Source organism: Cervus canadensis, chromosome 4 (assembly GCF_019320065.1).
Source record: "Cervus canadensis isolate Bull #8, Minnesota chromosome 4, ASM1932006v1, whole genome shotgun sequence".
NCBI classification, from domain to species: domain Eukaryota; kingdom Metazoa; phylum Chordata; class Mammalia; order Artiodactyla; family Cervidae; genus Cervus; species Cervus canadensis.
Window position 1 is genome coordinate 35,029,952 of NC_057389.1, and position 144,179 is coordinate 35,174,130.

The window sequence follows — 144,179 nt, forward strand, 5'->3', positions numbered from 1 at the left end:
GTGCACAATGTAGTAATTCAATAAATACTTATTGTATGACATTGAAATTGTTTATTCAATAAGTACATTTTATTGCTTGTTGATTCAATGTATGTAAAATGTTCAGATAAGAAAGACCAAAGAAATAGAAAATAGATTAGTGGTTTTTAGGGCCACCTGCAGGGAGGAGACAGAGGGAATAACTGCTGATGTGTATGGGGTTTCTTTTGAGGATGATGGTAATATTCTGAAATTAGATCATGGTAATGGTTGTACAACTTTGTGAAATATACTAAAACCCCCCAAATTGTGAACTTTAAAAGCGTGAAATTTATGATATGTGAAGTATATTTCAGTAAATGTGTCATTTATTAATAACAGGTCATACTATATGTATATAAGCATCTTTCATTAAAAATATGTGGGATGAACCATTATATGTTAGTTACTAAAAAAAAAAAAAGCAAAAATACCCATAATTAGAATTGATCCAGTTATAGTAAGACTTATGCAATTTTGGAAAAGATATAACCAAAGGAAATGTAGTTCACATGGCCGGAAAGACCACCACAGTTAAGAAATATCAACATCACTTTTGATAGTGAACATCAGAAAGAGCCCAGGTATTGGACCCTGAAGACTTGATTGTGTTACATTGAGTGCTGAAATGCTAAGTGGCCTTAGAGACCAGGAAGCATGGTATTGATATGGGAGAAAATTTAGGACTGTAAACATATTTTGAATAAAAAGCAATATAAAATGGATTAAAAATAGCATTTGTAATAGCCACAATTTTCTTCAAATATGTTAATACACATAAAATGAAAATGTTAGGATTGGTATCCTTTAAAATGTTAATATGCTGATATTCTTTCTTTTTGGCGTAGTGAGATTATGCATAATATAAAAAATATATGGTCCTTAAATATTTTCCAAGTGATAACATAAATAGCTTTTATGCTTAGAGAGATAAAAGTAAATGTTTTCAGGGAAAATGGGATTCTGATAGTGTGATATGGATAATACTAAAATGAAATATTAACTGAAATGCTTCATTTATCAACATGCATAGAAAGTGATCTCGTCATTTCTCTTAACAGATATTTACTATTGTTGGCCTTACTGCAAAATGCTAATAGCATAGTCACTAATTATTATGACAGTCCTATTTGAAAATAGCTAGTTTAGGTAGCCATATGTATTCATGGATATTTTTATTCTCATTTTCCTTCTACTATCACAGACTTTCTTCTTGGATCATTTCCTTCTTTTTAAAGAATACTAATAGAAATTTATGCAGTGAACTTCTGTAAAACTGATCACATTTTTGTTTATCCAAAAAAAATTTTTATTTTACCCTTGTACTTGAAAGCTAATTTTGCGGGAAATAAAGTTTTAAGATTACTTCCCCACTCCTTACCCTCCTCAGCTGTTTGGACATATGCCATTGTATTCTTGTTTTCATTTTTGCTCCTTAAAATTCTGCTGTTACTCTACTTTTGCTCCTGCTCAGTTAATCTTTTTTTTTTTCTGCTTAAGTTTAATATAACATGTTTTTTTTTTTGTGTGTGTGTGTGCTCTTTAGTATCATTAGGACTAATTCTGGGTCTCATTTAATTTATATTGCTCAGTATATAATTTATTTTTATGTCTTTCTTCAGTTCTAAAAAGTTCCTAGCCATTATTTTTCAACACGTCTTCCCCTCCACTCTCTATTCTTTCTTGATGGATTGTATATGTTTGACCTTATTCTGTTCTATATATTCTCTTAACAAATCTTTCATATTTCCTACCTTGTCTCCCAATGCTTTACTTTGATCAGTTTATTTTGATATATATTTTGTGCAATATTTTCTCTAGTTGGGTTCTAGTCTACTCTTTGTCACAAGAAGCACAAGCTGGAATTAAGATTGCTGGGAGAAATATCAATAACCTCAGATATGCAGATGACACCACCCTTATGGCAGAAAGTGAAGAGGAACTAAAAAGCCTCTTGATGAAAGTGAAAGAGGAGAGTGAAAAGGTTGGCTTAAAGCTCAACATTCAGAAAACTAAAATCATCACCTCATGGGAAATAGATGGGGAGGCAGTGGAAACAGTGTCAGACTTTATTTTTTTGGGCTCCAAAATTACTGCAGATGGTGACTGCAGCCATGAAATTAAAAGATACTTACTCTTTAGAAGGAAAGTTATGACCAACCTAGATAGCATATTAAAAAGCAGAGACATTATTTTGCCAACAAAGGTCTGTCTGGTCAAGGTTATGGTTTTTCCAGTGGTCATGTATGGATGTGAGAGCTGGACTGTGAAGAAAGCTGAGCGCTGAAAAATTGATGCTTTTGAACTATGGTGTTGGAGAAGACTCTTGAGAGTCCCTTGGACTGCAAGGAGATCCAACCAGTCCATCCTAAAGGAGATCAGTCCTGGGTGTTCATTGGAAGGACTGATGCTGAAGCTGAAACTCCAGTACTTTGGCCACCTCATGTGAAGATTTGCCTCATTGGAAAAGACCGTGATGCTGGGAGGGATTGGAGGCAGGAGGAGAAGGGGATGACAGAGGATGAGATGGCTGGATGGCATCACTGACTCGATGGGCATGAGTTTGAGTAAACTCCGGGAGTTGGTGATGGACAGGGAGGCCTGGCGTGCTGCTATTCATGGGGTCGCAAAGAGTCGGACACAACTGAGCGACTGAACTGAACTGAACTGAACTCTTTGTCTGCTAATTGTTTTTGTTGTTTATTTGTTTCAATAATTATTTAAGTGATAGAAATTTCTTTTGAATTTTTTTTAGATATGACTGACCATTCTTAATAATCTCTTATTGCTTGTTATTCAATTTTCTAAAATTTGTTTCCATATTATTGATTATATATTTAATTTAACAATTCTAAAATCTTAAATACTTGGGAGCATGTGGCTTTTTTATTTTTATTTTTTTGGTTTTGATGTCAATCTCATGCAAAGACTTTTGTTCTCTTATACATTATTTTTTAATGTTAACTTACATGTTGAGTTTAATATGTGAGAATTCCAAGTGTCTAAATGAGGGACAATTTTTATTTTCAGAGATTATTTGTTCTTCTGGTTGTCAGTAACTTGTAATACCCTTGGCCCACTGTAATTTTCTTAAAGGGAGACTCTGGTTCTATACCTTTGTCTTGTTGAACTTAATGCTTGGTTTTCTTATATTTGTCCTGGAATTGGCATTCTCTCCCACTGGATCTTGTATTATTTGTGGCTCTCAAATACAACATTCTCTTCCTCTCTTTTCCTCTTGATGTGGAAATGCTTTTAATTTTTTCAAGGGTTTAGTTATATGTTAGATTCAAACCAATTCATGAAATCTACTCCCTCAACAAATTGAGATCAGAAAGCCCCTCAAACCTTTATGATGGGAGAATCTTTTATTTACCTTCCATGTTACTAATTAAAAATTTTGTATCTTAAATTTTCCTCTTTTTGCTTGAAATCTAGATTCTAAATCTATTGTGGTATATAGTTAGCTTTTCCAATTAGTCCTTTTCTCATCTATTCCCTTTTTACATATTTGGATTCAAAAAAGTTTTTTTAGATAAATATACTGCTGATTAAAAGGATTTCTGTCATTTTCCATAAGTCAAATTTTGCAGATATGATTATGAGTGGGTCATAACTCCCTTTTTCTAAGCACACTCAATTAATTTGTTATACATGTTTTTATTCTGCTGTGATTTAAAAAAAAAAAAAACTGCCTTATTTTTCCCAGTTGATTTGTGAAGAAAATCAGTATTAAGGAAATGCAGTTCTAATACCTGAAACATGTACAATAAATATGGGAAAGTAGAGATTAGTTGGAGTGCAATGATTCTTTACTTAGATTTATTTAGGTGAGTATGGTACTATTTATTTAAATTGGTGTCCTTAAGTATTATTTATGAGAGAAAGCAAGTGCTGGAAATGTTAAAATTAAATGATTGAGTTGATTATAATATCTCCAGCATATGGATAGTTCTCCTTTAGCTTGTGATGAAATTGCTCTGAAATGTTTAAAGCAAGATATCTGCTCAAATTAATTTGCTTCCATTGCATCTTTGTCCTAGCTGTGAAAATACATATTAATCTCTGAGCATTTTGCTTTTTATCTGAAGCTTTTATATGTAAAACAAAACAAAACAGCCTGCCTAGATTTCATCCTTGCCTTCAGCTATGACTTCTGAAGAGTATATATCAATGCCATAGGAAGCCTCAATTCTTTTTGGAATGAAGGTAAAAATAGGTTTTCATATAAGAAAGAAAAAAGGTGGATAGGGTTTAGAAAAGAGACGCAAAAATCGTAACTGTTGAACTTGACTATCCAGTCCTAGAAACATCCTATGAAGTGTGAAGGAGATAGATTTAAGGGAAACAAATGGAAATTTTGTTTCATGAAGGAAATAGCTGACTTTCTGATTTTATTTGTACCCATTTCATCTCCTCTATTAGACTGGGAGATCTTATGGGCAGGGGTCTGTTCCTACATATTTTATCATTCACATCTGTCAAAGTACAACCGGTGTTAATAGAGCTGAGATGAATTGGGGTTGGTTTTTCCAGAAGGTTAACTAGGGGAAATGAAGAATTGAGAGTCCCCCCCCCAACTCCAAGTTATTTGTGGTATCTTTCTAGTAGGGGGCTGATGTAAGCCAGGGACTAGTTTTGGGGAGTCCTCTGCTAGTCAAACTTTGGGTAGTTATCGCTCATCTATTAAAGTAATCATCCTAATTGTTCTGTTTCCTTCCAGTTGTAATCTGACACAATTCATTTGACACAGAGCAGCCAGAGCTATAATATTGTAACCTGTGAAAGTGAAAGTCACTTAGTCGTGTACGGCTCTTTGTGAACCAGTGGACCGTAGCCTACCAGGCTCCTCTGTCCATGGAATTCTCCAGGCAAGAATACTGGAGTGGGTTGCCATTCCCTTCTCCAGGGAATCTTCCCTACCTAGAGATTGAACCTGGGTCTCCTGCGTTGCAGGTATGTTCTTAACCGTCTGAGCCACCAGGGAAGCCCAACATACGTCAGATCATCCTGTTTCAAAATACTCCAGTGCTTTCTCTGACCACAGTCTGCAGGGCCCTGCACGGTCCTCCCCCTGCAGTTACAGCTGAGGCCGCTCTGGCTCCCTCTCTGAAACTATATGCCCCAGCCACACAGGCGCCTCTCTGTTCTTTGCTTTTGTTGTTGTCTTAATTAATTGGTTTTTATTGGAGTATAATTGCTTTAGAGTGTTGTGTTAGTCTCTGAATCAGTTCTATGCATACATATACCCCTTCCTCTTGAGCCTCCCATTCACTTTCCATCCCACCCCTCTAGGTCATCACAGAGCACTGAGGTGAGTTCCTTGTACTATACAGCAGCTTGCCACCAGCTCTCTATTTTACACATGATGGTGTATGTACGTCAAGTCCAGTCTCCCAATCCATCCCACCCTCCCCTCTCGCTTTGTGTCCACAGGTCCGTTTTCTACGTTTGTGTCTCTATTTTTGCCTTGGTTCATCTGTGCCATTTTTCTAGATTCCACATATATGCATTAATAAATGATACTTGTTTTTCTTTTTCTGACTAATTTCACTCTTAAGTTCCATTCATCCTCTCTGTTTTTTGAACAGATTTTTTTTTTGGATCTACTTTTCCTTCTTTCTGTCAAGTGCTCTCCTAGACTTTTTTCACATGTTGATATGAGAATATATGTTCATCTTTTAACTCCTTCAACTTCAGATCCAAATGTAATCTGAGAGAGACTTTTCCTATTCTAAAGTAGGCCTAACCCAGATTCTTTACCCAGATTCTTTTTATCTATTATTTCTATCATAAATCAGCATATCACCCTGATTTATGTGCTTTGTAACATTTGTTACAATTTTAATATTCTTAGCCTTATTACATTTTACTTGTATTGACTTTTCTGTCTCTTGTCACTAGCCTCATGTCCATGATAACAGAGGTTTTACTCTTTGGTTCTTTTGTGTATCACCAGTACTTACTAAAGTTACCAGAATTTATAGACACTCATTAAAAGTTTGTGAAGGACTCAATAGATGAATAGTATATGTAACTCTTAACTTCTTAAGTTTAATGGCATAGGGAATTTCCCCCTTGGTTACAATTATGTATGGTGGCTTTTACCATCCTACTGGAGCTGCTAGTTAGAAGAGATATGGATCCTCTTTATACAGTGGGCACTTTCCTGGTGGCTTAGACAGTAAAGCGTCTGTCTACAATGCGGGAGACTCAGGTTCAATCCCTGGGTTGGGAAGATCCCCTGGAGAAGGAAGTGGCAACCCACTCCAGGACTCTTGCCTGGAAAATCCCATGGATGGAGGAGTGTGGTAGGCTACAGTCCATGGGGTTGCAAAGAGTTGGACATGACTGAGTGACTTCACTTCTATACAGTCTTGAAGTCAGGGGCAGATTGTGAAACTCACGCATGACTAAATGGATGCAGTGAAATGATAATGCTAAGTAATGTGGAATTTAGGGCCTAAAGGACCTTTTTGCTATGGAATGTCATTGCTTCTAGGCGTTTTCAGAAAATAGAGATAGGAAATATATGTGTGAATACCAACCTGCATGTGTGTGTGTGTGTATATATATAATTTTTATATAGTTTATATAAAATTACATAACTGCATTCACAGGTTGATATATATATATATATATATATATATATATATATGTGTGTATGTATTTATATATATGTGTGTGTGTATATATATACATACATATATATATAATTATGTACAGTGCACTGTCCATCTGTATCAATGTTAAGCTAAACATGAATTTGTGCTAATGTTTCTGACATTTATCCAGTACCACATGGATTACTCTAGTCTTCCTCCCTTACTTATCTGTAATCTTTCACTCCAACAGTGAGAAACCTGGCTTCTACCATCTGGTATCCATTTACTTATTTGTTCAACCCCAGTGCACATATCCTGTGATTTTAGAATTATTAATCCATATCCATATGGGAAACCACTTTAGCAACTACTGTGATGGAGTGCTGGCCTCCAGTTCCTTTGGTCTTTAGTCTGATAGCCCAGCGTTGCTTCCCGTGTTACTCAGGGCAGCACTTTTCCTTCTACCCACTTCAGAGGTTGTGTGTCAGACAATTTTGCACAGTTAGATACTTTTGCCAGTGTCTGCATTGCATCTTGGGCTCCTCAATCCCCTAGTTGATTGTTCTATTTGTATATATTAAGGTTCATTTTTTTGTGTTGTAAGAATGTATGAATATTGATGAATGTATAGCATCGTGTATCTAACATTACATTGCTATACAGAATAATTTCACAGACCTAAAAAAATCTCCTTGCTTCATCTATTGAAATACCTGTCAAATACTGACCTTTTTCATCATCTCTATAGTTTTGCTTTTTCCAGAATGCCATACAAATGGAAATGTACAGAATGTAGCCTTTTCAGAAGGACTTGTTTCATTTAGCGATATGTATGCAAGATTCACCGTTGTCTTTGCATGGTTGATGAGCTCATTGCTTATTATTGCTGAATAGCATTTCATTGTATGGACACATCAAGTTTGTCTATCCTTTCATCTTTTGAAGGACTTCTAGCTTGCTTTCTGTTTTTGATGATAATGAATAAAACTGCTTAAACATTCATGTGAAGGTTTTGTGTGGACCTAAATTTCGACTCATTTGGTTAAGTCCTAAAACCTTGATTGCTAGGTTATATGGCAATGATTTACTTAGGTTTGTAAGAAACTGTTAAGCTTCCAAAGTGACTATACCATTTTCCTTCCCACCAGCAATGAGTAATAGTTCCTATTATGCCATGCTAATTGGTATAGTTAGTGTTTTGGATTTTAGTCATTATAATAGGTGTGTAGTGATATCAAATTGTTGTTTTACTTTGCATTTTCCTAATGAAAAAGGATGCTGGATGCTTTTTTCTTATGCTTGTTTACTGTCTCTGCATCTTCTCTGGGGAGATGTCTGTTTAGAAATTTTGGTTATTTTTAAATTGTCTTGGCTATTTTAAAATTTGTTTTATTGTTGAGTTTTAAGATTTCAATGCATGTTTTAGATAAAAGCCCTTTATCAGATATTTGATTTTCAAATATTTTCTCTCAGTTTGTGGCTTGTCTTTATAGTCTCTCAACAGTGTCTTTAACAGAACAGTGTTTAATTTTAATGAAGTCCAACTTATCAAATACTTTTCAGGAATTATGCCTTGGTGCTCTGCCCAAGAACTCATCACTAAACCTGAGGGCACACACATTTTCTCCTGATGGTTATTTTTCAGAGTACAAATAATTTTTTTTACTGCAGGAAGCATCTGTGATAACTACAAGAAATGATTTTTTAAAAATTTTCAGCCAAATGTCTATATTTTATTAATAAGAAAGATGATGGCTTTTAATTTTGTACCAGAGATGGTTATGAAATACTGCTTACATAACATGCAGAAATAAAGTCAAAGTCATTTAAAAGCATTTGTAAAATATTTCCAATTGCAGTGCAAGGCAGTTGAGGATTAATTTTCTTTCATTATTATTATACATGTACAGATAATAGGTCCATTCGCCCCCCTTCGCATGTAGATAATTCCCTTTATTGTTAAATGGAGTTTTCTGTGTGAGAAGAAAGGGAAACATTTAAACTTTAAAGGGAGAAGCCAAGACCAACTGCTCAGGAGGCCATGTCCTCTCAACCAGTAGATGTCATTCTTCCACTATTTTAATGTGACTTTCTAATCGCTACCTTTAGTTACCTGTCTGGATGACAGATTATGAAAACCAGTTTCATTTCAGTCTGTATTTCTCTTGATCATTGTTCCAAGTTGGTGTCTTTCCCCTTCCACAATAGGAATTGTGCCAGAGTGTGAAATCAGGGTGGTTGGACAGAAATGACAGTTGATAAGATTCTGTCTTTCAGTCATTTAGCCCTTGGTGTGGAATGTTTATCTGCTTATTGATTCAGTTCACAGTAAAACAGTGATTAACTTGAAATTGAGAGACATTCTGTTCTCATCTGCCTTTCAGAGTAGGGCATTCCATGATCTTTTGGGGGATAAACAGGAAAATGTTACTTATAGTTTGTGTAAGGTTCAAACAGAGCAGTCAGGATACAAAGGGGCCATGTACCCTTTGCCCTAGATGCAGACAAGGAGCTGTCATCTCTTTCTTGAGAGGCAGTCCCTTACCAAGTCCCACTTAATTGCCCCTCCTTCATGCTCTCATTATTGGAGGAGGAAATGGCAACCCACTCCAGTGTTCTTGCCTGGAGAATCCCAGGGACGGCAGAGCCTAGTAGGCTGCCGTCTATGGGGTCGCACAGAGTCGGACACGACTAAAGTGACTTAGCAGCAGCAAGCTCTCATTACAGTTTTTAACTACTATGGTAGTACATTAATTATCCTGCACTAGTATCTATAAGTAGGCACACCACCCCTGTATTAACATTAATTTAATTAGTAAATATTTATGGTATCTGATTGTTTCAAGCATATTTTAGGCAATGGAAACACCATGGTATATTTCACAGTGTTTGCTTGTAGGACACTGAGGGACAGGGAGAATCTGGATAAGAAAATAGCCAGTGACTGTCCAAGATAAAAATGTTACCAAAGAACTAAAGAGAGAGCATTATGGAAGCGTAGGGAAAGAACATCTTTCAGTCTTGGGGAATGAAGATAGTTTTCCAGAAAATATGATACCTAAGCAGAATTCTTAAGTGTTAATAAGAAATATGCAGGAGGATGCAGCTAGGCTGTGATAGCAAAAGACAAGACATAATTTTAGGAAAAGTGCATTTACTTTTTTTCAGTTTTATTCCTGGTACTTAGAACCATAAATAGTGGTGGTTGTTGTTCAGTTGCTCATTCGTATCCAACTCTTTGTGACCTCATGGACTGCAGCACACCAGGCTTCCCTGTCCTTCACCATCTCCTGGAGCTTGCTCAAATTCTTGTCTAGCGAGTTCTTCACTGTTTTATTCCTGGTGCTTAGAACAATAAATGTTAGCTACATTATAATTGCACAAATGGGTAGGTAAATTTTAAGAACCCAAGGTTGAAGAGACTAAACTTTCCTAGGGAGATTGATTCAAAATGTTGGTGTAGAAGGATGTGTGCTCATCTTCTCCTGTGAAAACACCAAAATCTCAACTAGCTGTTGAATAACCATTGACAGGAGGACAGCGGAACCCACCAAATAAAGATACCCTATACTCAAGGACAAAGGAGAAGCTGCAACTGTATGATAGAAGGGACACAATCATGATTAAAATAAAATCTGATAGCTGCCAGGTGGGCAACCCACAAATTAGAAAACAATAATTCCACAGTAGTTCTTACACTGTTGTGAAAGTCATGAGTCCCACATCAGACTTCCCAGCCTGGGGATTGGCAAAGGGATTCGGAATCCCCAGGGAATCTGACTTTGAAGCCTGGCGGGATTGGACTGTGGGACTTCTACAGAATGGGGGAAATAGAGACTCCACTCTTAGAGGCCACAAAGAAAACCATGTTCACACCAGGACCCAGGGGGAAGGAGCAGTAAGCCAGAGTAAGCCAGGAAACGGAGCCAGACATCCCTGTGAGCATTGGAGGGTCTCCTATGGAGGTGTGGGTTCGCAGTTGGCTTGCTGCATGGACCACGGCCCTGGCAGCAGCAGTCCCGGGAGGTACCCTTTGGAGTGATCCTTCTGGAGGTCATCATTAGCTCTACTCCAGGGCTGGGTTGCCTTAGGCCAAACAACTAACAGGGAGGGGAAACACAGCCCCACCCATCAGCAGACAATTGGGTTAAAGTTTTACTGGGCACAGCCCTGCCACCAGAGCAAGATCAGTTTTTCCCCACTGCCAGTCCCTCCCATCAAGAAGCTTGCACAAGCCCTTACTCTCATTCACCAGAGGGCAGGCAGAAGAAGCAAGAAGAATTAAACAATCCCATTGCCTCCAGAAGGAGAATCACAATCACAGAAAGCTAATCAAGATGAGAAGGCATAGGATTATGTCCCAGATGAAGGAACAAGATAAATCCCCAGAAAAAACAAGTAAATGAAATGGAGATAGGCAATCTTCCAGCAAAAGAGTTCAGAATAATGATAGTGAAGATGATTCAGGATCTCTGGAAAAAAAATGGAGAAGATGCAATAAATGTTTTCCAAAGACCTAGAAGAACGAAAGAACAAATAGCGATGAACAATATACTTGAATGAATCAGTAGCAGAGTAACGGAGGCAGAAGAACAGGTAAGTGACCTGGAAGACAGAATGGTGGAAATCACTGCCACAAAACAGAATATGGAAAAGACTAAAATCTCCTAAACATGGAACAATTAATATACCTACTATTTTAAATAGCCTTATAGTCATATTAGCAAGAGAAGAGAAGGGGGAAAAAAAAACCTCTTTTTTGCAACTAGTCGATTCTCTAAAAGACATAATTGTTTCAGTGTTATTCTCAGTGATTGGCCATAATGGTATATGTAGTTCTCATGTAATTTTGAATTCTGGAAAATATGGAAGCTAAATACATGAACTTTGAAATAAGATTATGCTTTTTAAATCTAAGTCATGCCATTTTAAAGCTTTTAAGCCCCTAATAATTATTCACCTGATTTTCTCTATATGGGGGCTTATGAAAACAGGAAAAATGGTTATTTCACTTAAGTAGATATTTTGATAATTCTAGTGTTTATAAATGTCTTGACTTATCTATCAGTTTGGCTAGGTACTCAGCACAGTTCACCCCATTTTGTGGTGTGTCTCCAATCAGCTATCAAAACATCTCAAGTGCTAGTAAAACGTATTTCAATACTTAAGTTTACAGTCCTCAGATTTTTCTTAAGTTTAAAAGATTTGCATAGCTGTTGAAAAGTTGGGAAGAAAAGAGGAATTATTTCCTCAAGAAATGAAGTAAAGGGTTTGATATAGATATGTTTTGAGGTGTTTATGTAGTAGAAAGTTTGTAAAGTATTGAACTTTATTCTTTAAAAATAGTAAGATAAAACATCACAGTATATTTAGAATATTTGGAATAATTGGTGACTTTAAAATATTTTTTTACAGCTCTTTCGTAAGTGGCCCAATTAGAGAGACAGTTTTCACCACCAATTCTCATGCATTTTACCCATTGATATGGGTCTCCCTAAATCTTCTCCAGTATGTACATGTGTATACATATTTGAGATTATTTTATAGATATTGGAGTATATTCAGTATTCAATTCCAACTGACCAAAAAATTTGAGCACAGTATCAGTAAAAATAATAAAAACAACAATAAAAACTATCATGGCTATTAGGGCTCATTGAAATAATTTTAGTGTATTAAAGTTAATATGTTCATAATGATTATTAAAAGGAAAATATAGTATATTTTCTTATATACTTAAAAGGAAGTATAAGAAGTTACATAGTGTTAAAAGAGCTCAATAGCATAATTTCTTATGGATGTACCAGTGGTTCTTTATAGCTGGCATTTAGTCTTTGGCAGCTGGCATCTTTTTTGATACATTGACATTTGAACACTGCCAGTTGTTAATTTTTGTTTCAAATTTATCTTCATGATTTGGATAAGTATATACACATACTTATACATATTTTTGTAAAAAATATTATTTGTCTCCATATTGCATCTAACAAAATTATTTTTCTAACTGTATAAGCAGTGAAGAATGAATACAAGGGAGTTGTAAATTAAGACAAGTAGTCCTAGAAATCTGAGAGCTCTATTGTATGGCAAGGAATGATAAGTTCCTAACAATTATCAAGTAGAAAAATTTACACAGCCTGTCTCTGGATATTAAATTAGGCAAATTTCTCAAAAAAGACAGGTAACTACTAGACTCAATCTCTTACTTCCTCAGAAATGAAATCTCTACATGGCCCTGCTAATTGCAGTATTATATTGATAAGGGATGCATCAATTATTAAATAATTCTAGTGGATCAGGTCAATATGGTAAACTGACAGAACAATGGATCGAATCATGCGAGGTTTAAAAGGGGACTCTGAGTCCATCTTACCCTTACCATTGGGTTTCACGATCATTTTCCTGATGGACATACCAAAGTAAGCCTATCTATTATTCTAGGATAACAAAAACCTAGTTTAAAAATAGTTCACAAATTTCTTAAACCTTTGGTGTTATTTTTAGAAAAAATTGTATAAGTGTCCCCTGGAGGAGGAAATAGCAAATCCCTGCAGTATTCTTGCCTGGAAAATTCCTTAGACAGGTGAGCCTGGCAAGCTACAGTCCTTGGGGTTGCACAGAGTTGCACACAGCTGAGCATAAGCATGCAACACCTAAGTGCAGGGTTAACCTGTATGGTACTTGTATTTATATTTGTCTGCTTAACAAGGTTTGAAGCATCCAAAAAATGCAGGCAGGATAATGCCCATAAACTGTCACTCCTCATCCTCAAAACCATGAATGTGTTAACTTACATGGAAAAAGAGAGCTTTGTAGATGTGATTACAGGCCTTGACATTATTGAATATCCTGGATTATCTGGATGAGTTCAAACTAATCATGAGTCCTTAAGCTTAGAGATCATTTTTCTGCTGTGGTAAAAGGGAGAGATGATTATGTAACAAGAGCCAGAAAGATTTAGTATTACTGGTTCTGAAGATACCCATGGGACAAGTAGTATGGGCGGCCTCTAAAAGCTGGAAATGGTAAGGAAACAGATTGTCTCTGGTAGATTCCAGAAAGGAACCTAGTACTGCTGACACCGTGATTTTTACTCACTGAAATGTGTGTCAGAGTTCTTACTGTCAAAACTGTAAGCGGGAGAGAGAGAGCAAGAAGGTGGAGGAGTAGGTGGAGGTGGAGTACATCTCTCTCCATGGATACATCAGTAATACACCTTCAGATACAGAAGTGCATGCAGAATACCAGCTAAGAGTGGACAGGACTACCTGACCAATGGAAAAGAATATATAGAGCAATCCAAACCTCAGTAGGATGAAGGAACTAGGGGGAAAAACAGGAGTGTTAGTAAGACTGGACCTGTCCTCAGTGGGTGGGGGGACTGAAGCGGGGGTCCCATTCCCACATTGGGACAATTGTCTGAGTCAGAGGAGAAACATTTAAGGCTGGGACTGAAACAGCTGATCTGTGGCAGCCTAAACGGACAGTCCTTGCCGCAGCCATACATACGCCGGACAGGAACGCTGGTTCCCTGGAAGGCGCAGCAGCTGGGAGCTGGAGTTAATGGGTTGTGGAGAAATCCCAGGACGAGGGCTGCTGTTGACTTCAGAGAAACAGATCGAGGGGATGTGAGGGAGGAGATTGTGGTGGGAAATGCCTGTGGAGGAAAGCCAGGCAGCCTTGGAAGCAAGGTGATACTGCTGAGTCATGGGTAGGGAGTGGAGCCATCACCTTAACTTCTGTCTCCCCACAGTCCAGCAACTGGCAGCTGAACAATAGAGAGGCCGGCCCATCAAACGCCTGATGCACTGAACTGCAGAGTAGGACCCCACCCAGGGCACCCATTTAAGTGCCGGCCGCACCAATCTACAGAGTAGGACCCCAACCAGGGGGCCTCTGTGTGTGCCTGATGCTCCAAATAACAGAGCCGGGCCCCAGGCAAAGGAGCCCTTTAAGTGTCTGAACAGGAGGGAGCTACGGAGAAAGACTAGCCAAAGGGGACTTCTGATCGCCAGCTACAAGAGGCTCAAAAAAAGACTCTGATCGGGCCAGAACTCCTGTGGCGGAAGCAGTCCATGTCCCTGCACACTTGGCGCCGCCAGGGTCCCCTCAAGCTAAGCACCTGTGCCACCATTATGCTCAACTTTCACTGGGGCAGAGCTGCCGCAGGCAATGAAAGTCTTGCATCTATCCGCACAGGGTCACTTCTGTTGTGTCCTACTCTTTGCGACCCTGTAGACTGTGGCCTGCCAGACTTCTCTGTCAGGGAGGGGGTTCTCCAGGCAAGAATTCTGGAGCATATTGACCAGTACTGGTTGCCGTACCCTTCTAGAGCACTATATCTCCTGCTGCCCTAGCTGCCAACTCCCCTGAGTACCTGGTGCTGCCAGAACCCCTGCGACCCAAGCAGCTGCACCACCTCCATACCTGGCCCTCACAGGGGCAGACCCAAGTCCTCCAGGGCAGCATCAGGAGCAAATCCCACTGGATGACCCACATGCAGAGGAGGAAATAAAACCACAATTGAAACCCAGCAGCAGTGTGGCTAAGGAAGAAGACCCTAAACCTTCCCACCAGCTGTGCAAGCTGAAGATTAAATCCACATGATCAACTAGGCAGACTCTGTGTCTATGGAATATATAAAAGGTCATTGAGAGCTCCCACAAAAGAAAACGCACTAGTTCTGATAGCTGTGGACATTGGGGGCAAGAACACACAGGAGCAGAACCAGATTAGAACTGAGCTGCCCCCACAGCAGGTCCAGAGACCAGCATATTGTTGGAGGGCGTCCTAGGGAGGTAAGGTGGACTATGACTCCCAGTGAGGGAAAGATCTCTGGCAGTAGTGACTCAAGAAAAATATTTATTATTCTTGTTTTTTGACTTCTTCGGTAGAATCTTTTGGATTTTTTTCTCCCACCCCCCCTTTTTTTTTCTTTTGTAGTTGTCAGTTTTATTGGAATTATGAGATCTAATTAAGCTTTTGAGTTTTTATTTATTTTTTTCCTCAGTCACATTTTTTATTGTTATAAACCTCTGCCTCTATGTTGGGCTTTTGCAGTTCTGTTAAGTTTTCCTTTTATTTTTCTTTTCTCTTTAAGAAATTTTTTAAACCTATTATTTTTTTTTTTCTACATTTATTCCTTTGTTTGCTTTTCCTACTGTTCTTTTCCCCTTGCAGTTAATCTTTAATATATATACATTTTCTTCATTTACCTCTATTTAACTTTGCATGTCTATCTTTCATTCCTCTCAACATATTTTTTAGTTTTGTTTTCATTGCTTAATTCCCCACTTGGCACCTTGCTTTAGTTTTGTTTTCCAGTTTGTGCTTTAGTTAGTTTTGTTCTTAACTGGTAAATATAATTTTTGATTTCATTTGTTCACTGGGTCAATTTACTGTACTTATTTTTGTTTTGACTTTGCTCATTGGTATATATGTATATATTCCATTATTTTAATTGTTATTTGCCTGATTTTGGAACTGTCATTTGGGGTTCATCTTTGGTTTCTCGTTTTTGGATATTTGTTTTCATCTCACTTAATGCCATAACAAACCACTTGTAGAATCTTTGTTCCTGAATAGGAATCAAGCCCTGAGCCTTTGGAGTGGGAACACTGACTCCAAGACCCTAGACTACCAGAGAACTAACCCTAGGGAGTATCAAATGGCGAGAACTCACACGAATGAAACCCCTTGAATACAAGACCTGGCATCACCCAACCACCAGTAGCACCCTGTGCAGGAAGCCTTATCTAAACAACAAACAAAACAAAAATACAAATCCAATCATCAGCAGACAGGATTGCCACCTCACTCAGCCTTGCCCATCAGAAGAAAAACAACCAAACACAAACTCATCACAAATCTCACCCTGTATGAAGCTTTAAAAACTACTGGACCAACCTTAGAAGGGCAGAAACCAAAAAGAATAAAGATTTCAACCTTCTTCAAGGAAAGAATTCAACTTTCCTTGAAGCCTGGGTAAAGGAGACCTCAAAAACAATACATTAAAAAAATAATGAAAAGGCAGAGAAATACTACAGAAATGAAGCATCTAACTGGAAACCTAGACGTCCAAATAAATGAAGAGGAAATAGGCAAAATACCTGAAAGAGAATTCAGAATAATGATAGAAAAGATGATCAAAAACCTTGAAAACAAAATGGAAAAAATCCAAGAATCAATCACCAAAGACCTAGAAGAATTAAAGAATAAACATTCAGAGACAAACAACACAATTACTGAAATTAAAAATGCTCTAGAAGGAATCAATAGCAGAATATATTAAGCAGGAGAACAAATCGGTGAGCTTGAAGATAAATTGGTGGAAATAACTTGTGAAGAGCAGAATAAAGAGAATGAAAAGAACTGAGGATAGTCGCAGAGACCTCTGGGACAATATCAAATGCACCAACATTCAAATTATAGAGGTCCCAGAAGAAGAAGAGAAAAAGAAAGTGTATGAGAAAATTTTTGAAGAGATCATAGTTGAAAATTTCCCTAACATGGAAAAGGAAATAGTCAATCAAGTCCATGAGGCACAAAGTCCCATATAGGATAAACCCAAGGAGAAACATGCCAAGACACATACTAATCAAACTGATGAAGACTAAACACAAAGAAAGAATATTAAAAGCAGCAAGGGAGAAGCAGCAAGTAACATACAAGGGAAACCCCATGTGCTTGACAGCTGATCTTTCAGCAGAAACTCTTCAGGCCAGAAGGGAATGGCAGGATATATTTAAAGTACTGAAAGGGAAAAATCTACAACCAAGATTACTATACCTGGCAAGCATCTCATTCAAAATTGATGGAGAAATAAAAGGGAAAAGGAAATATACAATTTGCCAGATTCTCTCCTTCCCAGCTCTGTGATCATGAGAGTCTGTGTCAAGATGGTGCTCTCATCAGTTTGAGTTCTGGAAACTCTCCATCAATCAGAGGCCCCTTGGCAATATAGAGTGTGATCTATCCTAGCTTGATGGATAGTCAGTTTCACTAACAGTTTGAAAAAACTTCTAGAAGTCAGCTTTATGTTTGTAACTGTTATAAGGCATAATTACATCCTTGAACAAATCACTCCTGTGAAAAGAATAATATGCTGTGTAATTTGAGTAATTCATGCACAGGCCACAGGACTTCCTGGAAGATGACATATTGATCAGATCACCAAGTTTGGGGTGAAAGAATGGAGTTGGTTTCACAAGTATAGCATTTAATGAATATTCTATTTAGAATAGAAGTGGTTGAATAGAGGAGGGGTGGTTAGATTAATATCTATCTGATCTACTATCATCCTTTTCATTTATATCTAGTTCCTTCATAGCTCTATTTTCTTTGGATTTTATGAGATATACCAGTAGTCTTCAAACATGTTTTTTGCCTTGCATGAGAAAAATTGAATTGACTTTCAATTATGGTCAATGTGACAAAGTAACCCAAGTCAAAACTCTGAATTCTCAAATTAAAACTCATCAGTTTAGATGATTATGCTGTAATGATAAATACTGATGGTTCCCACTGTTTCATAAACTCTGCAGTGTAGAAAAATCTCAGGAAATGACAGTGCCACATGAGCACAGAATACCTTCAAAATACAGAATTTATATTGGGCTGCTTAGGCAATTTCTAAACATTTCAAAAACATTCCAAAAACAAGTTCCTCACCACCTCCTAGTTTACACTACCTCTGAAAACTCCTGCTAGTTTGCATATTTTAACTGTGCAAAATACTGTCCTTGAAATTAATTTTCTTGTTTACTGTAGTCGTGATTATGGATTGCATGCTCAAACTTCACACTTCTTGGGGAAAAGTCATATTTAAAAACCCAAGATTAATGGATTAATGGATAAATGTACTTTTTTTTTTTTTTTTTTTTTACCTATTCCAGTCTAACTCTGAAATGATCTGTATTTGGAATTTACCTTTGAGGTTTTGTAATAACAGCTTCAGCGTGACTTTGAAAGAAACAAAAGCCATCTAAACAAGTCGATGTTCTTGCATTGGTTTTCACAGTGAGCCATAGCATTTGTTTCCCTGCCAAGAATATTTTGTTTGGTTAGGCTTGCCAAAGGGAGGACCCAGTAAAACTCTTTTTTGAGTAGAGACATGTTTAAAGAGTGGAGAGGCTTCTTTAACAGCTAACCTTAAATATAGCTTTCATCTATTGCCTACACAGCCAACTGTTTGATTACCTTGCTTTTCTAATACCAAAGAGGCCAGTTTTGCACCAATGGCTTGGCTAATAGAGAATGTAGGCTAAATGTTCCTGAATTACAGCTACTATCCAAAGTAGATTATAAAATGCATCTGGTAGGTTCAAATTTGACACTAGACTTCTTACTAACAATTTGATCTTCACTTCTCCCTTGCTTAGCTAACTCACTGTATTGCAGCTAAAACCAGAATGGTATTGTCATACTTCAGCTTAAAACATTTTGATGGTCGCTCACTGCACATAGATTAAAGTTTTAGATCTTTCAGTCTTCTTTGTCATGGTCTGTGTCTACTTCTCAGCCGCTTGCTGCTGATATAATAATACTATATTATTGTGAATCATTTGCATACCCTGTGTAGGATATTTGCTTATATTTATTCCTAGCTGAAATGCCATCTCACCCTCTTTAATAGAATTCTATTCCCCAGTAACTCCTTCTGCTTGTAGTCCACTTCAGTCCACAGGCATGTACTCATTTCCAAGCATACAGCCTGGATATGAAAAGTGCTCCATGAGAATTCCCTGACAGTCCAACCGTTAGGACTCAGTTCTTTCACTTCCAAAGGAGGGCATGGCTTTGATCCTTGGTTGAGGAACTGAGATCCTGCAAGCCCAGCACGAACTTAAAAAAAAAAAAAAAAAAGCTCAGTAAATATTTATTGAATTGAATGAAATATATTTATCTTAAAACATTCTAGAAGAGTAAGTAAAATTCTGGACTTCAAGGAGTGATTTAGTCAGTTCAAAAAGAAATGCAAGACCATCAAAACAGAAAATTAATAAGGAAACATAAGTCTTAAATGATACATTAGATGAGATGGATCATATTGATATCTTCAGGACATTCCATTCAAATGCAGAAGAAAATACCTTCTTTTTAAGTGCATATGGAACATTTTCCAGGATAGACCACATCTTGGGTCACAAATCAAACCTCAGTAAATTTAAGAAGATTGAAATCTCATCAAGTATCTTCTCTGACCACAACACTATGAGACTAGATATCAGTTACAAGGAAAAAACTGTAAGAAACACAAGCACTCAGAGATTAAACAACACATTTATGAATAATCAACAAGTTACTGAAGAAATCAAAAGGGAAATCAAAAAATTCTAGAAACAAATGACAATGAAAACACGACAACTCAAAACATATCAGTTCAGTTCAGTTCAGTTGTTCAGTCGTATCCAACTCTTTGCAACCCCATGAATCGCAGCACGCCAGGCCTTCCTGTCCACCAACCAACTTCTGGAGCTTACTCAAATTCATGTCTATCGAGTTGGTGATGCCATCCAGCTATTTCATCCTCTGTCATCCCTTTCTCCTCCTGCCCCCAAAACATATGGGAAGCAGCAAAAGCAGTTCTGAGGGAAGAAACAAGAAAAACATAGAATAGGCAATCTAAATTTATACCTAAAATAACTGGAAAAAGAAGAACAAAAAACCCAAAATTAGCAGAAGGAAAGAAATCGTAAAGATCTAAGCAGAAATAAATAAAAAAGAAATGAAAGAAACAATAGTAAACATTAATACAATTAAAAGCTGGTTCTTTGAGAAGATAAACAAAATTGACAAACCCTTAGCCAGACTCATCAAGAAAAAAGAGAAGAATCAAATCAACAAAATTAGAAATGAAAAAGGAGAGGTTATAACAGACAATGCAGAAATACGAAGGGCTATAGGAGACTCTTATGAACAACTATATGGCTATAAAATGAATAACCTGGAAGAAATGGACAGATTCCTAGAAAAGTTCAATCTTCCAAGGCTGAACCAGGAAGAAATAGAAATTATGAACAACCCAATTACAAGCACTGAAATTGAAGCTGTGATCAAAAATCTTCCAAAAAATAAAAGCCCAGAACCAGATGGCTTCACAGCAGAATTCTATCAAACATTTGAGAAGAGCTAATGACTATCCTTCTAAAACTCATTCAAAAAATTGCAGAGGAAGGAATGCTTCCAAACTCATTCTACGAGGCCACCACCACCCTGATACCAAAACCAGACAAAGACAACACAAAAAGGGAAAACTACAGGCCAATATCACTGATGAACATAGATGCCAAAATCCTGAACAAAATTTTAGCAAACAGAATTCAGAAACACATCAAAAAGCTCATACACCATGATCAAAGTGGATTCATTCCAGGGATGCAAGATTGTTCAATATACACAAATCAATCAATGTGATACAACATATGAACAAATTGAAATATAAAAATGATATGATATTCTCAATATATGCATAAAAAGCCTTTGACAAAATTCAGCACCTACTTATGATTAAAACTCTTCAAAATATGGGCATAGAAGGAGCCTATCCCAACATAGTAAAAGCCATATATGATAAGCCTACAGCAAACATTATTCTCAATGGTGAAAAACTGAAAGCATTCCCCCTAAGATCAGAAACAAGCCAAGGGTGTCCACTTTCACCATTATTATTCTGCATAGTTCTGGAAGTCCTAGCTACAGCAATCAGAGAAGAAAAAGAAATAAAAGGAGTCCAGATCGGAAAAGAAGAAGTAAAGCTCTCACTGTTTGCAGATAACATGAAACATAGAAAACCCTAAAGATAGTATCAGAAAATTACAAAGCTAATCAGTGAATTTAGCAAAGTTGAAGGATACAAAATCAATACACAGAAATCACTTGCATTTTTATATACTAACAATGAAAAATCAGAAAGAGAAATTAAGGAATCAATCCCATTCACCATGTGACAAAAAGAATTAAATAACTTACCTAAGGAGAGGAAAGAACTGTACACAGAAAATTATAAGACACTTAATGAAATAAATCAAAGATGACATAAACATGTTCCTGGGTAGGAAGAATCAATATTGTGAAAATGACTATACTACCAAATGCAATCTTCAGATTCAGTGTGATCCCTATCATATTACCAAAGGCATTTTTCACAAAACTAGAGCAAAAAATTTCCCAATTCATTTGGAAACACTAAAGACCCTGAATAGCCAAAGCAGTCTTGAGAGAGATGAATGAAGCTGGAGGAATCAACCTTCCTGACTTCAGATTATACTACAAAGCTACAGTTTTCAAGACAGTATGGCACTGGCACAAAAACAGACATATAGACTAATAGAACAAGATAGAAAGCCCAGAAATTAACCCATGCACCTATTGGTACCTTATTTTTGACAAAGGAGGCAAGAATATACAATAGGGCAAGACAGTCTCTTCAATAAATGGTGCAGGGAAAACCTGACAGCTGCATGTAAGAGAATGAAATTAGAACACTTCCTAACACCATACACAAAGATAAACTCAAAATGGATTAAAGATCTAAATGTAAGACCAGAAACTACAAAACTCTTAGAGGAAAACATAGGCAGAACACTGGATGACATAAATAAAAGCAAGATCCTCTATGACCCACCTCCTAGGTTATCAGAAATAAAAGCAAAAATAAACAAGTGGGACCTGATTAAACTTAAAAGCTTTTGCACAGCAAAGGAAACTATAAGCAAAGTGAGAAAACAACACACAGAATGGTAGAAAATAATAGCAAATGAAACAACTGACAAAGGATTAGTTTCTAAAACATACAAGCAGCTCATACGGCTCAGTGCCAGAAAAACTAACAAACCCAAACAAAAAGTGTGGAAAAGACATAAACAGACATTTCTCCAAAGAAGACATACAGATGGCTAACAGACACATGAAAAGATGGTCAACATCGCTCATTATTAGAGGAATGAAAATCAGAACTACAATGAGATATCACCTCACACTGGTCAGAATGGCCCTCATAAGAAAGTCTACAAACAATAAATGCTGGAGAGGGTGTGGAGAAAAGGGAACGCTCTTGTATTCTTGGTGGGAATGTAAATTAATACAGCCATTGTGGAAGATGGTATAGTGATTCCTTAAAAAACTAGGAATAAAACCACCATATGACCCAGCAATCCCACACCTAGGCATATACCCTGAGGAAACCATAATTGAAAATGACATGTGTATCCCATTGTTCATTGCAGCACAATTTACAGTAGCTAGAACATGGAAGCAACCTAGATGTCCATCGACAGTTGAATGGATAAAGAAGTGGTGGTACATATACACAACGGAATATTACTCAGCCATAGAAAGGAATGCATTTTTGAGTCAGTTCTCATGAGGTGGATGAACCTAAAACCTATTATACAGAGTGAAGTGAGTCAGAAGGAGAAATATAAATATTGTATTCTAACACTTATATATGGAATCTAGAAAAATGGTACTGAAGAATTTATTTACAGGACAGGAATGGAGAAATAGACATAGAGAACAGACTTATGGACATGGGGAGAGGGGAGGATTAGATGTATGGAAAGAATAATATGGAAACTTTCATTACCATATGTGAAACAGATAGCCAGTGGGAATTTGCCCTATGGCTCAGGAAACTCAAACAGGGCTCTGTGTCAATTTAGAGGGGTGGAATGGGGAGGGAGATGGGAGGGAGGTTCAAAAGAGAGGGGATATATGTATACCTATGGCTGATTCATGTTTTGACAGAAAACAGAAAAATTCTGTAAAGCAATTATCCTTCAATAAAAAACTACATTAAAAAGAAAAAAAAAAAAAAAGAAATGCAAGAACAGCACTAATGAAGTTAGCCTCATGGATCTGACACTTATCCATATCCATTTTCTAACTATATCTGACTGGCTCTGTGTGTCTTTGAAAAAAACATTGTTGGTCAGGAATATTCTATTTTCTCTAATGGCCAAGTTTGTATTCTTATTTTATTTTATTTTATTTATTTATTTATTTTTTTATTAGTTGGAGGCTAATTACTTCACAACATTTCAGTGAGTTTTGCCATACATTGATATGAATCAGCCATAGATTTACACGTATTCCCCATCCCGATCCCCCCTCCCACCTCCCTCTCCACCCGATTCCTCTGGGTCTTCCCAGTGCACCAGGTCGGAGCACTTGTCTCATGCATCCCACCTGGGCTGGGGATCTGTTTCACCATAGATAATATACATGCTGTTCTTTTGAAACATCCCACCCTCACCTTCTCCCACAGAGTTCAAAAGTCTGTTCTGTATTTCTGTGTCTCTTTTTCTATTTTGCATATAGGGTTATCGTTACCATCTTTCTAAATTCCATATATATGTGTTAGTATGCTGTAATGTTCTTTATCTTTCTGGCTTACTTCACTCTGTATAAGGGGCTCCAGTTTCATCCATCTCATTAGGACTGGTTCAAATGAATTCTTTTTAATGGCTGAGTAATATTCCATGGTGTATATGTACCACAGCTTCCTTATCCATTCATCTGCTGATGGGCATCTAGGTTGCTTCCATGTCCTGGCTATTATAAACAGTGCTGCGATGAACATTGGGGTGCACGTGTCTCTTTCAGATCTGGTTTCCTTAGTGTGTATGCCCAGAAGTGGGATTGCTGGGTCATATGGCAGTTCTATTTCCAGTTTTTTAAGAAATCTCCACACTGTTCTCCATAGCGGCTGTACTAGTTTGCATTCCCACCAACAGTGTAAGAGGGTTCCCTTTTCTCCACACCCTCTCCAGCATTTATTGCTTGTAGACTTTTGGATAGCAGCCATCCTGACTGGCGTGTAATGGTACCTCATTGTGGTTTTGATTTGCATTTTTCTAATAATGAGTGATGTTGAGCATCTTTTCATGTGTTTGTGTATTCTTATTTTAATCCTTGGTTTAAGTGTTATCCCTTTGGGAGATCTCACATTCTCTTGTTATCTTTTCACAATTTTTTCTTATCCTTGTACCTCACTGCATTAATAAGTCTAGTACTTATTTTATTATATTATATTGTAATTGCTTATTCATCTGTTGGTCTGTACTTTAATTCACTGCTTCTTGAGGGAAGCGTTTTTCTTCTTTCATTATCCCCACACCCTCTTCTGCCCATTGATGAATACAATGCTAAAAATTGGATGTCAGATAGCCATTTAGTTTTGTTGTGATGGTCTCAGTCATTGTCTCAGCACAGTGCTTTATGGGTGATAAGGAAGACTGAGATTTAGAGTTGACGATTTCCAACTAGAGGGAAACAAGTCTCTTAGCATATGATGTCTGCAAGGACAGCAAGCATTGGATTCTCATACCAACTTCTGCACATGTGTTGTAGGGCCCACAGATCTATTTTTAAACCTCGACTTCACCACTCAAGTGACCTTGAGTAACTGATTTGATATCTCATTTATTTCTCATCTGTAAGATGGGTTTTATTCATAAAGTTTAGTCTGCTGAAAGCCAAAAATCCAAATCCAACTCCATTGTCCAGAAAAGGAAAGTGATTGGTCATGTCAGTGAAATCCAAAGATAGTTCCGGTTTTGGAGTCATTTGGTGCAGTGGTTCAAAAGATGTTGCTCTTTTTCTCTTGTGTTTATCTTTTCACCTCTTGGCTTGGGTGTTCTCTGCTCAGCTTCATCTCACAGTTTCCCTGGACCAGGCAAGGAGACCTCTGCCAATCTCTACCTATATCCCCACAGTAGGAATTATTGCTTAGCAGAGGCCTAGGCAGTGATGTCATTGCATCTGCTACCTGTGGTCAGCAAATGACAGTATTCCCCATGGCCAGTCTAGGGTTTGTACTCCATCCCTTTGGTAGAAGAAGGTAGAACAGCATGACTGAACATACCCAGAAGACACAGGATAGGAGAAGGATGCCCGAGAGCTATAGGAAAGGAGGGACCATGCTAGACTGACACTGTTAAATTTTTTATTCTGACAGCTGTCTAAAGCTCATCTCTCAAAGAATTGTAGTAATTAAACTTATGCAAAGTGTTTAGCCCACAGTTTATCACATAGCACTCAAATAAAGATAACTGTCATCACCATTAGTTAATTTAACCAAGGACATTTTGTTACTTAATCCCATACCTGTTATTCATTTTGCATTGAAAGGTTTCTCAAGGGAAAACTGATTGGAAGATTGACTTCTAGGCTTATCTAGGTAAAGTATTTCTTTCAAAATACCTTTGTGCCATTCAGATCTGAGGGCATTAATCAACTTTATTTCTTTGAGAACATTAAAATAATAACAACAGTAGTAACAACAACAAAAATGTTAAATGTATTTTCTTTGCACCTGGAAGCTTCCAGGTAGTATTTTTTACCCCTATAGCAGTAAAAGAAAGAAGCCTCAGAATTTTTTTTTTTTTTGCATAAAACTAATCCTCATTATGAAACCCAACCATCTTTGAAGCATTCTCTCCTTGTAGTATCAACATATGAATGTAATTCAATATGGAAAGATATCCTTGTAGTATCTTCACATGAATGTAATTCTGTATGGAAAGGTCATGTGGCTGCAAGTCAAGATGGCAGTCAGTTGTGTCCAAGCATTATGAGAACATGCTTCACCACAGAGTCTTTTGCATTTGTCCCCTTGCTGGCTTTAATCAGTGCCCTAGAGATTAAGAATCTGAAAGACCTGCTGGCTTCAAATAAAATGTAAGTTCTAGGAGGAAGATGGAAATCTTAGAGCTGGTTTGGAAAGCTCAGGCCCTCTGCCCAGCAAAGAAACAATGTATCAGTCAGAAAGAGTGTATTTTTAAAATGGATTCCTGCTTCCTGCTTCCTGCTTCCTGTGACTTTGAGCTTGATATTTAACATGTCTGATCCTTAGTTTCCACATTTCTAAAAGGGGACAACTTAACTGCTAGGGTTAGAAAAATAGGTAATACTTTTAAGTATGCACTTTGATCCTTCCTTGGAGGCCTTCAGAAAACTTTGGCTACTCCTCTTAAGTAACTCTTGAATTAAACAAATAAAAAAATTGCAATAATGTGGCATTTTTTGCTTGATAAAGTTGGACAAGGCAATTCAGAAATCCTATTACAGAGTTATTAATACAAAATTATGAGGAACGTCTTGCTAGGACATTAAGACCTTTATCAGTTTTAATCAGTGTTTAATCCTTTGAATTGTGTTACAAGTCACACAGCAGCTATTTGAATTCTGTTCTTCTTTCAACTTTCTTTTCCCCATGTGCTACAATGCCTGCTCCATCCTTATAAGAGAAAGAGAGGATGAGAGTAATAGTTAGAAATTAGACTATATTATAAATGAATCAAAAAGACTGAGAGCCCCTTAGAAGACCATGAAGATACTGGATGCTTTCCTACTATGCATGAAATGGATAAACCTTATCTATATATTGAAAATGGACCTTCAGAGGCCAGAGGACTTTGAGACATCTGGATTACACTACAAAGATTTATTTATTTATTTTATAACTGAGGTATCTATATAAATATATTTCATTCCCACTCACTTGGATGCCTTCCTTAATGATTTCCAGGCAGCTATTATTTGCATCAATAAAGGATGTGGTGCTGTTGCTATAATTTCCTGCAACCTGGGCTTCCTCTGTAGATTTGAGCCCTGTGATTCAGCGCTTGCAGGGGGTTGTGTTACAGGCCGTCTGACAGAATATGATTATTTCGAAGTCCTAACCATATAAACGTGATTCAGTGATTGTTGTTGTTGTTCAGACACCTAGTTGTGTCCAACTCTTTGCGACCCGATGGACTGCAGCACGCCAGGGTTCTCTGTCCCTCACCATCTCCTGAAGTTTGCCCAAGTTCATGTCCGTTGCATTGGTGATGCCATCCAGCCATCTCATTCTCTCATGCCCTCTTCTCCTTCTGCCCTCCATCTTTCCCAGCATCTGGGACTTTTCCAGTGAGCCAGCTGTTTGCATCAGATGACCAAAATACTGGAGTTTCAGCATCAGTCCTTCCAATGAGTATTGAGGGTTGATTCCCCTTTAGGTTGACTGATTTGATCTCCTTGCTGTCCAAGGGACTCTCAGGAGTCTTCTCCAGCACCAGTTTGAAGGCATCAATTTTTCAGCACTGTGCCTTCTTTATGGTCCAGCTCTCACAACCGTGTGTAACCACTGGGAAGACCATAGCTTTGACTGTTGGGACCATTGTTGGCAGAATAATGTCTCTGTTTTTCAGCACACTGTCTAAGTTTGTCATAGCTTTCCTGCCAGGGAGCAAATGTCTTCTGGTTTCATGACTGCAGTCACTAACTTCAGTGATTTTAGGGCCCAAGAATAGGAAATCTGTTACTACTTCCACCTCTCCCTTCTCTATATGCCATGAAGTAATGGGGCAGAATGCCATGAACTTAGTTTTTTAATATTTTAAGCTGGCTCTCTCACTCTCCTCCACCCTCATCAAGAGACTCTTTAGTTCCTCTTCTTGCCCCTTATTTTAGCCTTACAAAGAATCACAGCTGAAGGGAGGAAAATCAACCCAAGCAACCGTCTTTTGCCTCTTCTCAGACATTTTTCTCACAGTGCCTTTTTTCCAGCTCTGGTTTCTGCTGTTCGGTTTGATATTCTGATAAATACAGACTCAAGAAGGAGCAGACTGCAGGGCTGCCTTCTTTGATGAATATTAAAGTCACTTCTGTGAAAAAGAGCTAAAAGTGCTGAGATACCAGAAAATCGGAATTCATAATACTTACTAAGTCAGCCAACACTCTATCTTTATGGTAAGCTATTGATCACTTGGTTTTAGAGGAACCATGCTGAAATCTGTGACTCGGTTTGTGGCATTGACTAAACACATGCTCTGCAAGACACTGAACAGTGGTTGTTCCAACTGCCATTTCCCCCTGTATTTTAAACTGCAAAAACATGACCAGACCTAGTTTGCATTTTTGCCTTGAAACTGCTGTTTTTGATTCGAGTGACTCAACACAAGTCATTGAAGCTGAATGTGTCATGTCATGCAGTAAAAATGAAAATATGCCTTATTGTTTTATGGGAACATGCAGTTCCAAAAAAAAAAAAAAAAACCTGTGGTTAAAAAGATCAATTTATGATTTCAACAATGAGATGCTTATTTAGTGAATAGAACATGTTAGTTCAGGGATCAGTAAAAAGATAAGCAGGTGGTGCTATTAGGTCTTTAGCATATTTTGATGGTCTCAGTGCACAAGAAATTGAAGAGGTTTTTATTAATATTGTCCTACTTTTAGTATAATAGCAATACCATCACAGTGATGATACCTATAAAGCCCACTTGAATTGGAAACCTGGTCAAGGGAATTTGATGCCCTTGGTGACAAATCCTTACCCACTTCCACAACTTCAGTCTCCAGCTTCAAACTAGGGATACTAAAGAGTCATTTTATTTTCTTACTGTAAACACATAGATTTAAATTTCATTTTTTCTCCCTTCCTGTTTTCCTGAAGGTGTTTTCCATGGGCCACGCAGTCTGGGCTGATGTTGTAGTAATCTATAAGAAGACATAGATGTGAATTAGGGAGATTGAGTAGAAACATGATGGATATTTATTTAGCTGGAATTTGGATAAAAAGATAAGAGGAAATCAAAGCTGGCTACAAAATTTTGAGCCAAGGTCCAGTGTTTTTTCCAATAATAGAAGTATCTGTCAGGCAAAGGACTTAAAATGAGTTACAGGGGAAGATAATGAACTTCGTTTTGGATATGTTACAGTAACCTCTAAAATTAAAACACACAACTAATAATAATAATAGTAGTAGCTTATTTAGCCACTTTATTTGGCCACCTGATAAAAATAGTGAACTCATTGGGAAAAACCCCGATGCTGGGAAAGATTGAAGGCAATAGGAGAAGGGGGTGGCAGAGGATGAGATGGTTAGATAGCATCACTGACTCACTGGACATGAATTTGAGCAAACTCTGGGAGATAATGGAGGACAGAGGAGGCTGGTGGGCTACATTCCATGGGGTCACAAAGAGTTGGACTTGACTTAGCAACTGAACAATAACAATACCTTATTTAACATTTATTTGTACCATAAACTCTACTAAGTTATATTTATATATTAATGATTAAAATTTTTATGAGTAGATTGTGTTAACTCCTTTTAGAGAATAGGAAACTGAGAATAAGAGATGTTAATTGACTCTTCTGAGATCATACAGCTAGAAATATTTGAAACCTTAGTTTAAATCAGGTCTAATTACCCTGTTATATACTGTTTCAGTGAAATAGAACAACATAAAATAGCATAACTATTGACCATTGATCCAAGATTGAATTTTCAGTTCTCCTGTATAATGTTATTCCAACATTTTGACTCTATTTTTAAATGTGTTCTTTTCCTGATGTATTTACATGAACTTTGAATTCGTGGTCCTTGGAATCTGAACTCGTAATATTCTGCCTTTGAAATTCTGTTGTCAGTCAAGCTGAACTTGCTTGTACTCTTGTTGAGTTGAGATGAAGATTAGTAGGTGATTATCAAAACCCTTTGTCCTTCTCTGAATCAGTAGAAACATCATATGCAGACTACCCAGACAGAGACTATGCTTCCCTGCCCCTTTAGCATCTATACAGGACAACGTGCCTAGTTTCCTTTAATGAAACGTGAGTAAAATTGCTGTGTGCCTCTTCTGCATTATGGACTTTAAAAAACAGGTGTAGGTCTTTATCCCTTTCATCTACTGGGTTCCTGGCACCAGCCAGTTTCTGGAGATGTCAGAATGGAAGACCTATGCACTCCAGGTCACTGTGCAGAGAAGAGTCACCTGCTTTGCTCTAAGAAAGAAATAAACAGCTACTGTGTCTGAGATATCAGAGTTTTGGACAGGTTTTTTTTTTTTTTGGAGTATTCTAGTCTAACAGTGATAACATTTCTATTATCAATAAAATTGGTTTTATTTTATAATAGTAATAGTGAAATATAGTTTTATGTTATCTTCTGTAAGACACCTGGATGCTCTTGCAGGCTTCCTGACATCTTACATTATTTTGTGGTGTGGATTTAGGTTTGGGTTGTGAACTGTGGCTTGCATCCTCAAGTCAGACTTCTTTCTGCTTCAAAATGCAGAAGAAATTTGATTGTGCTTGTTTATCATATATTATATATTTATCAATATTATGTCCACAGCATAATGCATGGGTGTTTATTGAAGTCTTGACATATGTTTAATCACTGAGCCTGAGATAGGCTTTTTAGTGGATCCAGCTGAAGGGAAAAAGGAAAAGACACTTTTTTTTTTTTTTAACAAATGTCACCTAGTATTATGTAAGCTATTTTTTCACAACCAGATAATTTTGTTCCTTTTGAATTCCTATTGGTCTTTGAAATTTAATTCTTCATATTCATAAAAGTTATCTTACTGCTACAGATGCCTCTGAGAGAGAAGCTTATGGTCAGGAAAATCAAGAAAAGAATTCTACATGAAGACCTGTGTTAAGGAGTCTGTCACATAAAGAAGTCTGTGAATAATATTCGTTTTTTTCAGTAATACTTTGTGTACATCAGAAGAGCATTCTCTCATTCAGCCATTTTGAATACATGTCTTTTTTTTTTTTACCTTTTTTAAAAAAAATAGAGGATAATTACTATACACTATTGTGATTTTTGGGCCATACATCAACATGTATTGGCCAAAGATATATGTATGTCCCTTCCCTCTTGAACCTCCCCCCAACCCACCTCCCTCCCCATCCTACCCCTCTAGGTAAAATACATGTTTAAGAGACGTTATTTTCAGGCAAATCCTCCAGAGAAAACTTTCAGTTCAGCTTTGAATTTCATCATCTCTTCCTTTTCACTGTTCAGCTAGTTACACTCCCCAGTACTGGCTGTGTGCTTAGGGTCTTCAGTGATTGCCGTCCTCATGTAGCACCAGAGAGTAGCTTTTGAAGAAAGAGTTGTGAAAGCTTAAAAAATTAATCTACTGAAAGACTGGACCAAAAGCCTTTTGCTAGAGAACAACTTTCACTTTAAAAACCAATTACTAAGCTCTCAGAGCAGAACAGAAGCAAAAAGCAGAGCAGGAGAAAAGGACGGTTGTATAAAGAAACCCAGTTCCTTTCCTTGAGCCTCTGAAGGTTTTCTCATATACTTCTCTGTCACTTCTTGGAAAGGCAGGTTCTCCATTGGACCAGAACCTGGAAAGATTCTACCTTTGTTTTGCATCAGTATGCTTTATGATTTTATTCTTTGTATAAGAGTGTTGTTTTTATGCTCACTATTATTAGATTAGGTTGGGTTCAAATTCCAGCCTCAAGGTTTTCTAGCTCAGTGGTCTTGAGTCTCAGTTGACTCACCTGTAAATTATAGGTAGTGATATTTACTAGTTATTATGATAAATGAGTTATTGCACATAAAGTGCTCCACTCATTTTTTTTTTTAACCTTTGTAATCGTTCAGTAAATATCAGGTCTCCCTGTGTTCTTGCTGGTGGTTGTTGATGGTAAAAGTATACCTTTGTGAATTCCCTCTTCCCTTCTGATTAATGCCCTCTTCTCCTTTAGAAGTTGTAATGCATTTAATCTACTTTTGTATCATGGATAGCATTTTATGTCATTAGCATGGTTCTGTCATGTTCTTCCCTGATATATTCTCTTTCTCACTTAGCTGGGGGATCCTACTTCCTTTCATGTCCAAACTGACTGGAAGGGGGCATTGCTATAATACACACTTGATTGAGAACACTAAATGTTTCTTAAATGGTAGCAATTGCGTACTTTTTTTCTTCCCGTTTTACAGCCATTATCACTGTAAAATGAGCAAGGAAAGTTCAGTTAAATAAAAATCCTGATGAATATTTTGTGAGGTAGTTATAGCTTACACATTATAGAGTAAATATGGTGTTATTGTCCAGGACCTGGTGTGAGCCCAAAACCATATTGTCTGGATTTGAATCCTGCCTCTGACCCTTCATAGTTGTGTGACCTCCTCAGATCACTTCTGTTTGTGAGTTCATATTTTCATCTATGACATGGGCATGGTAATAATATCTACCTCTTTGGAATGTCGTTAGGATGAAATTATTTAATGTATATAAAATGCTTAGGATAGTACATGGCTCATAACAAAGGTTTTGTGTTTTGGTTGTTGTTTTGTTACTGTTGCTGTTATTACTATTGTGTTTGTAGATTTCACGCTATATAGCTTGATGAGGAATTAGCCACAGGGCTTTATAGAGTCATTTGCTTGTAGTATAAACTTTGAATAATGTGTGTTTCACATGGCATTATTGTTGTTGTTTAGTCACTAAGCTGTGTCTCTTTTGTGACCCCATGAACTGTAGCCCACCAGGCTCCTCTGTCCGTGGTATTTTCCCAGGCAAGAATACTGGAATGGGTTGCCATTTCCTTCTTCAGGGGATCCTCTCAACTCAGGGATCAAAGTCACATCTCCTGCATTGGCAGGTGGGTTCTTTCCACAGAGCTACCTGAGAAACTCTCAGGGAGCCACTTAAAATTTTTAAAGGCATAGAGAATAGTGAAATCAATGATCTCTGCCTAAAATATATAACTCTTGGGGGGTTCCCCGGTGATCCATTGGTTAAGACTTTGTCTTCCTATCCAGGGAGTGTGGATTTGATCCCTGGTTGAGGCGCTAGGATCCCACGTGCTACATGGCCAAAAAGCCAAAACATAAAACAAAAGCAATATTGTAACAAATTCATTAAAGACTTAAAAGGACATATATCACTCTCCTTGGAGCAAGCTAGAGAGGACTCGGTCAGACTTACTGGGAAACTGTTGTCATAACACGAGAAAAAAGTAGTATGTACTAGGTTAGAATTGATGAATATGACAAGAGTGGATAGAATAAGAGATTTTTTAAGTGGAAAATTTACATAGTTGTGTGATTAAATGGAGATGGAGGTCAGAAGAAATGGAGATTTCAAGAATAACTTCTAGTTTTCTCAGTAGCATAACAAGATGTGTCAAGGGTCTGTGACTGTATAGAGAGATAGACCAGGATAGATTTAGAGATGACATGGTCATAAGTTTTATTTGGGCATGTAGAATGTGAGGTGCTCTAGGATCTGGAAAAGGGAATGTCAAATTATCAGTTGGACACAGTGGTTTTGTCTGTGAGGAGAGGCCTGAGAGGAGGGAAAATTCTGAGCTCTCACCATATGCATGGCTGTTAAAGCCATAGGGTCTCTGAGGCATAGAATATTGAGCAAAAAGAAAAAATTAATTAGAAATCTGCCTTGAGAAACACCACCATTTTATGGCCAGATAGTGGAGAAGACAGGGAGGAAGGGAGGAGAGAAGTGGGGAGAGAGAAGAAGAGGGGGAGAGATTTCCCAGAAAGGAAGGGAAATTGGGAGATTGTTATGCACAAGCCAAGGAAACAGATGGAAACCAGTTTGAGGTGGAGGAAGGAATAAAAGGAAAGTGAATAGAAGACCTAAGAACAGGTGTCTCTCCCATAAATTTGGCTTATGAAGGGGGGAAGAGAGACTGCACAGGCTTGAGACAAACATAAGGGCCAGGTGAAGTTTTTAATTAATTAGTATTCTTAAAGAGGGGTCGCTTCTGGATTTGAAGCCAATGGAAATAATCTATTTAAAAGAGAGAGTTTAAAGACTCTGGAAAGATGATTATACAGATGATTTTGTAAGATTTTCAAAAAATGTCAGGGATGAGAACAAGAAAGAGGTCCAGAGAGGAATAACTCTAGAGCAGTTATTATTGACCGAGAGTGATTTTGTGTGTAACCTCCCCTTCCACCACCCCGGGACATTTGGGAAATTCTGGATATATCTTTTATTGTCTCACCTGGGAAAGCAGTGCTATTGACATCTAGTAGGTCGAGGGCAGGGAGGGTGTTCAACACTCTACAAGGTACAAGACAGGCCCCACAAAAAAGAATTATTCAGTTCAAAATGTCAGTATGTTGATGATGAATAACCATGTTTAGAAGAAGAGAGATTCAGTGCAAGACAAGAGTAGAGGGATGGAATGGAGTAAGAAGTGGGTATGTTTTTCTATCTAATATTAATCACATAGTGACTACTCAATAGATGTTAGCCATGATTAACTAAACTCAATCTCTATTAATGTCTACTCTCTAGTAACATCTGAATAATGGGCATTTTAAAAAAAGGAATTAGAATTCATTAGAGAAATAACTCTCTAATGAACATTAGAGTTAAATGTATTATGGTTGCTCTTGACCCCCACATTGAATTCTACTTCCTTTAGATTTTATAAAATTTTATAGACAATATCTGTGACTAAGACAATTCAATTAAGAAAAAAATTAGATTAATTTTTCTTAAATATTGCTCTTGAAAACTGAGGTCCAAGAAGCCTTAACTATCAGTCCTAAGCATTTACCAGCTACATGATTCTAAGTACAGGATGTTAGACTTAACCACTGTAGACTTTCTCTTTGACATGTGAATAAGAACATTCTTGTCACGAGTGGTTGTAAGCATCAGTGACTATTGTTGGCAGAGCACCCATTATAGGACTGAAATAGCAAATTTTAGTGATTGCTGCTGCTGATATTACTATTGTTTTTTTATATTACTACTATTGATAAGGATTTCATTTAGTCCAACTAATTTTGCAACCCCGTGGACTGTAGCCCACCAGGCTCCTCTGTCCATGGAATTTCCCAGGCAAGAATATTGGAGCAGGTTGCCATTTCCTTCTCCAGGGGATCTTCCCAACCCAGATGTGGGATTGAACCCACATCTCCTGCATTGGCAGGTGGCTTCTTTAACACTGAGCCATCTGGCAACTCCAGTGGAGTTTATTTTATTCACCTTACTCCCATTTGATAATAACCCTCTTTCCTTTTGAAGAATCAGCTTTCCCCTATGCAGTTTTGTTGGGATTACCAAGTAAAGAATCATGCCTTCTCTGGACATAATGTCCCAAATAAGACCAATTGATACTTTCCTCTGAGAAGTCAAGTAATTTCCCTGATTCCTGTCTTTCTTTGAATCTGGCTCACTAGTATCAACTTTAAATTTGTGTGCTACGTAACGGCTGTTTAGCTAAATTCTTAATATCTGTAGTTATTAAATGTTGATTTCTATTGATTACAACCAACAAAATCCTAATTTACACAGGCAGCATTAATACTGGAAGCTGGATTAATACTGGAAGTCTTGGGACTGGGGCATAAATGAATAACTATCGTTGTTTAGCAACTATGGGTTGGTGAGAAGAACTATATATCATTGTTACATTCTAGGTGATATGTTTATATTGTCTATTATATTCTATGTATTGATATGTCTTTAACAAATTCCAGTGTGTTGTTTTATTTCCATTACTCCATGAATATTTTATTCACTTCCTCACAAATCTTTTCCATTTTTCTGAGACTCTTTTGCTTGGACCAGAATGTTATTCAATCAAACAAGATACATTTTTGTTGAATGAACACATTTATTCCTAATGCTTTGATTATGCAGTTGCCAAAAAGGAAATCAGTCCAAACCATTCATACAAACAGATTGGGCTGTATTCTCTCATCTTTCGTCATTGTGTTCAAGGTAGAGCTATACTTCTATTTTAAGAATGAAAAACAAATTTCCAGAAGAGATAACTTGTTACTAAAGAATTCCTATGTAATTGGAAGCCTTCGAGGCAAATAATAATTGTAATTTGAACGGAAGGGGTTGGAGCCACTTCTATAATGATACTCATTAGATTTTTTGTTTCTCTTCTCTGGACTATATAGGAGCAACAGTTGCTTATGTCCTCATGGACATAACCAATGTAAACATGGTGATTATTCCTGGCATGATGTCATCCTTGCTGATGATCAGATTGAAGATTCCTATTGCTTGCCTTGTCTCATCTAAGCAAAACCAAATCTTTCCTAAAGTGCAATGACAAATGGTTAGGCTGTGTGGGGAAAAAAAGGTGGGATAACAGTCTATTTGCAAATAGTCTAGAAAGCCAAAAATTTATTGTTCTTTGGTTGGTCCTAACAAACTTTCTTTTATTAATAGCAAACTATGAAGATCCATGCCAGGGTAACTGCAGAGGGGATTATAAAATGGTCTATCATTCTCTCCAAGGAAATATCTATGCAAATGTAGCAGAACTAGATATGAATAAAGAACATGGTAGGCTCAGGTTTTATTATTAGTTAAGCCCTCCTCTGAGAATAGAAAATTTTGGTTCTTTGTAACTTATAAAGGTTTATAAGGTTTTTTTTCACTGTATTTTACTTCATGTAATAGTCTTTTGTTAATAGGAAAAAGCAAAAAGAACAGAGACATCAATGCACAATTCAACACAATTTTTATACACATGAATAGATTTTAAAGGCCAGAATGATAGGATCTGGATATTGGAAATAGAATCAGTTATATAATGTAAAAGTCATGCAACCAAAAGACAGAACAATTAGCATCTAGATCTAGCTTTGCCACAACTTTCTATAACATCTTTAATTCACTTATTTAACACAACCAGCCACAGCAATTTTCTGTCTATGAAATAACATAGCTGATCATTAGGCCTGGAGTTTCACCTAGTTGGGTCTGAGTCAGATCCAGTTCAACGAAATGTTTGTTCCATCATCATGTAATTTTTATAAATTGAATCTGATGCAGCTTGTCAGAAGATGGTCTGTAATACTCCACAGGCTCTATTACTCTCTGATGCCTTACATTTCTATTACCTGCCTGGTCCTTGAAGACAGTTAATTTTGTGTTCCTTTTAGGAGATGTTCCCTGAGGATAGTTATGTTCTCATAATCTTATGATTCTATGTAGGTTTGAAATGAGCTAACTAACTCTATTCGAGCTTATTTAACAGTGAAAAATGAAAGTGTTACTCACTGATGTCAGATTCTTTTGAGACCCCATGAACTATAGCCCACAAGGCTCCTCTGTCTATGGGATTCTCCAGGCCAGAATACTGGAGTGGACAGCCGTTCGCTTCTCCAGGGGCTCTTCCCGATCCCAGGACTGAAGCTGGGCCTCCTGCATTGCAGGCAAATTCTTTACCATCTGAGCCACCAGCGAATACTCCCTTATTTAACATAAGTGAATGGTAAGAAGATTGGGGGGGGGGCGGATTATACATTTAATTTGATCATATAGTTAAATATGGGCTTCCCTGTTGGTTCAGAGGTAAAGAATCTGCCTGCAATTCAGGAGACCCCAGTTTGATTCCTAGGTCAGGAAGATTCCCTGGAGAAGGGTTAGGCTACCCATTCCAGTATTCTTGGGCTTCCCTGGTGGCTTAGATGGTAAAGAATCTGCCTGCAATGCAGGAGACCTGGGTTCGATCCCTGGGTTGGGAAGATTCCCCTGGAGGAGGGGATTCTCCAGTACTCTTGCCTGGAAAATCCCCATGGACAGAGGAGCCTGGCGGCCTACAGTCCGTGGGTCACAAAGAATTGGACATGACTGAGCAACTAAGCATAACACAGCATATATATATATATACACACACATACATACACACACGTACACACATACACAAGAGGTTTTCAGCCTAGCCCATGGAAAATTATGCGTTCTGAAAACTTATCTAGATTTATGTCATCAGGTTCAGTCTGAATGAGCTAGAGAGTTTTAAATAAAAAAAGACCCTCAAATTATTGGGCCATAACTTATTTCATGAAACAGATTTTCTTTTTATAACATATCTAAATATTGTTTTCCTAGTAGTAACTGTAAATAAAATCGATTTTTCTCCTTTAAGGTTGTTTCCGAGAAGAAATTTTTATAAAGTTTATTTTCAAAACAAGAGCAATTTATTCTTCTGTTAACAAAAATGATGAATAAGTTGCATATTCATGTTAAAAGTATGTTTTTAATCATGCACTTGACAGTAGCCTCTAAGTCCTAAGCATTCACAGTATAAATGGTGAATAAGAACTAATTGCTTTCCCCCCCTTCTTTTTGCAATTCAGAACCAGCATCTTCAGATTAATGGCACATTAGTGTATTACTCAATGATATTTCATTGGAAGAATGTATTTCCACAAGATGACAATATCTCTCCTTTGCATAATATTGTTAATTTCAAAGTTACCATTATAGTCACATTTTTTTATTATTATCAGCAAACAAACATTTATTAAGCATGTGCTGTTTGCAGATTACCGAATACACTGCTCCAAATAGATGAGGCATGTGATAGTGATAGTGTCCCATGGGTGTTAAAACTATATAGTTAAAAGCCAGTGCAAAAGTGAAAACAACACAAGGTAGAGAATTCACACAAAATGCTGTAGAAATTGTTGCTTCTCCAAATACTGCTTACATTTTCTCTCATGAACAAGGGAGCCAGTCTTCACTCTGCCATATGAACACATCCATGGATGTTCTGCTTTGACTAACCTTTCTGACTTAGCCATGGAAAAAGGAGATTTTTGCTTATTTTTTACATTATCTTCTGTTGGAATGTATCTCATTCTGCTCCCCCTGCCTATGACCAGGGAGATGTCATATGCCACTGGCATGTGATTACAAAGGAGAGAGACTCTATGGAAAGGGGTGTGTTGTGGGCAGTGGCAAGATCTGTATAAGTGTTGGGACTCTTCACTCCCAGAGTGAGAGGCTATTAACACTAGATCTAGCGAAACTGCCATAGCATAATAGAGCTTTCCAGGTGGTTCAGTGATAAAGAATCTGCCTGCCAGTGCAGGAGATGCAAGAGATATGGATTCGATCCCTGGATTCAGAAGATCTCCTGAAGGAGGAAATGGTTAACCATTCTAGTACTCTTGCCTGGAGAATCCTATGGACAGAGGAGCCTGGTAGGCTACTGTCCATGGGGTCACAAAAAGTTGGGCATGACTGAGCACGCAGGCACACACGTGGACTTTGGTAACCTGGCTCACCTCCCAAACTGTTGCTTGTGCCCTGTCTCTGAACTCCTGGCAAACCCCTCCAGCCCTTCTCCTGCCTCTTGTCCTTTCCCACTCGTCATAAGTATGGGAAAGTGCAAAGTCCTTTGGATCTTCTGCCTCAGAGCTTCCATCCATCTTCTTTTTCTTTGTATTTTTTTTTTTTTATTAAAGACTATCATTCAAAAGGGAAAAAGAGGGTCACCATCAGCCCCTTTCTGTCCGATTGCTGTATATGATGAGTGTGTTGGGCATGTATTTACCCTGCCCAGCCTTCTTCTTGTAATTGATCCCACTTTCCCTTCTTCTGCTAATTCCAGGAGGCTAGCTACTTACTGACTTTACCGACTGGTACAAAAAGGTGGACCCAAAGGCCCAGGACAGCTAATGAGAATCCTGCATCTCCCAGCTGTGGTGACTGGTTCAGGCATGGGATCAAGCCAGGCCAGCTGGAACCCTTGCACTTGACAGTTATGTGAGTAAATACATTTCCCTTTTTTTCTTAAGACAGTCTGTGCTTCTTCCACTTGCAGATGAAAAAAAAATTCAGACAAATACAATAATTAATAAGGAATCACAGCTCTGAGTTTTCTTTCTTCTCTCTACCAATTCTTTCCTTCTCTTCCTATTGTTCTTCCCCCAACACCCCCTCATCCAATTGCTTAAGGATAGTGGAATTCACCTTCTTAATAATTATACAGTATTTCCATCAGGACAACACTGTTGACATTTTAACTTTTAATGTGTCCAAATCACAGCCCCAGCCCTGCATACAAAGGTGTAGCACTTTCCATCTCTTCTCAATGTGCTGACATCCTGACAATAATTCTATTTTTCCTTTCTGGTTAGCTCTCAAATGCCGAACTCAAAACAATTTCATGTGGTAGGAAAGAGCACTGGATATGTTCACAATTTAAAAATAATTAGTTGGAAGAGACTTTGGAGCATATCTAGTACTGTCTTCTTTATAGCACACTGACAGTTGATTGATTACCTAGCCTATGCTTGAACCCATCTAGTGACAGAAAGTTCATTACATTACAGCTTTGTCTTTTCATTTATGGACAGCTCTAATTGCTAGGCATATTTCAACTCAGATTTCTTTTTCTAATGTAATGTTCTATTGACAACGCTTCTGAAACTTTACTTGTCCTGGATAATCATCCCTGATTGTTTCAAAGTTTGTTCTTATGACAGTGTTTCCAAATACTTTACTTAACCCTTCTTAGGAGGCTCTCGAAGTTCTGAGCAATGTCCATGTGACAATGTCCATGTGACAGTATGGAGTAGAGTACCCTGTCTGTCCCTTGAGTTAGACAACAGTTCTGTTTTTGTAGTCTTGGATTTCATTAGCTTTTAGCAACCAGTGAATTGAAATGTCCATTCATAGTTTATTGTAATCTTATTTTAACAATATAATTTTAAGTATATTTTTCCTATCCTATATTTGGGCAGCTGATTTATTTTGAACAATTGACATTTTGAACTTAGATGCCAGGCTGTACATTCACCTACCATCTCATTCTAACCTTACAATGATCTTGGAAGATAGGAAGGAACTATATTAGTTTCATTTTATTAATAAAAATATTGTCTCACAAAGAACCTTGCCTAAACTCAAATAGCAAGTTAGTGGTAAAGCTAAGTACCAGAACTTACACATTTTTGATGTGGTGAGAGAATGTCCAGCATTGACTAATGACTTAGAAATGTGTTTATGTGTTAACCTCTGTTGGTAACACATAGTTGAGAAAAGTAAAACTGCTGATATTTAATCCATTTTACTCTTTTTACTTCATTCCCATCAGAGATTTCTTCATTCTTCCTAATGATTTCTTCATTTCTTCCTAAATTAGTAGTAAGTCTGCTTTGTCCTGTTACACAAATCAGTTATGTAACAAAAAGAGAAAAGTAAAACTGCTGATATTTAATCCATTTTACTCTTTTTACTTCATTCCCATCAGAGATTTCTTCATTCTTCCTAATGATTTCTTCATTTCTTCCTAAATTATTATTAAGTCTGCTTTGTCCAGTTACACAAATCAGTTCTGTAACAAAAAGTTCTGCATCTTGCTTTATCCTATAGACTTATGGGCATTGCATTTTAGACCCACATGGTTCTTCCCAAATCTGCAGCTATGACGTGTGCTTGTCTTACTAAACTGAACATTTGCTCAGTTTGAATCTCCATTTCAACTGTTTGTATCCAGTGTTTAAATGAGAATTCTCTGGTGACCAAGCTGGGAATTACTGCATGCACGTTTTAGCTTTTACTTAAGAGGCACAATTAGAAGAGGAGAAAATAGAGTTTCTGTGACTTGAGAGTAGCCCCTCCTTTTTTTCCGATAAGATTCCCTATATGTTTTATTTGTCTCTTCTGCAGATATTTCTGTATTATATGGTACATTCCTTTGAGGTGAAATAGAGCATCTGTTTATTAGTCTCAGAGCAATAGTGCAGTCCCTCTTTTAAGGTAATGAAATAGCTGGGGAATGCTTACCTGAAAATATTTTTTTTTTGCTTTACACTATCATGTATAACCCTGATGTGATGGCTTATTACCCATTCCCATATAGAGATTGGTGTAGGCAGGTGTTACTGACAAATTTGTCAATTCCAGCCCAGAGCTACAAAATTCCTTGTCCAAGGACACAGAATCGACTAACTCAGTATTAAGGTTCAAAAAATGCCAAAGACAGTTCTGTTCTTTCAAGCATTCCATTTGGTCTAATTGAGCTTCGCTAACCTTTTCTCTTTGACAGAACAACTTTGAATGCATGTCAGGAGAGAGCTTTATAAATATTTATTGAATAAAACAGCTTGTTTGGATATGGAATGAGTTTAGAGACAGGAATAAGACCAATCAAACTCTAACTTTCTGGTATGGAAAATGTGGGCTGAGAGAATGCCCAACATCAAATATTAAATAATAACCAATTTTGGTTTTAGTGTTCAACTTAATGTAGTGTTATATTAAACTTGCATTTGCTCATTACCTGTAAAAATTTTTCTGGAGGGATAGATCTTATTTATTATTCATTTACTCATTCATTCTTTCTCTTCTTCATTTGTCAGATTATTCATCTATTCCTCAAATTTCTAAAAATGATTTAAGGTCATTTAAAAATATGTATATGATGAATTGTTATAAATTATACTCAAGATATCTAGGCAAAGCAAGAAAAATATGACAAATACAGAAATGGTATCTATAACAAAATTACACTCTATAAGGCCTGAACGTTTGCATTAAAACTAGGTCCTGAGTTTTCTAGTAATTAGCAGCACGAAGAGGGAATGCTGATGAATTCCATATTTAATTTTCATATAATAAATTTCTTTCTAAATAATAAGCACAAAATCATTTATTAGAAAAAATAGCATTTTTCTGGATATATGAACAGAGTGAAGATTTTTCCTCTGGATATTGTAAGATACAAGGACAAAATCTGTCCCCACATGGTAAATACAACTTGATGCCTTAAACTTTTATTATTTATGTGTGATGATCAAAAGTAGGGTATCTGTGTACTTTGCATTTTTTTCAAAAGAACGGTCTGATGTGGCATTGCTGGTGGCAATATGTGTCTTCAATGGTACCTCATCCCCTTGTCACTATGCATTTTATTTTATCCCATTTCTTCATATTATGACCCAATTTGCTCATTTATTTATAAATTGATTTTATTTTTTACTTTTTGGTTGTGCAGCATGTGGAATCTTGGTTAAATCAGGGATCGAATCCACGGTCCCTGCAGTGGAAGCTGAGTCTAAAACACTGAACCACCAGGGTGTTCTCTCACTGTACATTTTAATAAAATGCATATCCTTGTCCCTTGCAGCTGTTTCTCCCACTCCTTTTTGCACAGAGCTTTGTCCCCTTACTGGTCCTGTGCATCCCTGTTGATAAAATCCACATTGTCCATTCAATGAGTGGTAATTTACAGGAAAAATTCTTCCTTTTTCCAGAACCATCTTTCATCTGTTGTTCCTGAAAATGGCTGCGTTTTGGCCAGCCTCCTCCTGCTAATGCCCTATAACATGAATTAGATACTCCTTAAAAACCTTCTGTCAGACATTTTCTAATAAAAGCTCCTGCAAATGATGCTGTGTTTGGCTTTCTTCCTTACCTAGAGCAGGGATGACTGGCACTTATTAATAGTAAGTGGTCAAATAGCTTTGTAGAATGAAACAAAGAGCTTTAGAAAATCAAGTAAAAATGATTCTAAATCTAAAATGATGTAGGTAGTTTAAATCAGTCACCCATTTGAATATTGTTATGTCTAACTATTTTAAGTTTAAAATTCTTTGCCAGTGATTTCTTTTTTACATGTAGATTTGTGTTATGAAGTTGACTGGCTGAATCAAAATATTTCCTTTTGCACGTGTAGTTATTAAATAGTGAAAGAGCTGGCCAGTCAATTTACTTTTCATGTAAGAAATAATATCTCTCTTCCAGTAAATCATGTAGAAGCTAGCCTCTGAAATTGTGAAGATTTTACATATTTTGTTGTCCTGCTTGACATGGTTCAGAATGAATCATCATAAATTAGTCTTTTTATGCTATAACATTTCTGTAAGACATAGACTTCCCCAAACTATATAGAGGTTAAAATAGAGCTTGCTTATTATATTCATATGGATATTAATAGATGTAGAGTTGAGGGGAGGGAAATAATTTTCTGAGAGTTTAGACTTATGAATTTCTGTACTCACTCCCTTCCAAAAACTGTTCATTCATTTCTTAGACAGAAACTGATGGACTCTAAGGGAGGAAGATTTCAGAGTTGAATAGGATATGGTCTATTGCTTCAAGGATGCCACAGTGTCATGAGACCAAAAATATTGCTGCAAATTCTAAAATCGGGAAGTGTACAATTCTGCTGGCACATAAATCTATGAGGTAGAGAGCCACTGCCCTTATCGATCTGAGTGTTAAAGATGGACGAATTGTGGTTTACAAAACAGAGAGAGAGGAAAATAATTCCAGAAATAGGGAAAACACATTTCAAAGGCACAGAAACTTTGAAGTCAATATTATCCTGAAATCTGCTTGTGGGAGAAAGAAATGAGTATTTTAAAATTTTAAAACAACACAACAGAACTTACTTAACAGGGATAGTGGAATGTCATGGGCTGTGTGCTCCGTATTCCTCAAATGTTAATATCTGGTAAACCAGATAACTTTCTCCTTTCCTTAATATTATAGGTTTAAAAAATTAAGAAAAAATATATTTCTTGGAAGGTTAACTATTTTTTCTTCTAAAATTGTCATAACTTTACTTATTTAAATAATTATTTTGATCTCCATGTGTTCATCAAATATCACTAATGGAAAGTTTTAAATTGTTCCTTAGCTTGGAGGGTAGTAAGGGTTGATAAAACCTGAGAAAACCACTTTGGTAAGAATTCACTTGTGAGTAATGAGTGGTGTAAGTAGATGTAGTGAAAAGAGGCAATTTGCTAAAAAGAGAAGCAGAGGAATCATTTATGCTTAAAAATGAATACTTCAAGTATTCCATTAATTAGATGTTCATTTTTGTAAATAAAGCTCTTTTTAAAATACAAAGATAGCAATATTATTCTTTTTTTAAAGTAAACCAGTAAAAAATGATAATTCTTGAAGTGAAAATACCTGGATTATGTTCTGACTTCAGTGTTTACTAACTTCGCAGGAGAAGAGCACGATTCTCTCCAGAACATTTCTTTTCTTCTGTTTCTCTAAAGAGAGAAATCTGATTCCTCAGAATTTTGATCAGTGGTTGGACCACCGTCGTTAGTTAGGATCACAGTGCACCTCTTTTTCCTATTTTCTCCTCCTCGTCTCTAGGACCCACGTGAGACCAAGGCCCACACTAAAGGGGAGGGCCAGTTACCATCCTGTTATCTCTGTGCTTCTGCTTAGAGCATTCCCCAAACCTTTAGGGAATCATCCTGACTGGGTTCCATTCTTTGACATAGAGAAACCTGTTTATGGCGTGGGTGTGAGCTGTGTGTTTGATCTAGGTTACAGGAAAGTCTTATATTTGATTATCACTGTTAGCCTATCTAATATTAAAGTGCTGTTTTGGGTTCCCATTTATTAGTGAAATGTGTATTTTGCTTTCTCAGCAATTGTCTAAGAGAAGAGAATGTTTGGAGAAAGAAATTGTGGGGTTGTTAGTTTTTAATTCAGATGTCTGAATTTATCACATCTTTAAAATAGTATTAACCCTAGAACAAAGGGTTTAAAGACTGAAATTAGCTACTGTCTTTTTTGTTCATCACCTGTTGGCATAGAGTAAGAGCTTAATAATTTTTATTTATTAGACTCTAAGCAATTTGAGGGAAATAAATTGGCTCGTTCACCATGGTGTCTTCAGCATGTAGCATATTGACAGTTTATATGTGTATTTATACACTTAAATGTGTGTGTGTGCATATATAGTTCCTAAATGAATGAAGATGAGTGTTAAAACTTTTTTACAATGTAAAATAATAAGATAATCATCTATATTATATTATGGAATATGTCTTTTGCTTGATGTGGGAAGAGAAACAGAGGGACATTTTATGCAGTAAAATAAAGAGATGTTAGTATTGGAATAAAATATGACAGCTTCTGGGCAGAAAATATAATGGGTCTGAAGAATTTGAGAAGAATTAAAAGATATAATAGTATTTCCACTCACAACATAGTTTTAGAAATAATTTCAATTTAATGTTTTCAACAAACATTTGTGTCATTTACCTGTGCGTGTATATATATCATATAATATAAACACATATATCATACAACTGTGTATATCACTTGAATGCTATATAATTATCAATAATAAAATGATATATTAAAATATGTTCCCAAATTAGAATGCCCACAGGCTTGATTAGAATAGATTATATAACTGGAGTAATATTTAAAGCATAGTTCATAAAATATAATCATAATTTTACTTTAAATCAGTAGCTATATCTCTGGATTAATCATACTGATACACAGGATATTTACTGTCAGAATCTTTTAGTTTGATCTATGACTTTGCCAGGAAAGTGCCAGAGTAAACTATTGCACACATTCTTTATCATTTGCTTAAAAAGTTGGTTGTTTGAGCTACTTAATTTTTCTATAGCTAAATGGAAGACAGAGGGAATAAAAGAATTAAAGGAGGAAAATTATGTATGATTCTGTTTTTAAACTTCATTGTTTTTTGGTCACACTGTCATTAAGTATGCCCCCAATAAAGAGAGTTTTGCTTCAAACATGTAATTGTGAACAAGTAACTCCAAAGATTTTGGAATATTGCTTTATGTATAATTCAATTAAACTTTAAATTATTTCCTTGCTCTTTAATCAATAATATCACTCAGCTATCTATTTCCTTTCACAATGTGAATTTTAGGACTTTTTCATTACTCTTTTTATTATTGGTATTCTGAGGCCCCACTTGATAAAGAGTCATTTGAAAATTTATTCAGCATGTTTCTCTCTATTAGTCCATGGTCAAAAGTATTTGTAGTGGTCACCTTTCCATATTTCTGCTTAGTACGCTGACATCTGTATATATACCTCCTCCCTCTCCCCAACCAATATTCGTAAATGAATGGTCATAAATAATCCAAACCAGTTCCATCAGATTATTTCTCAAGATACTTTGTAATTACTGTGTAGTGAGGGAACTAACTTGATTTGGAAGCTGAGGGGCTGCTATGTGACCTTGGAAGCAGGGAAGCCAGTCTTTAGGGAGAAAAGAATAGAGCAAATGCATGGAGAAGGAAAAGGAGAAGAGACACTGTGTTAGAATGCAAAGGTGAAGAAGAATTAGAAAGAAAGGCAGACAGATATCAATGCATATTAATTAAGGAGTCTTCATTTCAAACAAACAATTAGAGTGAATTTATTCTTTCTTTTCCTCATTTGTTAAATATTTATTTTTGTTACTACATGGCAGACACTGTTAATATTTTGATGATAAAGTTGTAAACATGGGACTCTAATTCCCTCTCTCATGGAGATTTTATTCTAGAGAGATTTTACTGTATTGAGTAAACAATAATATAATTTAGGATAATGGTGAGTAATGAACTGACATAGAGAGTACTGAAGGGTTAACTTGCGGGGAGTGAGGAGAGCAAGTCTTCTGTGATGATGTGGCATTTTTAGAGCCTAGAAGATGCAATTAGCATCACTTACTTCTTTTCCCATTTCTTCTCCTAGAGTTTCTAGCTCAGTAATGATCTGATCATAGTTACTGCAGGTAATAGTGTGATTACATGTTTTGCTACTAATAAGAGGGTTTAATATCTTTTCAACTTACAATTTCATTCCCTGGATACTCTAACGCTCAACTCCTTAGCCGATGCCACATATTTTGCTTTTTGTCTTTGTTAGAGAAGCTCCTGCCCATTCATGGTATGAATCTTGTTAATTTTTAGAGTAACAGGTCTCCAAACTGTGTCTTAACCCAATAAAAATCATCGTCTGACACTGTTTGGGCAGCTCTCCACAACGAGTCTCCTCTAAATGGAGAAGACTTTCCATCTTTAAGCTTCTCTCTGGAACACATGGCCTTCAAAGGTCACTACAGCAAATGAAGAGAGAGTTGGAGGAAGCACACCAGCTCCTAATTAGCAAAGTGATGCTCATCATTGCTATCCAAACTTATTTGGCTTGAATTAATTCCATGGTTTCAACCTAACCACATGGGGACTGGAAACGTGAAGAGGAATGGGGATCTATGTTGGACATTAACAGTTACTTCTATAAGGGAAATCTTCTGAAAATAGAACTACAGGCTTTAGTGATGGATGGACTGGAAGGGTGGGAGAAAAAAGGACTTGACCTGTGTAATTAGGGGAATGGTAATTGTTGTTGTTATTGTTGTTGAGTCTCTAAGTCATGTCCAACTCTTTGTGACCCCATGGAGTATAACCTGTCAGGCTTCCCTTCACCGTCTCCAGGAGTTTGCTCAAACTCATATCCATTGACTTGATGGTGCCATCAAACCATCTTATTCTGTGTCACCCCCTTCTCCTCCTGCCCTCAATCTTTCCCAGCATCAGGGTCTTTTCTGATAAGTTGGCTCTTCCCATCAGGTGGCCAAAGTATTGGAGCTTCAGCTAGTAGAGAGGGGTAATTTACATAGTAGAAACCTGACTTTAACTCAAAAATGTGCTTTTGTTTATCTTAATGTTATTTGCACTTGATATAGAGGGCAAATTATTTTTACATCTGTTTTATAAAATTCTTTTTAGTTCATAAAGTCAAAGCATTTATTCTTCCTATAATTGGAATTTCAGCTCCTCAGGCAATATGTATATCCAGATTTGAGAAACTCTAGTATCATCTCTAGTCCATTGTAGCAGAAAATAAACAGCAACAGGAACAGAATTGGGTTTCTGTTTGAGAAATTATGGGATGGTTTTTGGGAAAGAAGTGACATGACTTGATGTTTAAACATAAAGGCTGCTTTAAATAAGAATAGACTGCATGATATTTAAGGCAACAAGACTAGTAATATCAACAAGAGTATGGGGAGATAAAAGAAGGGAAAAAAATCTGGAAAGGGAGTCCTGAGGCTAAGTTAGAGAAATGACAAAACAGAGGAAGAAATAATGGCCAGTCAAGTAGATCAAAGACCAGGCTATTATGTCTCATAATCTAAGTGAATAACATGTTTCAAGGAGTATGAGGAATAAAGTGTATGTCACAATAGGATGGGTTCTCTGGCAGCACACTCTGAGATGAGTTGCAACATATGCCATGTTTGTTAGGGAATGCTGGTGGAGGAAGACCTGTAGGAGGAGGAGGAAGGGATCAGTGTGGGGCAAATAGATGGAGCTGCAGTGAAGTGACGACAGCCTAGTTTGACCCCACAGAAGTAAAATGGCTCATCATAGTCTTCCCTTGTTAAGCTGAGTGGTTGAACTTTTAACGCCCTACCACAATTAATCATTAAGTATGTGTTTGTTTTTTGTTTTATTTCATTTCAGAGAGCAAATCCTCCCTGATTCCCGTTGGTTTTGGGGTCACAACTAATGCTCACTATCTTTCTCCTTTGCTATACATTCCAAACTTCCCCCAACAGTTAGCATCACTGGTGATTTCAAGGGTCACTATGTCTGGTGGCATGGCCCAGAACCTCATCTTTGGTCACCATGCTCTTCTCAAATTAGTGTTATCAATACTTCACTTGTTGATTTACCATAAAAACTTGGCAAGAGAATGTCACATTGCATCTAAGTGGATCACCAGAGGGCCAAAAATACTCCTTCTTGCCCCCCGCCCCCAACCCCCAACATTGTGTAACAGTAACTCTGTCAAGGTGGTGACTCTTTGCTCCCTGGTCTCTGGACATAAGGAGCCCAAATGCTCAGGCAGCAGCCTGTTTATGATTTGAAGGGACTCTTGCTTGGTCCCCTAGTGGAAGTATGCCTTATATGGTTACTAAAACCTCTCATTCTGGGGAACCTAGAGTTTTCGGGAAAGAAATGACAAATTCCTTAAGTGGCAATTAAATCCTAGATCTGGTCCTTCACTTTCTCTGACCTGCTGCAGGAGATAACAGCTTATTTGTATACCACCAAAGAGGCTCTCTGGCTCTCACACTTGGCTTTCAATTGCCTGTTAACTGCTCTTAGCTTTTTATTGTCTTTTTCTAACTCCATCAGTGGAGCTTAGTTATAGCCACTTACCTCCATTATCATTATAGTTACTACTTCCCATATTTTTCAAATACCTGGTGAAATGTGTTAGCTCTTGCCTCCCTTACACTAGCAGATTGTCACAATTCACTACCAGTGAAAGTTTTACCAATTGGAGCATCTTATTTTACCAAGATCTATTTGTGTTCCATCTATAGCCAATGATGGGACCCTAATTGCTAGGCAGTTAATCCATCTGCAAAATCCATTCTATTGCCTACCATTTTGGTACCACTCTTGGTACATACTATTGCACGTTGAACCTTCTGGGAATTAGACCATGAGATAGGTTTAGTGTCAAGGCTGTTTATTAGGGTGTGATCCTGGACAAGGTGGCTTTAGGCAGCTGAGGCAAACTGTGGAGAACTGACACTCATAGGACATTTGGCCCAGTCCAAATCACCTGTAAGACATTTAGTTCATAAGACTCTTGGTCCATTTGAAATCTGGTGGCTCAGGTGGTAAAGAAGCTGCCCACAATGTGGGAGACCTTGGTCTCATCCCTAGGTCAGGAAGATCCCCTGGAGAAGGAAATGGCAACCTACTCAGTATTCTTGCCTGGAGAATCCCATGGACAGAAGAGCCTGGTGGGCTACAGTCCATGGTGTTGCAGAGTAGGACACAACTGAGTGACTAACACACACACCTGTCCAAAATGTCTATGGGCATATTTGGATAATGCCACTTGGTTTTGGACTGGACTAAACATTAAGGACCTTTTGGCAGGGCCCAGATGTCTTATGGATGTTTCATACAGGACCAAATGTCTGCCAACTGAACTGACAGATGAAGGTGGTGGGCCAACAGTACTCCAAGCAGTTGAAGTAAGATCACTGAACAGTATATAAGTCATTATTGAATATGCTTTTCTGGTGACAATTTTTTCATTCTTTTCAACAATTCAAAAAACCACTTGACTTCTGTTGGAGTCATAGATTAGGAAGAGTACATACAGAAGGTACACTTTCATACATGAGTCCAGCTCAGCTATCCACCATCTGTCAAACTATAGGACAGAGCAAAACCTAGAGGATACATACTTACTCCTTTTAAAGACAATATTCAGACATTGCACACATAATTTCTTCTCATATTCCAAAGACCAGGACTCTAGCATATGGCCAAACCCAGAAGCAAAGTTTTCCAGGAAATTTAGTTTAGCTGGGTGGCCACATGCTCATATAAAACTTTATGAGGAGGGAAAAACTAAATATTCACAAACAACTGAAACTTACTCATACCTGTACGATGCAAAATAATCTCCACAAATAAAAACTGACATTCATCACTCCATGGGATTTTACCTAATTTTAACACTAACTCAAAATAAAAATTCTTTGTGATAGACCTCACCTTCATACTAAGCAGTCTAACCCAGAGTTTGCAGCAACCACTATGTTACTGCTATCCTATAGCAACATTCTGATGGCAGGGTTTGGTTTTCTAAGTTTTCTCCATCTTTCCTGAATTTATGTGTTCCCAGTTATTTTAGGTATCTGTGGTGTTTGTTTCTGAGTCATCCCTTTATTTCCTCTGATTCCATTATAAGACTTTGGACACAGTGAAAATTGAAGCAATGTTTAGAGTCAGGTATATAACTGAGAGTTTGTACTACAGGTCAGCAACCACTTTTGAATTTTTATCAAGTTTAAATTCAAATCCCAGAAAAGTCAAAGAAAAGAGACATCTACATGTGGTATTATTGCTCTCAGAGCAAAAGATGAGGATAAATAATGCCCAAAATAATGTCTGAAAGTTGTGTTTGAAAATTTGTTTTACAACTCTTGGGAGAATCTTTTTTTTATTTATCAGATTCTATCTTTTGAAGTCTGGGACTAAACTGGCATCAAAATTAATGAAAATAATCAGATTGGTCGTATGTTTTGAAAAAAATTATCCAGCAATTTTAAATGTTTATTCTTTGATTTAGTCATTTCTGTTTTAGGAACTTCAAGGTAAAGATTTGACACTAAACATGGGGAAATCCGTGTACAAAGATATTTATATCCATATAGTTTGTAATAATAAAACTGAAAAGAAACTGTCCAGTTATGAGAATTGTTGGATAAGCTTAAATTCATTTGATAGAAAATAGGCAACTATTTAAAATAAGATGAAAAATATTCATAATGTTGAATGAAAAAATTAGGATACTGTTTAGCTAGCACGTATTCAACATTTGCTATATTTCAGGTGCTTTTCTGAATACATTATACATGTTAACTTGGAATAACACTCCTGTGAAGAAGACCCTGGTACATTGTCTCTGTTATACAGATAAGGAAGTCTAGGCACAGAAAACTTATACTATCTTGATCAAGGTTGTAAAGAAAATAAATGCAAAAGATGATATTTGAACCCAGGCATTGACACTTCAAAACTTACATTCTTAACTGCCAGGTGATGTTGCCTTAAATGTAAAATATAGTGATTATGCCTGGTGAGGTAAAAATCTATTTTATCTGCCTGACGAAAGCACTGATTGTGTGACTTGAAGGTTGTCTTGGCATTAATGGGCTCATTTACGTAAGGTGCCAGGGATCTTTTCTGAAGAGAAAGAAGCAAAACTCAACTCCTTTCTCCTAAACCTACTGGACTGAGGCAGTCTTGAGTGAGGTTCTGGGATCAGGCAAGAGCAACATGACTTCAGAGGGAAACTATGAATAAAAACAGAAAAGTACGGAATGATTCAGTTGGCCCTTTATTGCTGTAAAGCTCTAGGTCAGAAGGGAGTGGGGTTCTACGACTGCTATAGCTATGAATGACCTAGGGATATGCCCCTGGGTATGCCCAAATTCATGTCCATTAAGTTGGTGATGCTATCTAATCATCTTATATTCTGCCACCCCCTTCTCCTTTTGCCTTCAATCTTTGCCGGCATCAAGGTCTTTTCCAAAGAGTCAACTCCTCGCATCAGGTGGCCAAAGTATTGGAACTTCAGCATCAGTCCTTCCAATGAATATTCAGGGTTGATTTCCTTTAGAATTGACTGGTTTGATCTCCCTACTGTCCAAGGGACTCTCAAGAGGCTTCTCCAACAGCACAGTTGGAAAGTATCAGTTCTTTGGCACTCAGCCTTCCTTATGATTCATACGGGATTATGATATATTTCAACATCTATGGTGACCCCTCTGCCTTTCTCCACTTTTCAATTCAACCCCACGCATCTGTTTTTGAAAACTGTTAGGACCAGATTAATCAGCAGTAGTAGTTATTCTGGACTCTTTCTGGACTCTTTCATCTTCAAAGTACATGCATATTCTGGCAAAAGTGAAGACATAAGGGCAAACAGGACTTGTCTCTTGGATGAGAGAGTTGCAGGTGAAGTGTGTGTGTGTGTGTGTGTGTGTGTGTGTGTGTGTAGCACATGGTCTAGTCCCTGGTTTCTACTGTAAAGATAAACAGTAGGGTTACAAGCAAAGATTGATGCTATTTTGTTTGTTTTTAAATTTTGACTGGGCTGGATTTGGGTCTTCATTGCTGTGTGCAGGCTTTTTCTAATTGCACTGAGCAGGGGCTACTCTTAGTTGTGGTGCATGGGCTTCTCATTGTGGTGGCTTCTCTTGTTGTGGAGCATAAGCTCTAGGTGCATGGCCTTCAGGAGTTGCAGCGTGTGGGCTCAGCAGTTGTGGCTTCCAGACTCTAGAGTAGAGATTCAATAGTTACGGCGCACTGGCTCAGTTGCTCTATGGCATGTGAAATCCTCCAGGACCAAGGATCCAACCCATGTCTCCTGCATTGGCAGGCAGGTTCCTTTCCACTGTACAGACCACCAGGGAAGTCTCTGATGCTTTGTAAAACAAAAATTATACATGAGGAAGAAAAATGGGAGGCAGTGAAGCAAAACATTGATTGTTTTATGATAGTGGTTTTTTTTTTTTTCCTTCATAACCTGTTTCTTTGGATATTTTTGAACATAAAAGTGAAAAGGATAGTGTAATAAACCTTGGGTTTCTGTCACTCACCTTCAATGATTTTCAACATTTTGCCATTATTTTTCACCTTTCTCCCAACCATTAGGGGGAGTGTGGTGGAGCATTTTAAAGTAAACCCCACATATTCAGCTAAGGATATTTCCTTTTTTGTCTATCTGTTCTTCATATTTCTGTTAGTTTATTTAGTTATTTATTCTTACTAAAACCCATTGTTCTGTTTAAGTCCAGTATAATATATTTACTATGGAGAGTTTGGGAAATAGAGGAAAGAATTAGGAAAACAAATCATCTGTAATCCAACTTTCAAGACATAACCACTGCTAACATATGACCATGCTGAATTTACAGTATTGTACCTATTTTTTTCATATCTTAAATCTTCAAGGATATTTCATGGATATATATGTATATGATGGTGCTTCTTAAGGTATTAAAAATATTCCCTATATTCAATGTTTTCTTTAAGGAATAAGCATTACTTTTCTAATGAAAAATAAAGGTAATATTCTTAACATTCTTTATCATTTTATCTATAAGTATTGTTTGTGAAAGGTTTCGTTAGGTTGTCTTCAAATTATTTTTTAAACATACTTATTTGTTTCAGTCTATCATTTAAAATTATTTATTCATCAATTCACAAAATCAACTTTTACAGAAGAAGTTTTACTTGCTAACTACATAGAGTGGACATGACTTCAGTATTTCTCTAGTATAATTCACTGCCTTCTAAATGGACAACACAAGGACCTTAGAGAAATGCCAACGATGTGCATTTATGATCTGTGTACACAGTAAAATCTCAAGGAAATCAGCCCTTTACACACTTCATCTCAAAATACCCAAGTCAACCATGCATTAAAATTGAGTGGTTCAGGGAAATGCTCACCAAAGTCATCTTCATAACCTCTTACAGGGAGCAAGGATAATTCTATAAAATTGTTCCCTGCATTTTAACACCTCTTTAGTCTGCACTTTTGGCATGTGAAAATTAAATTAAGGGAAACAAATTAAATTGCCAAATTCTATCCTATGTTAATCTTTTTCTACATTCAACTAAAGCTAAAATGATTTAGATTTTGTTTTGAAGGTTGCTTGGGGTTGCTTTACTGTAGAAAATCACTGAGACAAGTTTGTTCACCCAGACAGCCATCTGTGGCTCCTACCAGCGTACTGGTTCCTTTTCCAAGCAGTATCTTGCAGATGTCGGTAAATGCCTTGCTTTTCCTAATGCTGATTTCATGGTTCTGGGTAAGGATAACAGAAGGCAAGGTGCCTCGTAAATCTCAGTAAACAAATCAGGGTGTATGTTACTTTGCGTGCCAGCATGCTAAACTTCTTCAGTCATGTCCGACTCTTTGTGACCCCATGGACTGTAGCCCCCCAGGCTCCTCTGCCCATCGGTATTCTCCAGGCGGGAACACCAGAGAGGGTTGCCATGCCCCCCTCCGGGGGATCTCCCTGACTGAGGGATCAAACCCTTGTCTCCTTTGGCTCCTGCACCGAGAGGGATTCATTACCACTGAGCCACCAGGGAAGCCTGTATGTTACTTTGGGGAAGTTCAAATACTTAACAGTAGACGTTTATTGCTCTTTGGAGCAGTGGCCCAGTCAGGATCACGGCGTGCCCCTGTCCGTGTGGTGCAGTGTACAACTCCAAGAGGGGGCCGTTCACTGCACTGTCTTGTCAAGGGCGTGTTTTAAAGCTGTGTGACACCCCATAAAAGATTCTATCACAGTGATATAATGAAAAGAACATTGTTCTGTGAGCTAAAAGAATGCCATTCCTACCTCACTTTGCTAGTGTTGAACCATTATCTTGTTGAAAATTTTGAAGAATAAAAACATAATCTGCTCATCTGCCTGATCAATTTATATCAGTAATGGTTGTTATACTTTAATGCCTGTTTTTACATTTCATTGGATCATATTGGCAAGATAGACACCTAAAATGATAGACAGCAGCTGGCTTTTTAAAAATAATAACTTTGAAAATGGCGTTGCTGTGACCATTGTCACAAGACATGGACAACCTAAATGTCCATCGACAGAAGAATGGATAAAGAAGATGTGGTACAGATGTAAAATGGAATGTTACTTAACCATAAAATGCATGAAATAATGCCACCTGCAGCAACCTGGATGGACTTAGAGATTATCATACTAACCGAAAAATATAAATATGATATGATATCAGTTATAGGTGGAATCTAAAAAAATGATGCAAGTGAAGTTATTTACAAATAGAAAAAGACTCACAGTTATAAAAACCAAGTTTATGGATATCAAAGGGGTTTGAAGGGGGAGGGGATAAATTAGGAGTTTGAGATTAACATACAAAACACAACTATTGAGTTGGCCAAAAAGTTTAATCAGGTTTTCTTTAGCACCTTATAGAAAAACCCGAACAAACTTTTGGGCCAACCTAATGTATTAAAAAATAGGTAAAGAACAAGAACCTACTGTATATCACAGATATTATTAAATATCTTATAATAATCTATAATGAAAATAATCTAGAAAATATGTACATAGCAATCACTTTTCTATATATTTGAAATTAATGCAACATTGCAAATGAACTATATTTCAATTTAAAAAAAAGTACATCAAAGGAATCACAATAGGAAAAAAAGTAGCTTTAAGAAATACCTATTTAAACTGTAAATTTCAATAGTTTTAGCATATTCACAGAGTTCTACAACAATCAACATGACTTTAGAACATTTTTTTTTCATCACTTCCTAAAGAAACCTCATATCCATTAGCAGACAATCTCCATTTCTTTCTAACTTCCTGTACTCCCAGATTCCAGCCTCGGGAAACCACTAATGAACTTTTTGTCTGTATCAGTTCAGTTCAGTTCAGTCTCTCAGTCGTGTCTGACTCTTTGTGACCCCATGACTCACAGCGTGCCAGGCCTGCTGTCCATCACTAACACCCGGAGTTTACTCAAACTCATGTCCATCGAGTCGGTGATGCCATCCAACCATTTCATCCTCTGTCGTCCCCTTCTCCTCCTGCCCCCAATCCCTCCTAGCATCAGGTGGCCAAAGTATTGGAGTTTCAGCTTCAGCATCAGTCCTTCCAATGATCACCCAGGACTGATCTCCTTTAGGATGGACTGGTTGGATCTCCTTGCAGTCCAAGGGACTCTCAAGAGTCTTCTCCAACACCCCAGTTCAAAAGCATCAATTATTCGGCGCTCAGCTTTTCTTCACAGTCCAACTCTCACATCCATACATGACCACTGGAAAAACCATAGCCTTGACTAGACGGACCTTTGTTGGCAAAGGAATGTCTCTGCTTTTTAGTATGCTGTCTAGGTTGGGCATAGCTTTTCTTCCAAGGAGCAAGCGTCTTTTAATTTCATGCTGCGATCACCATCTGCAGTGATTTTGGATCCCAAAAAATAAAGTCTGACACTGTTTCCACTGTTTCCCCATCCATTTCCCGTGCAGTGATGGGACCAGATGCCATGATCTTAGTTTTCTGAATGTTGAGCTTTAAGCCAACTTTTTCACTCTCCTCTTTTTTCAAGAGGCTTTTTAGTTCCTCTTCACTTTCTGCCATAAGGGTGGTGTCGTCTGCATATCTGAGGTTATTGATATTTCTCCCAGCAATCTTGATTCCAGCTTGTGCTTCTTCCAGCCCAGCATTTCTCATGATGCACTCTGCATATAAGTTAAATAAGCAGGTGACAATATACAGTATTGACGTATTCCTTTTCCTATTTGGAACCAGTCTGTTGTTCCATGTCCAGTTCTAACTGTTGCTTCTTGACCTGCATACAGATTTTTCAGAAGGCAGGTCAGGTGGTCTGGTATTCCCACCTCTTTTAGAATTTTTCAGTTTATGTGATCCACACAGTCAAAGGCGTTGGCATAGTCAGTAAAGCAAAAGTAGATGTTTTTCTGGAACTCTTTTGCTTTTTCGATGATCTAACAGATGTTGGTAATTTAATCTCTGGTGCCTCTGCCTTTTCTAAATCCAGCTTGAACATCTGGAAGTTCATGGTTCACATACTGTTGAAGCCTGACTTGGAGAATTTTGAGCATTACTTTGCTAGTGTGTGAGATGAGTGCAATTGTGCGGTAGTTTGAGCATTCTTTGTCATGTTTTCCTTTGGGACTGGAATGAAAACCGACCTTTTCCAGTCCTGTGGCCACGGCTGAGAAGGGAATGACAAACCACTTCAGTATGATTGCTTTGAGAACCCCATGAACAGCATGAAAAGGCAAAAAGATAGGACACTGAAAGATGAACACCCTAGGTCTGTAGAAACTTGCTGGCTTTCTTCTCACAAATGGAAATATGGAAGTATTGATAGTGAGTAAGTGAAAATGACACTTGGACTTTCTTTATGCTTTGTCTCTTGGATCATACAATCTGGGAGAAGTTAACTGCTATGTCTTAATTAAGATCTATGAAGACTATTTTGGTGTAGCAAGACCAAAACTCAGTGCCAGCTATGCTACCTGCCAGTCATGTGTACTTGGGAAAATTATTCATCTCTTTGGGGCTAAATTTTTTAACTATAAAGTTAATATTTATATCTCAGAGAATTTATATGAGGTATTTTTGGTAATATATATGCGTGCATATGTCTTACTACAGTTCCTATGACAAAGTTGACTCTTAATGTTTCTTATTTTCCTCTTGCCCATTCTTTTCACTTTTTCCTTAATGAAGAAATAGCAACTTAAATAACAACTCATATTCTTCTCCCTCTCCCCCTTCACTTTCTCTATTTCTGTCTCTTCTATTTTGCTATGAAAATAAAGCAACTTAAAACTAATATAAATGAGAATCAAGTACATGTAGAATCCACATTAGCTGAGATTTTTGCCATATGTTTTCTTTATTTTTCATGGTTCATTATTTCTGTGTATGTTTTATTGTACTTTATTATATAATGTGGGGTTTTTTTTTATAAAATGACTAAAGTTTATTTTGGAAGTAAGCAAGCTGTATAATTATAAAGTAAACAAAAAAGCTGGTTTTCTAGGTTGGGAAGGCAGTTATATTAACCAGAAAGAAATTATAAAAACTTTTAGCATTTAAGATCCTTTCTGCTGAGACATATTTGCTCAAATATACTCCCTGGCAGTGAATGGAACTATGAGTAACTTACAAGGGCCTCTCAAGTCCCTAATAGTAATACATTTCTATGAAACCTTTTCTTTTTCCTACTGTTAAGGGCTGTGCAAAACTTTCTGTTGATTCTTTGGTTGATGATCACATTGACTTATATCTGTTTAGAGGACAGCTCAATGGAGTACATAAAGACTGAACATAAATGGATGGGGAAAATATTATAGAAATAAAAATACATAGAAACAGAGGTGATGATATTTACATAAGAAAAAATTGAGTTCAAGGCAAAGACATTAGAAAGATCAAACAGCAATATTTGACATAGTTTAACTACAAGCACTGAAAAGTTATAAAGAGTAGCGTGATGGGGTAGGGATATTTTGTATCAGGTGATTAGAGAAGACCTCCCCAAAGATTTGATATTTGAGTAAATACCCTTAAGAAGCAACAAGCCATGCTGATAGCTCAGGCAGTAGCATTTCAGATAGAGGATACAGCAAATGAAAATCCTGGGGTAGGAGCTACAGGAGGCCTTATTGTTTAGAGTCTGAGTCAGTATGAAGTCAGGGCAAACAAGAGGCCAGGTATCCCACCTTTTATTTCTCTAGGAGAAATAAAATGAGAAAAAAATGACAGACTCCTCTATAATCTCTGCTATAATTTCTTATCTATCAATGAAGTTATTACTATTGGTTTAAAACATGGATCAGTGCACTATGGTTTGATGAGACAACTATAACACAGCATGATACTGGCCTGTCAGCATGGTAATGAACAGAACTTCTAAACATATAGACCCATTTAATACAAATGTTCAACTACATGATTAGTAGGACATAAGCTACAGTACCTAACAATTATTCACAACAAATAAGGATTTTGCCTCAGGTAGGAGTATTGACAATATTTAAAAACTTTTTTTACAGTTGGATGTTCTCATGATAATGACAAATGCCAGTTATATAACTCAAAGGTAAAAAAAATGCCACAAACATTTAAAATGATATAAATATGTCATACACCAGTAAATACAGCTACCTATCACATTAAAAGCAGGAGGCAACTTGTAAAAGGCCTCCCAGGATGTATATATGTAGGAAGGAAATTGAATTCTACACTTAAGAAAATAAATTGATCATCTGATTAGATGAGAAAATCATCTACTGCAAAATGTCATTCAAATCCCCAGTTTATATAACTAAATGTGTGGGCCTGAATTCAGAGAAGGTCACTAAGAGTTTTTATTGCTTACATTCATCAAATATAAGAATGTCAAATATAATTCTTTGTATAAAAGTAGATGCTCAGTTTTTGTTTATAGGATAAATAAAAATAGGCTTAGGTGTCATGGATCCTTTATATTAGCAATTCTTAAACTTTGATGTGTATATATGCATAACAATCATAGACCTGCCGTTGATGATTGTGATAAAGAGAATCTTAAAAGGACTCTAAAAAACCTGGAAAGCTCTTTATCTAGAATAGAATTTTCCCCTATTATCTTCCCAATAACTTTTTCCAAATATAAAATGTCTCTTTTCTTAACTGTATGCTATTTTGAATTAAAGTGGGGTACTTCACAGATTTTAGCATGGAATACCATGCCATGCTCTGACACGAAACAAAGTTTATTGGTTTTTTAAAATTTTTATTAATTTTAAGGTAGAGTAGTAAAGGAGTTATGAAACATCTTTTGAGGATTCAAAAAGATGGGCCATGACAATTATAGGACAGTGATTTTTAGAGTACAGTTCCTGAGTTTTACATGATATACTAAGATTTCAAAGCGAACTGTGAGACTCTAAGCACAATTTCTGTTTTAATTGAATGCTATGGAAAGGTTTCCATTTCATAAAGATGATCATTAAATTTAGAAACACTATAAAATCTGATTTTAGAAATTACTTGCTAGTAACCTTCTAAGTCAGGGTCCCCAACCCCTGGGCGGAGGCCAAGTACCTCCTGGAGATTAGCAGGAACATTAGATTAGAAATAAAATGTAAGTGCACAATAAATGTTATGCCCTTGAATCACTGCAACCATTACCTTCACTTCTGGTTCATGGAAAAATTTTCTTCCATGAAACCACCCCCTGGTACCAAACAGGTTGGGCATCACTGCCCTAAGTAATCCAGTTTCTCCCCTAAGACAGTATGAACAAATATTTTATTTAACTTACAATAGAAAATATGATATAAAAATAATGTTAAATAGATGTAGCTACTACAGGACTTGCTACTTTTACCACTTTTTGTCCACTGTGTCATATTGTTAAAATACAAAAAGACCAAATCATACAAGGCTTAATATGTTATGGTAAGGCCTTGTGATTCTATTCTATGAAATGTATTAAAGACTGGGGTATTTTAAACAGATGGGTCATATAATCTTATTTCTACTGTAGCTGCTGCTGCTGCTAAGTCACTTCAGTCATGTCCGACTCTGTGTGACCCTATAGACAGCAGCCCACCAGGCTCCCCTGTCCCTGGGATTCTCCAGGCAAGAACACTGGAGTGGGTTGCCATTTCCTTCTCCAATGCATGAAAGTGAAAAGTGAAAGTGAAGTCGCTCAGTCATGTCCGACTCGTAGCGACCCCATGGACTGCAGCCCACCAGGCTCCTTCGTCCATGGGATTCTCCAGGTGAAAGAACTGGAGTGGGGTGCCATTGTCTTCACTGTTTCTACTGTAGAAGAGAGACTAATCTGCAAGGAGACAAGCACTGAAGCAAGAAGAACAGGTGAGAAATGATGATAATTTGGGCCAGGATAATAGCAGTGATGGTTTGCAGAACTAATAAGATTTTAAGTATATTCTAAAAGATTGTTTTTTCTGATGAATTCAATATGAGGTAAGAGAATAAATTAAACATTAGATTATTCTTTAACACCATGTGCAAAAATAAGCTCAAAATGGATTAAAGACCTAAATGTGAGAATAGATACTATAAAAGTCCTAGAGGAAAACAGGCAGAATACTCTCTGACAAATGTAGCAATATCATTTTTGATCTATATTCTAGAATAATGGGAAAAAATAAGCAAATGGCATCTATTTAAACTCAAAAGCTTTTGCACAGCAAAGAAAACAGTAAACAACGTGAAAAGACAACCCACAGATTGGGAGAAAATATTTGCAAATGATGCGTTTGACAAAGGATTAGTCTCCAAAATTTACAAACAGCTCATGATGCATAACAGCTCATGATGCATCAAAACAAACAACCCAATCAACAAATGGGCAGAAGACCTAAATAGATGTTTCTCAAAAGAAGACATACAGATGGCCAAGAGAAGCACATGAAAAGATGTCCAACATCACAAGTATTAGCGAAGTGCAAATCAAAACTACCATGACATATCACCTCACCCTGGCCAGAATGACTATCACCAAAAAATCCACAAACAATAAATGCTGGAGATGGTATGGAGAGAAGGGAACTCTCCTATGCTGTTGGTGGGAATATAAGCTGGTATAAGAGAATGGTATAGAGGCTCCTTAAAAAACTAAAAATAAATACTACCATATGAGCCTGCAATCCCACTCCTGGGCATATATCTGGAGAAAAACTGAGTCGAAAGGATACGTGCACCCCAGTGTTCATTGCAGCTCTGTTTACAGTAGTCAAGATGTGGAAGTAGCTTTCCAGCGACAGAGGAATGGATAAAGAAGAGATGATACCTATATACAATGGAATATTACCCATCCATGAAAAAGAATGAAATAATGCCATTTACAGCAACATGAATGGACCTAGAAATTGTCATACTGAGTGAAGTAAATAAGAGAAGGAGAAATATTGTATGACATCCCTTATATGTGGGATCTAAAAAGAAATGATACAAATGAACTTATTAATATTTGCAAAGCAGAAACAGACTTACAGACTTTGAGAACAAGCTTATGGTTGCCAGGAGGGAAAAATGGGAGGAAGGAATAGTTGAGGAGTTTGGGGTATGTAAAATGCAAACCAAACAAGGACCTACTGTATAGTACATGGAATTCTGCTCAATATTATGTGGCAGCCTGAATGAGAGGGCAGTTTGGGGTAAAAGGGTTTCATGTATATGTATGGCTGAGTCCCTTTGCCATTCACCTGAAATTATTACGCCATTGTTAATTGACTATACCCCAATATAAAATAAAGAGAGTTTTTGTTTGTTTGTTTTTTTAAGAAATGAATCAGTTATGTCCAACCCACATTCAAGGGGAAGGGGATATACTGCCACCTTTTGAAGGAAAGATTGTCAAAGAATTTGTAGACATATTTAAAGATGCTATGTTGGGGGAGTGGGGTGAGACGGAGGCTCTAGAGGAAGGGATATATGTATGCATATGGTTGATTCACCTCATTGTACAACATAAGCTGACACAACATTGTATAGCAATTATACTCTAATAAAATATAAATTAAATATTTTCAAAAAGAAAAAAATTAAAAATGATTCTAGGACTTTGGTTTGAACAAATGAAGGAATGTATAGCCATTTACTGAGATAATATGGGAGATGACAGGAAACACTGGTTTGAGAGAACAGCTCAAGAATTTCATTTATGATCCTGGTTGAAATGCCTATTAGACAATCACATGAAGACATTGAGTAGCTGGTAGAATATAAGAATCTTGAGTTATGGATGAAGTCTAACCTGGGTATATTGAATTGACAATATATATTATAGTATGTTAAAACCTGGAATAGATTGCTTAGGGAATGTAGAAAGAAAATAGGTCTAGAGCCTCATCTTGGGCATTTCAGTAGTTACAAGAGGAACTAGAGAAGGGAAAATTAATGGAGTTGAAAGATGATAAGAGGTCATGAAGAAAGTCCTTTAAGAAGGAAAGTGAAGTCACTCAGTCATGTCTGACTCTTTGCCATCCCATGGATTGTAGCCTACCAGGCTTCTGCGTCCTTGGGATTTTCCAGGCAAGAGTACTGGAGTGGTTTGCCATTTCCTTCTCCAGGGGATCTTCCTGACCCAGGGATTGAACCCGGGTCTCCCGCAATGTAGGCAGACACTTTTACTGTCTGAGCCGCCAGGGAAGAAGGATCTAGCAAATGCTAACTATTACTGATAGATCAAGTAAGATAAGGATTGATCTTGACCACTGGATTTGTAATTATGGGACTCTCATAATGTAATATCCAAAATATCCAGACTTTAATAGGAAATACCTTGTCATACCAAGAAGCAGGAAGATTGCCCACTGAAAGAAAAAAGTCTATGTATATACCAACATCAAGATGACAGGGATGTTAGAATTATCTGAAATACTTTAAAGCAGCCATAATAAACATATTTCAGGTACAAATTATGAATGTACCTGAAACAAATGGACAAATAGAAAGTCTCTGTAAAATAAATAGAAAGTCTTAGTACATTTGAACACAGTAAGCAAAAATATGGGCAAATACTTCTCTTTAATTTTCTAAATTTTTAATTGGTTTAAGTGAAAATTATAAAACCCATCAGATTTGGTTCTAAATGTATGTAGAGAAAGTACTTATGAAAATTATAAATGGAGTTTAACAATAATGAAAGGAAGACAGAGTATATATATTATGTTCTTGTTGTTTAGTTGCTCAGTCATATCCAACTTTGTCACCCCATGGACTGTAACCCACCAGGCTCCTCTGTCCTTGAGATTTTTCAGGCAAAAATATTGGACTGGGTTGCAGTTTCCTTCTCCAGGTGATCTTCCTGACTCAAGGATTGAACCTGCAGCTCCTGCCTGCCACATCTACTGCATTGCAGGCAGATTCTTTACTACTGAGCCACCAGGCAAGCCCAATATATATACTGGGCTTATAAAGCTTATATTGGGCTTATTATTATTATTTTCATAATAAAATATACTTTAGCTTACAAAATGATGCTATTAGTAGTCTGTGATAAACTATGTAAATATATAATATAACATCTGAAGCAAACACTAAAATTTCACAACATCATACACTGAAAAATAGTGTAGATAAATCAAAATTGAACTTTAAAGAAATATGTTCACGTATTCCACAAGAAGACAGAAAAAAGAAAATGAAAAATACTGAGATAAAACAAAAGTAAAATGGCATAGTCAAGCCCTAACATATCAAAATTAAATTAATATAAATGATTTAAATACATCAGTTAAAATACAAAGATTAGAAGAATAGATTAAAAGAATACCACTTCCATCACAGCAATAACAGATAACCCAATTATTTGTTGTTTATAAGAAACTCATCTTAAATGTAAGGATATAGTCTGGTTGATCCCCTGGATCATACAAAAAGCAAGAGAATTCAAAAAAAATATCAATGTTTGCTTCACTGACTATGTTAAGACCTTTGACTGTGTGGATCACAACAAACTGTCAAAAATTCTTAAAGAGATGGGAATAACAGACCACCTTACCTGCCTCCTGAGAAACCTGTATGCAGGTCAAGAAGCAACAGTTAGAACTGGACATGGAACAACAGACTGGTTCCAAATTGGGAAAGGAGTACATCAATTCTGTATATTGCCACCCTGCTTATTTAACTTATATGTAGAGTACATCATGTGAAATGCTGGGCTGGAAGAAGCACAAGCCAGAATAAAGATTTCTGGGAGAAATATCAGTCACCTCAGACAGGCAATGACACCACCCTTATGGCAGAAAGCAAAGAGGAACTAAAGAGCCTCTTGATGGAAATGAAAGCGAAGAGTGAAAAAGCTGGCTTAAAACTCAACATTCAGAAACCTAAGATCATGGCATCCAGTTCCCAACACTTCATGGCATATAGATGGGGAAAACAATGGAAACAGTGAGAGACTTTACTTTTTGGGGCTCTAAAATTACCACAGGTGGTGACTGCAACTATGAAATTAAAAGACTCTTTCTCCTTGGAAGAGAAGCTATGACAAACCTAGACAATGTATTAAAAAGCAGAGACATTGCTTTGCCAGCAAAGGTCCATCTGGTCAAAGCTATGGTTTTTCCATTAGTCATGCATGGATGTGAGAGTTGGACCATAAAGAAGGCTGAGTGTCAAAGAACTGATGCTTTTGAACTGTGGTGTAGGAGAAATGCCATTGGAATGTAAATCAATGTGGACCAATGTGTCCTTATAAAAAAATCTGAAATTTTTTTTAAAATTTTGTTTCCTTAATTGAATTATTTTAATTGTAGAATAATTATTTTACAATATTGTGATGTTTTTTGCCATACATACAGATATGCATGTATCCCCCCATCCTGAACCCCTCCACCTCCCTCCCCACTCTCTCCCTTTGGGTTGTCCCAAAGCACGAGCTTTGGGTGCCCTGCTTCATACATCAAACGCACACTAGTTATCTCTTTTTCATATGGCAATGTACATGTTTCAATGCTATTCTCTCAAATCATCCCACCCTCACCTTCTCCCACTGAGCCCAAAAGTCTGTCCTTTACATCAGTGTCTCCTTTGCTGCCCTGCATGCAGGATCATCAGTACTGTCTTTCTAAATTCGATATGTGTGTATTAATATACAGTATTTGTCTTTCTCCTTCTGACTGACTTCACTCTGTATAGTAGGCTCTGGCTTCATCCACCTCATTAGAACTGACTAAAATGCATTCCTTTTTGTAAAAAGCTATTGAAATCATATAAATTGTACTCAGACTAATCCTAATAAAAGAAACTCTGACTAGAAATCCTAATAAAATATATCAGGAAAACCTCCAAACACTTGAAAATTAAACAGCATACCTCTAGACAATCTATGAATAAAAGAGAAAGTATCAAGAGAAATGTAAAAAAAAAAAATACTTAACTGAATCAAAAGGAAACTACAGCATGTAAAATTTGGTGAGACTAAATGGCTAAAGCAGTGCTGACAGGAAAATTTATAGCACAAAATATGCATTTTAAATGAAGAAAAACTCAATAATTTATGCTTCTACGTCAAAAATATAGGAAAAGAAGGGCAGATAAATAAGCAGAAGGAAGAAAATGATAAGGATAAGAGCAGAAAGCAGTTAAGTTGAAAATAGAAACAATAGAATACATCTACTAAAGAGAGATTTAGCTCAGGAAAAATCAGTAAAAGTGACAAAATTCTAGCAAGAATGACAGAGAAAATATTAAAAGAAGGAAGAAGGTACAAGTTAGCAATAGCAGGAGTGAAACAGGGGATGTAACTTCAGACCTGCAAATCACACAGACTGTAAGCATATACTGTTAACAAAAACAAACAAACAAACAAAAAACTCTTCACATGGAAATTTGACAACTCAGATGAAATAGGTAAATTTCTCAAAAAGTACTAACTAATATACATCATCCAGTATGAGGTAGTGTTTTGAATAGCCTTATAACTATGAAGGAAATTTAATTTGTAAGTAAAAACTTTCCCAAAAAGATATCCTCCAGGGAAAAAAGGTTTCAGTGGAGAATTCTCTCAAACACTGAAAGAAGAATTAGCACCAATTTTTTACAAGTGCTTCCTGAAAATAAATGAAGGAACAATTCTCAAGTCATTTATAAAGTAATTATCACCCTGATGCCAGTACCCAAAAAAGAGAGTGCAAAAAATACAAATAGACTGTAGACCAATATCCCTCATTAATAAGATGCAGAACCCTAAAACATATTATCATACAGAGTTGAGCAAGGCATAAAAAGAACTATATACCATTACCAAGTTGGATTCATTCCATGCATGCAAGATTGGTTCAATATTAAGAAATCAGTGCAATGTACCATAATAACAATCATACAACAAATCACACAATTTAAGTATTTGACAAAATTTGACAAAATTTCACACATTCATCATAAAAATCTCTCAGAAAGAATAGAGGCGAACTTCCTCAACTTGGTAAGAGCATCTAAAAATAATCCCACAAAATATATACAATATTTTATTTAATGGTGAAAAGCTAGATACTTTTCACCTAAAGGCTGATAACAAAGACGTCTATTCTTGACACTCCTACTCAACATATTGCTAGAATTTCTAGCCAGTCCAACAGGCAAAAAATGGATATATTAAAATGTATACACATTGGAAATGAAGATCTCAGAATTTCCCTATCTGCAAATGACATAGTTTTCTACATAAGCTATCCAAAGTATTCAGAAAAATTCCTAGAACTAATAAGTCAATTCATCAAGATCACAAGATGCACTTAAAAAAAATCAATTGTATTTCAGTATGTTAGCAATGAACTTGGGACACTGAAGTTAAAAATAAAAAGCTGCTTATAATCATTAGCAAATTTAAATACTTAAATGTATGCCAACAGTACAAGACTTGTCTGCTGAAAACTATAAAATGTTAATAAAAAAATTCAAAGAAGAATTAAATACATGTACAGATGTAACATGTTCATCAATAAGACTCAGTTTAATAAAGATATCAGTTCTCCCTAAATGGATATATAAATTTAACATAATTTCTATCAAAATCCCAGCAACAGTTTTTGTATAGACAAAATTATTCTAAAATTTAATAGAAAGACAAAGGATGTAGAAAAGCTGAAACAATTTTGAATAAGATTAATAAAGTGGGAAGAACCAATCTACTTATTTTTGAATCTTATAATCCAAAATAAATGATACTGGTAGAGATAGACCAATTAAACAGAATAATACAGAGAAATGGGAGTTCCCTGTTAGTGTGGTAGACAAGAATTCACCTGTCATTACAGGGGACGCTGGTTTGATCCATGGTCTGGGAAGATTCTGGCTTCCTTGATAGGTCAGTTGGTAAAGAATCCGCCTGCAATGCAGGAGACCCCGGTTTGATTCCTAGGTTGGGAAGCTTCCCTGGAGAAGGGAACGGCTACCCACTCCAGTATTCTGGTCTGGAGACTTCCATGGACTGTATAGTCCATGGGGTCACAAAGAGTTGGACGGGACTGAAGGACACTTTCAGTTTCACTAGGAAGACCCTGCTTGCTGCAGAGCAACTAAGCCCATGTGCTACAATTATGGAGACTGCACTCTAAGGTCGTAAAAAAAAACCCCAAAAACAGAGAAATGGGCCACACAGATTTGACCAGCTAATTGTCAGCAAGGGAGTAAATTAATTCAATGGGGAAAAAACCAGTGCCAGAGCACTGGTGCCAGAGCAAATATGTAGCATAAACATACAAAAAAAATGAGTGTCATCGTAAGCCTCACACACTATAAAAACATTGGGTTAATATTGGTCATGAATTTAAATATAATACATAAGACCGTAAAACTTAAAATAAAAGTTATGATAAAGTGTTCAGGATGCAGAGCCAGGCAAAGCATTCTATCACTTGACATAATACATAAAATAAAAAAGTGATTAATTGGACTTGATCAAAATTTAAAACTTTTTCTCTGTGAAGAAGGTAAAAACACCAGCTACAGCCTGGGAGAAAATATTTGTAAGCCATATATCTGACAAGGAACTAGAATTTAGAGTATATAAAGATATCTCAAAGTCCAACAGTATTTTTGTTTGTTTTTTATATTCCACATACAAATGAAATCACAGTATTTCTCTCTTCATCTGACATTTCATTTAAGGCTTCCCTGGTGACTCAGTAGTAAAGAATCTGTCTGCCAAGCAGGAGACTCAGGTTCAATCCCTGGGTTGGGAAGATCCTCTGCAGAAGGAAATGGCAACCTGCTCCAGTATTCTTGTCTGGGAAATCCCATGGACAGAGGAGCTTGACAGGCTATAGTCCATGGGAGTGCAAAACAGTTGGACATGACTTAGCCACTAAACAACTTAGAATAATACCCTCAAGGTCCATCCATGTTGTCAAAAATGGCAAGATTCTATCTTTATTGACAGCTGAATTGTGTACATATGACATATAATATTATAAATCAGTGTCTCAATTAAAAAGCCCAAAGGTGAAAAAAATTCCAGTTTCAAAATAAGCAAAATATGTGAATAAGATACAATATAAATACAGATGGCAAATAAATTAATGAAAAGAAAATCAATATCATTTTCTTTAGGGAAATCAAACCCACAATGAGATCTCACTATACCTTAATCAGTATGTCCCTCTCCCCCGCCAAAAAAGGTAATAATACCAATTGCTGGCAAGAAAGCTAAGAAACTGGATTACTTACACAGCACTTCTGAAAATGTTAAATGCTACACCTATTCTGGAAAACAATTTAGCAGTTTCTTGAATAGCTAAACAAGCAACTACCATATGACTTATCAATTGCATTCCTGGGCATTTGTCATGGAAAAATGAAAGCACATTCACAGAAAAGCTGGACTGTAAATAAATATTTATAGTAGCTTTATTCACAGATCTAAAGACTGGAAACAATCCAGATGTCCTTAGATGAATGAATGATTAATTTGAAATAATACTCAAAAAAAAAAAAAAAAGAAATAATACTCAGCAATAAAAAAGGAACAAACCCTAGGTAAATGCAACAGTTTTCTCGATGAATCTTCAGAGAATTATGCTGTGTAAAAAAAGCAAAAGATTACACACTCTGTGATTCTCTTTTATATAATGTTCTTGAAATCTTACAGACACATTGGACGGGTTAGCAGCTACAGGGACTGAAGAGACCTGCGGCTGTCACTAAAGTGGGTGTGGTTGTAAAAAGGTAACCATGAAGAATACTTGGTGATGGCTTGTTCTGTAACTTGATGGTATCTGTACAATGTCTTAAAATATCCTAACTGGGATATTGTACTGTAGTATTACAAGATGTTACCATTGGGTAAAACTGAATATACGCAGGACCTTCTTACAGTATTTCTTAACACTGTATTTGGATTTAAAATGACCTCAACACAAGAGGTTTAATTATAAAACAAACAGAAAAAATAGTGTATCCTTTCACATTTGTCTAGAAACTGATGTTCAAGTATTATTGTGTAGCTCAAAAAATATAGTCATCCATCTTCCTAAGTGATAAGTAGAAATTGAAATAAATTGACCTAACAATCATGTTTAAAGCTCAGGTAGTTATTTATACATCATGCATAAAATTTAAATCTGCTCCACAGCTATAAGACTATGTATTACAACTCCAGCCATGGAGATGAAAGCTTGGGTAGCATCAGTTCAGTTCAGTTCAGTTGCTAAGTCGTGTCCGACTCTTTGCAACCCCATGAATCACAGCACGCCAGGCCTCCCTGTCCATCACCAACTCCCGGAGTTCACTCAAACTCATGTCCATTGAGTAGGTGATGCCATCCAGCCATCTCATCCTCTGTCGTCCCCTTCTCCTCCTACCCCCAATCCCTCCCAGCATCAGGGTCTTTTTCAATGAGTCAACTCTTCGCATGAGGTGGCCAAAGTATTGGAGTTTCAGCTTCAGCATCAGTCCTTCCAATGAACACCCAGGACTGATCTCCTTTAGGATGGATAGGTTGGATCTCCTTGCAGTCCAAGGGACTCTCAAGAGTCTTCTCCAACACCACAGTTCAAAAGCATCAATTCTTCAGTGCTCAGCTTTCTTCACAGTCCAACTCTCACATCCATACATGACCACTGGAAAAACCATAGCCTTGACTAGACAGACCTTTGTCTCTGCTTTTTAATATGCTCTCTAGGTCGGTCATAACTTTCCTTCCAAGGAGTAAGCGTCTTTTAATTTCATGGCTGCAGTCACCATCTGCAGTGATTTTGGAGCCCAGAAAAATAAATTCTGACACTGTTTCCACTGTTTCCCCATCCATTTCCCGTGCAGTGATGGGACCAGATGCCATGATCTTAGTTTTCTGAATGTTGAGCTTTAAACCAACGTTTTTACTCTCCTCTTTCACTTTCATCAAGAGGCTTTTTAGTTCCTCTTCACTTTCTGCCATAAGCGTGGCATCATCTGCATATCTGAGGTTATTGATATTTCTCCCAGCCATATTGATTCCAGCTTATGCTTCTTCCAGCCCAGCGTTTCTCATGATAAAGACAGCTAAAAGTGACACCACAAAACTGAAGCCATCAAATAGCCCTGAAGACATGCTATACACATGACTACTACTGACTTAATTAAGAATTCTACAGAAATATAGAACATTTGATATATATTTTTCCTTGAGTAAATGGGATCTACATTATCAAAGTTTGGCTTCATATTTTTATTTTCTAGAGGATGATTTACCTTTTGTACTTTCAGTGAAGTTGAAGCCAGCAAAATAATTTATACTAAAGGCTTTGGTAATGATTCTTGAAATTGTGTGGAGAGGGTCTCCTTGTCTTTATAATCCTGCTAATTCTTTATTAAGACTGGCAAAATGGTTTCTGTTTAAAGATTTTCTATGAACCCACTTTTGTAGTTAGTGCTCTCTTGAGTCATTGTTCACTAATATATTCTAATATATTGTATGGTCAGATTCTCAAAAGAGTTACCAGTGCTCAAACTTCATGTTCAGTGCCAGAGCTACCTATTCCGTGTCATATGGGACTTCAGTAATGGCTTGTTGGCTCCTGTTGACTCTGCATCACCAGAAATTATTTCTTAAAACAGCTCCCCAAACTAGGCTGCAGGTCACCGATATCTTGCTTTCCTGCCCAACATTTTATGTTTTTCGATGGTGAAATCTTTGCTGCAATTAAATCTCAAATCCTTTTTGCAGCTAAGAGCCTTTCCTGGGTACTGACCATTTGGGGTTCCAACACTCAAACAGCTTCTCTATTTGCTACACTTTTCTGGCATTACCTGCTGTAGAGTTCACATGGTTAGGACAAGCCACACCCACCCTAGGCTTTGCTTCCTCTCTTGGGTCTTGCCTGCTTTGTTGCTAATGGCACCTTCGTCTTGACAGGCAGCATTATTCTTTGTTTAGGTGCTGAATCAGATGGTGCAAATCAGATGTTGCTTATTTTGAGATCAACTGAAATTTTAAAAAGTGAATTAAAGTGTAAAAGTTATAGTGTGTTATATTTATTTTGGAGTGAGTTAGGGCTCAATAATTATTTCCTGACTGGAATACTTTCTGTATTTTAATACTGACCCACAAACTCCATTATGTTTATGTCAAATTCTACAAATCAGGTATTGCAATGAAGACAGAGGCATGGCATAAAGGATAGATGGGGAAAATCTGGGATCCTGCCAACCAAAGCTATAACTTTTAATGAATTGCCTTTTTAACAAGCTTCCCTGCCAATTACTGTCACAAAAACATATTAACATAAAGTGATCTCTGCTTCTGGTTTATTTGTTGTTTTAAGGCCACACATTTTTTGTCTTCTTTGCTTTGGCTTAACTGTGACTTCTAACATGATTTATACATTATTATAATCAATAAAATCTTGAAACAGTGGGGGTTATAGTCTGAGTGTTTCCTGCAATAATGATTTTCATTTTCAAAGTAAAAAAAATAAATACAGGTCCAATGATATGAATACAAACAAGAAGTTTTTTTTTTCTTAATTTCTATGGAGGTTTATGCGATCATATTATTTGAAATTGGCAGTTTCAAAAACAAATTTTGCGGTGTTTTGAGTACAAAAGTGCTTTAAGTTAGATTCTTTCCTTTTAATTGTATTCTGTTTGATCTAGATATGTCAGCTAAACACAAAAATCCCCATTGGATCTTGTTGTTACCATAGCAACCAGATTTCGGTTTCCAATATCTGTGTAATGAAGTGCTGACACGTTTCCAGCACAATGTGCTAAGTGGAGGTTTGTTTCACTAATTAGCTGGTAAAAATAATCAATTCCTTCTTGATTAATGATGTCAGAAATTATGCAGTAGACAAACCTGAAAACTTTCTTAACTAGTACTTACATTTTAGATGGAGGGATAAAAATGATAGAAGTCGCTTTTCAATTCTTTGATTAACTAGTAACAAAGACCTAAATTTCTGGGAGCATCTTATTCCCTAATAGAAATGCTTTGTGCTTTGCTTCATTTTTAAAGTCATTAGCCTTGTTAAAATTTTATATGATTTAGGATCAAAAGATGGCAGTTTGAGTTTGATGTTTGCTTGAGTGGTAGAGGACAGAAATGGATTGTAATCATTTCTTAATCTCATTGCCATTTGATATTTACTGGTCTTTCAGAAGCCTGTGCTTTCTTGTATCTAAATGAGTTTCCAGTTATTAAGTATGTTGTTAATGAAAAAGAGATCTTGGTAATTGAATATATGGATTAATAGGATAATTACTATGCCCTTGGGATAAATTGAATAGCATTTTTGTCCCTTACGGGCTTCCCTCGTGGCTCAGATGGTAAAGAATCTGTCTGCAATGCAGGAGACCCAGGTTCGATCCTGGGTCGGAAGGATCCCCTGGAGAAGGCAATGGCAACACACTCCAGTATTCTTGCTTTGAAAATCCCATGGGCAAAGGAACTTGGCAGGCTACAGTCCATGGCATCGGAAAGGGTTTGACACGACTGAACAACTAATGTTTTCACTTTCACTTGACCTTTAGAGCTTTATAATTGACGTGAGTTTGTAAGGTATATAGATATGGTGATAGTTTTTTACAAAATCCTTTCAAATATATAAACCAAGGCTTCCTAATTCAGAGCAGGTGGAAAAAACTATATAACATTTTATAAACTTGGATATACTTAGTTCAGGGACTCAAAAGTGAGCAGAAATTTTGGGAGAGCGAGTTGCCTTAGATAATAGGTCCTCCCTTTTCCAGAACAGTTGGGAGAGTTGTTCTTTCTATGCAAATTCCTGGTCCTCCAGAATGTGAATTTCTTTTTCTTTATTCACAAAAATCTCTGCTGTCTTTCCCCCGCTTTGTGCTGGCCTTTCTGCAAACCCTGCTTTTATAAAAGCACAGAATCCATGGTCTAGAGAGAAAATAAAAAGAAAACATAGGGATAAGTATTTTTTCTAATACTCATGGGGAGGCACAGTAACTTTTTTTTAATCTGCATTTTTAAATTAATTTTTTAATTGAAGGATAATTGCTTTACAGAATTTTTCTGTTTTCTGTCAAACCTCAACATGAATCAACCATAGGTATACATATATCCCCTCCCTTTTGAAACTCTCTCCCATTCCCGCCCCCGCATCCCACCCCTCTAGGTTAATACAGAGTCCCTGTTTGAGTTTCCTGAGCCATACAGCAAATTCCCAATGGCTATCTATTTTACGTATGGTAATGTAACTTTCCATGTTACTCTTTGCATACATCTCACCCTCTTCTCCCCTCTCCCCATGTCCACAAGTCTGCTCTCTATGTCTCTTTCTCCACTGTTGCCCTGTAAAGAAATTCTTCAGTACCACTTTTCTAGATTCTGTATATATGTGTTAGAATATGGTATTTATTTTTCTCTTTCTGACTCACTTCAGTCTGTGTAATAGGTTCTAGGTTCATCCACATCGTTAGAACTGACTCAAATGCATTACTTTTTATGGCTGAGTAATATTCCATTGTGTATATCAACCACCACTTCTTTATCCATTTATCTGTCGATGGACATCTAGGTTGCTTCCATGTTCTAGCTTTTGTAAATAGTGCTGCAACAAACAATGGGATACATATGTCTCTTTCAATTTTGGTTACCTCAGGGAATATGCCTAGGAGTGGGATTGCTGGGTCATATGGTGACTTTATTCCTAGTTTTTTAAGAAACCACCATACCATCTTCCATAGTGGCTGTAACAATTTACATTCCCACTAACAGTGCAAGAGTGTTCCCTTTTCTCTACACCCTCTTCAGCATTTATTGTTTGTAGACTTTCTGATGATGGCCATTCTGACCAGTGTGAATTGATATCTCATTGTAGTTTTGATTTCCATTTCTCTAATATGAGCAATGTTGAGCATCTTTTTATGTGTTTGTTGCCATCTGTATGTCTTCTTTGGAGGGATGTCTGTTTAGGTCTTTTTCCCACTTTTTGAGTGGATTGTTTGTTCTTCTGGTATTGAGTTGTATGAGATGCTGTATATTTTGGAAACTAATCCTTTGCCAGTTGTTTCATTTGCTATTATTTTCTCCCATTCTGAGGATTGTCTTTTCACCTTGCTTATAGCTTCCTTTGCTATGCAAAAGCTTTTAAGTTTAATCAGGTCCCACTTGTTTACTTTTGATTTTATTTTTTGATTTTAACTCCTGTTACCCCAGGAGGTGGGTCATAGAGGACCTTACTTTGATTTATGTCATCCAGTGTTTTGCCTATGTTTTCCTCTAAGAGTATTATAGTTTCTGGTCTTACATGTAGGTCTTTAATCTATTTTGAGTTTATCTTTGTGTATGGTGTTAGGAAGTGTCCTAATTTTATTCTTTTACATGTAGTTGTCCAGTTTTCCCAGTACCATTTATTGAAGAGGCTGTCTTTGCCCCATTGTATATTCTTGCCTCCTTCATCAAAAATAAGGTACCCATAGGTGGATGGGTTTATTTCTGGGCTTTCTGTCATGTTCCATTGGTCTATATTTCTGTTTTTGTGCCAGTAACATACTGTCTTGATTACTGTAGCTTTGTAGTATAACCTGAAGTCAGGAAGGTTTATTCCTCCAACTCCATTCATCTTTCTCAAGACTGCTTTGGCTATTCCCGGTCTTTTGTGTTTCCATATGAATTGTGAAATTTTTTATTCTAGTTTTGTGAAAAATGTCATTAGTAATTTGATAGGGATTGCATTAAATCTGTAGATTGCATTTGGTAGTACTTCTGGTCATTTTCACAATATTGATTCTTCCTACCCAAGAACATGGAATATCTCTCCATCTGTTTATGTCATCTTTGATTTCCTTCATTAGTGTCTTATAATTTTCTGTGTACAGTTCTTTCCTCTCCTTAGGTAAGTTTATTCCAAGATATTTAATTTTTTTGTTGTTGCAATGGTGTATGGGCTTGATTCCTTAACTGCTCTTTCTGAATTTTCGTTGTTAGTATATAGAAATGCAAGTGATTTCTGTGTATTGATTTGGTATCTTGCAACTTTACTGTATTCACTGATTAGCTCTAGTAATTTTCTGATACTATCTTTAGGGTTTTCTATGTACAGTATCATGTCATCTGCAAACAGTGAGAGCTTTAATTCCTCTTTTCAGATCTGGATTCCTTTTATTTCTTTTTCTTCTCTGATTGCTGTAGCTAGGACTTTCAGAACTATGTGGAATAATAATGGTGAAAGTGGACACCCTTGGCTTGTTCCTGATCTTAGGGGGAATGCTTTCAGTTTTTCACCATTGAGAATAATGTTTGCTGTAGGCTTATCATATATGGCCTCTACTATGTTGAGATAGGTTCCTTCTATGCCCATATTTTGAAGTTTTAATCATAAATAGGTGCTGGATTTTGACAAAGGCTTTTTCTGCATCTGTTTAGATGATATATGGTTTTTATCTTTCAATTTGTTAATTTGTTGTATCACATTGATTGATTTGCATATATTGAAGAATCCTTGCATCCCTGGAATAAACCCAGCTTGATCATGATGTATGAGCTTTTTGATGTGTTGCTGAATTCTGTTTGCTAAAATTTGTTGAGGATTTTTGCATCTATGTTCATTAGTGATATTGACCTGTAGTTTTCTTTTTTTGTGTTGTATTTTTCTGGTTTTGGTATCAGGGTGATGGTGGCCTTGTAGAATGAACTTCAAAGTATTCCTTCCTCTGCAATTTTTTGAATGAGTTTTAAAAGGATAGGCATTAGCGCTCACTCCTCCAAATGTTTGATAGAATTCTCCTCTGAAGCCATCTGGTCCTGGGCTTTTGTTTTTTGGGAGATTTTTTTTTTATAACAGTTTCAATTTCAGTGCTTGTAATTGGGTTGTTTGTAATTTCTGTTTCTTCCTGGTTCAGTCTTGGAAGACTGAACTCTTCTAGGAATCTGTCCATTTCTTCCGGGTTATCTATTTTATTAACATATAGTTGTTAATAATAGTCTCTTATAATCCTTTGTATTTCTGCATTGTCTGTTGTAACCTCTCCTTTTTCATTTCTAATTTTGTTGATTTGATTCTTTTCTCTCTTTTTTCTCGAGTCTGGCTAAGTGTTTGTCAATATTGTTTATCTTCTCAAAGAAACAGCTTTTAGTTTTATTAATCTTTACTATTGTTTCTTTCATTTCTTTTTCATTTATTTCTGCTTGGATCTTTATGATTTCTTTCCTTCTGCTAATTTTGGGGTTTCTTTCTTCTTCTTTTTCCAGTTGCTTTAGGTGTAAAGTTAGGTTGTCTATTCAATGTTTTTCTTGTTTCTTGAGGTAGGATTGTACTGCTTTTGCTGCATCCCGTAGGTTTTGAGTTGTCATGTTTTCATTGTCACTTGTTTCTAGAATTTTTTTGATTTCCCTTTTGATTTCTTCAGTAACCTGTTGGTTATTTAGAAACGTGTTGTTTAATCTCCATGTGTTTGTGCTTCTTACAGTTTTTTTCTTGTAATTGATATCTAGTCTTATAGCATTATGGTCAGAGAAGATGCTTGATACAATTTCAATTTTCTTAAATTTACTGAAGTTTGATTTGTGACCCAAGATGTGATCTATCCTGAAGAATGTTCCATGTGCACTTGAGAAGAAGGTGTATACTTCTGCATTTGGATGGAATGTCCTGAAGATATCAGTGAGATCCATCTCATCTAGTGTATCATTTAAGACGTGTGTCCTTATTAATTTTCTGTTTTGATGATCCGTCCATTGGTGTGAGTGGGGTGTTAAAGTCTCCTACTATTATTGTGTTATTGTCAATTTCTCCTCTTAAGTTTGTTAATGTTTGTCTTATGTATTGAGGTGCTCCTATGTTGGATGCATAGATATTTACAATTGTTTTGTCTTCCTCTTGGATTGATTCCTTGATCATTCTATAGTGTCCTTCCTTATCTCTTGTAATGTTCTTTATTTTAAGGTCTCTTTTGTCTGACATGAGGATTGCTACTCCAGCTTTCTTTTGTTTCCATTTGCACGGAATATATTTTTGCATCCTCTCACTTTCAGTCTATATGTTTCTTGAGGTCTGAAGTGGGTTTCTTGTAGACAGCATATATATGGGTATTGTTTAAGAATCCATTCAGCCAATCTGTGTCTTTTCATTGGAGCATTTAATTCATTTACATTTAAAGTAATTACTGATATACATGTTCCTATTTCCATTTTCATAATTGTCTGGCGTTTGATTTTGTAGATCTTTTTCTCCTCTTGTATTTCTTGACTATATAAGTCCCTTTAACAGTTGTTGTAAAGCTGGTTTGGCGGTACCAAGTTCTCTTAATTTTTGCGTGATTGAAAAGCTTTTGATTTCTCTATCAATTTTCAATGAGATACTTGCCATGTACAGTAATCTTAGTTGTAGATTTTTCTCTTTCAGTACTTTAAATATATCCTGCCATTCCCTTCTGGCCTGCAGAGTTTCTGCTGAAAGATCAGTTGTTAAGCATACGGGGTTTCCCTTGTAAGTTACTTGTTGCTTCTCCCTTGCTGCTTTTAATATTCTTTCTTTGTGTTTAGCCTTTGTTAGTTTGATTAGTATGTGTCTTGGCGTGTTTCTCCTTGGGTTTTCCTGTATATGGGACTCTGTGCCTCTTGGACTTGATTGACTATTTCCTTTTCCATGTTGGGGAAATTTTCAACTATAATCTCCTCAAAAATTTTTGTATATCCTTTCTTTTTCTCTTCTTCTTCTGGGACCCCTATAATTCGAATGTTGGTGCATTTGATATGGTCCCAGAAGTCTCTGAGACTATCCTCAGCTCTTTTCATTCTTTTTACTTTATTCTGCTCTTCACAAGTCATTTCCATCATTTTATCTTCCAGCTCCCTGATTTATTCTTCTTCACATATTCTGCTGTATACCGATATCAGTGTCTTTTTTGAGTCTTTGTTTCTGCTTTGGCTTGAGAAGGGAGATGCTTGTTCTCAGGATATATGGGTAATATAACCCTGAGGTATTAGAAAACAGTGTCCATGACCTAGAAAAGACATGAAAAGGGAATTATAGTGGTAAAATTTGGGGAATTCCTGATTTACCCATTCCTTTGTTCATTCAAACATTTATTCCTCAGAAATGTTTTGAGCCACTGCTCTGTGCCAGGCACTTTGCCCAGCACTGGGAACTCAACGGTGACTAAGGCAAAGGAAAGGCCTTGCTCTCGATGATCTTAGAGTTAGCCTTGTTAGACAAATGGCTCGTTACTGTTTCAGCTTTATCCATACTTCCCAAGGCTGAGACTGCTGTGGGTTTATCTCTGAAGAGCAGAGGAAAAAAATTCACTGAGAACTATGTGTCAGTAGTCATTCCTTTTAGGCACAGTGTTAAGAAACTTTAAGATCCTTGGTTTGCCTTCCCACTAGGTGTTTTTTTTTAACTAGGAGTTATCACTTGTATAGTTTCAAAAAGTATCCCTCAAATCCAAGTAGGCAGGAATTAAATCTAAGTTTCTTCTTTAAAAAATTGTCATAAATAATCGTGTGTATGTGTGTTTCTGCATATGCATTCCTGGACCTCACAGCTGCTTTGATGTGTTTAATACAAGAGACAAATGCTGACTGGGACAGCAAGGCTACAAAAAGCCACACAGAAAATTGCATAATTTGCCTTCAACTCTCCATTGTACCTTGTTTAAAACAGTGTTGTGAACCCATAGGGATCTGCATTAGAGATCAGCACATCCTCCAGGCTTGAAAAGCTCATCCTCTTTTCGCCTATGTTTTGTCTTCTCTTCTTTTCTCAAAATTAGTGTGACAAGTACTTAGACATGAACATTTAAAGATACCTTTTATCATTTCAATTAATCTGCTTAAGCTGCAAGAGCAAGTTTTCCAATTTTCAAAAATTTAATTGCCTATTGTTACAGCTCTAACATGCAAAATATAAGGAGATGTTGGGCTTCCACTGCTTTACAGAGCTGAGACGCCCTTAGGATAGATTCCTAGTCTTTCCCATGTCACCAGGCCATTGTACGTCCCCAGAGAACTCAGGATTTGTTAGAATGATTTCAAAAATAACTATTTTATGTCATATTGCACTTTGAAATATGTGAGTTATTTTGAAATATCTTTTGATATTGATATCTAACATAATTCCACAATAAGAAGAGAACAGATTCTGTTCATATGGTATGATTTCAATGCCATTAGAGTGTGAAATGTTTGCACCTTGTTTCATGTCCCTGAATATGCTCCAATGTCTCCTGGTTTACAGTCTATGGGAATTTGAATAGAATTTGTATCCTGGTGTTGTGTGACAATTTCTCAAATCTTAATTATGTTGAACTGGTTTATAGTGCTTTTGAGGTCTACTCTATCCCTCTATTATCTGTCTATTAATTCTATTAATTTTTGAGAATTTGACATTGAAACTCCCAACTAAAAAAATCTTAATTTATCTACTTAAAAAATAATTGTAATATATAGTGGAACTTTGGGGACTTTGTTGTGTGTTTTCCAAGTCTCCTGTAAATGTGTTATCATATTTTCTTAATTTAAAAAAGAAAAAAAATTAAGAGAAGAAATCAATAAATGGAGGACAAAAACCCCAACAAACCAACTATTTTAAAACCTACTAATAGCAGCTTCCATGTTAAGTCCAGTTATTCTGCTCTCGTGGTGAAACATCTGTGGAGGGTGGTTTCCAGGTTGATGGGTCAGTGCCGAGCATTGGTGTAGCAGCCCCATGATCATCTTGTCCCCTCCTTCTCAGTTGGAAGTTGCAGGCAGCAGAGCTCTGCCCGAAGAACTTATAGGTCAGAACCTCACACAGGAAGCAGGATGTGTGGTGGCTAAAGGATTTTCTTGTGTGCCTCTTTTCAAGAAGGAAACTCTTTCCCTGGAATACAAAATAGATCCACCTCACTTGTCATTGGGCTGAATTGAATTAATGTCTGTCCCAAGACCAATTGTAGGTAAGGGAAATATAATTTTAATGATTTGCTTGGGCCAATTATAATTTATTTCCTAGGGAGGACACCTGACTGTCAAGGAAGGAAGGGGAAATAGCTTTTGAGGACAATTAAGAATGTCTGCTATTTGGTTCTGATCTAAACAAATGTCTTTCTTTAGTTGTCATATTGTAAATTCTTTGCTAGTATGGCACACCTTTAGTAAATTATATTTAAACAGTTTCATGTCTTTGCAAGGAGTTAATATCTGGGTTGTCTTGTTTGTTCTTCAAAATTACCCAGAGAGGAAAGAAGTGAGTATCTTTACCAGTGTTCTAGTGATGAGGAAACCAAAGTTCAGTTGATTGAGACAACTTGCTCATAGCAGCATGGCTTTAAAACAAAAACGATAGCAAAAACCTGGTCAGAATTTTATTCTAAATCTTCTGTAATCCAATGCTCCTTTTTGAGCTATTTTGTTGATTTCTTCTGTGATTTTAACCCAAAGTCACCATGTTTATACAGTAACTATGCTTGTATGCCCATGGATAGCCTAAAAAGTGCTTGACTTTCTCTTCTCCTTTTGCTACCAGAGTGTTATGAGACTATAAAGAAGGAAATTTATTGTTTCATAAGACCATAAACCCTTCATTAATTTTTTAGAATAATAAATTAAGCAGCAACCCTTCCAAAAACTGTGTTCTGAGGAAGCAGACAAAGCATTCCTGGTCACTGACATTTGGAATTTGAGAAACATGAGAGAATGTCAAACTCTGTCACGTTAAAGTGTCACACAATTCCAGGGGGAGTAGCATAGTGTGAGTGCTCAGTCGTGTCTGGCTCTTTGTAACCCCATAGACTGTGGCCCGCCAGGCCATGGGATTCTCCAGGCAAGAATCCTGGAGTGAGTTGCCATTTCCTTCTGCAGGGGATCTTCCCAACCCAGGAACTGAACTCATGTCTCTTAAGTCTCACGCATTGGCAGGCAGGTTCTTTACCACTAGAGCCTCCTGGGTAGAGGGTGTGTTGAAATAACTTAATCAAAATGATCAAATCACTGGGAAAGGTGAACGTTAGAAAACTTTCCCAGACAGATGCTATTTAATCCAATACATGGGAAGTTAAAAAGAGAGAGAAGATAGTGCTCAAAACAAATTAGTTGCTCAATGAATAATATGTTTTTTAAAATAACTTTATTGAGAAATAATTCACATTACATGAAATTCATCCATGGATAGAGTTCAATAGTTTTTAATGTATTCTCAGAGTTGTACATCCATCACAAAAACCAATTTTAGAACTTTTTATTATTATCCCAAAAAACCCTACACCTGTTAGTAGACAACCCAACAGCACCTCCCTTCCCCAGCCCTCAGCACCTATAAATCTACTTTTTGACCCTATGTTGTTGTTAATTTGCTAAATTTTGTCTGATTCTTTGTGACCCCATGAACTACAGTACATCAGCCTTCCCTGTCCTTTACTATCTCTTGGAGTTTGCTCAAACTCATGTCTGCTGAATCAGTGGTGCCATCCAACCATCTCATCCTCTGTTTCCCCCTTCTCCTCTTGTCCTCAATATTTCTGAAGCATCAGGGTCTTTTCCAATGAGTTGGCTCTTCACATCAGGTGGCCAAAGTATTGATTTACTTATTTTGGATATTTTATATAAGTGAAACAATACATTATGTGCTCATATATAGCTGAGTTCTATTACTTAGCATAACATTTACAAGTTTATCCATATAATAGCATATATCAGTATTTCATTCTTTTTTATTGCCAACTAGTACTCCATTGTATGGATACAACATATTTTATTTATCTATTCATTGATGGATATTTGATTGTTTCTACTTTTTTGGCTATTGTGTCCAAGGATGCTATGAACATTTATGCACACGTTTCTATATGGTGTTGAGTTGTAAGAACCCTTTATCATAGACATGATTTGCAATATTGTTTTTCCTATTCCATGAATTGCATTTTCACTTTCTTATTTGTGTCCTTTGAAGCAAAAATGTTTTACTTTTGATACTGTCTATCTTTGTTTTTGTTGTTGCGGGTGCATAATTCAAGGTGATGAAGATCTGTGCCTAAGTTTTATTTAGTACATTTTATTTATTAATAACATAAGATTTTTACAGCTTTTTATGATAGTTTTCATCTTTAGGTTTTTGATTCCATTTTGAGCTCATTTTTGTGTATGCTGTGATTTGAATGCCTTTTAAATTTTGAGATTCATGTTCAGGTCAGTGGGTGTTATTCAACATGTGTCTGAGGTCTAACAACAGCAGCATCACTTGGAAGCTTGTTAGAAATGCAAATACTCAGATTTCTGTTCCAAAACTATTGAGTCAGAATCTCTGGGGCTGTGGCCTCAGAATTTGCATTTTCTCAGGTTCTTAGGTGATTCTTTTACACTCTAACTTTTCAAAAGTACTATCTTACAGACTTGCAAGCAACATTACTATCCTCTCCTACCAACTACCTCCTCAACTCTACTGAGGGAAAATAGCACTTTAGTGGAAATCGGCAGTCCTTCCATTTTAAATCGGGAGATAGCAATTTTCAGCACTCAGCATGTCAAACTTTTTCCACCAAGAAAAGCTCAGATATGTGCATTAATATATGATATTTGATTTTCTCTTTCTGACTTCACACTGTTTGACAGACTCTGGATCCTTCCACCTCACTACAAATAACCTAATTTGTAATTCCTCTTTGTGACTGAGTAACATTCCATTGTACATATGTACCATATCTTCTTTATCCATGTATCTGTCAGTGGACACTTAGGTTGCTTTCATGTACTGGCTGTTATAAATAGTGCTGCAGTGAACATTGTGGTACATGTGTCTTTTTGAATTAAGTTTTTTCCAGGGTATATCTAGACAGATGGTACAGATGAGCCTGTTTGCAGGGCAGGAATAGAGATACAGATGATGTATACAGATAGAGATGTAGAGAATGGACATGTGGACCCAGAGCAGGAACAGGGAGAGTGAGATGAACTGGGAGAGCAGGATTGACCTATGTACACTGTTGTGTGTAAAGCAGATGGCTCGTGTGAAGCTGCTGTGTAACAGAGGGAGCTCAGCTTGGTGCTATGGGATGACCTCGAGGGCTGGGTCGGGGTGGTGGGGCGGAGGCTTAAGACGGAGGGCACAATGTGTGTATATGGCTGACTCACTTCATTGTACAGCAGAAATGAGCACAACATTGTAAAGCAAATATGCTCCAATAGAAAAAAAGAAGCACTCAGAGATCACCTTGTCTAACAATTACATTTCACATAGGAGAGTGCTGACGTGAGAGTGCTAACCATGTTCATGGGGTTCAGATTTAACCTGAAGTAGACCTTTCTGTGAACAAACAAAAGCCTGTGGTCTCTAATTTTGTGGCCTCTGACTTACCACATACACACATATCAGGTTTCACAAATCCCCTTTCAGATACATTAGAACAAAAAGAAAAATAGTATTTCTTGGTGAAATGTCTATTTTGAGAAAAAAATTATTTTGTAAATTGTTTTTAATCTGAAAACTACTTACATATGGTAATGCAGAATACATACAGTTTTAGCCTTATCACAGCTTAGGACTGTGTTCGGTAATGTGGATAGCTATTTATTTTAGCCTTTTCTGATATATTTCTATTTAGCAAGCATCAGAACAGTAAATCAAACTCAAGAAAGACAATTTCAAGAGTGTGTAATTGTGGTTGCATACTTTTAATGGATAAAAGTTTTCAAAATATTAGAGGAAACTCAACTAATGCATGAATTACAGGATACATGGGGTTCTTTAGATAAATGATTAAAATATCCAATACTCTGAAGACATATATCATTTCATGACTCCTAAAATAAATCTGTGAGACTAGACAGTTTTGAATACTTTCTTTTTTCTCTATGCCCACCATATGCAAACTCGCACATGTATTTTTTACGTGTATACTAAAAGCCACGTGAGCAACTGTACTCCTGTTTATCTAGTATACATATTTAATATTATCCTGGTCCATTATATAATGCTTCAAAAATACTGAATCACCAGGTCACTGTTTACAAGTAGGATTGTTCTTAGTGGTTGGAATTTTTGGACATAATGTTTAATATAATTTCAGGTTAAGCAAAAAGCTCCGAGTAGATTGGTTGTCTTTGGGGAAAATTTGAATCTTCTCTACTCTTTCAGAAAGAAATGCAAATCATTATTGCACAAATGGAAAACTCTGGTGTATCTGAGAAAGATTTTTCCTCCCACTGCTAAAGATAAATAGCACAGTACAGTTGTTCCTACCAAGCATAGATTTAATCTCAAAATTGTAGTTTGTATGATTTACATTCATGATATAAACATTTGTGATTCTCCATGGAAATAAGATATGTTTAAGAATTTGAACTCAGCCACATAGGGGCTTCCCTGGTGGCTTAGATGGTGAAGAATCTGCCTGCAGTGCAGAAGACCTGGGTTCAATCCCTGGGTCAGGAAGATCCCCTGGAGAAGGAAATAGCAACACACTCCAGTGCCTGGAGAATCCCATGGACAGAGTAGCCTGGCAGGCTATAGTGCATGGGGTCTCAAAGAGTCAGACATGACTGAGCAACTAACACACACACACACACACACAAACACACACAGACCCACATAGACCTGTGTTCAAAAACTAGCTCTAAAACCTGCTGGGTGTCACTGTGGGCAGGTAACAATTCTAAGTCTTGGTCACACCGTTTCCAAAATTGAAATAATGTGTATACTTATTTTATTTTGAGGACAAACTGAAATGATGCAAGTATAATGTCTAGCATTTAAGTTGTTATTGTCAGAGTCTTTGGTCCATATATTGTGAAGGAAAGCAATCGAGAAGATTTGAAGAAATTGAAGAAGTAAAAAAAAAAAACCACCCTGGAAATTTTCTTTATTTAAACTAATTTTGTTACATAATTCTTTAGAGACACCATTTAAAATCATTAAAAAGCCAAAGAAAAATTAGATATGTTGCCATATTTTATGTTACTTTGCTTTTGTTTCCACATAAAATCTGTGTTTTAGAGACATAAGATCCAAGGTCAGTCAGTTCGTTATTATACAACATATTATTACAGGGTTCAATTTGTTTACTGGATGGAGAATATCAATAAATAAAATTCTCACCTAATATAAGAAAAATGTAAACACAGAAAGAGTGACATGAATATGTGTCAGTGTTTTTGCAGAAAGTCATGAATTTATGTACTCAAACCAATTAAACCTATGAATCCATATCATCACTTTGAGGTTAATAATAGGAGATGTAAAGGTGAGGACTTAAAAGACAACCAAGTTTTAAATGAAACCTTCAGAGAGCTTATCTCTGATGCTTTTATCTTGCTTTTATGATGAGAGGTGATATAGGGTTAATAATTAATTTCCCATTTGGGCCAAATTGAAGATTTCTCTAAGCTTCATTTATTTATGTAAATCTGGTCCCAAATACCCATAGAATTAGTCATTCCAAGGGCACAGTTGACTCCATAGCACTCAATTGATTTATATTTGCCAATGCCTAACCTGTCGAGAGTGGCATTAGCTTGGCAGGTAAGACATATTTTTGTCTCTTCTTTCCTCCTGGGTCTTGTGAGAGAAACATCTAGAAATCCCAGGAGAATTGGAGGAAGAGAAGCTCTTTCATGTGGTTTGGCCGCAGACTGCTGTTTTTAGAGTGCCATTTCCCGTGGGCAAAACACAAAAAGAAAATTGTACTTAAAAAATAGTGTTCCATGTGATGTGTGGAACAGTTTGGAAATCCATTTGGGTCCTGTGGGAAATTAAAGAGCAGGAAAAAATTGGACCAAAGAGATTAAGACAATTTTTAGATTAGAAACACTTTCTGGGAAAGGATTCAAACCAATTCAAATAGGCAGCACAGAGGAGAACAAGGGAGGATTCAAGGACGACTGGGTAAAACTAAATTGGAGGGTTAGGTTAATTGGTATGGGCGGGAAGGCTTCCTATCAGGTTTAAGCAGTGAGCGTGTCTAAATAATGCTGAGAAAATTGAGTTAGAGAGTGTACACACAACACTTAGGAACCATGATGATTGCATTTCTGCTTAAACCAGAGATCTAGCTAACAGAAATCATTTCCCTATTTATTCACATGTGCAGGAGAGAAAGGACATCTAGAATTAAATCTGAAGGCAAGCTCATGAGCCTGAGTTTGGTCGCTTGCAACCTTAACACAATGATGCTAGCTAGTTGCAGATCTGTTTTATGCATAAAATTCAAAAATTAAAAAAACTGACTATAAAAAAAAATAAAGCTACTTTCCTTTTCATTTATGTCAAATAAAATTTAAACAGTGACAGTACATAAGCTCAACTGTAGAAGGTAGAGATGTGAACATAATTAGTTTTCTAAAATTTTGTATGTAATGATGATGGCAAAGTTTATTTTATAAATGTTTAGTTTTCTAATATTTTAAGGGTAAGTAAAGTAAAGTTGCTCAGTCATGTCCGACTCTTTGCGACCCCATGGACTATAGCCTACCAGGCTCCTCAGTCCATGGAATTTTCCAGGCAAGAATACCGGACTGGGTTGCCATTTCCTTCTCCAGGTATTTTAAGGGTACATATTTGCTAAATGAAGCTTTAAACTACACATTTTTAAACCTTAAAAGTGGGACAATCTTACTTGGATAAGAGAATACTGAGAGATTTTCCTTCAGTAATTCTAAGGTTGTTAAAAAAAAAGGAGATGGAAAGGCAGGGGGTTTAAGATAATCAGCATTTGCAAACCTAGCATCAATCAATATTCTCTTCCATCCCTTTTACCCACACGTGCAGTTACTTTTCCTGAATGTCTGGCATGTATGAGTAGTCAGTTCCATCTAAATCTGATAGTGTATCAGACCTCTTGAGTTTTAAATTTCCTTATTGCAAGCAACTAAAACCATCTCTAGCTATCCTGAGAAAAAAGAAATTTAATAAAAAGCTTTTTGTAATTCACAGAGGAAAATAAAGGCTGGAGAACCAAACTTGTCAAGTGTGCATGTGGGTGGGGAAGCGGCGGAGCTGTAGAAAGAAAGCTGATCTGATAGTAAGAAGCATATGCTATGTTTAAAGAGGCAGGTGCTCATCTTCTTTACCTCACAATCAAATGAATAAGAGGAGATTTGCAAACTTGTGATTGGTGACACAGTCCATGCGTTTGCATACAACTGCCAGCAAAGGGGGCAGAATAAGGATGAAAGATTCTTTAGTTCTCCACTGACCTGCCTTCTAGAGGGGGATGTGATGGAAAATATCCGCCCCCCCCCAATCATATTTGTAGTGAAGGGTTCCCTTCAAGGAAGAAGGGCATGGAGCATTGGATGGACACACACAGACACACACACACACACACACACGGAAATGTACATACACACCCTGAAACATATACACGTAGTGCTCAGAAAATACTTGTTTATTGCAATTGAGATTAATAAGACAGAACAGACTTTTGATCTCTGGGAGAAGGTGAGGGTGGGATGTTTCGAAAGAACAGCATGTATATTATCTAGGGTGAAACAGATCACCAGCCCTGGTGGGATGCATGAGACAAGTGCTCGGGCCTGGTGCACTGGGAAGACCCAGACGAATCGGGTGGAGAGGGAGGTGGGGGCGGGGATCGGGATGGGGAATGCGTGTAACTCTATGGCTGATTCATATCAATGTATGAAAAAACCCACTGAAATGTTGTGAAGTAATTAGCCTCCAACTAATAAAAAATAAAAAAAAAAGACTGAATAATGTAGTAAAACAATCATCTGGAATGACTTCCTAATAAAAATTTGTTAAAGCTAGACACTGCTGAGAGAGGAAGTCTTGGAATCTGCATTCTATGAGTTTTAAATTGGCACAAAATAATGTTTCTGGTAAAAAGTTTCTTTGATAAGACTGGTTGCTGCTGTTGTTCAGTCACTAAGTCATGTCCAAGTCTTTGTGGCCCCATGGACTGTAGCATGCCAGGCTCCCCTGTCCTTCACTATCTCCCAGAGTTTGCTCAGATTCATGTCCATTGAGTCGGTGATGCTATCTAACCATCTCATCCTCTGTTGTCCCCTTCTCCTCCTGCCTTCAATCTTTGCCAGCATCAGGATCTTTTCCAGTGAGTTAGCTCTTCACATCAGAGAACCAAAGTATTGGAGCTTCAGTTTCAACATCAGTCCTTCCAATGAATATTCAGGGTTGATTCCTTTAGGCTTGACTGGAAAGAATCATAATTCACCAAAATTTCCTGCTTTAAAGAATTGGTTAGTATTAATATTACCTTTAAAACTGTATCTCATATTAAACCAAGTAAATGTAAAGAGAATCAAGTCAAATATACCCACTGTCCAGACTCAGAACCTGCCTTTGTTTAAAGCTAGTATAAAGAATACATAGATATATTCTGGATAACTTGACTGTTTCCTTTTCTAGCCAATATCTGAAATTAAATGGAACTGGTTTCATTGATCAATAAATATTGATATGTGACTTTCATGTTCTTTCTCTTTTTCATTTGATTTTAATTGGCATTCACATATAAGAGATGTCTGTCTTCTATTTTACCCATCATTCGAATTGTTGATGAAGTTGCCACCACTAGATATTTAGTTCTCTTTAGCTCCATATTATCTTCAGCAAAAGAAGAAAAAGTGGGAAACCGAAGAATTTTAAAAATGCATGTTGTGGCCAAATGAAGGATGTAAGCTAGGTATAACGTTTAATTTTGACTTTTTACTGTTTCTGCTACTCTTGTTTGAAATTACTTTCAAGACTTTTCTTAAGAATGTAGCTGAGTTTAATTTTAGTCTTCTAAATGAAAAACTTCATTTTTCATTAAAGGAAAAATATGCATGGTTTTCCATCTGAATTACTTTGACTATGAGTTTATTTAACTGGAATGCAATTAAAAATCATTACACTAATTTCTTATGTAAATATGTCAAAATTGAAAATTTTTATTTTGCTTACAACTCATTGAACACTTAGTCATGTAAATAGAAAAAAAAAAAAAGACATGATAGCAAAACAAAAACAAAGTGAGAATTAAATTGGCATTTTCCAAATGCATAGTTAAATTCTTTCAAGTGAAAATCCCTGAATGGGTGGCAAAACTCCATCAGGGGCAAGGCTGTATTCCTGTCTTTCAGAATCTGAGCCTGGGATTGCAGTAAATCAGTTCCCCCGTGAAGTTCTGTTAGCTCCTTCAGAGTCTCCATTAGCACATTTGATGTTCTGTACTGGTCAGTGATCTTGATTGAAAGCAACTAAAACAGACTTTAGCTGAGTAGACAGCTAAATGCACAGTATTCTTTTTTTTTTAAGATTATTTTCCATTATATATTATTATAAGAGACCGAGCATAGTTCCCCGTGCTCTACAGTAGGTCCTCTTTGTAGGTCCAATTTTATATATAGTAGGTGTATATTTTAATCCCATACTTCTAATCTAACCCCCCCTCTCCCTTTTCCCTTTGGCAACCATGAATGTGTTTTCTGTGTCCTTTAGTCTATCTCTAATTTGTAGATACGTTTATTTGTGTCATTTTTTAGATTCCACATATAAGTGATATTCCATTGTATGTACATATTGCATTGTATGTACACATCTTTATTCATCTGTTGATGGACATTTGGGTTGCTTCCATGTCTTGGTTGTTGTAAACAGTGCTGCTATGAACAGTAGGGTGTGTATATCTTTAAAGTTAGAGTTTTTCCCAGATATCTGCCCAGGAGTAGAATTGCAGTATCATATATGAACTCTATTTTTAGATTTTTTCCAAAGGAAACTTCAAAACATTTTCCACAGAGTATGCATCAATTTACATTCCCACCAACAGTGTAGGAGGGTTCCTTTTTCTCCACACCCTCTTCAGCATTTATTATTTGGAGACTTTTTGATGATGGCCATTTTGTTTACCAATTCAATATCTTTACTGATTTTGATTTGTTCAGGTTTTCTACTTCTTCATGATTCTTTGTTGGTAGGTTATATGTTTTCAGGAATTTATTCATTCCTCTGACATAATCCAATTTTTTGGTGTATTGTTCATGGCTTCTTATGATTCTTTGCATTTCTATAACATCAGCAGTAATATTTTCTCTTTCATTTCTAATTTTATTTTTATTTCTAATTTCCTTAATTTACCTAAAAGTTTGTCAATTTTATTTATCTTTTCAAAAAATCAACACATCCTTAAAAAAAAACAAAAAAACTCTTCCCTCTTTTTTGGTGCTTTTCTGGGTATAGAAAGAATATATTTCAGCATATTAAAGGCCATATATGACAAAGTCACAGCTAACATCACAGTCAATAATAAAAAACTAAAAGATTGTCAAGATTAGAAACACAACAAGGGTGTCCACTCTTGCCACTTCTATTTAATACAGTACTCAAAGTCATAGCCAGAGCAATTAGGCAAGAAAGTCAAATAAAAGACATTAAAATTGGAAAGGAAAAAAATAAAATTGTCTTTTTTGCAAATGACAGGTCTTATATGTAGAAAACACTAAATTTCACCAAGAACTTTAAATTAATAAACAAATTTTGTGGTTACAGAATGGAAAATCAACACACTAAAATTGATCCCTACTCTATGTACAAACAAGAACTTATCAGAAAAGGAAATTAAGAAAACAATCCTATTTAAAATAACATCAAAAAGAATAAAATACTTAGGAGTAAACATAAGCAAGAAGGTAAAAGATATGTGTACTGAAAACTACATAATATTAATGCAAGAAGTTAAAGACAAATAAATGGAAAGATCCCATGTTCATGAATCGGAAGACTTAATATTGTTAAAATGTCCATACTACCTAAAAAGGTTTATATAGTTACTTCTATCCCCATCAAAATCTGATAATTTTTTTTTGAAAAAATTATTTTAAATTTATGTAGAACCATAATGACCCAGGAAAGCCTCTCTTTCTTCTTTAAATAAATGAAGATCACAGCTGGAGGCAATACAATGCCTGATTTCAAAATATATTACAAAGCCACAGTATGGTACTTATATAAAGACAGAGACACAGATCAATGGAACAAAACAGAGAGACTAGAAATAAACCCACTTATATATGGTCAACTGATCTTTGACAAGGGTGCCAGGAATACACAATGAGAAAAATATTATTTCAATAAATGACTCTAAAGAAGCTATATATCTTTATTCAAAATAATGAGACTGGATTTCTATTGTACACTGTATACAAAAATCAACTCTAATTAAAGACTTAAACATAAGATCTCTGCTATAAAACTCCTGGAAGAAAATACAGAGAAAAGTTTATTGACCCTACTTTAAAGCAAAAATAGACAAGTCAAACAAAAAGGTTCCCAGGAAGCAATTAACAGAGTCAAAGACAACCTATAAAATCTGAGAAAGTTCTTGCAAACCACTTGTAAGATAAAGGGCTAACATCCAAAATATCTATGTAGCACCTACAATGCAATAGCCATAAAACAAAAAAACCAACAAGTAACACAAAAAGTGGGCAAAGGGCCTGATAACACATTTATCCAAAGAAGACCTATAAAATGACTACTCGGTATGGTGAAAAGATGCCCCACATAGCTAATTATCCAAGAAATGCAAATCAAAACCACAGTGAGTACCACCACATACATGTTAGGATGGACATTATCAAAAGTGCAAAAAATAACAAGTTTTGGAGAGGATGTGGAACAGTTGAGCCATTGCACACTATTGTGAGAATGTAAAAAACTGCAGCCCACTGTAGGAAACAGTATGGAGGCTCCTCAAGAAATTAAAAATAGAACTACTTACTACGTGATCCAGGAATTCCATTTTTGAGCGTATATCCAAAAGAACTGAAATCAGGATATCAAAGGGATATCTGTACGCCCATGTTCACTGCATTATTATTCACAATAGTTACGATATGAAAATAACCCAAATGCCCATTTACAGATAAATGGATAATGTGATATATACATACGGTGAAATATTATTAATTTAGCCTGGTGAAACTTGGAGCAGAAAACCAGCTGACATTCAGAACTGTGATGTGATAAATTTGGGTTGTTTTAAGCCTCTAAGCATATAGTGATTTGTTTTGAAATAGTAAGCTAATACAAGGGAATAAGAAAAGATGGGAATAGAGAGTGATAGTGGACTTCTGGTACAAAAAAATGAGTCATATGGATAAAGACCACATCCCAGTACCAAGTATGTTACGTGTAGCGATTGAAATGGGAAAGAGTTGGGAGAGAAAAGGAGGACCATAAAAAACAATTTGAAGGCTACTGAAGACACAGTTGATCTTTGTTTGATTGGCTGTTCCTGCTCTTAAGTGGTTTTGCCCTAAACATATCTCTCCCGATAGAATAATACTACCACCATTTATAGATCAAAATATACTTATTTGATAACTGCAAGAAGGACCAATAAAAATGGAGGACAGGTTGGAATTTCTACTGATTGTTGTAGGGATAAAATATGTTGGCCTGACCAATAAAGCTCAAAAAATACTCAGGACTTTTTTTTTTTTTAATTTTCCTCTCAACGAATATGCAGACATAGGTGTAAAAAGTAAACCAATGTCATATATTCAATACTTACACAGAAAGAGATCCCTCATTTCCCAAACACTGAATTATTTTTTTAACAGTGCCAACATTTGTTTTTTGTTTATTCTTCTATGATTACAAACATGAGAAGATTTTGGTTTAGATATAGAAACAAAATACTTATAGATGGATTGAGTTATTTCCAAACAGACCCTTTCTTTCTTTTTTTTTTTTTTAAACTTAACCTGTGATAAGAAATCAAAGACTTCTGGGCTAATGAATGTTAGTTACGTTTTCAAAAGTTTATTGTCTTATAATAATAAAAGGCTTATTGTTCATTTTAATATATGACTAAACTGAAAATTTTGGAATGTTGAGGATAAGTTAGATTAGGGTGACTGGGGTTGACAACAGCTAAGCAAGTTAGAACCAGGGAGAGAGGGTCAAAATATACCAGGTTTGTTACCATATATATCTTGATCTAGAGGTAGTATTTGGTATAATAATGTATTTTCATTCATATTCGTGTCTTTTGACTCATCACCTGAGGCTACATGTCAAGGGCTGCAAAGCGCTGGAAAAAGTAGGCCCTTATATTGATTAAACCAGGAACCAGAGATAAACTGGAAACTAGAAATAAAACACACAAATGAACAACAAAAATAATCCTCTATACAAGCTTGGATTCTCTGTTGCAATAATTGAAAACACAAAGTAATTTTAAAAATATAGGAACTTTATTGTCTCTCATAATTTGAAAATCTAGATGTGGCCTTAGATTTGATCTGCATTACTGGTTCTAAGATGTCATCAAGATCTCAATTGTCAGTCACATCTTAAGTCTTCTTTGTCATGATAGAAAAATGAATGTGACAGTCCTATGTCAAACAAGCCATATCACACTATTCAAAAAGAGAAACATAATGGCTTCTGTGTCATTTTTAAAAAATGTAAGGAAAGAAATTTCAATCTCCAGAAAATACGCAGTGATAGTCACTCAGTCGTGACCGACTCTTTGAGATCCCATGGACTGTACAGCCTGCCAGGCTTTGTTCATGGAATTCTCTAGGCAAGAACACTGGAGGGGGTTGGCATTTCCTTCTCCAGGGTAGACAAGACTTGCTCCCCTAATACTTTGTACATCTCTCTTTAGAGCAATTATTATACTTTATAGAATTGCTTGTTTTATCTTCTATCTCTTCTACTGAATTTTTCTCCATAGTTCTACTGTGAAAATTTTCTAATGTGCAGAAAAATTGAAACAATTGCAGATTGAGCATTTATATTAATTCTACCACCTAAATTTCATAATTAATATTTTGGTATATTCACATTAGCATATCTGTCCATCTATTCATCCCTCAATCTACTCATTATTGCAGTTTACTCTTTTTAGCTGTATTTTAATATCCTTGAAGGAAAATGAACTTCTGTCTTATTCAATATTATATTCTCTACATGCTAGTATGGTATCCAAAATATAGAAGGAACTCAATTAGGACTGAGGAAGGAAGAAGTATAGGAAAGAAGGAGGCAATAGAGAGAGAAAGAGAGAAAAATGAGGAGGCAAGGAGGTACAAAGCATATCTTGTGGAAAGATAGCTTCCTTTTGACTTAAAGAGAGCAACTTGTACCACTATAGGACATGACTTAATTTGAGTTAACAAAGCAGTACTAAATGCCAAAGTTGGCATGAAGTTCAAACCATGTCTTTGGAAATGTGTGCAGAATTAGCGATGTTAATATTGTATCAGTAAACATATACATAATCAGAATTCTGTATATTTAAGCTGGCTGTGTGGATTGTTGGCAAATGGCTATTAAATGAAACTTGTATGCATGCTAAATTGCTTTAATCATGTCCAACTTTGTGCGACCCCATGGACTGTAGCCCACCAAACTCCTCTGTCCATGGTATTCTCCAGGCAAGAATGCTGGAGTGGGTTGCCATGCCCTTCTCCAGGAGATCTTCCCCACCCAGGGATCAAACTCGGGCCTCTTAGATCTCCTCTAATGGCAGATGGATTCTTTACCACTGGCACCAACTGGGAAGCCCCAAATGCAACTTAAAAATAGTCATACCTATTTTCTTTGAGCCAGGCTCGTAACATAGTTCATGAAGTAATTTTCTGGGGATTAAACTTGAAATGTTCATAATTGTGTGATTAATTACAATCATCCTTGGTTACATTTGCTAATTAATGCCAGTTTATGAGCATGGCGCCTTGTGCAGGCAGCCACACAGCAGGAGGTATGCGAATGATGGGGATTTGTGGATGGCAGTGAACTCAAGTGTTTTTCTTCATAGTTTTTCCTGAAAAGCTCAGACAGGCAGCCTGTGATGGTCAATGGGATGCCTTTTGGCGTTTAGTTTCCCAGACTGTAGCTAAAGAGTCATTTGGGGATAAAGGGTGTGGCCAGTTCAAACTCTGCTAAAGCACATGTGTTTCAGTTCAGTTCAGTCGCTCAGTCATGTCTGACTCTTTGCAACCCCATGAACCACAGCATGCCAGGCCTCCCTGTCCATCACCAACACCCAGAGTCCACCCAAATCCATGTTCACTGAGTTGGTGATGCCATCCAACCATTTCACCCTCTGTCGTATCAGCAGGACAACAGAAGAAGGTCATGTGTGGCAGGGCATAGAGGTGAATAGCCAATAACATTTACAGAAGACAACTTGATACCCTATAAGAATATAGTAGGGACCATTGGAAAACTACTAGTAATCAACTTCAGGGTTAGAATCTTGGAATCTCCTAGATTCTCAGAAATGGCATGGTTCCCAACACACAGGAGATAGACATGCTTAGTTTTATCCCTTTTATTCTGTCTCAACTGTCTGGGAAAATAAGTAGGCATGTAAAATGCAAGTAAAATGCCTTGAAAAATGTCATAACATGTTTCTGTTGGGACGGTAAAAACTGATCTCTATTTATGATATAAAGTCAGCCTTCTGTTGTGAAATAGGTTTTAAATGAATCCAGACAAAGCTTCACTATTTATGTGGGTCATGTCTCATGTCTTCCAATTAATCACATATAAATACTCTGTAGTGTTATTAATAAAGCTGAGGAGCTTTATTACTACAGAGAATATTTTATCATCTTCATTTTATATATAGATGAGGAAATTGATAAGCAGAAAGGGAAAAGTCACTGGGGCTTAGAACCAGGTCTATTGATTCAACTTCACCTTTATGTATTGTCTTATTTGACAGTTATCTCCTGGTATTGTAAGAAAGCTTTTAAGTTAATAATTCTTCACTTTTGCAATCCAAAAGAATTTATAGAATTTTTGGCATTAACTCTAGACTCAGTTCAGTTCAGTCACTCAGTCGTGTCCGACTCTTTGTGACCCCATGGACTGCAGCACCCCTAACTCTAGAATAAGTGAATATATTTAGCTGTGTTATATTGGGTTTATGTAGCAATTCTGAGGACTAAGCCTAAAAGTCCGTTTCATAAAACTTCCATACTTTACCTAATTGCCTTATATCATAGAGAAGAGAAATCCTATAGGAAGGCTAGTTTTAGTCTAAAATAAGTAACCCTCTCAATTTTGTGTGTTGCAGCATCTTGGTGAATATTTTTCTTTCTTTTGGGTCAAACTATACTAGCAAGACTCCTTGGGGCATAAGTTATAAAAACTCAGCTCACACAGATTACACAACATAAGGAATTTAGAAGCTTAGGAAATGAATATCTGCCTGGAAAGATCCAAGCTTCTGGCACAGTTGGATCCAGGTGTTTGAAAATGTCTCTAAGAATCTTTCTGTTCCTTTTCGTGGATCTGCTGTCCTAGAAGTTGACCTTAGTCTCTGGCAAGCTGTCCTATAAAGTAGGAGAAGGACCACCAGGATATTCAGGCTCACATTTTCTCAGCTTAGTAACCCTCTTTGAAAGATATTCTATTTCCCAATTCAAAAAACAACAACAGAAATTCTAGGCTTGAGTTGCTTGGCCTGTATCAGGTCATTTGGCCACATTTAAATCATGATATGTAGCTCTGACTGGCCATATGCTAATCTCTCAGTCCTTGGACTAGTCTCAGACCCCTTTAATCACATTGTCTGAACATGAGTTAGGGGGACCCACCAGAAGAAAATAAAGGTAACAACTAGCAGATGGGAAAAATAGATACTGGGTATACTCAAACAATGAAATCATTCCTTTAAGTTTAAATAAAGTCATGTGTTTTTTGATGTATTTGTAGGAGAAAAAGAGAGAACAAAGTAATTTGAGAAAATGTGCTTCCTTGAAATATATGTTAATAATACCACAGGATATTAATGAGCTGTACATATTTTACATGTCAAAATAGAAAATATTTGTTAAGTAATAATACTGATCATAGTATTGCAAAGCCCATTATTCTTTTAAAGACTGTAAATAAAGAATGTTAACCAATTGGTTAATTAGTGTCATGTCCTCACTTTTATTGGCAAATGAAAAATAAGTTTAAAAGGGAAGGGTAATTTACTATCTTTTATTTCTACTGGTCATTACATATTTTTACACTTAATTTTCAAAACATATATTTCTTGTCAAAATATACTCTGTAAAGTTCTGGTAACTTTGATTTGATTTTTTTTTCTTTTTTTTTAACATTTCAATTTTCACTTTCACTATGCTGAGAAGAGAATTCAGAAAGACATGTCTCTAAGAGTTGACACCTTGATATTCTGTATCCACAGACTAGAACTGTTATGCAAACAAAAGAGCTCTGGGTGAAAATTAGTTTCCTACAATCTAGTCAGGGCGCTGGGCTACAGTGAGGCATGATAGAACAGGGGCCATCAAATTGGTGGTTAAGCATTTATGCCTTAGAATCAAATAGAAATGGGCTGAGTCAGCTTTGTTACTTACCAGCTGGGTGACCTTGAACAATTTACCTCACCCGTCCTTAGTTTCCTCTTCTTTGAAATTAAGATCAAATTATCTTCTTCCATAAATGGTCAGGATTGTATGAGATTAAGCAGTGGAAACATTCTTTGCAGTTCCTGGTACAAAATAAGCATTCATGTTGTCATTCTTTATTTTCTTATTGGAACACACCAAAGAATGACTTCTCAACCATAGTGATTCGGGACATAACCTTCCCAGCTGGTTGTTTGAGACTCTTTTATTTGCTCTGTCAGTGGACTACCTTCTCATTAGTGAAGACGTTTGGAAATATACCACTCAGTCCTAATTTGAGTGAATTAGATTTTCATCAGCTTCAGCGTGCACATGACTGTAATTAACAAGTAAAATGAACACATGCCATTTAAAATTTATTAAAGTTTGGGAGAAAAATTCTGTTTGATCACAAGTAGCATTCTCTGCATGTTTACTCACTTAGTGGAAGACATTTACATTTGGGGAGAAGTACTTACTTGCTAATGTCTCAGCAGATCACAAATGAAACTGTTCCTAACCTCCTGCTGCCATCATTATGAAATGTAGTCAACGTTAATTGAAATATCTGACTGCTTATTGTCACAACCTGTGAGCCAGGCGTGAAACTCCTTTGTATGTTTTATTATTTGTTTTCTCCTCTATGACTGCTGGAACATCAGGTTTTCATTAATTGCTTGTTTTGTTTTGATAATTTTTACAGTAAGTGGTTTCTCTAAAATGTGCTTAAGAGACACCCTTGAAGGAGTTAATATCCCAATCTCTGTGCCAAGTGAACACAAGGAAATCAGTTGTTTGCAAAAAAGTTTCAAAAGTAAACAACCTCAATTCCATCTTCAAAGGATTGACGTTGTAAGGTTATGTGCATGCTCAGTCACTCCGTCATGTCCAGCTCTTTGCAACCCCATGGACTGTAGCCTGCCAGGCTCCTCTACTCATGGGATTCTTCATACCAGAACACTGGAGTGGATTTCCATTTCCTACTCCATTGTGAGGCTGAGTGAAATCTTATTCTGTTTGAAAAAGGAAAGAAAAAAAGCTGTCCCTTCACTGGGTGTGGGGGAGAGAGGGGCTTGCTAATTGCTGCAGTGTTTGGGACACTATGATGCTGGTTAGTTTTGTCCCTTGCTGGAATGGTAGCTTAAAAAGCACTCGGGGCCTTTTTTGGTAAGTACTTTTTACTGAACTCAGACTTTTTTATTGTCTTTGCTTTGTATTATTTTTTAACATATATGCCAAAGAAAGGAAACAAAGGAATATTACACCTGTACAAAAGCAACCATGTAAACTCAAATATACAAATTGATTTTGAAGGCTTTATCACTTAATAAAATAAAATAACATTATTTAACAAAATTAGTACTGAGCTATTATGCCATCTCTTTATTAGTTCGTTAAAAATCTCCCTCATACCTGCATATTTATGAGCCTTTAATGAGCTTGTGATGGACAGGAAGGCCTGGCGTGCTGCGATTCATGGGGTCGCAAAGAGTCGGACACGAATGAGCGACTGAGCTGAACTGAACTGAACTGAACTGAATGAGCTTGTCTCTGTTCTAGTACCTAGAAGCATGGAAAGAAATGAGTACCTCTGCCTCAAAGCTGCATACAGTCTTCTAAATTTAGGGTAATATTTAGGCCGTAGGGCATTGGTAATGCAGAAAGTCATCATGGTAAAATTAAATCTTACCGTGGACCCAGGTAGTTATACAAATCCTCTCAAGTGACATCTCTTTTCCTGCTGTTAGATTCATTGATTTACTCCGGTGTTCATTCAGATACCTCCCCTGTGGTAGTCTTAGTCCCCCTGTCAATTACACAGCATTTAGATTTTTCTTTTAATATAGGATCTTAATATTTGTGGCTTCCCAGGTGGCTCAGTGGTAAAGAATCTGACTGTCAATGCAGGGAGCCAGAGGAGACGCAGGTTTGATCACTGGGTTAGGAAGATCTCCCGGTGGAGGAAATGACAATCGACTGTAGTACGCGTGCCTGGATAATCCCGTAGAGGAACCTGGTGAGCAACAGTCCATAGGATTCGAACACAACTGAGTGACATATATTAACATTCGAGCACGTGAATGTTAATATATGTAGTTTCTTCTACGAGAGTGTTTTACTTCTAGTTTTCTCAGTGGTTAGCTTCTGCTTAGCCTATATGCATCAAGCTAAATAGCACTTCCCAGAAATGCCTGCCCTGGCCTACTGAAGGTAATCTCATAAAACACATCATTGTATGCATTTCCCTCAGGGTACTTATTACCATATGTAATTATCTGACTTTTGTTTTGGTTATTTGTTTATTTTCTATTTGCTTATTTTCTGCAGGAGGGTAGGATAAGAAAAAAAAGCCTGGCTTACAGTAAATGTTACTCAAAACTTCATTTAAGTATATTTAAACATTCACTCAGAGAAGGCAATGGCACCCCACTCCAGTACTCTTGCCTGGAAAATCCCATGGACGGAGTAGCCTGGTAGGCTGCAGTCCATGGGGTTGCGAAGAGTCGGACATGGCTGAGCGACTTCACTTTCACTTTTCACTTTTATGCATTGGAGAAGGAAATGGCAACCCACTCCAGTGTTCTTGCCTGGAGAATCCCAGGGATGGGGTTGCACAGAGTCGGACACGACTGAAGTGACTTATCAGTAAACATTCACTATGTGCCAGGCATGGCTTAGACTCCCCAAATACTATAGTGAAAACATGAAGTCCTTGCTCTTTAAACTTAAGACTTTCATGAGGAAAGACAAATAATACAAGTAGTATGTGTATAAATAAAAGAAAAAGAAAAATATTAAATAAAAATATAAAACTGTAGGAAGAGAGAATAGAGAGCCATGAAAGGTGCTCTTTTAGTTATGGTGCTCAGATAAAACCTCCCTGGGCAGATGATATTTCAACAGAGATGAATTAAGTGAGGAAACATGTCACTGAGATATCTGGGAGAAGAGCCTTCTAGGCAGAAGGTGAAGCATGTGTAAAATCCCTGAAATAGTATTATTTGGGGACATGTGCAGATAATGGAAAATGTTTATTAAGCCTGGAGAAAGTGATTATAAAATAAAATCACAGGAGGTAGGGTATCTGGGGACCGGGTAAAACTTTTAAATTGTATTTCTAAAGAATGGTTTTTACTTCTCTTTAGTATGAGAAAGTGATGGTTGATTTGACATGTGTTGTATAAGAATCACACTGACTAATATGTGGAGATAAAAATGACACGAAGAGTGTAGGAGTCAAATAGGGGAGCTAATTAGAAGGCTCATGAGGTGGCCCAGGTGGGAGGTATTGGCCCCAGTGGATGGTTGGAGCAGTGGACTCTATAATGGGAGGTTGGGGTGGGATGGATTCTGAAGGGAGTAAGAGCAAGATTTGCTTTTGGATTGGGGTATAAGAGAAAGAGAGAGCTCAAAAGTAAATGCCAGATTTTATTCTGAGAATTGGAAGAATGTTATCATCATTTATTGAGGCAGAGAATATTGAGAAAAAAGTAGGGGAGAAGCATCAAGTGTTTGTTCTTGGACATGTTTAATTTGAGGCTCCTATTCACAAGGCTGAATTAAGGAGGCAGATGGGATATAGGAGTCTTAAGTTCAGAAGAAAGCCAAGGCCGAAGAAATTAAATTGTGAGTCATCAGCATAAAGATGGCATATAAACAGTGAGACAGACTAAGGTCACCTAGAAATTGAGTGTACATAGGTAAAATAAGATATCCAAGGACAGACCCTTGTGCACTCTGTTATTTAGAGTTTGGGAAGAAAATAAACACTCAGGAAAGAGGACACTCAACTAGGAAGCAGGACTGGGGTGGGAGGAAAGAAGAAACTGCAGTATGATATAGATCAAATGACAGTATTTCTACAAGAAAGAAGTGACCGTCTACATTAGATGCTAGCTAATAGGTAGAATAATATAAGAACTAAAAATTGGCCATTGTACTTTTTCATGTAGAAGTCACTACTGACCTTGACAAGAATGGATTTGATGATTGGAGTAGGTTGAAAAGAGTGAAAAGATAATAAATGGAGACAGCATTTCAAAGAGGTATGCTGTGAAAAGGAGAAGTTAAAGGGATGCTACCGGAAAAGGAATGCAAAATAAGAGCTTATTGTTAGATGCAGAATTATCATAACAATTTTTTGATGACAGAAATAATCCAGTGAAAGAGACATTAGTGATGAATGAGATAGAGCAGTCAGCTGTAGGGAAAAAGTCCTACAGTGAGCAAGAAGGATAGTTCAGATGAATGGAATAAGACCAGTTCACTATTACAGCAGGGGAAGAGTGGGACAAGTGATCTGAGCATTTCTGTAAGTGAGTGAATAGCACGGTACATTTGGAATTTAAATTGATTAGGGAGGGAAATGTGAATATAAGGGAGAAAAGTCAACAGATCAGAAGTCTCTATGTGGTTGATTTTAGGCTCTTTGAGGGAAATGAGATTTGAGAGGTATTAAAATTTTTTCAGTTAGTTAAAAAAAAAACAGATTTTAGAGGCAAGGGAACTATTGGTAATGAAAACATATAGAGTAGAGCTGCTTTTTCAACTCTTATTGTTAAAATCCCTCAGGAAATTGTCTTGTTTATTTACCATCCATTTATGTATTCTTTCCTTCTTGCCTGCCTGCCTTCCTTCCTTTATTTTAAAGAGAATGGTTACCTGGCCTCATTCCTGAAATTGTACATTAGCCGGTCTGGGCTGTGGAACCAGAATACTGAAATTGAGAAAAAAAAAAAAAGGTTCCCAGATGCTGTTGATATGCAGAAGCATTGGTTTATGACCCTGGTTTGCACCCCTACCTGCTCATAGGAATCACTTAATTTCATTTGATATGAGAAAATTAAGCTTTGGTTTTATTGTTTCTTTGGATTGTGAAATCACAAATAAAAATGATAGGAATGGAAAATACAAGAAAGTATTTGAGCAGGGTGCCAAAATCTTGAAGGAATGAGATCAGTCTGCAGATGGCACCACAGGTTGGGAAATCTGGTGCAGTCTGACACTAAAATCTGGGGGATTCAATAGGGAGACGGAAGTAATGGTGATTTGAATGTGGAAATGTGAGGCAGGGTGATCAGTTACCCCACTAGGGGTGACTTTAGGTCTGGGATATGGTAGCTGAAACAGCCACCAATACAGAGACTTTAGGGGACCCAAGAGAAATCTAGATACCTGTTAGTATGAAGGAAATGTTACAGAAATGTTTTAGGTTTCCTGGGATTTGACAACCAAACACTTTAGTGTTCAATGAATACTTGTTGAGTGAACAAGTACTTTTGCTTCATTTCAATATTATGTGTATACAATAGTGACCATATGATGCTAGATTAAAAATAATTATTTGGACATCTCTATTTTATTTAATTAGAATTTATATTGTGGAATATCAATTGAGTTAATTTTAGTTGCTCTGAGTTCATGCTATGTTATACTATTACTGATAGCTGGCTTACATTAACATGTAGGATCTTGTTTGAATGTAATATGGATTAGTTATTGAATATGCAAATGAACAATGGCCAGATCATATATTCGCACAGATTTCTGACCACCAAACTGCAGTATCTGACCTGGGGAGCCAAACCACAACTTCTGTAGCAATCAGCCCAGAATGGTCGGGATTTAGTCAATAGCTGCAACTTCACTATATTTTGCCCTTGCTTCCAGCTCAGGACCAGCCAGAAAAGCCAAACAGGCTTCCCAAACTATTCACATAAGGTGCTTGGCTTCCAGTTAGCCTACCTTCAGCTTCATGCCAACAACTTCCAGTTTGAATATACCTGAAGCCCTCCTTTCTTTTCATTACAAAACTCTCTCATTTCCCTCCCAGCCTTTGTTTCTATGTTTAATACAAGTGATGATGATTAGACTTCCTTGCTATTACAAGCTCTGAATAGCCTCTGTTCTGGTTGGGTGGTCTTTGTTTATTTTCATATGTGAGTGACTAATAAGAATGTATATGTGGATGATAATCATGGAGCCCAGTAAGCATTAACTTACAAATATAAGGTATTTTAATGAAATATTCCAATAAAGTTAGTTCTCTTAATTTTATTTTTTAGAATTATTATTAACTATAATTTTTGTAAAAGATATAAGAGGTCTTTAAATAGGTAAATATCAGTGGCATCTTTAATATGAATTTTGTTGTGGAATGAGCTTATATGCTACATTCAAAATAGTTAAAAATGTTTAATTTATTTTTACCCCATAGAAACTATGTTTTAGCTTATGAATGAGTGTGCATGAATATTTTCAAATGTATTTTATATACATTAATTTTTCAAGAGTATAATTTACCTAATATATGAAATATATATTTGAATTATATTTGAATCATGACTTGAATGAAATGTGTAATTTTGAATATGAACAGTGATGGATATTAGAGAATTTTGTTGTTCAGTTGCTGCTCAATCCTGTCTAATTCTTTGTGACCCCATGAACTGCAGCATGCCAGGCTTCCTTGTCCTTCACCATCTCCGGAGCTTGCTCAAACTCATGTCCATTGAGTCAGTGATGCCATCCAACCATCTCATCCTCTGTCGTCCTCTTCTCCTCCCGCCTTCAATCTTTCCTAGCATCAGGGTCTTTTCAAATGAGTCAGTTCTTCGCATCAGGTGGCCAAATTATTGGAGTTTCAGCTTCAGCTTCAGTCCTTCCAATGAATATTCAGGATTGACTTCCCTTAGAATGGACTGGTTGGATCTCCTTGCAGTCCAAGCGACTCTCAAGAGTCTTCCCCAACACCACAGTTCAAAAGCATCAATTCTTTGGCACTCAGGCTTCTTTATGGTCCTACTCTCACATTCATACATGACTGCCAGAAAAACCATAGCTGTGACAAATATGTGTGTGTATAATTTTTTAAAGGTTTATTTTCAGTAAGACATTTTACCTTTTCAACCTTTTAAAAAAAAAATCCCTTTTAAGCGTTTTACAATCCTGAATATAGATCTGTTTTAAAAATCAATAAACTGTAAAATTCTGAGCTAGATATCTTTCCTTCTGGCAGAGTACTAAGCTGTTCCTTTTTTTCCTGTATATTTTTCCTAGAGATACACCAAAAAAAAAAAAAAAAGGATACTTGCTATGGAAGTCCATTTTATATGCTAACCAGAGTCCACTTACACAAATAAAAGTATTGAAGTTAAAGGAAGATTTTATCCATTAGGAAGTGATAATACAGAGGTCAAGCTACTTGCTTTCATATAAAAATGTTATTTGAAGCTGTAAATATTTACAACATAAATTCTATTAGTAGCCTCTTTATAAAAAATTTTATATATTACTTCTTAATTGCATTATGGCTTCAATGGTTCTTCTTATATGAACCATGGACCAGTGGCATCACCTGAGAACTTGAAAGAAAATTCTCAGGCACCATCCCAGATTGACTAAGTCAAAAATTTGGGGAATGTGGTTGAGAAATATGTGTTTTAATCAGTCTTCCAGGTGATTTTGATTCAAACTAAAGTTTGAGATAACCTGATCTACATAATGTTCCCAATTAATCTATGAACATTTTCAACAGCAACAACAAAAAAGAATGTTAGATTTACGCAGTAGACACTATTAGGCCTGCTAGGTGTTTTTCTGCCATGGTGATAATAAGACTGTCAGAAGAGTTTCTGAATTGGTGGTGTGGGGCAGCAGCCTATAAAGGTTGCTGTTATTTCTTTCCTAAAGTTTTATGACCAGCTGGGTAATTCATTCAATTTATGAAGAAACTAAGATTGGGTAGTATTATAGTTTAGGAACCTTCAATAAATAGTCTTTGATGCTCTATTTCTTCATAAAAAATAGAAAATCTTAATTCTTTTAGTAGTTACTATAGTTATCTGCTGTACCGCAGTTTCATACAGCAGGGATCCCAAACTTGAATAAATTCGTGGACCAGGTTGGTATCTTGATTGAAGCTGGTTGAATGGCATCTTCATTTCTATATAGAAATTTTTTTTTCTTCCAGTTATACTGAAATAGGTAGGCATTTCAGTTTATCATTAATTTCTCTATTTTTGACAGAGACATGGGAACAGTAATATATCCCATTCTTTCTGATTCAAGGAGAACAACAATGCAAGCACGATGATAGCCATGAGCAGACTATGTCAGTTTTAGAAAGCACGAAGTGAGACATTGTAGCCACTTAACTGCTGATTGTCTTGATTACAGGAAGGGGGCCTGATAGGTGGGGGAGAAGCTTCCCAGTAGTACCTACTAAACTTGGCCTTGTGTGAAGGTGAAGTTAACAGTGTTTTAGCTCCTGCTCTTCCTTTCAAAGAGAGATCAGAAATTAAATTTTCCAACTAAATTTGTTAAAAACAAATTTTTGTGTGTGGTAGGGACACTTAATACAAGATCTACCCTGTAAAACTTTTACCATATTGCTAACTACACACATAATCTGTACAGCAGATCTCTAGATCTTGTTCATCTTATATAACTGAAACTTTATACCCAATGAATGACAACTCCCTACTTCCCTCCTTTCAGCCACAAACAACCACCATTTATCTCTTGGTTCTGTGAGTTTGGCTCATTTAAACACCTCATATTAGTGGAATCATTCACTGTTTTTTCTTTTGTGACTTGCTTATTTCACTTAAGGAGTTGGTGATGGACAGGGAAGCCTGGCATGCTGCAGTCCATGGGGTCGCAGAGTCGGACACGACTGAGTGACTGAACTGATACTGATATTTCACTTAACCTAATGTCCTTCAGGCTCCTGCTGCAAATGGCAGGATTTTCTTTTTTAAGGCTGAAGAATACTCCTTTGTATGTATATAGCACATTGTCTTTATCCATTCATTTGTTGATGGGTATTTGGGTTGTTTTCACATTTCAGCTATTATGAATAAGCTGAAATAAGCATATGGGTGCATGTATATCTTTGAGATCCTGATTTCAGTTCTTTTGGAAATAAACCCAGAAGAGGTTTCCGGATTGTATAGTAATTCTATTTTCTATTTAAATTGGTCCAACAGAATCCATAGTCTTTGGCAATTGGTAAATTCTGTGTATTTATTTAGGTAGAAAGTGAACTCTCCCTGTCTTCTTGTTTGTCTTTGAGAAAAGAATGTGAATACAGGAGGTTGAGAAGTTTTTTTCCATGATGCATATCTTATATATTTTTGAATCAGAACCATCTAATATCCTTAATCAAACAAACAAAAAAAAAAGGGGGCATCTTATTCAAACATATTAATCTTTCCCTGTATTTTTAACCAGAAGATTTTAGAGGCTGTATCGTTCTAGGACAACTAGAAAACTGTTTTAGTCAACATCTAATTAAACTTTAAAAGCTTCATGGTGACACTCAAAAATATCTAGTTTACTTACTTAAGGTAGCTTAATAATGAAAAGCTTTTACAAGATTTTTTTTTTCTGTCTTTTGTCCTTACATTCTACCTCCCTTTCTTTTTCATGATAGACATTCCTTCTTACATGTTTGATGAGTTTATTTTGGTTTATTTTATTCTTGTTAAATAGGTACTGTTGGTTTATATGCATTATTTTTGATTCATATACAAGTAATTGGATTACATTTTTAAAAAGTTTGGCACTGTAAATTACTGTGTAATTTCCAACTATCTTTGTCTATAAAGTGACAAACTGCAGTTATTTAAACAAAAAAAGATTTCCACCTTATTGAGATGCAGTGAAGCTTAAACAATTAATCTTTATGAGATGTTTTGACATTTCTCAATAGATTTATGATCTTTAAAGAAAACTTTAATTTCTTCTTTAACTTTCCTATTCTTCAGAGGCATAATATTGGAATAAGCCCCAAATTTTTAGAAATTAGCTGTTTTTCAGTTTCTTTCTATTGATTTTAGGGTGAACATGCTTAGACTGCTAAATATATTAAATGCATGTATTCAGGATAAAAAATGCACAATTCATATTGGGATTTTTTCCCTTTAAAGTCTCAGGTCTCTCAAATATTTGGAGCAATGCACTAAAATGACAGGTAACAAGTTTAAAAATAAAGTAGAATTTAAATTTAATGTTCACCTAATCTTTAATTCACTCATTCACTTCATAATTGAAAATACATAAATATAAAAATAGACATATTGTCAGGCCATGCTGCCTAATGGATAATTATTACTCTGGAGGTATAATGAAAGATTTCTCCTGTGTCTTTACATGAACATTTCCTTACAGTGACAGAATATTTTCTGTCCTTAGAAATTAATTTTTTGACTATCATTTTTGCTATCTAATTTTTTTCTCTCTCTGGCTGTAAAACGCTCTGGCAGCCTTGCTTTCCCAAAAAAAGGATATGATGTTCTAGAAGTAGAGAAGAGTACAGTAAAAAAAAAAAAAAAAAAAGAGGAAGAAGAAATTAAGTGTAATAATAAATAAACAAGGCAACATTGAAACATAAAATTGTAGAATAAACTCACTTTTGAATATACATATAAATATACTGGTTAATTTATTCTCAAAGGTAATTTAATAGTATAAGTCTTTGTAACTTAGTTGGTTTACCTCAGGAATGTAAGGTTGGTTTAACATCTGTCTGCTGAATCATATCAATAAACTGAACAAAACTATCTTAGTGTTAGTAAAGATCATTAGAGAAAATTAAATACACATTCTTGAAAATACACATAAACATATTAAAATCTTACCAGGAGGAGTTTTAAGGTTAATAGCTAAATTAAATGAAAATATTGAATGTAACAATGAAACACCAGAGATCTTTCTTCAAACATAAAAACTAAATAAAGATCCTTACTATTAATGACTGGAAAAGGTCAGTTTTCATTCCAGTCCCACAGAAAGGCAATACCAAAGAATGCTCATACTGCCACACAATTTCACTCATCTCACACACTAGCAAAGTAATGCTGAAAATTCTCCAAGCCAGGCTTCAACAGTTTGTGAACCATGAACTTCCAGATGTTCAAACTGGATTTAGAAAAGGCAGAGGAACCAGAGATCAAATTGCCAACATCCATTGGATCATCGAAAAGCAAGAGAATTCCAGAAAAACATCCATTTTTGCTTTCTTGACTATGCCAAAGCCTTTGACTGTGTGGGTCACAGTAAACTGTGGGAAATTTTGAAAGAGAATACGAGATCACCTGACATGTCTCCTGAGAAATCTGTATGCAGGTCAGGAAGCAACGGTTAGAACTGAACATGGAACAGATTAGTTCCAAATCAGGAAAGGAGTACATCAAAGCTGTACTTTGTCACCCTGCTTATTTAACTTATATGCAGAGTACATCATGCGAAATGCTGGGCTGGAAGAAGCACAAGCTGGAATCAAGATTGCCGGGAGAAATATCAATAACCTCAGATATGCAGATGACACCACATTTATGGCAGAAAATGAAGAAGAACTAAAGAGCCTCTTACTGAAAGTAAAAGATGAGTGAAAAAGTTGGCTTAAAACTCAGCATTCAGAAAACTAAGATCATGGCATCCAGTCCTATCACTTCATGGCAAATAGATGGGGAAACAGTGGAAACTGACAGACTTTATTTTTTGGGGCTCCAAAATCACTGCAGATGGTGACTGCAGCTATCAAATTAAAAGATGCTTGCTCCTTGGAAGAAAAGTTATGACCAACCTAGATAGCATATTAAAAAGCAGGGACATTACTTTGCTGACAAAGGTCCATCTAATCAAAGCTATGGTTTTTCCAGTAGTCATGTATGGATGTGAGAGTTGGACCGTAAAGAAAGCTGAGCACTGAAGAATTGATGCTTTTGAATTTGGTGTTGGAGAAGACTCTTGAGAGTTCTTTGGACGGCAAGGAGATCCAACCAGTCAACCCTAAAGGAAATCAATCCTGAATATTCATTGGAAGGACTGATGTTGAAGCTAAAACTCCAATACTTTGGCCACCTGATGCGAAGAACTGACTCATTGGAAAAGACCCTGATGCTGGGAAAGATTGAAGGCGGGAGGAGAAGGGGATGATAGAAAATGAGATGGTTGGATGGCATCACCGACTCAACGGACATGAATTTGAGTAAACTCTGGGAGTTGGTGATGGACAGGGAGGCCTGGCATGCTGCAGTCCATGGGGTCACAAAGAGAGATACGAGTGAGCAACTGAACTGAACTATTAATATATTATGGAATGTTGTTTTTAAAATTCTGGCCTATGTATTGAGACAATAAGATTAAATAATAATTTAACATACCGTGAAGGAGTTAAATATCATCTTTTGTGATGATAAAATTAGCTTTCGTCTGACTCTCATCAGATGAATACATTCTTTCTCAAGTGTATTCCTGAGATGATGACAGGTGAAAGAATGAGGCAGTGAAGAAATGTAAATGCATGACTTTAACCACTGATTTGATCAAGCACACTGGCAAAGATAATTGGATACCACCACAGGTGTTCACTGTAATAATTATTTATTTACTTACTTATTTAGCCTTCTTTCTCTCATAGTCTCACTTTGAGGAACTAATTATTCCAGATTCTTCCCCACATTTTCGCCCAAAGTGATTCTGTCTAGATTACATTTGTCTCTGTAACTGTTTACTGCCATGACTAGATGAGGGTGTTGACTGGGATATTTCAAGGAAACTGTGAATGTATATATGCATCTCATTCTTGTTGGTGCTGTTCAGTAGCTATTCGTGTCTGACTCTTTCCAACCCCATGGACTGCAGCACGTCAGGCTTTCCTGTCCTTCATTATCTTCTGGACATTGTTCAAACTCATGTCCATTGATTCAGTGATGCCATCCAACCATCTCTATCTGCTGTCCCCTTTTCCTTCTGCCTTCTGTCTTACCCAGCATCAGGGTCTTTTCCAGTGAGTGAGTTCTTTGCATCAGGTAGCCAAAGTATTGGAGCTTCAGCTTCAGCATCAGTCCTTCCAATGAATATTTAGGGTTGATCTCCTTTAGGATTGACTAATTTGATCTCTTCACTCTCCAAGGGACTCTCTAGAGTCTTCTCCAACACCACAGTTTGAAAGCATCACTTCTTTGGCACTCAGCCTTCTTTATAGTCCAACTCTCACATCCATTTGTGACTACCGGAAAAACCATAGCTTTGACAATACAAACCTTTGTTGGCAAAGTAATGTCTCTGCTTTTTAATACACTGTCTAGATTTGTCATAGCTTTTCTTCCAAGGAGAAAGCGTCTTTTAATTTCATGGCTGTAGTCACCATCTGTAGTGATTTTGGAGCCCAAGAAAATAAAGTCTGTCACTGTTTCCATTTTTCCTTATCTATTTGCCATGAAGTGATGGGACCAAGTGTCATGATCATTCAAAAAAGAATGTTGAGTTTTCAGCCAGTTTTTCACTCTCCTCTTTCACCTTCATCAAGAGGCTCTTTAGTTCATCATTCTTAAGTTTCCAATAATGCATTGCACTGCAATCTGAAGGAATTTTTTGTTTCTCCTCAAGATTTTGGTAGCGTGAACACAGTCAATAGATTTCATAGATTTTGCATTCTCTTTCTTCTGCCTGCCCCTAATCTTTCCATTTGTTTCTAAAACACATTTACATTTAGATAAATATTACTCAATCAACAACAAAGAGCCTCAGTGTACTGTGTTGTCTACCTCTTTCAAGCTCAGAGATGACCCTATTCTATCTTGGTATCATTTTCCTTTTAACATTATGGCTTTTACAGAATAAGTAAAACTATGACTTGACAAAAATACTTAATATAATTCTGAACAATGTAAAATGGCAACGTTGTAGTCAGCATTGTAAATGTATTGTAAGATATTTTATGTGTCTAAAAATGTTGAAATAAACTGTCCCCCTTTCTCCGGGAGTGGATGGGAGGGGAAAGTAGGTGAAGATGAACAAACAGTAAAAACTTCTAGTTATGAGATGAATGAGTCCTGGGGATGTACTGTACAGTGTGGTGGTTGTAGTTAATAATATGGTGTTGTATGTTTGAAAGTTACTAAGAGAGTACATTTTTAAAGTTCTGACCATCACACTTCCTCCCAGATTTTGACTATGTGAAGTGATGTGTGTGTTAACTAGCTTACAATGGTAACCATTTTTACAATATATACACATTTCAAATCACTGTATTTGTATAGCTTAAACTTACACAATGTTATTTGCTAACATACCTCAGTAAACATAGAGAGATGTTGCTGAAATTGGTTAACATGGTAAGCAATGGTAACAAGTAACTTAAAATTTAAGAATTCTTTCTGTAGAAATTCAAGATTGATAGTTTTTTTTTAAATGAAGTGAAGAGTGAACAAGATAGAAGTGTAAGTTTTTTTTTTTAAATGAAGTGAAGAGTGAACGAGATAGAAGTGTAAATAGTTGATGTATCAAGTTCTCAGAGATAATTGTAAGAGATAGAAAGTAGGAAGAAGAATACTTTTATTTCTAAGCAAGAAATAAAAAGTAGATCTTAAAGGAAGATGCATAAGGAAGAAATGAGCAATAGGAAGAGTAGCTTCTCAATTCAGTTAAACTATTACATAAATACAGTAGTCAATTTAAGGTACACACACACGTTTCTACATTCTGAGTTTAGTCACAGATTCAAGCAAGTGATATGATTGTGTTCTTTATAGAGGTGTTCACGGTTCAAGTAGTTCTTTTGTACTCTGGAACTCCATGAATACCCAAAGATGTACTGGGAAGGAGAGAGAGGAGAAAGGAAAACAAAGAAACAGAATGGTTGATAGTAAGAGAGTTCTCACTTCATTAGGAGTAGTTCTTTCTTTTTACATACCTAGTTTCTGAGTAAAATAGTTATTTTGAAAAAATTTATTCAGTTCAGAAGGTGATTGGAAAGCCATTTTTCATTGTTCTTGGTTCATAGTTTCTAGAAAAATCATTAGGAACAGGTAGTTGATGCACAGGATAAGAAAAAAAAATTAATATAATAGTATAGGTCTATGATAAAGGTTCAGATATATTATCACTGACAGTTCTTTCAGATACTTGCTGGTCTAAAATAATATTAATATGAAGTGGAGTCATAGAAGGAGATACGTAGAACCCAGTCAAAGAGGATTATTATTGTTTTATTATCAGCAATTAGAGAGAGACCAAGAAAAGATTTTAAAAGATGATAGCTCTTTGACTCATTGTCATGGTATTAGCAAGCAGTGCACTTTTCACCCAGTAGGGACAAATAGCTCAGTTCCTCTGGTCACAGTGGCCTCCCTACAATGGATTCAATTAAGCCAGTGGTTAATAAAGAACAGAACTGTAATTAGCTGCACAGATCCTGCCTTTGGTAGCTGTGAAATGATGTAGTATCTCACTATTTAGCACTATTTTATGCTCAGATTAGGATCTCTGAATAAATGAATTTGGGCAGTCATACAGGACTAAAGCAGAAGTCTTAATCCAGCAGCTCATTAGGTAGGTCTGGCTTGAAAGTTTAGTGTGACAAACAAAATATATCTTAAATATGTGAATTCATTACTGACATTTGTAAGTCCAGAAATTCACAGTTAGTCTAAGATTTCCTTCTTCTGTGGGGAAAAAAATGGCAAAATACAAAAGTACCAGACCCTGTTCCTACATGGCAGGCATCAATCAGCTATAGGTTAGAAGTTGCTGTTACCTCTCTGAACCTACAGACTTTGAAGACAGTGACCTCTGACTTTATGAGTGGGCCTCGTTGTGTTTCTGTCCCAAGACAGAAATAAATTGAATATGAATATGACTGACATTTTTTCTATACCAGCAAATCTCCTCAAGAAGTTCCCTTGGGCAATTCTGTTCTGAGGCAGGAGCAATTCTTAGTACAAAAATAAGTTATGAACTGAAGTGTTACATATGCTTCACTGAGAGAATCAGGAAGTATATTGCTTGAAATGTCTCCTTAATTTTTTTTTTTCCTTTTCGCTCAAAAACCACAATAGCTTCCCTGCAGAGAATAATCACTTAAATAGCAACATTGTGATTATGGCTTGACTGTTTTTAATAATTATATCTCAGACAGATGAACAAGGGTATGAGAGTAAGAAAATAGTTTGAAATTCAGTAGTAATGTGATATTAATGTTCTGTGCTGGTGGCCTGAAACTTTGACAACATTTGTTATTCAGGGATACTTTAAAACCCTCATAGAAACTGGAAACAAAAAAATACAGTAGCAATAAAAAGTGCTGCTTATACTAGGCCTTTACTTAGAAGAATTTACAAAGATCACTTTTATTTAACACAGTGGTACTGGAGTTCCCTGCACTAGTTAGTTCTTCTGAGGAAAGGTGTTAAGTTGGGTATAAAGTTGTTAAACCATTAATCTTAAATAACCCAGTGGAGCAGCTGTCAAAAAAAAAAATCTAATTATCTGGCGTAACTGAGACCAAATATTAGGGTATCTGCAGCTTAGGCTAAATCTACAGCCACAAATTATTTTGACAGATTCAACTAGATACGTCAGCTTCATCAAAAGCACAATCAAATCACCTTTCAAGTTGTCTGCTAAAGAGCACCAAACTATTTTGAATGGAAATAGGGAAATAATATTGATAATGCTAATAGCTAGTGCTTACTGAAAAATGTACTAAGCACTTTGCGTATGTTTCTATTTCATAATACCAACCACCCAATGGCAAAGGTTCTTATATTATTCCAATTTGAAAGAGGAGAAACCAAAGTTTCGAAAAGCTAAATGAATTATCTGAGGTCATGTGAACAGTCAGAAAGATATAAATCTGTGATTCAAACTTACATGTGTATGTGTGTATGTGTAATTTATTGTTCTGTCATTTATACATAGCCTGTAGTACTTACCTAATAGAGTTGAGTTAGTAAATGCCAGAATTTTTAAATCATTGCTGATAAAATACTTCTTCCAAGTGTGGTTTAGTCACCAACCATCATCAAGCAGAATGTGAAAAATGTGATGAACTTTGCATACTTACTCAGCAAACTTTTTAAGTGACTTTGACTTCTCACCCTAGTAGTAGAAAATAGCTCACCTCATAGCACTGACTCATCTCCTGTTGATAATTTATTTTTATCCAAAACAAATGTTAAGATCTTCTCTAATCAATGATGAGCGTCTTACTTTTGCTGACACTGAATTCTTCAATAGGCATTTTGCAAAGTGAAGCTCATTTGCATTCAACCAGACATTACTCTGCAAGGTGTAACTTGAATTTCTGATCACGAATATAATTTTCCATTTACTTTGCTGCAACATAGAACATATTACTGATATTACTTTAACTTTATTAATTTTAATACATGGCATAATTTTTAAAAATTCAAATTTCTAAGTCTTGTGAACTATTATTTTTCTAGGCATGCAGTTCTGTTATTTACCAACTGCATAGTTAAAATAATTTATTCTCAAGTCAGACTGACCTTTGTTTATATCTCCGTCTTTTTAAATTTTCTTTTTAACTTATTTTTTAAATTTATTTTTAACTGGAGGATAACATTGTACAGGAGACAGGAATCAAGACCATCCCCAAGAAAAAGAAATGCTCAAAAGCAAAATGACTGTCTGAGGAGGCCTTACAAATAGCTGTGAAAAGAAGAGAAGCGAAAAGCAAAGGAGAAAAGGAGAGATATACCCATTTGAATGCAGTGTTCCAAAGAATAGCAAGGAGAGATAAGAAAGCCTTCCTCAGCTATCAATGCAAAGAAATGAAGGAAAACAATAGAATGGGAAAGACTAGAGATCTCTTCAAGAAAATTAGAGATACCAAGGGAATATTTTATGCAAAGATGGGCTCAATAAAGGACAGAAATGGAAGGGACCTAACAGAAGCAGACGATATTAAGAAGAGGTGGCAAGAATACACAGAAGAACTGTACAAAAAAGATCTTCACGATCCAGATAATCATGATGGTGTGATCACTCAGCTAGAGCCAGACCTCCTGGATTGTGAAGTCAAGTGGGCCTTAGGAAGCATCACTATGAACAAAGCTAATGGAGGTGATGGAATTCCAGTTGAGCTATTTCAAATCCTGGAAGATGATTCTGTGAAGGTGCTACACTCAATATGCCAACAAATTTGGAAGACTCATCAGTGGCCACAGGACTGGAAAAGGTCAGTTTTCATTCCAATTCCAAAGAAAGGCAATGCCAAAGAATGCATGAGACAAGTGCTCAGGGCTGGTACACTGGGATGACCCAGAGGGATGGGATGGGAAGGGAGGTGGGAGGGGGTTTCAGAATGGGGAACACATGTAAATCCATGGCTGATTGATATCAATGTATGGCAAAAACCACTACAATATTGTAAAGTAATTAGCCTCCAACTAATCAAAATAAATGGAAGAAAAAAAAATGCTCAAACTACCACACAATTGCACTGATCTCACACTCTAGTAAAGTGATGCTTAAAATTCTCCAAGCCAGGCTTTAGCAGTATGTGAACCGTGAACTTCCAGATGTTCAAGCTGGTTTTAGGAAAGGCAGAGGAACGAGAGATCAAATTGCCAACATCCGCTAGATCATCGAAAAAGCAAGAGAGCTCCAGAAAAACATCTATTTCTGCTTTATTGGCTATGCCAAAGTCTTTGACTATGTGGATCACAATAAATTGTGGAAAATTATGAAAGAGATGGGAATACCAGACCACCTGACCTGCCTCTTAAGAAACCTGTATGCAGGTCAGGAAGCAACAGTTAGAACTGAACATGGAACAACACACTGGTTCCAAATAGGAAAAGGAGTACGTCAAGTCTTTATATTGTCACCCTACTTATTTGACTTCTATGCAGAGTACATCATGAGAAATGCTGGGCTGGAGGAAGCACAAGCTGGAATCAGGATTGCTGGGAGAAATATCAGTAACCTCAGATATGCAGATGAGACCACCTTAATGGCCAAAAGTGAAGAAGACCTGAAGAGCCTCTTGATGAAAGTAAAAGAGGAGAGTGAAAATGTTGGCATAAAGCTCAACATCCAGAAAACTAAGATTATGGCATCCGGTCCCATCACTTCATGGCAAATAGATGGGGAAACAGTGGAAACAGTGGCTGACTTTATTTCTCTGGGCTCCAAAATCACTGCAGATGGTGACTGCAGCCATGAAATTAAAAGACGCTTACTCCTTGGAAGGAAAGTTATGACCAACCTAGACAGCGTATTAAAAAGCAGAGATATTACTTTGCCAACAAAGGTCCATCTAGTCAAAGTTATGGTTTTTCCAGCAGTTATGTATGGATGTGAGAGTTAGACTATAAAGAAAGCTGAGCGCCAAAGATTTGATGCTTTTGAACTGTGGTGTTGGAGAAGACTCTTGAGAGTCCCTTGGACTGCAAGGAGATCCAACCAGTCCGTCCTAAAGGAGATCAGTCCTGAGTGTTCATTGGAAGGACTGAGGTTGAAGCTGAAACTCCAATACTTTGGCCACCTGATGCGAAGAGCTGACTCATTGGAAAACACCCTGATGCTGGGAAAGATTGGGGGTAGGAGGAGAGGGGGAGACAGAGGATGAGATGGTTGGATGGCATCACTGACTCAATGGACTTGGGTTTGAGTGGACTCCAGGAGTTGGTGATGGACAGGGAGGCCTGGCGTGTTGTGCTTTATGGGGTTGCAATGAGTCGGACGTGATGAGCGACTGAACTGAACTGAACTGAATTGCTTTACAATGTTTTTTTTTTTTTTTGTAAAAAAAAAAATGTAGCAAAATGTGTAGTTTTTGCTACATAACGATGTGAATCAGCCATAAGTAAACAATATGTCTCCTACCTCTTGAGTCTGCCTCCCACCTCGCCCCCGGTCCCATCCCCCTAGGTCATCACAGAGCACTGGGTGATTCCCCTGTGTTATATAGCAGCTTCCCACTAGGTGCTGTACTTCTATTTTATTCTGTAGTTTTATTCTGTATTACTCTATATTATTCTGTATATTCTGTATTTCTATTTTCAACATGTATATATGTCAATGCTAGTCTCTCAATTAATCCAACCCTCTCCTTCCCCTGCTGTGTCCACCAGTCCATTCTCTACATCTGTGTCTCTATTCCTATCCTGAAAATAGGTTCATCAGTGCCATTTTTCTAGATTTCATATATACACATTAATATACAGTATTTAATTTTTCTTTTTCTGACTTACTTCACCCTGTGTGATAGGCTCCAGGTTCATGCACCTCACTTCAACTTACTCAGATATCTGTCTTGATACTTACAAAATGTATCACAATAGGCAAGCAACTTAAATACTCTGAATTTCAGTTTTCTTATTTGTAGAATAAACACACTACCGGATTCATGGGATTCATGGCACAGGGCCTTTGTGAGATAATACATGAAAAGTACTTTTCCTAATGACTGGCACATAGGAAATACTGAACACAGTCAAAGTTTATTTTCTCTCTCTTTTTAAGTTATACTTTTAATTTTCCTCTTGTTTTCTTGATTTTTCCATCACTACTTTTAATTATTTTCATATTTTATGTTAGAGTAGGTTATTTTATGGGAATATACATGAATCTTTGAAATGATCAGTGAACTTTGGCAGAGGAATGAGGTAACAGACCTAGTGTAGCAGGGATAGTTCATGTAGGAAAAAGGGGACAATGGAGGTCAGTGCTCTGATCATTCCCAAGAATTATGCCATTTGCATTGAATATTCAAATGGAATATTTCTGATTATATTCTTCATGGAATATTACTGATAAGTGATGATATGGTATGTTTTCATGTATTTTTAAAAAAGAATGACTTAGGTATGATGTTATTGATGATTAAGTTCCAGAGCCCATAGTTCTTACTAGTGGTGAGTATTAAAAATAATGATTATTAGTCAGGATGGTATTAGTCTGGCTGATGGTCAGGAAGAAAGCACAGAAACTCCCATATGAAGAAATATGAATGGGTTTCAGTTTAGGAAGACATCTGAGTGAACCTCAGAGAAGGTACTTGTCTTGGGTATAGAATTAAGTAAGGTTACTCTTAGGTGCCTAAATATAAAAGAAATTTGCTTTGAGGGACATGAGTCCTAAAAGCTAAATATTCTGGATAGAAAAAAGGTTCATCAAAATGAAAGTAGGCTAGACTCAATACTGGAGTATATAAATTTGGAGAATACATTTCAGAAACATCTACTGTGTCCTGCTTTTCCATCCATTATAACGTACATGACTTAGGACATAAATAGCAAGGTTGTTTGTAAAAGAAAGACAGACAGTGAAGCCTCTCAGTTGTGTCTGACTCTTTGTGACCCCATGGACTATAACCTACCAGGCTCCTCCGTCCATGGGATTCTCCAGGCAAGAATACTGGAGTGGGTAGCCATTTCCTTCTCCAGGAGATCTGCCTGACTCAGGGATTGAACCCAGGTCTCCCACATTGTAGGCAGCTGCTTTACCATCTGAGCCACCAGGGAAGTCCAGGGAAGTTTGTAAAAATTGATAATCTAGCTTACATAGGAAAACTTGAAAAGTGTTATTAATATCATTTTTGAAAATTATGAGGTCATAATAATTTATGAGTTTGAATGCCTGAGTTTAAACCTTATACCATCTCTTACAAGCTGTGTGACTTTGGCTGTATTTCTTTTTTTGTTTGCTTTTTGTTCTCTGTATCTGTTTCATCTATTAAAGGGATAATCTGATTACTTACCTCATAGGCTTTCAGAGAGGATTAAATGAGTTAATACATATAACATAGCTTAGAACAGAACCCAAGTTCACTGTATTGACTCAATATTAACTATTATATCACTGAATGAAATGGTACAAGTAATTCTTTACATTGCCATTTTTATTAATGTAATGATATGTGTACCATATATTAAAAATTTCCCCAAATATGTTATTTATTCCTATAACTAGAGGTGGGAACACAGCAGACAAATGCACAGAGTGTGTTGTTTGGGTTAATAAAGACCCATTTGAACGGTTGCAATTTGAATCATACCTAGTAAGGATATTTTTTATATAATGTGGTCCTTACATATAGTCCTATGAATGACAGAACAGTCCATTTTTTTTGGAGATCTGTGAGATTCTTTAAAATGAATCTCTTCTGGTTTTCTGACAGGGTCTGAAGTACTAGAAAAAAAAATTTAAATATACAACTGACAAATTTTGAGCCATTTCATCATGATGATCAACCAAATCAATGTATCATTCTGAGGACAATGGCAGAGAGGCACTGTGAAGGCTGGTAGCAGAAACCAAAATAATAAAATGGTATCCTATGCTGAGAGAATCAAATAAATCCAAGTATCATTGAAACTTATTTGATTCCAAATTCACTTCAAAATTGCAGCATGCATTTTTTAAATAATCATACAAATAACCTATTTGCATACTGTGACCTTTCTGGTGGAAATTATATTTAAAATCTGCAATGAAAACATGTCCTTACTTGTCATTTTATAGCTTAATTTTCATATGAAGAATAGCATACTTTTAAAAAATTGATGCTTCCTGCCTGTTAGCCTACTGTTAGCAGATAATAGAATTATTATTATGATGATATTCATTGGATATTTACTCTAGGCTAGTCACCATACTAAATCTTACCTGTTTTTATTCATTTAACTCCCCCAAAATGCTATCAATTATGTACATTTATTATCCCAATTATCCTTAGGAAACTATGTCTTAAATTAGTTATTTATTCATGGTTTTCCAGATAATACATGACAGAGCAGTACTGAACTCAGGATTCCATTCTTAACCTCTGTAATACTGCTCATATATGGTATGATGGATAGTATACATATTCCTTGAAATTTGGTGAGGAACATGGTTTTTCAACATATGAACATAAGATATCATCTAATAATTATCAACATAGGGGATACTCGACCCAGACAATATAAGAGAGTTTAAGTGGTTTATAGAATTGGTATTAGATAACATTGAGGGTGAGAAAATTATTCCCTGTTCAATCTTGCTCAGCCAGAATTAACTCCAGAAGAAAGCATGACTCTGGTGATCATCGCTTTCACTTTCTTGAACACAAGATTTATATTTTGTAGAGTTGTCCTCAGAATTTGTGGTCATCAGTATCAGGTAAACAACAGTGCCTAGATAGAATTACATAGCCTTATTTTGTTTAGTGACAGACTTTATTTTCTTGGACTCCAAAATCATTGTAGACAGTGACTGCAGCCATGAATTTAAGATACGTGCTCTTTGAAAGGAAAGCTATGACAAACCTGTGCTGTGCTGTGCTTAGTCATTCAGTCGTGTCTGACCTAGACAGTGTATTAAAAAGCAGAGACATCACTGCTGACAAAGGTCTGTATAGTCAAACTATGGTTTTTCCAATAGTCATGTACAGATGTGACAGTTGGACCATAAAGAAGGTTGAGCATCAAAAAATTGATGCTTTCAAACCGTGGTGCTGGAGAAGACTCTTGAGAATCACTTGACTGCAAAGAGATCAAACCTGTCAATCCTAGGGAATGACTCTAAATATTCATCGGAAGGAGTGGTACTGAAGCTGAAACTCCAGTACTTTGGCTATCTGATGAGAAGAGCCGACTCACTGGAAAACACCCTGATGCTCTGAAAGACTGAGAGCGGGAGGAGAAGGGGGCAGTAGAGGATGAGATGGTTGGATGGCATCACCAACTCCAGTAACATAAGTTTGAGCAAATTCCGGGAGATAGTGAAAGACAGGGAAGCCAGACATGCTGCAGTCCATGGGAACGCAGAGAGTCAGACGCGACTTAGCAATGGAACAACAGCAGCAACATTTTGTTTAATTTATTTTAGTGCATTTTCTATCAATACAAATTTTTATAAGGATGATACAAAGTGATTTTCACTCATTTAGGTATAGCAAAATCCAATAGTACAAAAAATGGAAGACTTTGAAAACACTGTATTTCAGTAGTTTTTTGAAATCCTACAACTTTGAATTTAAATTCTGCCACTCAGTCCAACAGCCCCTCCATACCTGCCACCTGTCCTCATCATTTTGTTCTCCTGTACAAGCCTGCTCAAATAGTCAATTTGTTAGTATTTGCACCTAAAAAGTGGTTTCAGTTCAGTTCAGATCAGTCACTCAGTTGTGTCCGACTCTTTGCAACCCCATGAACTGTGGCACACCAGGTCTCCCTATCCATCACCAACTCCCAGAGTCCACCCAAACCCATGTCCATTGAGTCGGTGATGCCATCCAACCATCTCACCCTCTGTCATCCCCTTCTCCTGCCCTCAATCTTTCCCAGCATCAGGGTCTTTTCCAATGAGTCAGCTCTTCACATCGGGTGACCAAAGTATTGGAGTTTCACATTCAACATCAGTCCCTCCAATGAACACCCAGGACTGATCTCCTTTAGGATGGACTGGTTGGATCTCCTCACAATCCAAGGGACTCTCAAGAGTCTTCTCCAACACCACAGTTCAAAAGCATCAATTCTTCTGTGCTCAGCTTTCTTTATAGTCTAACTCTCACGTCCATATATGATGAATGGAAAAACCATAGCCTTGACTAGACAGACCTTTGTTGACAAAGTAATGTCTCTGTTTTTTAATACGCTGTCTAGGTATTTAATATGCTGTCTAGGTATTGGTCATAACTTTCCTTCCAAGGAGTAAGTATGTTTTAATTTCATGGCTGCAATCACCATCTGCAGTGATTTTGGAGCCCAAAAAAATAAAGTCAGCCACTGTTTCCACTGTTTCCCCATCTATTTCCCATGAAGTGATGGGACCAGATGCCATGATCTTAGTTTTCTGAATGTTGAGTTTTAAGCCAACTTTTTTACCCTCCTCTTTCACTTTCATCAAGAGGCTCTTCAGGTCTTCTTCACTTTCTGCCATAAGGGTGGTGTCATCTGCATATCTGAGGTTATTGATATTTCTCCTGGCAATCTAGATTCCAGCTTGTGCTTCTTCCAGTCCAGCATTTCTCATGATGTACTCTGCTTATAAGTTAAATAAGCAGGGTGACAATATACAGCCTTGTACTCCTTTTCCTATTTGGAACCAGTCTGTTGTTCCATGTCCAGTTCTACCTGTTGCTTACTGACCTGAAACATGAAAAGCAAAGGAGAAAAGGAAAGATATACATATTTGAATGCAGAGTTCCAAAGAATAGCAAGGAAAGATAAGAAAGTCTTCCTCAGCGATCAGTGCAAGAAATAGTGGAAAATAATAGAATGGGAAAGACTAGAGATCTCTTCAAGAAAATTAGAGATACCAAGGGAACATTTCATGCAAAGATGGGCTCAATAAAGGGCAGAAATAGTATGGACCTAACAGAAGCAGAAGGAAAGAAGACTGTCTCAGAGGTTAAAGCATCTGCCTGCAATGCAGGAGACCTGGGTTTGATCCCTGGGTCGAGAAGATCTCTTAGAGAAGAAAATGGCAACCCACTTCAGTATTCTTGCCTGGAGAATTCCATGGATGGAGGAGCCTGGTGGGCTACAGTCCACGGGGTCGCAAAGAGTCGTACACGACTGTGCGGCTTAACTAACAGAAGCAGAAGATATTAAGAAGAGGTAGCAAGAATACACAGAAGAACTGTACAAAAAAGATCTTCACGACCCAGATAATCAAATGGTATGATCACTCACCAAGAGCCAGACATCCTGGAATATGAAGTCAAGTGGGCCTTAGGAAGCATCACTATGAACAAAGCTAATGGAGGTGATGGAATTCCAGTTGAGCTATTTCAAATCCTGAAAGGTGATGCTGTGAAAGTGCTGCACTCAATATGCCAGCAAATTTGGAAAAGTCAACAGTTGCCACAGGACTAGAAAAAGTCAGTTTCATTCCAATTCCAAAGAAAGACAATGCCAAAGAATGCTCAAACTACTGCACAGTTGCACTCATCTCACATGCTGGTAAAGTAATGCTCAAAATTCTCCAAGCCAGGCTTCAGCAATATGTGAACCGTGAACTTCCAGATATTCAAGCTGGTTTTAGAAAATACAGAGGAAGCAGAGATCAAATTGCCAACATCCACTGGATCATCAAAACAGCAAGAGAGTTCCATTAAAAAAAACTTACTACTAGTCAGTCTCAAAAGATTATGCTAAAAGGCTAATGCTATCTCTGAAGAAATATTCAAGTTATCTAATTTCCTACTAATTTTGCACTTACCCTTTGGTTTTCAGTATTCACCTAACAATTGTGAGTACAGAGTTCATACATGTGTGATCATTGTTCATTTTATTATCTAAATTTTATATATGTATATAACATATATATAATATATATAATTCCCTCCCTCTGTCCCTCTTTTATTCCTTTCTTCCTTCTTTTCATTGCCTTGAGGAAAAGGAAGAAATGCTATCTCTCATCATGGCAGGCTCTTTTTAAGTCTCATTTCATGTTCCTTGCTCACTGCCTTCTCCTGACATTTTGTGAGTATCAAGCCTGAATGTTGAGATCATTCACTCTGATATGCCTGGCGTGAGTTCCTTCAGAATAGCTCAAAGCCAGTAGAACTTCCCTTTCCTGTCTTGTTGTCTTTTTTCTTTCTTTTAGTATGCAAAGCCTTACCTTCTTGCTCAAATTATGTTTTCTTTTCTTTCTACTTTGTAATGATGAAATATCACCAGAAAATGGAGAAGACTGAATAATTGCTGCATAAGCTTTCTAGTGCATGGGAAAATATTGAAGTCGTCATTGTAAAGTGCATTGTGAATTTTAAGAAGGGGTATGTGATATCTCATTCTTCCTTTAATTATCTCTAGCCAATAGTATCATGGGTAATGAAGATTGGAATTTTTACCACAGGCAAGATATTAATGTGAATTGATATTTTAATTTAAATACTGATTAATATAAAAGGTATTTTAAAGGGAAATTAAGCATTTGCTCAATGTAAAAAATTAATATCAGCAAACAATTTTAAGATGTGTATTTTAATAGATGTCAAGTTAAAGTTTGGTTTGAAGCTGCCAGAAACATTGCTCTCCATAAAGACAATTTAATTAAATTCAACAAAATGCATTATTTTTCCATAGAAAAGCACAGGCACAATAAATATCATTTTATTTTTATTTGTAAACAAATTCTTATCATTATATTTGAAATTTCCATTGAAATATTTTTTTTTCTTGAAAGCCTCTCTGCAGGAGATCTGTTGAAGTTATGATAAAAATAACTACTTAAATTACACAGTAAAGTGTTGAAAACTTCTCAAAATTTGAATAAGATGTGTTTTATGATTCCAATCCAGTTCTCTAACCTGTATTTTGTTTTCTTCTAAGGTATAGCATTTATTCTTGTATAATTTCCAAAGCTATTATCTGATTGGCTCTGTAGAAAGTAGTGATTAGATTGTGATGCCTGATTTTTAGGATTTAAGATATGTGATATCAACTGGAGGAGATAAAAGAGATATGCTTTTTTTTGAGTTTAGTATTTTTCATCTCTTTGGGAGATTTTCACTGCTCTGCATTAACCAGTGATATGCAACCAAATGTAAAGAAGTAGTCATAAGGTCTGCCATAGTATTACAGGTTTATTTGTGCTAATTACAGCATAAATGCCACATTGGTTTTCAACAATTCATTTGCTGGACCGTTCCTCAAGCAGCCCGAGAAAGCTGCACAAGACAGGTTAGACAGCGCTGAGACTCTTTAATTAAACTATGGCTGATGTTCCAGAACCTCTCTTCAGAGCCTAGGGAAATAATAATATTTATTTACAAGGCACCTCTTACCCTAAGGCTTTCAGTTCTCCTAAAAAGAAAAACTAAGCATTCTGTTGGAATTTATAGCACTTTTGTGCAAATGTGGATTTCATTGGTTAACATGTTCCAGATTCCATTTTGTCTTTTTTTACCCATCAAAATAATTCTTTCTATAAAAAGATAGTGAGGAAAATTAGGACTCTTTCTGTTCCCATCTCTTATCCAAGTTCCCTTCATATGACTACATAATTACAAGTCTGATTTGGTAAACTAGAAAAAACCTTGAGAGAATTAAATTAATTTTCCCTAGTTTTTAATTGCAGGAGGGATTCCATTTCTTGCATATTTAACTATTTATATGTAACCATGAATTTTTCTCTCTCTCATCCAATTCCTGAAACTTGTTTCACAAATATTTAAAGTGGCTTATTAGAGGGCATATAATAAAAAATGGATACACTTAAAACCAGGCCAAAAATTGAGAAAAAGATATGGAAAAAAGTAGAGCCAAGTGTTAATATATTATGTAAAATAAATGCCTTTTAGCCTTATGCACGACTTCACCAAAGAATATACATATATGGCAAATAAACAAATAAAATGATATTCAACACTGTTAGCCATTAGTGAAATAAAAATTAAAACCACAATGCAATACCATTTCATACTCATTAAAGTGTCTAATAGCCAGTACCTGATATCTGTGAGGATGTGGAACAACTTGCACTTTCACATGCTGGTGGGAATATAAAATGTCACCAAAAAAAGTTTGGCAGTTTCTTACTTTATGACCCAGCAGTTCCTTTCTTGGAGTTTACTTTACATAAATGAGGTTATAATCACACAAAACCGTATACGAATGTTTATAGCAACTCTATTTGTGATTGCCAAAAATTGGAAATATGCAGATGTCCTTCAATGAGTGAATAGATAAAACTGTGGTATATCTATACAGTGGAATACCACTAAGAAATAAAGAGGAATGGACTATTGATGCATACAAAACCATGTGTGTATCTCAAAGGCATCATGCCGAGGATTTATATTTTTCACAAAATCTGAAATTTTGTAGACATTATCTCTTTGAATATATCTTCTCCACATCTGCCTATTCTCTTACCCATGGAATTCCTTTTAGATGTGGGACAGAGGTTCTCTGTGGGAGAAGAAGATGTGGGAAAGAAACCGGTCCTCAGAGGTCTGTAATGGTTCATTTCATTTAGAAGACTTTCTGGAAGAAAGCTAAACTGTAGTGATGGAGAATAGATTAGTGGCTGCTAGAGGCTGGGGTGGAAGAAGGATACAACTGCAAAATGAGGTAACATGAGAAAGTTTTCCATATCATGAAACTGTTAAGTATCTTGATTATGGTGATGTCTACTTAAATATTCATTTTAAAATACATAGATATACATACCAAAAATTCAATTGTATTACATGATAATTTAATAAATAAAATAATAAAAAGAACACACACCTTTAGAAGAACCAAGCCACAATTTTGCCTCTGAGTTCTCCTTTGAACAAAATATATAATAATTCCTATAGATAAAGTCATGCTTAGTTGCTCAGGGCCACATTTATTCCTGACAGTATAATATAACACATATGTCTAATATAATAAAAATGTCTATTTTGATAACCTGCAGTATAAATCAGCAACAAATCAAATTTTACTGACCCATATCTTTTTAAAAAAATCTTCTTTATGCCTCTATTTGCTCTTAAAGTATAGGTATTCTCCAGGTTGTATCTTCATCTTAATTTCTTCTTGTTTAACATCCTCTCCTGGAGAAATCTCTTTCAGTCCAGTTGCTTGATTTAAAATCTCCTTGATGAAGACGACTTCTAAATCTGTACCTGCAGTCCCAATGTCTTTTTAATCTCTATTTATAGCTGTTTGTGTAATATCTTCTTTTAAATATCCCACTAGTCCAAAAAAATCACTTTCCAAAAAATTTAATTAATTGCTCTTCTAAAGTCTAAGATTCCTCTGAAGTCATTAAATTCTTGGTTACTAAAACTAGAAATATTATATTTTTAACCTCCTCCTTGTGCTTACTGTCTCTCAATAAATCGGTCACTAAATTTAGTTGATTCTTTAAATTATGCATTTTTTCTCTCACAAAAACCCAAATTAAATCCTTAATCATAGCTACTTTGGAGTGTTACAATACTTCTCTATGGTCTGTCTGACTCCCACGTGTTATTTCTGTAATTCACTTTTGTACTCTTGTTAGCAGTTGTTGCTTCATAAAATCTTTTTAATTCTCCTCCTCTTGAATAGAAATCTTATTTTCATAGAAAATAAAATCCAAACTTCATTTGATATTCTTAACTGCCAATAATTTAAACCTCCTTAATTTCTCTAATATCCTCCAGCACTTCAAATACATCACCACTACTGTCTGTTTACCATGGTCCACCTGACTGTAGTCACGTTCTCGGTTTTGTTGTTTCTTGAAACCAGCCCATTTCTGCTCAGCTACTTCACCTTCTATGGGAAGTGCCCAGTATATGTATGTCTCCTGGGCCTGTTAGGGTTCTGGATTCCTTCACGTTTCTGCTCTTACGCCATGTCTTTCTTGAAGACTTCCCCAGTTCTGCAACTTGGAATTCAACTTAGCCTCCTTTGAGTTTTTATAGGATGATTAATTATTTTGCTTTGTTTTATTATGCATGCATATAATCACCACTGAGACTATAACCTTCTTAAGAGAAGCAATCATGTATTAATCACATTTTCTTGCCCTAAATCCTTTTTGGAGTAAGGTGCAGCACATGTACATATACAAAGAAATAATCGTCAGTTTCTTGTTAGATCTGGAACAACGCTCCTTACACATAAGATATACAATAGATGTTTCCTCTATAAATAAATGTATGAATGAATAGCAGACAGGTTAAGCAGACTAGGGAGTTTTGGAAATGTTATCCCGTACATTACAATTATAGGAAGATTATCATTAGCAATAATGTGTTATTATAAATATCATTCTGCATGATCAGGTAATGTCAACATTGATTTGTTGTGCACCTGCACTTACCACTCAAGGGCAAATTACATTTTCATTCTATCATTCAACTGCTCAAAATTCAGTGTCTGCCTTGGTATATTAATGCTTGAATTTGAAGTTTTATTTACTTTTTCATTTATGGCATTTTTATTAACTGTGTTCTTTATCCAATAAAGGAGCACATATATCTGAATATATGAATATTGTGCTTCTAAGTGTTCCCTGTGATTATGCCTCTACCTCCCTTCCTTCCCCCCTTCTTTCCATCCATCTTCTTCTTTGTCCTTTTTTTTCTGTTTTCCTTGCCACCCTCCCCCTCCCTCCTGTACCACATTTATCGTGCCCTCCTCCTTTCCTTTATATCATTCCTCTTTCTCTTTAACATTTCTTATTGCTTATTATCTACTACATCTTGATCTGAAAATGCCACAAACGCTATGAATAGTTACTGTACTGAGGGAGCCCACAGTCTGGAGTGAGCCAAGTCAATTTTTTGTTTTCCGTCTTGTGTGTTTTGTACATGGGTGTGTTCCACTATCCTGAGTTAGAATCGTGTTTGTTCTCACTGTGGTACAGCCCACCGTTCTCTGTACTCAGCCTTCACTTGGCATATGCAGGAATGTCATTATGCCTTCTCTTCATTCTTGCTTTTTCCAGAATGAGCAAACTTTCCCTATCTTCATAGCAGATGTGAGCTCCACTAAATACATTTGCTGTTCTGTATTTCATTTCTTTAGCTTTTAACTTATTTTCATGACATTATGCTGTCATTGATGTTCTGTAGCTGTTGTTTCATGTGTCCTTGTCATATGTTTCTCAAGGTTATTGGGTAGTTTTCATGATAGTCCTCATTGCTCCTAGCTTGATGCAATATGCTTGAGCAATTGAATTCCTAAGATATTTGAAAGAACCAATCAAGAAGAAGATGAAATGCCCTTTACTTTGAGTAAAAACTCAAGTTTTCTTAGGAATATTCCTAATTTTTTTGTAAGTAAAATTGTATACAGTAAACTCTGAAAGTATAGCATCAAATGCCACTAGTGTTTATGATTATATGATTTAGAAGTATTTTAGTCTCTTTGAACTTTTCTGTATTGCACAGTTATATTTAAATGTGTGTAGTATTTTTATTGAATAAATAAGTTAGTAAAGCTTAATAGAATGTCTTATTATGTACTGAAGTATACATGCCAAAATAAAAACTATTCCTAATGGATTTTGAATTTCCAAAGAAAAACTACATGTGTTTTCCCTTCCCAAGAATACTGGAGGTGATCAATATACTTTGGAGACAGATATATATAGGACTCCTTGGTAAAAGACATTTCACTCTATATTTCACCTGTTCAAGGACATTATTGTTCACTTTTTAACAATAGAGGGCAGTAGAATAATGGTTCATAAATTTATTTTTGATAAAACTAACCAGATCCTTCATTATAACCTCTAGAAAAATGGTCAAAATAGTTCTGGTATGTTTACCAAAGAAGAAAAGTTAATGTCATGGTTTTGCTTTTATTTGTCTAGAATAATGTTGTTGTTGTTTTTTTTTTTTTTCGTGAGAGAAGATAAGGCAGTGTGGAAGTGTTCAGAATCTGGCACTCTTTCTTTGACCTTGAGTTAACTTTCCTGGGCTTTGAAGTTTCTGCCAGAGCTCTAATAAGCGATATTTATGTTGCCCACTGATCTTGTCACATAGGGTGTATCTGTTCACAAGTTTAGAGAAAAAGAAAAGGAATCAGTTTAATCTAGCTACTAAGTATTGTATGATAGTTGAGAAAAATAACACAATAAGTGGTTGAATTAAACCATTTGTATTCAAATGTGCTTTTTCACATGGGTTATGTAAAAATCAACTCCTGCAAACTAAGTGTCCTCAGGTGGAAAGTGACAAAGTGCAAACTCAGGGAAATTTTGATTAAAGAGGCATTCTACCAGTGCCATGCTGAGCTATGTGGAGACTAAATTAACAGAACAACAGCAAAAAAATCAGTATTATGGTCCTGTCCCTATTTAGCATTTTTATGGTTTGTTCATTGTGGATTTTTTTTATATTAATTTTAGTTTAGAAACCTTCACTAAAATATTATTTATCTTGATTAGTGTTTTCTTTTTTTGGCATCTCCTTGAATTTGGTCCCTAAGATGAGTATCTCATTCCTTACATCCTAATCATACCCCAGATAGTTACTCAAATAAAAATACTGTTGTATCATGGCAACATAAGAAAAACTGGGATAAGATGGGATGATAGAAAGAGAAATGGAAATCTCAGAAAAACTATCATAAGTGAAGTGTCCTGCTCTGGAGAATTCTTAATCTGATACACAATGAAATTTATATCGATAAATTATGTTTTCAGCATATTTGGAATGCCACTCTCTATCCTTCAAGAACAAGTAGGCACTACTACCTTGACCATGTATTTCTTTATATCTGTATTATAGAGTGCACTTGTAAAAGTGCAACTGGTTTAATTGCTTATTCCAGAGAGAAAAACAAACTAAAGGGGAATATATCTAAAGTGCTCATGCTCAGATTTATGTCTGACTCTTCACGATCCCATGGACTGTAGCCCGCCAGGCTCCTCCGTGCATGGAAATTTTCAAGCAAGAATACTAGACTGGGTTGCCATTTTCTTTTCCAGGGGATCTTCCTGACCCAGGGATTGAACCCACATCTCTTGTATCTCCTGCATTGGCAGGTAGATTCTTTTGCCACTGTGCCACCTGGGAAACCCAAAAACAATCCACAATTTATATCTTCCTTTAGTCCACTTTTCTCCTTTGCAGAACATGATTCACTGTCTCAGAATGTGTTTATCCTAAGAAAACTGACATAGTTCTCAAAATACTAGATCTTCTGGAGAAACTCTAACTGCCCTAACATCAAGCAACTTGGTACTTTACCAAGTACAACTTGGTACTTTTTCCATATGCTTTTTAAACAGAGCAACATAAGAAATGGAAAAAGGTAAGAGGGAAAGAAGCAAAAAGTGAGGAATTAGTTAAAACAGACTTGGCCAGGGATGGCAAAAGAGTGAATTCTAGCCAGTCTTGGACTTAACAGATGTCCCTTGGTTCAGTGCTTTTGAACTGTGGTGCTGGAGAAAACTCTTGAGAGTCCCTTGGACTACAAGGAGATCAAACCAGTCAGTCCTAAAAGAAATCAATCCTGAATATTCATTGGAAGGACTGATGCTGAAGCTGAAGCTCCAATACTTTGGCCACCTGATGCGAAGAGGTGACTCATTAGAAAAGACCCTGATGCTTGGAAAGATTGAAGGCAGAAGCAGAAGGGGACAACAGAGGATGAGATGGTTGGATGGTATCACTGACTTGATGGACATGAGTTTGAGCAAGCTCCGGGAGATGGTGAAGGACAGGGAAGCCATGACTGCGTGACTGAAAAACAACCACCTTGGTTCAAATTGCACGCTTTATAAAGATTATTTTTCAGTGACCTGAGAGAGAAGAATTTTCTCTGCTCAAATAATTTGTGCAACTTCTGTGTCCTCTTGGAGAAGCATGTTAAAGGCTCAGAAGAGTCCTGCAGATTCTCCCTGAAGGACTAACCAAGCATTTTCTGAGTGTGTTTGACTCTGAAAGAAGCTTCTTTTTAAAAATATAGCACTAAGACCCATGTTTCACAGTTAGCATTTTGAGAAGTGCAATTTGGGGATTGTTGACCTATATTCAGAATATAGAGATCTCAATATACCTTGGCACGGGTTAAGAAGTAGTAATAATTGCTAATAAAAGCAGTAACTAACATTTGTAGAATGTCAATTTTTTATCTGGGTCACTGCCTGTAAAGAACAGACAACTGGTTTACTCTTCCTTCCTGTCATATTATTCTCTTCCTTTGTCAAAATATTGACAATTTATAAATTTGCACATCACAAATTAAAAACTATATGACTTATATATTAAAATACAAATGTGCAAAATCTTACATTTTGTGATGGATGCTTGGGCCATATGTGGGCGTTTTAAAGCTAATACAAATGCCTTCGTTGTGACCTAAATTTGTATTGTAGTGGACCACTTTCCCTCAGTTCTGAAAATTTATATCTTTTTATCATAGTTGTTGTTATGCATTCCTTATCTTCTCTATTAGATTGATAGTTCCATGAAAGCAAGATATTTCTGTTTCAAATGCACTGATCCAATATTGCTACTATATTCCCTGTGGTTCTTCTTAATACCTGATACAATGTAGGCCTGCAGAAAGTACTTATTAATTAAGCAAATTTCTGGAAACCTATTTCCTAAAATTTTAAACTTGATGTCTTTTAGATGATGGTTTACTTATTCATTAGATTACTAGTTGCATTTATTCAAATAGAAAAACCTACAATGCAAAAAGATGATTCAGTAGATCTAAAAGTCAATTTTACATTTATTAAACAAGATTTGTGTAAGAAGTGACTATCCTTTATTGTTTTCCATACCTCAGGAAGATACTGGTGTTAAAACCTAAAATACCTTTTTTTTTTTTTTTTTTTTTGTCATTTGAGAATCCCATATTACAAGGGACCATGAAAGAGACTGTCAGGCTATGTCCCAAGTGGGAAAACCATCCTTTTCCATACCTCAGGGACACTTTATTTTTCTGAATGATCAAGGGATATGAAGTGATAAGGTGGTTGAATATTTCAATATGTTTGTCAAACATTCAGTTTGTATGGTTAAAATATGATAGTTGAGTCAATGGGACCTTCCAGTTGGTGGGACTTGGAAGTTTTAGCTGTAGATACCATAATGGGACCTATGAGAGGAATCAAAACAGATTCTTGCCAATGAAGTGACATAATGATTTGAGACTCTGTATCTACAATTTTGGAGGCTATTGAGGTTTTCCTTCTTTTTTTTTTCATTTATTTTTATTAGTTGGAGGCTAATTACTTTACAATATTGTAGTGGTTTTTGTCATACATTGACAAGAATCAGCCATGGATTTACATGTATTCCCCATTGCGATCCCTCCTCCCAACTCCCTCTCCACCAGATCCCTCTGGGTCTTCCCAGTGCACCAGGCCTGCGCACTTGTCTCAGGCGTGCAGCCTGGGCTGGTGATCTGTTTCACCCTAGATAATATACATGTTTTGATGCTGTCCTCTCGAAACATCCCACCCTCGCCTTCTCCCACAGAGTCCAAAATTCTGTTCTGTACATCTGTGTCTCTTTTTCTGTTTTGCATATAGGGTTATCCTTACCATCTTTCTAAATTCCATATATATGCGTTAGTATACTGTATTGGTCTTTATCTTTCTGGCTTACTTCACTCTGTATAATGGGCTCCAGTTTCATCCATCTCATCAGAACTGATTCAAATGAATTCTTTTTAATGGCTGAGTAATATTCCATGGTGTATATGTACCACAGCTTCCTTATCCATTGAGGTTTTCCTTCTTAAACTCATTACTAGCACCAAGTGCCTATCACCTTTGATGATATTTTCTCTTGATGTGAGAAAGCATAAGCCTTTTGTATAACTTTTTTTTCTGATAAGTGACCTTTCTTGCTCAAGGTAGCTTGGTTGTGTGAATACATGGGCCTGCCAGGTGGCTCAGTGGTAAAGAATCCACCTGCCAGTGCAGGAGACTTGGGTTCAGTCCCTCAGTCAGGAAGATCCCCTGCAGGGGGAAATGTCAATGTCCTCCTCAACCCACTGGAGGAGGAGGAAATGTCAACCCACTGCAGTATTTTTGCCTTGGAAATCCCATGGACAGAGGAGCCTCGTGGGCTATAGTCCATGGGGTCACAAAGAGACATGAGTGAGCGACTGAACACATATATACACATGAACACATACGTACATACAGACCCACACAGATACTATATATGTGTGAAGCAAACCAGTTCCCAACTCCACTCATGGGATGTTAACCTACTTTGAATGTTCATTTTTTGAAAATAATTCTTAGTCCTATTTTCAAGTGACAATTCAGCTGGTTTAATTTATAGTTTATTAAATTTTGCTAGAAAGGAGCAAGAGAGTCATTATAAACTGACTCATAACTATATTGACCCAATATCTAACAACATTGACCTCCTTGCAGTGTAAATTTAATTAAAATAGCATTGGACAGAACAAAATTAACTTCAGACAATAAACAAAACAAATGGCTTTAATAAATACAGTTACCTATTACTATTGTTTTACATCACTCAAAGACTTTCATTGATATCTTCTGGAAGATAATTGCCTATAAATTCAGGTTTAAAATATTTCCTTACGAACTTTTAATGTCTCCTTATCTTCAGGATAAGAGTTGTATTTCTTTAACAATTTTTATTTAAAGGCTGAACTTCTTGGCCTTGTGTATAAAAGATACTTTAATTAAATAAATTACATAAGAGATGAATAAAAATAGGCCAAAAAACTTTAGAAGATTTGAATTAAGTTTCTTAAATTTGAAAAAGGCAGAAAACTTTTTAAACTTTCTAACAAGGGAAAATAAAAATGAGTGTCATTAGCATAGAAAGTGTGTGTGGGTATAATCATTGGGTATGAAACACATATATTTAACATCTCAGCTCATTTATGTTCCCTAAGGGTAACACTAGAGCAATTTGACATAGCTACCACATTACATCAGCAAATGAATATAGCAAGATTTAAGAGAAAAGTAGTATAATAAAAGCTTCTGATGTTGACAGATTTAGATTTCTTCATCTTGATTATAGGATTTAGCCCATTGAAGGCTATTTTATATGCCGTAGTCCTTTTATTTCATAAGCATTTCTGGAAAAAAGTCCAAAACATGTATAAGATCATTTCCTGGATTGAGCATTTCAGTGCTCTTGCTATTGCATAGGCTTTGTTTATTTTAGTTTTATATAGATAATTACATATCAGAATGCAGAAAGGTAGGCAATTTGGCCATTTGGTTGTAACTATTATAGAAGTGAAATAAACTGCACTTTTCAGAACAGAATGAAAAAATCTTAGAGGAAAAGTAGCCGGTTAAGTATCTTAAAACTGCTCTTTTCACAGTGATTTTGGACCAACTACAAATAGGAGAGATGGGTCATCATCTGAAGCTCAAGAGGTCATGGGAGAATTCCAGACACCCTGCCACAGTACACACTCAGAACACCCCAAGGTAAGGAAAACATTAAATTTGGAAACATACTAGTAATATTAAAATGTTTCATTAACTATGTAGATTAAAACAGAAGTTACAGTACTAATAATTACATAGCATTCCAAAATTAAAGGTTCCAATATGGTGAGCATTGGAGTAAGAAATCTCTGTAGGAGAGGTTGGACTTGTGATAGAAACATCCCAGTGTTAAGAGAAATAACCCTGTCTTCCATAGAGAATTATGTCTGTTTTAAGCACTGAAAATCCAATGTTTATCATGGTGACTGGCACAGAGTAAGCACTCAAAAAATGTTTGGCTTTTGACACTACTAAAGTCCCATCACTTCATGGCAAATAGATGGGGAAACAGTGGCTGACTTTATTTTTCTGGGCTCCAACATCACTGCAGATGGCGATTGCAGCCATGAAATTAAAAGAAGCTTACTCCTTGGAAAGAAAGTTATGACCAACCTAGACAGCATATTAAAAAGCAGAAACTACTTTGTCAACAAAGATCTGTCTAGTCAAGGCTATGGTTTTTCCAGTGGTCATGTATGGATGGGAGAGACGAACTATAAAGAAAGCTTGAGTGCAGAAGAATTGATGTTTTGAACTGTGGTGTTGGAGAAGACTCTTGAGAGTCCCTTGGACTGCAAGGAGATCCAAGCAGTCCATCCTAAAGGAGAGCAGTCCTGAGTGTTCATTGGAAGGACTGATGTTGAAGCTGAAACTCCAATACTTTGATCACCTGATGCGAAGAGCTGACTCATTTGAAAAGACCCTGATGCTGGGAAAGATTGAGGGCAGGAGGAGAAGGGGACGACAGAGGATGAGATGGTTGGATGGTATCACAGACTCAATGGACATGGGTTTGGGTGGACTCTGGGAGTTGGTGATGGACAGGGAGGCCTGGCGTGCTGCGGTTCATGGGGTTGCAAAGAGTCGGACACGACTGAGCGACTGAACTGAACTGAACTGAACCTGCCATAGTAAAATAGGATCAGAGCTAAGGATCTCATGTATTCTCCTCCATGATATTTCAGTCATGTTCCATATTTGCCAGTGGTTATTTGCCAGTAACACAGTGGTTGACAAGGTATAAAAGGAAAAGGCTGGATCTGGAGTCTGGACCTAGATATATTGGAGGAAGGAATAGTTAAAAGGCCTTCAGTTTCCAAGTGGTAAATTCTTTGTCCAAGAGAATGGGCTTCTGTTGTTTTCTTCCCTTCAGTTGAGAAACAGAGCCCTGAATGACCTTAAATTCCTCATTGAAAAGAAAAAGAACGACGATTATTATAAGAATGATACTAATGCACAGTGTGTAGAATGAGTTCCTAAATCAGGGTATGACATACAAACATCTTTCTGTATTTGAATAGCTTTTTAGGCTTTGCTTCTTATTCCAACTCCTAAGGAAGAGTACTTAGGGCAGATATGAATACCATTTTGAAAATCTTACCAAACTTACTGAACTTCTGGAGTTACTATTTCCAAGCTTCTCAATTGCTTTTAGGCAGGAGGAGAAGGGGACGACAGAGGATGAGATGGTTGGATGGCAACACCAACTCCATGGACATGAGTTTAAGTAAGCTCCGGGAGTTGGTGATGGACAGGGAAGCCTGGCATACTGCAGTCCATGGGGTCACAAAGAATAGGACTTGACTGAGTAACTGAACTGAACTGAACTGAACAACTGCTTTTAATTACATTTTAGTGACTGTTTTAAAATATCTTATTAAATTTAAAAACCAGAATGTAACTAGTTCTCAGTATGTGTAATTCAGATGCTTACTATTGAAAATATGCTGTATAATATGTAATGTGCAATAATTATATTTCCTATGTTTATTCTATAACCATTTTATAGAAAAATTTTTTATATAAATTAACTTATTTGTATGCAAATTTAAAAATAAAATTAATGTGGAAATCATGTGCATGTCACCAAGAATGAGATGTTCTTAGCTGTTAACAGAAAGTAAAACCATGTGGAAAACAATTTTGTTTTCATTTAGAAATATATAACATATTACTCCCTTAGTAGGATATGTATTTTTCTTCCATGAGTTTCCAAGTCATGTTAGCTGTTTTACCTCATTGGTTTGTTTTGAGGTTTAGTAAATTGAGAACAATAAAATATAAATATAAAGCACAGAATTTGCTTTTTTATAAATTTTATCACTTTGACTATTGAATTCGTACTTCAGCAGAAGATGAAAACACTTGGTATTCAGCTCTCCCTATAGTTTAACAAAGCTCAGACTCTGGCAGTATTTGTTTTTTTGATTCTAGTGTGGATTTCTTATGACCATTAAAAAGTCTACAGTATATGAAGTGGTTTGAGATATTGTATTGTGGATTTCTTTTTGTTTTAAATTTGAATGAACCTGTGCAAAAATCTTGAAATACTTTCTAAATTGAGCTCATAGTTTTTTTCTTTATGAGGACTCTGCTGAGCCTTCCTGTCGGCCCTACATCTGTATTGACTTCCTAGGGCTGCCGTAACAAATTACACAAACTGAATGGCCCCAAAGAACAGAAATTTATTCTCTCACAGTTCAGGAGTATAGAAGTCTGAAATCAAGATGCCAGCAGGATTAGTTCCTTCCAAAGCCTTTGAAAATCTGTTATGTTCCACTAGCCTAGCTTCTGGTGGGGAAAAAAAAAAAAGTGAAAGTGTTAGCCACTCAGTTGTGTCCAACTCTTAGACCTTATGGACCCACCAGGCTCCTCTGCTTGTGGAATTCTACAAGAAAGGATACTGGAGGTGTTGTCATTCCCTTTTTCAGGGTATCTTCCTGACTTAGGGATCAAATCTGGGTCTCTTGCTTTGTAGGCAGACTCTTTACTATATGAGCTACCAGAGGAACTAGCTTCTGGTGGTTGCCAGTAATCCTTAGCATTGCTTGGCTTGTAACTGCGTTACTCTGATCCCTGCCACTCTAATGCCCTTCTTTCCTGTGCATTTCTCTGTGTGTTCTCTATTCTCTTTGTAAGTATACAGCTCATTGAAATGAGTATGTCTAACCCAATATGATCTCATCTTAACTATTAAACAAGGCCACATTTTGAGATTCCTGGTGTTCATGAATTTGGGGGGGGGGGTATTATTATGCAACCTGTTACACAATGTATTGGATTCTTCTTCATAGTTCAACAAAACTCACACTCTTGTCATTTGTTTGGAGTGGATTACCTCTTACCACTGATATAATCTGGAGTGTATGAAGTATATTGCCCTTTTTTTGCGGGTACACAGATTCTGCCTGGACCCCATCTTTGTACAAATCTACCTTATCAGCTATTAATATTAAGAAAAAGCCATTTCTATTCCGTGTTTCTCTTTGAGAATATAAGCTTTTTCAGGAGAGGGAGCATGAGCTGGCACCTTCGAAACATTAGGCAAGCATTTAAAAGGCACACTGTCCAGCCCATAAACCGCAACGTGTTGACATTATCCATTTATTCATTCATTTAGTCATCAAATACTTACTGAGAGCCTTCTTTGTACAGACACAACCAATATAGCAGATGGGAGAAGATATGTTGGATCACATACCTTTTTGAATATCAATTCAGCAATTTTCTAAAATGATACATTTGCACACACAGGTTAGCACACAATTCCACAGAATTCATAGAACCCAGAGATTCATGTACTCTTGGTTAAAATTCTCTAACTACTTATCATTAAAAAAGAAAAAAACTTTTTATTGTGTATTGCAGTATAACCAATTAACAATGTTGTGGTAGTTTCAAGTGGACAGCAAAGCAACTCAGCCATACATATACATATATCCATTCTCCCCCAAATTCCCCTCCCATCCAGGCTGCCACATGATATTGAGCAGAGTTCCCTGTGCTATACAATAGGCCCTTGTTGGTAATCCGTTTTAAATGTAGTACTTACCTTGCTTCTGTTTTCTCATTTTTATGAGTAATAAGTTTACTTATAATAATACCTGTCTTATGCATTTGGCAGTGGATAATAGAAATCTTGAGTAATACTGTCCTTAACCAATATAGTTTAGTCTTTCTCACTTAAAACTAATTGTAGATTTTGGAAGTTGCTGGGATTTCTTCAGTTCTTCAGTGACTTCTTCTAAGACCCAACCCCTTTCAACTAAATTCTCTCCCTTTGTTAGAAAGGGTATTGACTTCAGACTGTAAGACTTCATTCAGAGAAGGGAAGCAGTGACTGACTAGGAAAGTAAGGACCTTACATCTCTCACCTCACATTAGAAAGCAGAGATTTTTTTCCTATTAACATCCTAGCAGACTTCCTGTTCTGTTCATTCAGCCAGAAGAGAGTAACATGGAAACCCTTGAATGCAAGCAATGCTGGGAATTAGTATCTACCCATGACTAGATTAGATCAATAAGAAGTTATTTTTAGGAGCTGGGTACATTGCCTTGCAGAACATAATTAAAATTCTCTTAGCAAAGAAGACAGGTGGGATGTCTGTTGAGTAGATGAATAAGAGTATCTGTCACACATGTGTACATCTTTAAAGCTTAGAAATTACTTTCCAAAATATAGTCTCATCTAACTATCATACTTGAGGCTCAAGAATCATTTCCCATCTGCTGCTGATGAAACCAAGGCAGAGAAGAGTAAACTGACTTGCCTAAAGTTGCACCAGTAAGTAGCTGAACAGAAATATAATCTAATCTTCCAAGCTATTGAATCTGGGCCCATTTTTAAAGGATATTCTTTCAAATGTCATTGAGCATTCAAAGCAGGTAGCTATCCTTTTAAAAGAACAGTGTAAGAGAAGGCTTAAGGATGAATTCAACTGAATTCGTTTGAATTTCCAGTTCACATTGCCTGTAAAAAGTTGATTCCCTCAATATAATAATAATGGTAATAAAAAAGAGAGAGGTCCAATTAAAGATATACTAAGTGAGCTTAGTACTAGGTGGAATAAAGCATGAGAATCCCATGCTTTGTTCTATTTGAAAGGAAGATGTCTGGGAAGAGTCTGTCATTAAACTGAGTTTGCTATTCTGTCATCCTGAGAGTGTAGCAAACAAAATCGTCTATTGCCTCCACTTTATGAGCTGATAGGAACAATGATTGTAATAGAAATGCACTAGTAACCTGTTTGAATTGTGGTGCTGAACAAGACTCTTGAGAGTCTCTTGGATTGCGAGGAGATCAAATCAGTCAATCCTAAAGGAAATCGACCCTGAATGGTCTTTGGAAGGACTGATACTGAACTTGAAGTGCCAATACTTTGGCCACCTGATTGGAAGAGCCAACTCACTGGAAAAGACCCTGATGCTGGGAAAGATTGAAGGCAAAAGGAGAAGAGGACAATAGAGGATGAAATGGTTAGAGAGCATCACTGACTCAATGGACATGAATTTGAGCAAACTCCAGAAGATAGTGAACGACAGGGAAGCCTGATGTGCTGCAACCCATGGGGTTGCAAAGAGTCGGACACAACTTAGCAACTGAACAACAAACCTGTTCTCTAGAACCAATCCTACAGTATGATATTGACTCCTCTGAGCAGTGCAGTAGTGACAGGAGGCTTGAAAGATTTGCATTTTTAAAATAGAATTGGGGCAAAAATTATTAATATTTATAAATATTTTCAAGAAATAAATGTATATACATCATAGTGGATGTGTTTTTCTTCTGATCAGCATTCATTGCTCTCTTTTTGTAACCTCAATTTTATTTCCTTTTGTGGAACCGCCCTTCTCTCATGTTCACTGGACATGGTTTGGGGAATTCTCAGCCCATTCTCTTATTCCAGGAGTTGTCAAGTGAGCCATATCTGGCCATATTCTATCTCTCAACTATCAGTAGTTAGTTCTGGGAGGCACACAAGAAAATAAGACAAATCTAGAACTTTTGCTGAAACGACCAGGAAGGAGACACTATTTTATGCTAAGCTTGCTAAGTTGATGGGACGGATGAGGCTAAGGGACATCCTGGCAATTCCTAGAAGTGGAGGAGTAAGAAGAAATGAAAAGGGGGCTCTCTTCTTTATCAAACATCTCTCATACCAAAGGCAGTATTTAAGGTGATTTACATAGAGTGTCTCATGTAATCTCACACAAATCCTCTAAAGCCAATGTTAGTTCCCTCATTTTCAGATGAGACTTAAAGAGGTTAAGTAACTTGTCTAAGATTACACAGTGTCAAAGCAAGATTTTGAATTCAGGTATGTGAGATATTGAAATGGGTTATATTTACAATTTATTTCCAATCTGAGTGTTCTGGTAGCCTAAGATCATACATACAAGTTTATGGAGGCTCAGATGGTAAAGAATCTCCTGCAATGCAGGAGACCTGGGTTTGATCCCTGGGTCAGGAAGATCCCCTCAAATAGGAAATGGCAACCCATTCCAGTATTCTTTCTCAGAGAATTCCATGGACAGAGGAGCCTGGTGGGCTACAGTCCATGGGTCACAAAGAGTTGGGCATGCCTGAATCACTAATACTTTCATACATTTATGCACATGTTAAGGTTATTATGATGTGCTGAGATAAAATTATTTATGATACAGTGGTTTTTTGCTAAAAAGCAACTGTGTCAATCCTGATAGGAAATCAAATCTCTGGTCAGAGGATCTTTTTGGCCATGGCCAAATTGGTGACCAAGAAACATCTCTTTCTGTGGTATGCTGAGAAAAATAGACACTGATAGTCTTTTTCCATGAGAGATTGTGCTCAGTTCAGTTCAGTTAGAGCTTCCCAAATAGCTCAATTGGTAAAGAATCGGCCTGCAATGCAGGAGAAGAGAGTTCAATCCCTGGGTTGGGAAGATCAACTGGAGAAGGAAATGGCAACCCACTCCAGTACTCTTGCCTGGAAAATCTCATGACAGGAAGCTGGAGGGCTAAAGTCTATGAAGTTGCAATGGTCAGACACAACTTAGTGACTAAACCCACTATACCAGTTCAGTTCAGTTGCTTAGTTGTGTCTGATTCTTTGCGACCCCATGGACTGCAGCACACCAGGCATTCATGGCCATCACCAACTCCTGGAGCTTGCTCAAACTCATGTTCATCAGCGATTGTTGATGCCATCCAGCCATCTCATCCTGTGTCATCCCCTTCTCCTCCTACCTTCAATCTTTCCCAACATCAGGGACTTTTCCAGTGAGTCATTTCTTCCCATCAGGTGGACAAAGTATTGAAGCTTCAGCTTCAACATCAGTCCTTCCAATGAATATTCAGGATTGATTTCCTTTAAGATTGACTTGTTTGATATCCTTGCACCCTAAGGGACTCTCAAGAGTCTTCTCCAACACCACAGT